The sequence below is a fragment of the Phascolarctos cinereus genome, unplaced genomic scaffold (genome assembly GCF_003287225.1).
Source record: "Phascolarctos cinereus isolate Bilbo 61053 unplaced genomic scaffold, phaCin_HiC Scaffold_5;HRSCAF=322, whole genome shotgun sequence".
Classification (NCBI taxonomy): domain Eukaryota; kingdom Metazoa; phylum Chordata; class Mammalia; order Diprotodontia; family Phascolarctidae; genus Phascolarctos; species Phascolarctos cinereus.
Genome location: NW_027555958.1, coordinates 316,369,593 through 316,513,771, shown reverse-complemented (window position 1 = coordinate 316,513,771; position 144,179 = coordinate 316,369,593). Strand labels below are relative to the sequence as shown.

At 42.2% G+C, this 144,179-nt stretch overlaps 1 protein-coding gene across 2 annotated transcripts; it reads right to left on the bottom strand.

The window, feature by feature from the left end:
- Window positions 1–32,742: 32,742 nt before the first annotated feature.
- On the bottom strand, window positions 32,743–106,571 carry YPEL2 (yippee like 2). Of its 2 annotated transcripts, XM_020991839.2 has the most exons (6): window positions 106,356–106,413; window positions 98,488–98,563; window positions 87,824–88,145; window positions 47,815–47,858; window positions 45,789–45,897; window positions 32,743–37,473 (listed from the first exon to the last, which is right to left on the bottom strand). In XM_020991839.2, exons 2-6 carry the CDS (start codon window positions 98,547–98,549, stop codon window positions 37,384–37,386), a joined length of 627 nt encoding a protein of 208 aa, XP_020847498.1. In that variant the 5' UTR covers window positions 98,550–98,563; window positions 106,356–106,413; the 3' UTR covers window positions 32,743–37,383. The 2 variants fall into 2 exon arrangements, with proteins under 2 accessions (XP_020847498.1, XP_020847502.1); XM_020991843.2 differs by lacking the exon at window positions 98,488–98,563 and having other exon boundaries at window positions 106,356–106,571.
- Between the last annotated feature and the right edge of the window lie 37,608 nt (window positions 106,572–144,179).

Genomic DNA, 144,179 nt, shown 5'->3' with positions numbered 1-144,179 from the left:
ACACCCACTAGCTGTGTGATTCTGGGCAAGTCACTTAACTCCAACTGCCTCGCATAAGAAAAAAAATTACTTAGCAACCAACTGGAAATCTTTAACCTTTTAACTTTTTTTTTTAAACTTGCATCATTTCAAAAAAATGTAAAATTTTTCTTTTAAAAATGACATATCTTAAATTTAATAATTTATTGTAAATTTGTGGGGTTTTCCCCTCCACTGAAATTTTGATGATGCACTATTGTGTCACATAACTGTATGTTATCGTATTATAAACAAGTTATTACATGCACATATTCCTGCCAATGCATGCTGGACTTCCCCACAATGCCCAACATGTTCCTTGCCAACACTTGCTTGTTAAGACCTGTTGGTGGACTTGACTACTAATCAGTGATAGCTTGCATTTTGTGTGTTTATTTGGAAAATAATGTGATCACTATGCCTTTAATTCTGTTACATAACAGATGAAACATGTATGAAAGGTTTTTCAAATTTTTCTTATCTTCTCTTTTTTCCTCATGCTTCTACTGCCCCCTTATTTTTATTCAATGTCCTCCCAATTGTACCCATGGCTACTACCACACTCCCCCTCCCCCTGCATTATCACCCATGTTGGGACCTCTGTTCCCAAATTTGTGTTGTTATTTATTATAAAATTATACATATATACAAATTGTATATTATGTAATATGTATTATGTGTATAAAATTGTTTTAAAATAATAAAATTATATTATTATATAATATAAATATAATTCCATTTCAAATCTAAGGAACCCTCCCTGAGGCTGCCATGCTTAGAAATCCAGAAGAGGGGAGAATCATCCAAAACACAGGCAGCTTGGTCCCTAGTAGAGACATCTTTGTCTTCACCTCCCACTGCCCTTTTGCTGAGAGAGGGGCCCATGGATGTGGAAAATTGAATATAACATCAGTGTTTTTTGATGTGTTGATTGGTTTTGCTGAATGTTTTTCTTTTCTTCCTCTTAAAAAAAAAGATTCTCTGATGACTCTCTAGGACGGGAAGGATAAAGAGGGAAATTGAGGTAATTTAAAAAAAAATCAATGCAAATCTATTTTAAAAAAACAAACAAATAACAAATTGTCTAAAAAATAATCCACATTATTAACAAGGCTGTCCATCAGTGGAAAAGGGAACAGGTGATAGCAAATGAACCACATTGACATAGCCATTTTAAACTTCCCCTTGAAAATAAGCAGGCAGAGCAGATCTCATAGGGAACTATGTCATCAACAGAGCCTAGAGAAAAACAGAGAATGTTATTCATTCTGACTATGGTTCCCAAGACTGTTGGGGAAAAATCTGTCCCAAATGGCAAAATAGTTATTGGACTGCAAATATCATTCCTGTGACAGGGAGCCTGGCTGGCTTCTCAGTGTATGTGTTTATATGTATATGTATATATACGTGCATATATGTGTGTATACATATATGTATACATACACATGTTTATACAGGTATGGCGATATGTATGTATGTATGTCTATATCTACATATCTATCCATATCTTCCTACCTTTATGTTCCAGTCTGGGAAGGGGGCTTATGTTCTTGTCTAGAATTTGCTTTTGCATCTCACTTACCAATGGCCAGAGCTGCAGCCCAGGTAGTCCACAGAAAAGGGCACTGTTTTTTACCCCATTCTGCCCACCCCAGCCCCAGTCCCACTGGCCTAGGCAGTGATGGGAGAAGGAAGTGGGAGGGAGAAATGGCTGCAACAGCTGATGTTCAAAATGGACTATGGCACACACACAGACCCACACAGTCGCCTCCCAAATTCCCACGTGGTCCCCAAGGCCATATCTGGGAATGACCCTTCTCACCCCACCCCCAACCCTGTTCAGGCTTTCCCTCTGTAACTTGGTTGTTGTATCACCAGTATGTAGTATGGGCACCTAGAATTCTTATTCCCTTTTGAGGTTGTTCCACTTGCCCAAATGAATTAAATTCTATTCCCTTTCGAGGTTCAACGTGCTTTCACTTGGATTAACATGTGTCTATTAGGAGATGGGGAGGAAGGAAATTCGAGTCCATAGCGGTATTTTCTACCTGCTATCAAACCTTGCTAGGCATAACCCTGGACACCCTTCCCCTATCTTCAAGGATGGTTCTACTCTTAGAACCAGTGCCTTCCCTGAACCCTACTCCAAAACATGCAGGTATTGTACCCTTGGTAAGCTCTCTATCTTCAGGCATACTCCCCCACCACGGCTCCTCCTGTCTCAAACAACAAAGCCTCCTTCTTCCCTAATCGAAAGCACAACAAGGGACCCTGAACTGAAGGAGATGGCATCATAAAAGGCATTATGGGAAAAGGTAGTGGGGACAACATGGAGAGCTGGACTTGGAAGTAGGAACACCTGGGTTTGAAATCCACCTCAGACACTGACTAGCTGAGCACCCAAAGGGGCAAGTCACTGAGCCTCACTGGGCCTCAGTTTCCTCATCTGTAAAATGAGGTTCGCCTCAATGACCTCTAAGGTCCCTTCCAACTCAAAATCTCTGATGCTAAGAGTCTAATGTTGCTCCCTTCCAAGCATTTCCTTTCTCTCCCCGCCATGGACTCTTCCTACTTTTCTTCTCTTCCCTTCCTTCCCCTTACTCCCTCCCCACTGCATCCAGCATATTCTCTGTCAGAGTGCTATTCTTGGCTCAATTTTCTCTCTCACAAGCATTTGCCAATTCCTGACAACAGTTTTGCTATATACACCATGAGGAGATGACCCTCCCTGGCACAGGACAGAGAAATCCTTCATGGGCATCACTTTGTGAATGCCATTTTCTCCCAGGATTCCCTGAATTCCTCTTGAGCTTCTGAGCGCAGGACCCAGCTCACATCACCCACAGACTATTTACCCACTGGCTACTAGGACTCTTTGTCTCTTTCTATTACTTCCTTCTCCACCTCCACTTCTTAGGAGTCCTAGCTTTCTTCAAAAAGCTCAGCTCAAACCATCTCCTCTCACGTGAAACTTTGCCCGACCACCCCCACCAGCTGCTAGAGTCTTCTCTCTGAAATTTCCTCATATTTATTCTGTACATACTTGTTGTCTCTCTTGATAGGAACAGTCTTAATAAGTGTTTATTAAGTAGTTACTATGTGCTAGGCACTGTGATACTTTTGACAGTGGAAAATTTGTTCCTGAGGGAAATTTTTTTAAGGCCGAAATTGTCCCTGGCCTCAGGGAGTCTGCATTCTAATGGGGAGACAACACATACCTATGGAATAGATGAAAGGTAGTTCTACAGGGTAGGCCCTAGGACCTGGGGGCGGGGAGGTGAACACTTCTTGAGGGCAGGGACTCTTTCAGTTTTTGGTTTGGATTCTCAATGCCTAACATATCATTTCTGTTGTTCAGTCAGATCCAACTATTTGTGATCCCACTGGGGGCAAAGGTACTGGAGTGGTTTGCCATTTCCTTCTCCAGCTCATTTTACAGGTGAGGAAACTAAGGCAAATAGGGTTAAGTGACTTGCCCAAGGTTGCACAGATAGTAAGTTTCGGAGGCCACATTTGAACTCAGGTCATCCTGACTCCAGGCCTGGCACTATATCCATTGTGCCTTATACTTAACATATAGTATTATTTGTCCTTCATTTTCAAAGAGGATCAGTGATATCACAGGTTATGTCTTGGCTTGTGGGTGGACTGGATTTAAGTGAGGCAGAGTTGCACAAAATCATCAGCATCACTCTCTCTTCCAGAGTCATTCAAGTAGAGCAGTGGATAGAGCACCAGCCCTGGAGTCAGGAGGACCCGAGTTCAAATCCAGCCTCAGACACTTGATACTTTCTAGCTGTGTGACCCTGGGCAAGTCACTTAACTCTAATTGCCTCACCAAAAAAAAAAAAGTGGAGTCACTGAAGTCCAGAGGCAGGACAAACGTCAAGACAACTGGTGATGGTCCAGGATGCGACAGATGGCCTTGGCATCTTCAATATCTGACCAAGCTCTAGTACTCCATTTGTTCTCATCTGCCCATTCTGCCCAAGGAAGTCTTTACATGCTTGGGGTAGACATCCCCCAACTCACTAATGGGTTTGGGTCCTGTTGGGTTACTGTTAACCTGGGTTAGCCCCAGATAGTTTACCAGGGTATGACTGCTGGGCATGCTACAGCTTCTTGGAGCTACAGTGAGAGTTGGGTGAAAAGTAGACACCAAAGCTGGATGAGCAGTAGCCCTGAAAAGGGCTAGTCTTCTTGGACATCCATATACCCCATCCAACAAATAAATACTTGTTGCTTGAATAATTTATTACTTCCCTAAAGGAAGTTCAATTCCTTAGTTCTTCCCTTCCCTTATACCTACTGCTTCATAATCTAAGCAAAATCTTGGTTATGTAATCATAAATTTAAAGCTAAAAGGGACCTTGAAGATCATCCAATCCACCTTCCCCCTCCTCATTGTGCAGACGAGGAAACTGAGTCCTAAAAAGGAGCCCAGGGTCACATATATAGTGTCTAAGGCAGGTTAGATCTGAAACAGTGGATAGAGCACTGGACCTGAAGTCAGGAAGACTGATCTCCCTGAGTTCGAATCTGGCCTCAGACACTAGCTATGTGACCCTGAGCAAGTTATTTAACACTGTTTGCCTCAGTTTCCTCACCTGTCAAATAAGCTGGAGAAGGAAATGGCAAATGACTGCAGTATCTTTGCCAAGAAAACCCCAAATGGAGTCATGAACAGTAAGACATGAAAACAACTGAACAGCAAGAGAAAAACACAGCACTCTACTCACTGAACCACCCAGCTATGGGGAGGTGAGGTGGGATACTGTGGAAGGTGATTGGCTTCTCTATTGAAGATCGTTTCCAAGCCTCTGGGATAATCGGCAGTGAACATGAACTTGACAGAGAACATTAGCTGGCCACTGTATTTTTTTAGGTCCTAGAACTGGGTACCTAGCTCTATGTCCATGAAGGCTTACAGGAATTAAGACATGCAAATTTCCATGGTTTTGGACAGATGGGAAGCTTCTTTTTTTCTCCAGTATTTTAAATTATTCATTGAAATGAACATTCATTTGATAAATGCATTTAAGGAGATATGAGTAATTCATTTCTTCTTTTGACAGCCATGATCTGCTTTCACCTCTGAGAGCTCCTCCTGCCTCCCCCCTCTTCCTCTCCCCTTGCACCTTTTATGCTCTTCCCAAAATATCAGATTTAAGGGAAGTATCTTCTATTTTTCAAGATCTCATAAGTCCTTTCATGGCAGTTCAGCAGCTACCCCCCCCCGCCATCGTTATCCCCCAGAAAGAAGTCCCTACAGCCAGTAGGATTTTTTGTTTGATAATTTCAGTCATGTCCAACTCTTTGTGACCCCTTTTGGTGTTTTCTTGGCAGAAATACTGGAATGGTTTGCCATTTCCTTCTCCAGCTCATTTTACAGATGAGGAAACTGAGGCAAACAGGGTTAAATGACTTGCCCAAGATCACACAGCTAGGAAGTATCTGAGGCCAGATTTAGATTCAGGAGAATGACTTGTCCTGACTCCAGGCCTGATGCTCTACCCATTGCACTACCTAGAATACTGCCCACTTAGAACTCTAGAGAAGTAAAGGAGCTAGGGAAAAGAAATGAAGGAAAAAAGTCCTCCAGATTTCAGGGCCTGCGTTCCTCTATGAAGGGAAGCTGGATGATTCTTCCCACAAAACAGGACTTTCATGTGGAAGAGACTCATGTACCCATTAGAGACATTTGTTCATCATTAGGGGTTCTAGGCTCCTCGTGCTCCTTTACACCAACACTCTGGTGGAAGACAATTGAAGCTGGGGGAAAAATTAAGGAACTGGGGACACTGGACAGAAATTCCCATCTTTGTGCACATCTAGGCAGCCTTGGTGATTAGAAGTATTTAGGAACTACCTTCTAAGACAAAAGTTTGGTGGGGGCAGGGAAAGGGAGAACAAGTAAAGCAGAGAGAGCAGGGCTTAGAATCAGGAAGGCTTGGGGTGGTGAGGTGGCACAGTGGATGGAGTACTAGCCCTGGAGTCAGGAGGACCTGAGTTCAAATCTGGCCTCAAAACACTTACTAGCTGTGTGACCCTGGGCAAATCACTTAATCTCAATTTCCTCAAAAAAAAAAAAAAGAATCAGCAAGATTTGTGTTCAGGTCTGCCTCTGACTGGATAGTACTGGGCAAGTCATTTAATCTCTCAGAGCTCTAAAACTACCAGTTTTGTAGAAGGTTATGACTCATATTGGTAGAAGGAGTTTCCTCAACTGGGAGTTCCCTACAACAGTGAAATTATAGGCAAATGTGTGTGCGTGTGTGCACGTGTGTGTGTGTGTGTGTATGCGTGTGTAATGAATTTGGAGCATGTAGTTCATCTGTTCAGGGGCACCTAAATAGTGCAATAGATAGAGTGCTGGGCCTAGAGTCAGGGAGACTCATCTTTTTGAGTTTAAATGTGGCCTCAGACACTTCCTAGCTGTGTGACCCTGGACAAGTCCCTTAACCCAGTTTGCCTCAGTTTCCTCATCTGTAAGATGAGCTGGAGAAGGAAATGGAAGACAATTTCAGTATCTTTACCAAGAAAACCCCAAATGGGGTCATAGAAAGTCAGACATGACTGAAACAACTGAAAAACAACAGAAGTTCATCTGTGCAAAGAAGCATTTCCTCTCACTCTAGCCTCATTCTATTAACTGATCTTAGGTTGGGTTACTTTAAGAGCATTAGTGTCACATGAAATATCTATGACCTTTGAAAATTATCTCCTGGGAACTTTCACCAAGCCAGGGGTAGGAAGCATCAGTCTGAGCCAACAAGGAACCTAGAACCCTGAACAATTAGCAAGTGTCATTCATCCCCTTTCCATAGGTAAACAAGCCCTTTAAATCCTAAGCCCAGCATTGTGTAGAGAATTACCCAGCTGTCTTAGGAGGTCATAATAGACTCTGGAATCTGGGGGACTTACTCCTTCAACCATGTTCCATTTATTCCAAATCATCCAAGTCCCACCCCTAGGGTAGGAAAAATCAAGGGGGAAATCTTCTATTCTAGCCTAACTCTAGGTTGATTGAAAACTCCATCCCAAAAGAGTTGTTATGGGAGAGATACGGTCCTAAGAGTCAGAAGATCTGGGTTCAAGACATAGCTCTGACATTTACTAGCTGTCCTGAGCAAGTCCCTCACATCTCTAAGCTTCAGTTTCCTCATCTGTAAAATGAGAATAAAAACACTTGTATTCCTATTCAACATCTCTTTGTAGAATGGAGGTGACTGCTGGCACTAATTTTTTTTGTTTGGGGGAGGACCAGACCTGTGAATTCACTAATGTGGAGGACAAATGGCCCACAGCACAACTGAGTATGGCTGAACTAGATTACAATGTAATTGGGAAAGGAAGCCATTGATAAGAAGAAGGTCCTATATACTCCAAAATATTTATGGTAATCCTCTTTGTGATAGCAAAGAATTGGAAACAGAGTTGATGCCCATCGATTGAAGAACGGCTAAACCAATTGCGATACATGAAAGTAATAGAATATTGCAGTGCCGTAGGAAATGATGTGTGTGATGAATACAGAGAAGCATAGAAAAAGCTATATGAACTGATGCAAAGTGAATTAAGCAGAGTCAAGAAAACAATATGCACAGTAACTGCAACAGTGTAAACGGAAAGAATGTCACATCAAACCATCAAAAGTGAATGTAACAAAATTACAAAGATCAAGCAGGATTTGAATGAAGAGATATGAGAGGATATCTCCAACCCACCCCTTTATGGAAACTGGCAATCCACAGGCTTTTAAACTTTTTCTGATGTATTGACCAGGTATGCTGATTTCTTTTTCTCTATAAAAAATTACTATTTGTTAAATGGGATGGCTGTCTGGGAGGAATGGGTAAGAGTACTTGGTTAACTATGATGGTGTAAAAAGCAGAAGACATTAATAAAAATGTATTAAAATGTAAGGATATATTTAACAAAATAAATAAAAATACAATAAAACATAGATAATGTTATTGTGTGGTTTTCCAAGTCAACATGTGTGACACAGGGATCCTTAAGGATGGTTTAGTGGGCCCACTGACATTACTAACATGATAGACATGGTAGTAAATGCTTTCTTAGTTTTGGGGAGATGAGAGACCATGAGATCTTTCTGTTTACCCAAACACCAAAGCCATGAAGACCCCCAGAACTGCCATCTTACCTACCTACTTAACTTAAGGACCCCTTGGCCTTGACATCCTCCCTTCCAAGAACCTTTACCACTTCTGGACCTTTCTCTGTGTATGTTGTCTCCTTATGTCTGGTGCAGAAAATTCCTAATGAGGAAATTTCTTCTGCCAAGTCTGATCTACACCAGCTTGGCAGTTTTTTAGTTTTAGGATTATCTAGGGAGAGTATCTGGATGTTAAGTGACTTGCCCAGAGTCACAGAGGTAGTAAGTGTTAGAGATGGCATTTGAACCTAGGGCAACTAGGTGGCACAGTGGATAGAGTGCCAAGACTGAAGTCAAGAAAACCTGAGTTCATGCCCAAAAGGCTATAAAACTGTGCATACCCTTTCATCCAGCTATACCACTACTAGGTCTGTATCCCAAAGAGATCATAAATAAGGGGAAAGACCTACATGTACAAAAATATTTATAGCAGCTCTTTTTGTGGTGGCCAAGAATTGGAAATTGAGGGGATGCCCGTCAACTGGGGAATGGCTGAACAAGTTGTGGTATATGAATGTAATGGAATACTATTGTTCTATAAGGAATGAGGAACAGGTAAGGACAGCTAGGTGGCGCAATGGATACAGGAGGACCTGAGTTCAAATCTGGCCTCAGACCAAACACTTGACGCTTATGAGCTGTGCGACCCTGGGCAAGTCACTTAACCCCAATTGCCTTAAAAAAAAATGAGGAGCAGGCAAACTTCAGAAAAGCCTGGAAAGACTTACATGAACTGATGCTGAGTGAAGTAAGCAGAACCAGGAGAACGTTGTACACAGTAACAGCAACATTGTACGATGACCAGCTTTGATAGACTTAGTTCTTCTCAGCAATACAGTGATCTAAGTGACAATTCCAAAATACTCATGATGGAAAATGCTATCCATATCCAGAGAAAGAACTATGGAGTTTGAATGCAGATGGAAGCATACTATTTTCTCTTTTTTTGTTGTTTTTTTCTTTCTTATGGTTTTTCCCTTTTGTTCTGATTCTTCGTTCACAACATGACTAATGTGGAAACATGTTTAATATGATTGTATATGTATAGCCTATACCAGATTGCAGGCCATCTTGGGGAGAGAGGAGGGAAAATAATTTGGAACTCAAAATCTTATAAAAGTGAATGTCAAGAACTAAAAATAAAGGGGCAGCTAGATGGTGCAGTGGATAGACCACAGGTCCTGGAGTCAGGAGGACTTGAGTTCAAATCCAGTTTCAGATCAGATGCTTGACGGCTTACTAGCTGTGTGACCCTGGGCAAGTCACTTAACCCTAATTACCTTGCCAGGGGAAAAAAAAGTAAATAAGTAATATCTCAAGAAAAAAAAAGACCTGAGTTCAAATCTGGCCTCAGAAACTTACTAGCTGTGTGACTCTGTTAAATCATTTAACCTTGTTAGCCTCAGTTTCCTCATTTGCAAAATGAGCTGGAGAAAGAAATGGCAAACCACTTCAGTATCTTTGCCAATAAAACCCCAAATGGGGGCAGCTAGGTGGTACGGTGGATAGAGCTCAGGAGAATCTGAGTTCAAGTCCGGCCTCAGACACTTGACACTTACTAGCTGTGTGACCCTAGGCAAATTACTTAACCCCGATTGCCTCACCAAAAAGCAAAAAAAAAAAAATTAAAAAAGAAAAAGAAAAAAGAAAACCCCAAATAGGCTCACAAAGAGCTGGACATGACTGTACCAACCGAACAAGAACAACTTCAAAGTTCAACTCAAACCACCTACCCCTACATGAGGCGCCTGAGCCATCTTCCCCTTCCAACTGCTAGTGACTCCCACCTGAAATTACCTTATATTTATTATCTATGTATTTTGTACGGACCTACGTGGTTAAACATTGTCTTTCCTGTTAGGATCAACCATCAAGCATTTATTAAGCACTTATTATTATGTTCCAGGCACTGTGCTAAACTCTTGGAATATCAAGAAAAGGAAAAATAGTTCCTACCCTCAAGAAGCTTATATTCTAATGGAGGAGACATATTAATAACTAGGTCTGTACAACATATAGGCTTTTTGCCTAATTAATTGGTTGCTTCTCTAAATGAAGTATAAGTAATTAACTGGCTGGCCCTTGGTCCTATCTATACCTTTTCATAATCTAAGCAGAATCTTGGTCAAAGGGTCCTAGATTTAGAACTAAAGGGGACCTTGGAAGCCATCAAGTCCAATCCCCAGACCCCAACCCATTTTGCATTCAATATCTGAGGCAAGATTTAAACTCAGATCTTCTTGACTCTAAATCCAGCATTCTGCGGCCTGAGCCACCCAACTGCCTAGGTAGGGGACGGGGAGGTAGGATCCTGAGGAAGGTGACAGGCTATTCCGTTAGGGATTGTGTAGGTACTACAGATATCTTTGTTCCCATTTTGTAGATGAGGAAACTAAGGTTCAGAGAGGTAATGTGACTTGTCTATCATAGGACAACAGGTGCCAGTGGCAGGATTTGAACTCAGGTCTTCCTCACTCCAAGTCCAGCATTTTACCAACTATACCTTGTTGTGTATAGCTAAGCACAATCTAGAAAGGCTCAAAGGATCATAGGAGCATAGATTTAGAGCTGGAAGTGACCTTAGAAGCCATCTATTAAAACGCTTTTATTTTACAAATGAGGAAACTGAGGCCTGAGATAGTCTTGTGACTTGCCCAAGGTCACACATAGGATCATAGACTTAGAGGAACATAGATTCAGAACTAGAAGGGACATGACAGGCCATATAATCAAACCCCTTCATTTTACAGATGAGTAAACTGAGGCCCAAGGAGGCTATGACTTGGTGAAGGCTTTTGAATACATGCTAGGTTACATCCTGAGTGTGTCTGAGGATCAGGCTGACTAAATAGGAAGAGATTCATCACCAGTAGGCTGGCCACTAAGTAGAGTGGTCTCTGTCTATAGCAACCCATACAACGCCCTACCTCCCAGGGTCATGGCAGGGAAAATATGATGTCAAACTCACAAAGTGAATGGGAGTTGTTGTTAAAAGGAGCTATTCTGTCATCATCACCTCCTGAATAAAATATCTCCATTCGAACTCTGAGCCAAACAGAAATGTGGACCCTTGATTTCTGTGGGCTTTGTATCTGCCATCTTTCTGGGTAACCCTGGATACAGAGCCCTAGGGAATATGGAACCAGATGGTGTCTGAAACCAGCAGTGGCCTTTCACTCGTAAGCCATGATTTATTGCCTGGAAACCTAAACCAAATATTACCAGCCAGCCAGCCAGCAGAAACACACAACTCCTTCTCTTCTCCCCTCTTCACTCCCCCAATACCCTCTGTCATCATTTTTACCCAGGGAAAGAGAGATGATGTGGTTTGGCAGTTTGGGACACATGCAAACATTTTTTCTTCTGAGAAATGAAAACTGAACATGAAGAAAGCTGGGACAGCAGAAGGATGGTCAGTTTTCAGCTGCTCCTGATGGTCAGACACCACAGTGCAAGCCTCATATCAGTTAGCTAGGTCAGGGTCAGTGGACAGAGTTCTCAGAATGGGTTACCACACACCCATACACCCACACCCACACCCACCCACCCACCCACACACACACACACACACACCACACACACACACACAAACACACATAGAGCTGGGTGAAATCTTGCTTTCTTTTATATCTCCAGGACTGTTGCCCTGAACAATTTAAAGGAAAGAAAAGACACAGATGGAGGGAGCAAGGAAGGGATGGGGGGGAGGAGAAAGAGGAGGAGGAGGAGGAGGAGGAAAGAGGAGGAGGAAGACAAGAAGAAGATGACAAATGGGCAGAGAGAAACAGAGAGAGATAGAGAAAAAGAAAAAGAGAAAAGAAAGGGGAAAAGAGGGAAGGAAGGAAGAAATGAAGGAAAGAAAAAAGAAGAAGAGAGAAGAAAGATAGAAAAAAGAAAAAGATAAAAAGAGGGAGGGAAGAAAGGAAGAGAAGAGAGAGGAGAAGGGGGAAGAAGATAGAGAGAAACAGAAAGAGAGAAAAAGAAAGAAAAGAAAGGAAGAAAAAGAGGGAGGGGAGGAGGGAGGAAGAAGAAGGGAGGGAAGAGGGAGAGAGAAAGAAAGAGAGAGAGAGAGAAAGAGAGAGAGAGAGAGAGAGAGAGAGAGAGAGAGAGAGAGAGAGAGAGAGAGAGAGAGAGAGAGAGAGAGAAAACCTGACTCAGGCCAGGTTCCCGTAGGCCCTGAATCTGTGTCATGGCCATGTGGTTCTGCCAGAGGTCATCCTAAGTGTCATTAGAGTCCTGGATTAGTCTGCCCAGGCCACTGCTGCCAGAAATTGTGTTACAAGCCTATGGGCCAAGGCAGAGGGAGGGCTTTCAAAGGTCACAGGGGAAGATGATTCTTCAAACTCTGAGGGAAAATCTTCATGTCCCAAGAAGTTCTGTAACAAGGAAGGCACAACATTGAAAATCTGTCCAAGGAGAAGGCCTTTCAGGAATGTACTTTTTTTTTCTATGAAATGCATGAATGTGCCGGTATTACCAGTTCCCCTGCTGCCCGCCTTGATAACTGGTATCACTCTAGGAGCATTCCAAGTTTAATCAGGATTGTTCTGGGGCATGGGGGAAAGGATAGAATAACTGGAGGCTTCTCAAATTTGTGCCCTGAGCACAGAGAGATAGACAGAAGAAGTGGCAAACGAACCAGCCAGTAATATTTGATAGGAGGGAGTGTTCTCTGGCACTATGGGCGACGGCAAAGCATCCTGCAGTGGTAGAAAGACCTTTGTACTGGGCATCAGGAGCCCAGAATTCTGTTACCAATTTGCTGTGTGACTTTGGACACACAGTTAACCTCTCTGTGCTTTGGTTACCTCATGTGCAAAATGAAGGAGTTGGACTCAATGGTTGGGGGCTAAAGGCATCATTGGACTTCTTACTTTGCCTCTTCTTGCAGCTTCTTGATTTCTGCTAAGGGTAGCACTATCCTTTCAGACACCTAGGCTCACAATCTCAGAGGCAGGCAGAGTGGTGTAAGGGTTAGGGCACTGGACTTGGAGTCAGGAAGACCTGGGCTCACATCCTCCCTCAGACTGAACAAGTCACTTAAGCTTCTCTACCCCTCAGTTTCCTCATCTATAAATTAAGGAGGTTGGACTTGGGGGTCTCTACACCTTCAAGCTTAGATCAGCTCTAAATCTAGGACCCTACCTTTCACTCATCCTTCACATCCAATCAGTCACCAGACCTTCTCTCCGCTACCTTTTCAATATCTCCCACATCCATCTGCTTGTCTCCACCCTCTCCCGTGATCTGTACAATGGCCTCTTAATTAGCCTCCCTGCCTCCAGTCTCTCTCCTTTCCAATCTAGTCTCTAAATGGTTGCCAAATTGATATTCCTAAAGCACAGAATGGACTATGTCATGTTTCTGCTCAAGAAGCTTCCCTAGCTCCCTATTGCCACTAGGATCAAACACATACTCCTTTACTTGGCATCAAAAGCCCATTGCAATCTGGCTCTATTGTTTCATGCTTTCTCCCACTCCTTCTTCATGAATTCTACCATCTAACTAAAATCTGCCTGCTTGCTCTTCCCTACACATGACACATTCCATCTTCCTAATTTGTGCCTTTCCATAGGATATTTCCCAATCCTGGAATGTTTTCCCTCCTTATAGCTGCCTTTTGGAATCACCAGTTAATAATAACAATAATGAAGGGAACACAACCAAGACAACTTTGTACACAATAACAGCTACGTTGTGTGATGACTAATACTGATAAACTTAACCCTTCTCAGCAATACAAGGATCTAAGACACCTCCAAAGGCCTCGAAAATGCTGTCCACATCCAAAGAAAGAACCATGGTAGTTGAATCGCTACCATTTTTTTTCCTTTTGTTGAGTTTTGTTTCCTCTTTCTGATGTTCCTCCTATTGGTTTTAATTTTTACTTACAACTTCATTAATGTGAAAATATGTTTAATAGGAATGTAAATGTATAGCCTATATCAGATTGTGCACCATCTTGGGGAAGGTGGTGGGGAGGAAGGGGGAGAAAAATTTTAAACTCAAAAGCATATGGAAGTGATTATTGATAAATCAAAATAAATTAATAAAATCAAAAATAAAAAAACAAAAAAAATAACAATAATGATGATGATGATGATGATGATGATGATATAATTGCTGGCATTTATATAGTGCTTCAAGGTTGGCAAAGCACTTTACAAATATTATCTCAACTGATCTTAGCAATGTTGGGAAGTAAGTGCTATTATTTTCATTTTACAGTTGAGGAAACTGAGGAAGAGAGGTTAAGTGACTTGCCCAGGGTCACACAGTTAGTGAGTGTCTGAGGCTGGATTCAAACTCAGATCTTTCTGACTCAAAGTCCAGAATTCTATCCACTGAGCCACCTAGATGTCTCAGTGTCTCAGGGCCACTCTCTTCAAGTGGACTCTCTGGATGCCTCCAGTTGGTTTGTGAACTCTCCCTCCCTCCCCCCCTCACTTTGTATTTATTCTGAATTGATCTTGTTTTTCCTTTTCAATTAACTGATCACATTCCCCTTAACAGAAAGTAAGTTCTTTGAGGGAAGGGGCAGTCTCACTTTTGTAAGTATGTCCCTGGTGCTTAGCAAAATGTCTGCCATATTTTGTGATCGGTTGTTTCAGTCATGTCCAATTTTTCCTGACTCCATTTGGGGTTTTCTTGGCAAAGATACTGGAGTAGTTTGTTATTTCCTTCTCCAGCTCATTTTACAGATGAGGAAACTGAGGCAAACAGGGTTAACTTGCCCAGGGTCACTCAGCTAGTAAATGTCTGAAGCCAGATTTGAACTCCAAAGATGAGCCCTCCTGCCTTCAGGTCTGGCACTCTATCCACTGCACCACCCAGCTGCCCCATCTGGCATATAGTACGTATTTAATAAATGCTGTTTTTTGATTGACCTCATGTTACTCAATAATCATTCATTAAGCAGCTACTACAAATATAAACAAAAACAGTGCCTGCCCTCAAAGAGATTATACTTTACTGGGGAGCTTAACTCTACCGTGCATACATCTAATTACCTCCTACTATCCTGCTCCCCTCAATTCTCCTGTTCCTCCTTTTGCTTCTCTTCCCTTTTACCTCTCTTGTCTTGGGATTGTATGGTTTAGAGCCAGAAGTGATTATTTAATCCAATTCCTCTATTTTACAGAAGAAGAAACTAAGGCCTGGGGGGGAGGAGGGGAGTGACTTGTTCATGGTCACTCAACAGGAACAGCCCTGGCATTTGAACCCAGGTCCAATGGTATCAAAGTTAGTGATTTTTCAACTTCTTTCCCCAAATCCTTCCATTATCCCAATTCAGAATGCTTGATGTAATGTGTAAAAGACTAACTCTTCTGAGCTAACTTCAACCCCACCCCACCCCTTTCCTCATATCCAACCAACTAATTTACGGCAACTCCTTTCTGAGGCAGGGTTGAGGTGAGTTAGAGGTTACTAACCTCTCTGATCCATAGCTTTCCTTGCCTTTCCCAGACCAGGTGACTGGATGAATGATTGCCTTTGGGCTTATTGCAAGTTTGCCAACTTCTCTGAAAGTAAGTGTTCATTGAGAAGAGATTGAATGAAAAATAATGATCAACTAACTACTAAGTAAAATGTGTGTCTGGAAGGTGCCTTTCTTAGTATCTCCTATTAAATTATACTATACATTATTTAAATTATGCATTTAAAGCCGAGACCTCAGAGGTCATAGGCTTATAGATTTAGACCTGAAAAGGACCTCAGGTCACTTAGTCCAATCTGTCCCACTCATTTTATTTTATTTTTTATTTATTTATTTATTTTTAGTTTTCAACATTCACTTTCATAGGCTTTTGAGTTTTAAATTTTCTCCACCTCCCTCCCTTCCCCCCCCTCCCCAAGACAGCACACAATCTGATATAGGCTCTACATATACATTCATATGAAACATATTTTCATATTTGTCGTGATGTAAAGAAGAATTAGAACCAATGGGAGGAACCACAAGAAAGAGGAAACAAAACAACAACAAAAAAAAGAGAGCAAATAGTATGCGTCGATCTGCATTCAGATTTCGTAGTTCTTTCTCTGGATGTGGACAGCACTTTTCATCACGAGTCTTTGGAGTTGTTTTAGACCCTTGTATTGCTAAAAAGGACTAAGGCTATCAAAGTTAGTCATCGCACAATGTGGCTGTTACTGTGTACAATGTTCTCCTGGTTCTGCTCACTTCATTCAGCATCAGTTCATAGAAGTCTTTCCAGGTTTTTCTGAAGTCTGCTTGCTTACCATTTCTTATGGCATAATACTATTCCATTACATTCATGATGCCACAACTTGTTCAGCCATTCCCCAATTGATATGCCCCACTCATTTTAGAAATGAGGAAACTGAAGTCCAGAGAGATTAAATGATTTGCCCAAGTTTATGCATGGAGTAGATAGCAAATGTTATTCAATTGTTTTTCAATCATGCCCAATTCTTTCTGACCCCCGAAAGTGGGTTTGCCATTTCCTTCTCTAGCTCATTTGATAGATGAGGAAACTAAGGCAAACAGGGTTAAATGGCTTGCCCAAGGTCATACATCTAGTAAGCATCTGAGGCCAGATTTGAACTCATGAACATGAGTCTTCCTGATTCTGGGCCTGGAGCTCTACCCACTGCACAACCCAGCTGCCCAACAACAACAACAATAATCATATCTGGGATTGAATCCAGGTGCTCTGATTTTGGACTCAGCTCTTCTTTCATTATTTTACTTGGCTATCATAAACAGAAAACATACTTGCTGAAGTAGTTTTCTATGCTGAGTTCAATCCAGCCAACATTTCTGTGGCTTCCTTGATATTTCAGGCAGTTGTCCCTCAGGCTGACCCCACGATTATCTCAGACAAGACAAAACATACAGTGAGCTGGTCACAACAGGTTCAAGTTAGCTGATATTGTGTGATGACCTCTGTGGGAATGAGTTACCTGTCCCCTTAATAGAAAAGATCTTGTTGACCCAACAGTGGAACAGAAACGATGGTGGGCACCCCAGAAGGCGGCCAGCCACCCCATCATCTAGGCTTTGCCTCTCAGCTATCCGTCATTCTTCCGGATGAATAGATTCTCTTGTGATACAGCTCCAAAATAAAATCAGATGGAACTTGAACCCTGGGTATCCCTCTTCACCATGGAAACTGCGGTGAGTCGGAGTCCCTGCAGGAGATCTGAGGACTTTTTATTGAATTGTAATGGAAATAGGGCCTTGAGATTGGACCAAGTTAAAAAACACAAAGATTCCCTGGAGATTAAAGATCCCAAGCTAGAAGTAGGAACCATGTATCAGATCAGCAGTGGCTTATACGTAACGATTACTGGAAACTCACCGTGGAAAGTAAATTATGGTTGTCATCATCAGTTCATATTGCTGAATGAGAATCATGGAACCATGGACCACCAGGCCTTAGAGCCCGATTAATCCAACATCTTCTTTTTACAGCAAGGTGTAATGGGAAGAGTGACAGGGTTGAGCTCCAGAAGGCCTGGATTCCAGGCCTCGCTCCAATACTTACCAGTTATGTGACCATGACCAAGTCACTTCACATCTCTGGGACTCAATTTCCTCACTTATAAAATGGGGATAATAATTTTTGTATTCCTTCTCACAGGGATTTTATGGAGAAATCACTTTGCATTCCTAGAAGCACATTAGGAATGTAAGTTATTGCTGCTTCCAATTCTGAAGAAAAGAAAAAATTAGAGGGGAGAAGGGGATTTTTCTCTGCACTCAGATCTGAAGGAACCATTGTAGATCTCTGGCATAGTGGTTAAAGTGCTGTACTTGGAATGGGAAAGGGAGGGACAAGCATTTATTAAGCGCCTGCTATGTGCCAGGCAATGTGCCATGCACTTTACAAATATTATCTCATTTTATCTTGACTTGGAATCAAGAAGAGCGAGATTCAAGTCCTCCACTATTTGTTAGCTCTATGCCAATAGGCAAAGTAATCACTTAATCTCTTTGAGTCTCAGTTTCCCCATCTGTAAAGTAAGGGGACTAGATTAGATATCGTCTAAGGTCTTTTCCAACTCTGATTGAAATCAGAGGTTTTTGAGAGCCATGATCCCAGAGGACAAAATTTGGAGTCATAGAATCAATAACAGTTTGGGGAAATTTATATTATCATATAAATGGCACAGTGGATAGAGCACCTGCCCTGGTGTCAGGAGGACCTGAGTTCAAATCTGGCCTCAGACACTAACTAGCCATGTGACCCTGGGCAAGACATTTAACCTTGTTTGCCTCAGTTTCCTTATCTGTAAAATGAGTTGGAGAAGGAAATGGCAAACCACTCCAGTATCTTTGCTGTGAAAACTCCAAATGGGGTCACAAAGAGTTAGACATGACTAATCACCTAAACAAAAAATATTATCATAGAGTATGGGAAAATAGCAAAAATAACAAAAAAAATTTGGTGCCTACTGGGTGTAAGTTCTTGGCTAGATGCTCAGTTAGGAAGCTGTCTGAGGTTAGGGCAGTTTTTCCCTAGGGCACTGAGAACTTTTCTCTGTTCATGCTCTTTTTCCATCTCCATCCTTTTAGCCTCACTTAAAACCAGACTTTGGGACCTGGAAGCCAAGTCTGATCTCATGTTAAAAAAGAGGAAACAGATGCAAAAGAGATGAAATGATCTGGTCAAGGTCAAAAAAGGAGTTAGGGACCAAACCAGGACCAGAATCTTGGGCTCCTGACTCACAATCCAATGTTCTTTCTACCACTTCAAGATGTCTCTCCATCATCTTCTTGCCCCAGGGGAATGCTCTCTGGTGCCAAATGTTTCTGGTTGATCTGTTTGGCAAAATTGCTGCTTTTCTTGTTTATTCCTCAGTGTGAGGTATAAAACAGGTTCCCCAAATTTCCCCCTTCAGTTCCCAAAGTCATTTGCAATTCACGTTCCTGGAGAAATGACTGCTCTTGCAGAATCGTGGCCTGCAAAGCATGTGCCTTTTCCAGTGGACTTCTCCAGTCCACGTTAGTAGTTGAGGCACTGACAGATTTCTTGCAGAAGCACATGGCAGAATCTGACATGCTAGCCCACTTGGCCCAAGATGGGGGGTCATGGATGATACTCCTGAACTTAATCTCTGTTGAGGAAGTGGGTATTTTGAGTTCCTAGGCAGCATGTTCCTGAAATCTAGCTTTCTAGCCAGAGAAGGGAAATTTCCTAGATACTTCTAGTCTTGTAGGTTGCTTTGTGAATAGCTAAGTGTGAGAGCTCCCTACTTTGAGATACATCATGACAGGATGAGAGATGTGGACCTTGTTACCCTCTCCCCACCAATTATTTACCTATTTAGTTTTTTATTCTGAATCTGACAAACATCAACAAACACGAACATTTCCATATACAAAGGAAAACAAAGAAAATTATATATGAAGCTATGAATCTCTATTAAGTAGTTTGGATTTTTTATAATATATAGAAATTTAACATGGTAGGTAATAGCAGCACTGTTCTACCCATCTGTATCCCCTTCTGCACTTTCTTCCATCATCTGTGTGTCTTGTAATGTGTCATTAATACTTTTTTTTCTTTTGCATCACTATCCCTTCTCCCTGCCCTTCAAATCTCCACCTTCTCCTTCCCTAAGTAATTCTCCTCGTTGCAACAAATATGTTTAGATAATAAAGCAAAATAAATTCAAACATTGCACATGTCTGAAAAAAGTATGTCTCATCCTACACACGTCCCTTTCACACTGCGACTTTCCCCATTGTGGTTTCAATATATCACAGATCGGGGGCAGCTAGGTGGTGCAGTAGATAGAGCACCGGCCCTGGAGACAGGAAGACCTAACTTCAAATCTGGCCTCAGATCAAATACTTGACACTTACTAGCTGTGTGATCCTGGCCAAGTCACTTAACCCAATTGCCTAATATATATAGATATAGATAGATATAAATATAGATATAGATATAGATATAGATATAGATATAGATATAGATATAGATATAGATATAGATATAGATATAGATATAGATATAGATATAGATATCACAGATCAGCATAAGAAATTACTGTTAATGAGAATTTGGGAGGAGTTTTGCAGAAACCACAATATTTTTACTTAACATTGACCTACAGATAGCCTATGACCAAATACTTAACCTAAATTTTACAATAAGATACTATAAATACCCCATAAAAAAAAATCCGACTTCTCTGGTATGAAGGAGGGCCAAAAAATTGTGCACAGATTTTCCAGATCACAGGGATGCCTCACTCCCAACTCCCATGATGTGGAAGAGACATCATGTATAGTGTCTCTGCCAACAGGTAGGAAGTATGCTTCCTGATCAGTCCTTCTCAAAGCATGGTTGACCAAGGCATTGATCAAACTTCTAAAGTCCATCAAAGTTGCTCTCCTTTTCAATACTGTAGTCATTGTACAAATTGTCTTCTTGGCTCTGCTCACTTCAATCTGTGTCAGTCCATAAAAGTCGAAGCCATGTCTGAATGAATCCCTTTCAACATTTCTTATGCAGCAGTAATATTTTATTACATTTGACATACCATAATTTATCAGACATTCCCCAATCAATGGGCACCTACTTTATTTTCAACTCTTTTCAACAACAAAATGTGTTGCTATCAACATTTTTAGTGCCTGACTCATAGGGTTGTTGTGAGGATCAAACGAGATAATATTTGGAAAGTGCTTTGCAAACCTTAAAGTGTTACAAAAATGCAAGCTAATATTATTGTACATCTGGGTCCTTTCCTTCTGTATTCCTTTTGGATGAATATGACTAGTAGTGATATCACTGGATCAAAGTTGTTTGCTCAATTTAGTGTCTTTGGGGAAATATTTCCAAACCACTTCCTAAAATGGTTTGACTTATTCATGGTATGCTAATGTGTCTCTCTTTCCATAGACCCTCCAATGATTATGATTTTTTTTTGGTCTAATTTACCATTCTGATGGGTATGAGGAACCTTGAAGCTACTTTAATTTGCATTTTTCTTATGATTAGTGCTTTGCAGCACTTTTTTTCAAATGCTTGTCCATAATTTGCATTTCTTTTGAGAGCTTGCTCATTCATATGCCTTGACCACTTATCTATTGGGAAATGACTCTTGTTCTTATATACTTGTATCAATTCCCAGCATATCTTAGATAGCAGACATTTATTAGAAAAAAGTTGTTTCACTTATTTTTTTTTCCATTTCACTGTTTCTTTTCTAATTCAAAGTACATTAATTCGGTTTGTGCAAAACCTTTTCAATTTCGTATAACTAACATTGTCCATTTTATCTTTTATAATCATCTCCATCCCTTATTTGGTCAAGAACCTTGTCCCTATTCATAGCTGTGAAAGACATGTCCTTTTGTTCTCCTCTAATATGTTTATAAGACCTTTTATATCTGGGTCACATGTCCATTTAGAGTTTTTTGTGATATGATGGTGGGAGATATTTGTGTAAGCCTAATTCCTCCCAGATTACTTTCCAGTTTTCCCATAAACTTTTGTCACATGATGAGTCCTTACCCCAGAATTTTATTAAATAATACCATACTATTATGTTCAACTGCTCCTGGGTCTTGTATAGGTAATCTGTTCCATGGAATAACTTTTCTTTTTTTCAAATTTGTCCTCAGACACTTACTAGCTGCATGATCCTGGGCAAGTCACTTAACTGCTGTCTGACTCAGTTTCCTCAACTGTAAAATAGGGTAATAATAGCACCTACTTTCCAGGGTTGTTGTAAGAATAAAGTGAGATAAGAATCAGCTAGGTGGCAGATAAAACTCTGGCCTTGGAATCAAGAGGACCTGAGTTCAAATCCAATCTCAGACACTTGACACTTACTAGCTGTGTGACCCTAGGCAAGTCACTTAACCCTGATTGCCTCACCAAAAAGCAAAAAAAAAAGGAATAAAATGAGATATTTGCCAAGTGTTTAGTACAGTGCCTGACACATTAGTAGGTGCTTAATAAATGCTTATTCCCTTTTCTTCCTCTCCTTCCCCCCAAAAAAATCTCTTCTCTCAAACTTTTCTATTTTCATTAAGGTCACCACCATCTCTCTGGTTACCCAGGTTCAGTCATCCTCAGCTGTTCACTCTCCCTCACTCCACACATCCATCCAGTTGCCAAATCTTGTCGTTTTCGCACAGTCACCACCTTAGTTCAGGCCCTCATTACCACTTCCTGGACTATTACAACAGCTTCCTAAATGTCTTCCCCAAGTCAAGTCTCTCTTCCCTCCAATTCATCCTCTACTCAGCTGCTCAAGTGATTTTCCTAAAGCACAGATCTTACCATATCCCCTCTTGCTCCACTCAATAAATGCTAGAGGTTCCCTATTAACTTCAGGATCTGTTTTGCATTTACAGCTCTTCACAAGCAAACTTCATCTTACCATTCCTGTCTCATCTCCGCATATACTGTAGAGCAGGTGAACTCACCTTCTTGCTGTTTCTCACATACTGCGCTCCATCTTCTGTCTCAATGTTTGCCTTTATACTGGCCATCTGCCACGCATGGAATGTTCTCCGTCTTCAACTCTGCCTCTTAAAATCCTGACTTTCCTCTGAGACTCAGCTCAGGTAGCATCTTCTGCAGGAGGCCTTTCCTGGTTTCCCCAGATGCTAATGCCTTCCTACACAAAGTTACCTTGAATATGCTTTGTATGTGTTTTGTGTGTGTATATCTATATCTATATCTATATCTATAGAGAGAGAGAGATTGAGAGATGCACATACATTTATTGGGTTTTAATAATGGAGCCTTGAGGGGCAGCTAGGTGGCGCAGTGAATAGAGCACCAGCCCTGGAGTCAGCAGGACCTGAGTTCAAATCTAACCTCAGATACATAACACTCACTATCTGTGTGACTCTGGGCAAGTCACTTAACCCCAACTGCCCTCACCAAAAAAAAAAAACCAAAAAACCCAAGAATAATAGTAATGGAGTCTTGAGGAATATGGAGGGGGAGGAGAGAAAGGGGAGGAAATACACACATACACATGCATTAGAATGTAAGCTTCTTTACACTAAGAACCAATTCACTTTCATCTTTGAATCCCTAGAATTTAGACATATAGTAGATGTTTAATAAATGCTTGCTGATTGATTGATGGTCCTTTAAACTCATTTCTCTTCCTAATGTCCCCATTTCTGCAAAGGGAACCGTCATCTTTCTAGTCACCCAGGTTCATGGCGTCTGAGTAAGCCTCCCCCTCCCCCAAATCTCACCCCCAAATCCAATCAGTTGCCAGGTGAAAGCTTTTATCTCCACAACATTTTTCTTTCTGCCCACGCAGCCATCCCCCTGGTTCAGGTCCCTATCATCTCTCACCTGTCCTATTGCAATAGGCTCTTAATTGGTCTCCTGGCATCCCATCTCTTCCTTCTCCAGTCCTTCCTTCACACAGCTGCCAAAATGTTATTCCTAAGCACAGGTCTGACCATGTCATTCCCCTGCTTGATAAACTTTTTAGGGTCCCTATTGCTTCTAGGATCAAATAAAACCTCTCTGTTTGCCATTTATCACCCCTCACAATCTGGTCTGAATATGTCTTTCAGATTGATTTCATACTACTCTCCCATCATATACTCGGTATCTTCCAATCAAACTAGCTTACTTGCTTTCCCCCTATACATGACAATCCATTGTCTGCCTCTTTGACTGCACAGTTGGTCTCCCAATACCTAGAATGCCTCCCTCCTCAACTTTGCCTCTTGGGATCCCTAGTTTCCTTCAAGGCTCAGCTCAAGTGTAACCTCCTAAGAAAATAAAAAGCCTTTCCTGAGGCCCCCAGTTAGGACTCCTCCAATAGTTTTATGTTCTTTTTGTACATATTCTTTATTTCCCTATTTATCCTCCCTCCTTCCCCAATAGAATGTAAATTCCCCGGGGGCAGGGACTTTCATCTTTGTCTTCTCATATCCAGCACAGCACCTAACACATCACAGGCACTTTTAAAATGTTCTTTGAATTGTATTTTCAATAACGTGTAGTTGCTCTGGTATGAGTACTCCTTGGAGTGAATTCATTTTTTGTTCAACCAAATGCTAACTGCAACTCTTTCCACATCTTAGGAGAAAGTCTTTATGAGTTGTTATGGTTAAAAAAAAAAAGCCGCCAAACTACGAGTCATCTAGTGATTAGCCTCTTTGCAGTTGGCTAGGCTGGTCTGTGAATGATAGATACACACAGAAGCCATTATCAGGGCCTGAACTTGACCCTTTCCTGAGCTTGGCAGCACTAGCCAAAGCATGGGCCAAACCTCCAAGAATGCAGGGTCTCTAAGCTCTGATGTAGCAGAGTAGAGCTTTAGCAGAGGAACTCTTGTTATTGTTATTATGAAGGAGGAAACTGAAGCTCAGAAAGATGCCTCCTCCTACCCCTCTCATCCTCCTGTATCATCACCCTAACCTTTGGGACCCCAGCTTTGAGGCTTCCCCCTTGCCTAGCCCCAAGTTCCCACAGTGTGCTGGGCTTGATTATGGAACATACCAAACAGAGCTTCCAAACAATAATTCAGATTATTCTGTCTCCTTTGTGAAGGGACATTTAAACTATATTTATTAAGGTAGTTCAAAGAATAAGTTTAGGACAAACCATAAACAGTCATAAATTTAATAAACATTCTGAAGCTACATTTTGGCTTCTGGGAATATGTAATGAAATTCCTTCCCTCCCTCTCCTCCCCCTCCCTACCCCCCAAGACTACATTATTAAAACCATAAATAAAACAACCCTGAGCTTGGCTGAGTTGCTCTTGCTATATCTGCATGACCCACACTGCAAAAACAGTTTAGAAGTACAGGCACACACCCCAGGGGAGTCCTGCCAGTGAATGTACCTGAAAGAATTTCACCTAGTCAATCAACCCTATTCAGGCTGTGCACCATACCCAGGCTTGTGGGACACACATTTTCCTGGGTATAGATTTAAGAGAGGCAGCATGATTTAGTGGAAAGAGCGTTGAATTTGGGGTTAAAAGACCTACATTAGAATCTTACCTTTGCTACCCATCTGGGCTGCAGTTTCCTCTTCTGTTAAATGAATTGACTACATTACCTCAAGGTGCCTTCTTAGCTCTAAATCCTACGAATGAAAGGTAGTTAACACAGAGCTCAAATGGATCTTTGAAATTCAGGTCCACCCTGGCAACTGCTCACCTTGCCTCTTCTCTCATGATAAAGGTTCTTTTCTTCTCTCCTTGGCTAGAAAAGCCACCATGGTGGCTCTTCTTTTCCATGGTGGAAAATAAGCCAGAACGAGAGTTTAGACGACCTGGATTCTAGTCCTAGCTGTCATTAACCAGCTGTCTTACTTTGAATTTACCCTCTCTGGCTTTCAGTTTCCTCACACATGAAATAAAAGGGTTGGATGAGATGACCTCTAAGAACCTATACAACCACAAGGAGATTGGCAACCCTTCGACAAAGCTGAAGAGTTAACAGAGTTAAAAGGCAATTTAAATGCCTTAGCACTTAATTTCTTGGCTCATCAATTTAGGTTAAATCATTAACATTATTTTCATAGTGAGTACTATATCTTAAACTAGATAAGACTCAAATTAATGATCAGTGGTAGATTTTAATTTCTAAAACCTTGCTAGTTTAAGACTCCCACGACCTTTAACACAGTCACAACTGAAAGAAGAGTACAAGATATGGTGAGCGATATCACTCTTGTTGACCTCATAACTTAGTTATTATTGTCTACATCCTTCAATGTTTTTGTGCCTAAGACCTCAAGTTTGTAGTGCAGCCCAATGCATATCTCTTCTCTTGGAATACAAACAGTAACAGAGGGTACAAATACTCATACAGCTAGGAATCGTCTGACGTCGAATTTGAACTGAGATCTTTCTGACTCCAGGCCCAGGGCTCTGTTTTTTTTTTAATTCACCTTTGAAATTTGAAGGTGAATATTTTTTTAGAATATTCTGATATTCACGGGTTATTTTGTTGTTTGTTTTTAGGCAAGAAGTAAAGAGGGTACTGTGCCCTCCCTGCTGTTGTTAAAAAAACATGCATGTGCCAATGAGCCTAGGAGACCAATATCTTTGTTAGAGCTTGGGTTTTCCAGCTCTCTAATTTGACTAGAATGTAGACTGCATTAAAGAATATAGTGAGAAATAAGGCTGGAAAGATCAGTGGGAACCAGATTTGTGGAGAGCCTTGAATGAGGACTGAGGAGTTTGCATTTCACTCTGTAGGTAATGGGGAGGTCACCTTAATGCATGCATGTTTTTTTTTAATAACAGCAGGGAGGGCACAGTACCCTCTTTACTCCTTGCCAAAAAACAAACCACAAAATAACCCATGAATATCAGAATATTCTAAAAAAAAATTCACCTTCAAATTTCAAAGGTGAATTTTTTTAAAAAAGAGCTTTTAGGTCCAGCCTTGCTATTATAACCAAATAGACACCAAAACAAAAGCCCTTCTTTGTGGGCAGTTGTACGAGGGCAAGTGCTTCCTTAGAGGAGGAAAGAAGGCATTTACTCTGCTGATCCAGAGCTATGCCTGGATAGATGCTTTTAGGCCCATAGTTTTTTAATAGAACTGAAAGTCTATCCAATATTTGAAAGTTCAAGATATCTATTTCACTCAGCAGAATTAAATGTGAGAGACCAAAATAGTCATGAGTTGTTTCTGATGTGCATTTATAAAAGTGAGAAAGAGGATGAGCACTCCTTCTCCCCATCTCAAAAAAAAAAAAGCTCTCAGATTTAAGAGGAAGTGGGCTTTGGTGGATAGAGTTAGGGAGACCTGGGTTCAAATCCTACCTCAGACATTTACTTGCTGTGTAATCCTGGGCAAGTCACTTCAACTTTCTCAGCCTTAGTTTCCTCATCTGCGAAATGAAGAGGTTGACCTTTAATGGCCTCTAAGGTCCCTCCTAGCTCTAGATCTATGATCCTAAAGAAGAGTGGAAGATGCAATGCTTTTAGAATCAGAAGACATGGGCTTGAAGCTAGCTCAGATACTTACTGGCTGGGTAACCCTAGGTAAGTACCTTAACCTCCCTGAGCTTTTGCTTTTTCATCTGTAAAATGGGGTTAATAACATTTTTACTTCCTGCCCAACAATGTGGTTGTAAGGGAAATGCTTTGTAAAGCATAAAGCACTCTAAAAATGTGAGCTAATTATCCATTAAATGTCTCCTTCCCTGACTCAAAAATTAAAAAAAAAAGGCTCTGTTGAACTAGGTGAGCTGTCTGTGGGACACCAGCCATTTGAGACCTTGGCTTCCCAATCCAGGCTCTGTGATTTATTGCTCCTGGGAGAAGGCAACTGCCCGATGCTGAAAAGGTTTGCTCTTGAGAATTCCCCCACCGTTTCTCAGCTGCTTGCTGGGGCCACCCACGGGGATGAACTTAGGAGATATGTCTATCGAGCTGAAGGTCAGGGAGAATAATTAACATGGGAACATAGTTTAAGCTACCCTGTATCCTAAGTTCTACTGACTTTTTGCCCCCTGGAATTCATTCCCCTAGGAAATTGACTAGATAGTATATAATAATTCTAGCCAACATTTCTAATGTTTTTAAACTTTTCAATGTGTTTTACATCCATAATCTCACCAGAAACTCACTACAACCGTGTAAGGCAGGTTAACATCTCCATTTTCTCATCTGTAAAAGGGTAGGGGAAAGGCCAGAAGAAAACGAGAAATTCTACGAACCAGATCCTATACTAAGTGTTTTATAAATATTATTTCATTTGATCTTCACAACTCTGGGAGGAAGGTGCTATTATTATCCCCATTTTATAGCTGGAAAAAATGAGGCAGGCAGAGGTTAAGTGACTTGCTTAGGGTCACACAGCTAGTGTCAGAGGCTGGCTTGAACTCAGGTTTTCCTGATGTGAGAACCAGTATTCTAACCATTCTGCCATCTTTCACTATCTACCTCCCAGGGTGGTCATGAGGAAACCTTAAAGTGTGAGCTCATTATAACAAGCCCTCAGTCACATAGCCAGTTAGTGTTGGAAGTTCGATTCAAACCTGTGTCTTTTCTGGATTCAGATCCATCCCTCCTTTCACTAAAATTAAAAAAAACAAACCTTGTCTCAAAGAGCTCAAAAATGTCCAATGGCTGAATCTTTTTAGAAAGTAATTGGTTACTGGCATTGTGACCAATTGCTTATGAGGGATGTTAGGTGCATGGATTTAGTTGGAAGGGACCTTAGGGGCTATCTAATCCAACCTCATCATTTGACAAATGAGTAAACTGAGGCCAGGATAGGTTTATGAGCTTCAAGGCCATCTACTCCACCCTCCTCATTTGATGAATGAGGAAAGTGAGACTCAGACAACTTTAACTGACTTGCCCTAGGCCACAGAGGTAAGTGGGAGAGTCATGGCATATAGCCGATATGACGTCCAAACCTTCCTCACTCAAACTGTTAAACCAGGCAAAGACAAGTTGTTGTTTCTCAGCCGAGCCATCTTTTCAACAATTCTACATATATCTAATGCTCACATTGATGGAAGAGGAGCATAGATAATCCAAAATATGACATTATCCCTCCAACTCAATACAGTCTATGATTTTCAAGTGGTAGTTTCCTTTCCTAATCAATTAATTAAGGCTAATAGGTCAATTTGCCTTCCTTGGCCATGCTAAGCAGTTAAGGTGGACAACCTAGGAAAGAGTTGAGTGACGCTAGCCCAGGATTAACGAGGTCAGCGAAAGGACTGGGTGGATTAGAATCACGCTTGGCAAAGATGGCTTATCTTCCTAAAGTTCACCGTAGAATGAAAGTCCACTGTGGGAGAGAGACGGAAGGGACAAGGGCTTATTTGAAATGGTTGGTATTGCCCAAGCACACATCTGTCATCATGGCTTTTATCTGAAACAGACAAGCCAGAATGGACTAATAGCAGGCACATCTTCAAGGGACAAACGTCAGAACACTGACCAGAAATAATTTACAAGACACGTGATCCTTAAGGCAAATGACCAACTTACCACAGGATATGGTTCACAATAGGAGGGATAGGGTAGGCAGGACAGAAAAAACTCATTTCATGCCCAAAATGAGGGCTTCAAAGACATTATAGGAATTTTCTAAACAAAGACCAGTTCCCTAAAATAACATTGGTTTTTATAGCATCTCAGAGCTGGGTCATCCAGTTCAACCCTTCCAACCTGACCCTGATTACCTCCACCGATGAAGGTCTTTTCACTAACTCCCGAGGAAGCCCCCTTGGAACACTATAATTGTTAGGAATTTTTGTTTTTCCCTACCATCAGGCCTATATCTCCTTTTCCAACTTTCACACATTGCTCCCAGTTTTGTGTTCTGGAACCAAGTAGAACTAATCTAATCCCACTTTTGCTTGATGACCCTCCAAATACTCTGAAGGTAGCTTTCACATTTCCTCTGACATCTATCCAAATAAATCTCCTCAGTTCTCTCAGGCACTCCTCACAGGGTATGACCTTGAGGGCCTTCACTCTCCTGGTAGCCTTCCTTCGGATGATTTTTAGCTTGTCAATGTCTAAAATATGGTGCCAGGGACCAAACACAAAACTGAACAGATGTGACCTGACATGAGCAGAGTACAATGGGACTATCATTGTACTCTTGTCCTGGGTATTATCCCTCTTCGTCCCAAATTCATCTTAAAATCATTTTGGGGGTGTGGGGGGTTAAGGAGGTGATTTGTCATATCACTGTTTCCCACATAACACAATGTACCATAGTAAGATATTAGCATGAGCCTTTTCATACTGTTTAGACTAATGTATCATCGTGTATAGATGAGCTTGAGAACCAGAAATAGAAAGCTTCAATGACCAGACTGGGTCCAGGGGAGGTTATTTAAGACAAAACAGCAAAAGGTGACTGAGAAGACTCTTTCCCTAATCTTATTCTGAACTGAGATTGGGCTAGTGATATGCAGGGACCTTTTCACAACATCAGGTTTTTTGTGTTTGTTTTTTTTCTATAGGCAGTGTCTTATTGAAATTCACCTTTCCACCTGGACCAGTGTTACCTGGTCCAAGTTGGCTGGGCACTGAATCTGTAGTCAGAGAACCTGGGTTTTAAAACCTGCTTCTGCCCCTCAGTACCAGTGTGACCTTGGGCAAATCACCTTAACCCCTCTACGCTTCAACTTCCTCATCAACTGGAAAAAAGGGATTAGATGACCTCACATCCCTTCCAGCTCATAATCTACAATCTTGAAGTCTCTTAAAAATCATTACGCTGTGGACTAGTAAATTATTCAACATCTTCACCTTGGGTAGCGTCCTCTGCAGTCTCAGAGAGGTATTTGTTTTTCAGTCTTGTCTAACTCTTCATGACCCCATTTGGAGTTTTTTTTGGCAAAAATCCTGGAGTGGTTTGCCATTTCTTTTCTAGCTCATATTAGAGAAGAGGAAACTGAGGCAAACAGGGTTAAGTGACTTGCCCAGGATCAGTTAGCTAGTAAGTGTCTTGAGGTCACATTTGAATTCAAGTCTTCCTGACTCCAGGCCCAGAGCACTGCACCACTGCCCTCAGAGAGGTGGGCCTGGGAAAATAGTTTCAGGGGAGCTGGGTCAGTGTCCTTAAATTCATAGGTTTTAAGAAGTAAGGCCCTTTGGGGCTAAAGACTTTGTAAATCAACAAAAATTTGCCATGGCCCAGTGCCAGTCTATGGGCCATTGTTAGAAAATATTCATTTATACCAAGTCACCTGCTTTTGTTCAACAAAAAGCCTTGGTTTAATGTTTTACAGAGTGAAAGACAGTTTCTTCTCAAAGCTTAAATACATTAGACACTGTAGCTGGTAGGGCCTAGTGTCTTCAGTGGGGCATCCAGGCGATACTGACACATCAGAGAAATAAGGATGTAAATGCTTACAACTGATTTTTTTTTAACATCATGGATCCTTCTAACTGGTAAAAGTTGTGGACTTCTCAGAATGTTGTTTTTGGTTTTTTTAATTTGTAATTGAAATAAATGCTAATTTTTTTTTTTTGGTGAGGCAATTGGGGTTAAGTGACTTGACCAGAGTCACATAGCTACTGAGTGTTATGTATCTGAGGCTGGATTTGAACTCAGGTCCTCCTGACTCCAGGGCCAGTTCTTTGTCCACTGTACCACATAGCTGCCCCAGTAAATGCTAAATTTCAGTTAAAGATTTAACTTCCTGAGTTCATGGATTCCCTGAAGTCAACATGCAAAAGGGTCTGTTACCCTCCTTCCACCCATGAGGGACCTTTGCTCTAAAACAATCCCATGCTTACTCCTCTCCTAAACCCTAAATAGTGGATCTTGCCAATACCAAGACACTGGAAGGAATTCAGAGCACTGGGCATAGAAAATGCACTGAGCACCCGTAGTCCTCTAGGGGTTAAGTTATTCCAGTCCCCACATTGCAGGCCTGTCAAGTCACTGTTTCAACAAGACTTAACCTTGATGTGAACTGCTGGTTCTGGAGATAACATCAATCAGAAGGCACTGGCCAGCAAAGGACCAGCAGGAGACAGCCTGTGGGGCTGCTGATGGCTTCAGGCACTGAAGGAAGCAGCCAGCTAATCAAAGTTCCATCCCCTCCTGAGCACATTCATTGGAACCCCTCTGGTTCTAGGCCCTTCCCTTCCCGAGCACAACATACAAATATCACGTTCTCCCTGGAGCAATTCTTTCCATCTTGCTAACTTGGTCCTCAAAGAGATGGAACACAAAGGGGAAGAAGATGATTTGGGGTGGAGTCAGCTAAAAAATAACATCTCGTGCATTTCTGGCCTATTCTCTCCAATGCTCTGGGTTTCCTCCAGTGTCTTGGTTTGAGTAACATCCACTATTTAGAGTTTAGGAAAGAGGAGGAGGTCAGGAATTGTTTTAGGGCAGTTCTTAACCTGGCGGAGAGTGTAAGGGGTGGGGAGAGAGAGGTGAGGTGCTGCAAGACCGCTTTGTATATTGAGTCCATGAACTTGGGAAATGGACAACCATCAGGAGACAGAATCCTATAGGCATACATAGCTCATGTAAATTTGACCCCAGTCTATGTCCTCAATATCATTTATACCCTCTAAGCCAGATGCCCAGGCAGTGCCTTGAAGTGCCTTGTTAATAGGATTAGGCTTATTTGGCCCTGCTCCCCTGGTCCCTACACATAGGCACACCCTACACATAGGAAGCTCCAGCTTCAGTCCTCTGTGCACTGATCCCATGGTATTAACTGCCTCTGTTAATATCGCTTCACTTAAAGATGTATTTTCAGGAAACCCATCGGTAATGTTGGACAGGGGGAATATATGACTGTGTAGAGGAAGGGATGCTTGCAGGAGATCTGAGCTCTATCTTGCCACTCCAGCCCCTCCCAGACAGTCATTTACTAGATATATGACCTTGGATAAGTCAATTCTGTGGCCCTCAGTTCCATCTAAAATGGTAGTGATACCAAGGGTGATCTCTCCCTGCCCCAATCCACCCCTCATCCCTGCAAGGCAGGAAACTTGATCCTTGGAGAGTGGCCTTCTAAATCTAGATTGATTTGCCTCACATGTCAAGATGAATTAAGCCAGGCCTTTTATTAAAAGGATGAGGGGATTAATGTCAGAATAGATGAGGCCAACACTCTCAGAATATTTGAAAACTTTATTTTCTCAAATGAGCACCAACACAGATCGGAAATGAGAGAAAACAATGCACTTTCTTCTAATACTGAATCACTATGTACAGATACAGGAAAAAAAGGTGAAGACAAATTATTGAAAAACAATTGCCTTTGTTGTTGAACCAAAGTGACCTGAAAAAATATGCCCCAAAAAACCACCCCCAAAAACCCAACAAATATGGTTTGTAAACACAAGCATCAATAGACAGACTGGTATTGAAAAGATAGTCTCCGCAAAATGGAAAAAAAAAAAGGGAATTTGCTCCCACTTTCTTACCAAAATTTTATACAAAATCATAAGGGGCATTAAGAATTTGGTAATGTTGAGGATAGCTTACATCTTATTCTTTGTATCTTTATCTTGCCACAGATTATTTTATACAATTTAATTTGCATATTAAATATCTCTTCCTCCCTCCCCACCCCAACCCCCACCCCCAGCCCATAGTGATTTTTCATTTTTGGACTGACTTAAAAAAACATTTAAGTTGATTGTTTTCCAAGATTTGATTTCCCAGGCCTCTTCTTGACCCCTGAGGGATTCTGACCTCACAAATTCATTTGCCTACAGGCATGTGTACATTTCATGTCTGTTCAACCAATACTAGTTCCTGTTTATGATGAGGCTTCTTTTAAAACACTTGGGAGCCACAGAATACACGATTAACACACTCATGTTAGCAAAGAGAAAACATACAAGAGGTTTCACTCTTAGATCTCCACAAGGATGACAGAATTCATTTGTAGTTCATCCAAGTTGTGCCACAGAGGAGAAGGGGAGGGTGCACCAGAGAGCCGGCACTGCAAACAGCCCTGCCTGTACATGGCATGGTAAAGATGCATTCTCTATGGCTTTGTGCTGTTGGTCCACTTAGAGACAGAGTGCAAACAAAATTAGAAAAAAAACCCACAACAACACAAAGGTGGGGGAGGGAGAAAAGAAAAACCTTGTTGCAGGAGGTGTGTAAACTTTTACATAATGTCCCCAGTAAAAAGAAAAGTAGGAGCCATTGGAAAATGTTCTTTAAAAAATGCACAGTTAAAAACAATAGACCTGAAGGCCTTCCAATGAGAGGAAGTCTTTGAAGCCACAACTAACATCACTTCACCTCAATTTTTTTTTCTAGCCAATACTGGTGCAAGAAAAACATTTCAGTTCAACCTAATGATTCACTATTATGTCACTCCTACCAGGAAAAGGCAAAAGCAAAGCTTTCTTGCCTTCCCCAGACTAAATGACAGACTTTAAAAAAAAGTATATATGTTTCCCTTAAAACATACTTCAAAAAATGCAGAGGAAACAGTAAAATTTTAAAACAAAAATAAAAAGTGCTCTCAGGGGCTCTGAGAAAACAGCACCAAATATATTATTTAAAAAAATTAAATATTATTTACAAAAGTATATTTCACAAGAGAATGTTTTTTTTTCTTCTATGTATATATTACCCTTTGAAAATTTGCTGAAAGGGGCATTCTTCCTTTGTGCACGCTGATCCTACCAGCACAGACTGACCTTGCCATGTCTAAGTATGGATGTAGTACCCTGATGGACACCTGTGTTCATCAAGCTGGGCTGCAGCTGCTTTGCTCCAACCAAGTCAAGCTACTGGCATGCAGCTTTGAGGCTGGTGCCAGGGGCAGCCCACAGAGCCTACAGGCCCCAGCACACAGGGTCTCAGCTCAATCCAAAGGTGGAGCCATAGTGAGCTGAAACTGGAGATTCTGCTAACGGTTTTTCAGTCCCAAATGAAGGCAGCTGCTGGCTGAGGTAAAGAACTCCCCCCCTTCCCTTCCTTCCTCTCTCCTCCCACCCTCCGAGCCATGCCCACACCAGCTCCCAGTTGGCTGAACCTACCAGTGGCCTAGGGATGAGGTCTTTGGTTATGCTCTGAGTAGATAATTTTAAGAGGAAAAAAAAAATCAAATAGAGAAAGAACTAATTGAGTCCACAAGTTTGATAAGGTCTGAGCTCTCGTTTGTGGTCTCCAATACTGCTAGACATGAAACAAGCCGTGGATGAAGCTAAAGTTGTAAGAAGCACTTATGGTTTAGTCAACGTGTACGGAAACCTAATGAAGGGGGTTGGTCAGTCTGCTGCTGAGTCTTTTCTTCAGATTGCTGGTGCCACGCACCTTTGGGATACTGCAGAAGGGTTACTCACAGCACCAGGAGGAGGCTCCATTCACAGTGCGAGCACTGGAAACTTTCCCAGGGCAAAAAGTGGGGATGGGGCCAGGGTCTGATCTTGTCTGCAAACTCATCATGCATCCTACCATGTCAAATCTGCCAAATTTCCACTTCATTTTAAGCTCTAAAAACCAGGTGAAACTTTCCTTAAGGAGAAGGCCAAATCTATAAAGGAAAGGGCCCAGGGCCCATACTTCAGTAGGGAGGGAGTAGGAATCCAGCTATTTCAGGGCTGGGAAGCTAGCCTGGGAATGTGAAAACTTAAGCTATTTTCTGATGCAATCTAGGGGATTAGGGGAAGCAGAAAGAATATTCCTCCAGGAGGCTGCAACAGAGTAATCTAACTATGCCTCAGTTTCCCTTCTTACTCATCTTCCAGAGTGTTTTGAGAACTGACTGGCCAAATGACTTTGCAGTGGGTTTTTTTCCTCCCTATTGTTAGGTTTTTTTGGTTGGTTTGGTTTTTTTTAAACAGAACCAAAAACTAGGTTTTGTAAGGGAAAAGTCCTTTACCAGCCAATCAACAGGCAGAAAAGTACTGTTTTGTGGGAGCTTCCAAGCCAGAACCACCTGGACTCAGAATTTTTCTTGCTACCTGACAGTAATTCAGAGATTCCACCCCCTTCATAGCCCTCCCACAGCCACGTTCTCTTTCCATCACAGACTCCATCCCAGAGGGCTCCCTGGACCTGCTGCCTTCAGAGCCCACTCCAATGCCCAGGTTCCCCTATGCTCCTGAATTAATTACTTGTGACAACCGACACAAGTTTTTTCAGGTTCAATCTCCTTGGAAAATGAGATGCTGAGAATGATACACAAGATCATCAGAAAAATAAAGAGTATTTTAGGCCTGAGAAATGAAATGAACTCAGTTTGAGTGGGACTCACATCACACACCAGATACTGGCTGGACTGCTGTAGAACAGCTATCACAGTGTGAATGATTAAATGCGAGATAGAGCTTTTTCACTCCTGAGCCTAGCTGGCTTGGGTTTTCCCCTCCAACTCCGCCTAATACCATGAAGTACGTCCCCTCTTCTTTCTACCCTCCAAAAAAGAAAAGGTTAAGATCAGAATTTGTTACTACTAGTTTGACATCAAATTGAATTAGTCCCCACTGCTGGGCCACTTTGGTTAATGACTGCGCTTCTTCCCCATTCAAATTCAGGGAAATAACACTGGGGCTTGAAATATCCGCCTGCAGAACACATTAACCATAATCTCCGAAAGCTTTTCTCTTCCATAGCTTAAAAGATGGGGCTGGAATCAAAGCCAATCAAACTCTGGATGTGAATCATCCCTGTTCCTGGGAAGCAGGTTCCCAGGGGAAGTAGGGAGGAGGTCTCGATACCTAGAAATGTCTTTCCCCCTCCCATCCCCTAAAATCCCCCCTTTCCAACTCCCATCCATTGTGCTCAGTTAAGAGACATGAGTCAGGTGATGGGTCAGGCAGTTAGAGTTGTTTTAACTATGCTGGCTTTCCTATGGTTTCCTTGCTGATATTAGAGCTGTCAGCTTGCTGTACCTGCAACTACAGGACTTACTAGGTCGCAGGTCAAGGCCGCTGGCCTCTTTACTTGCCAGGGAGCACAGGATCTTGAATACTTGGTGAAGGGCAGATCTCTACTTGCCATGATGGGGAAGCATTAGTAAGAACTTGGAGTAGGAGTGGGTATAGCATAGGTAGATAGTTAGAGAACAAATTATAGAGACCCTCTCACAAGCTCCCCACAGCCACTGACTGTTGCTAACATAAGGTGCCCCCAAACCAGCCCAGGGCAATCAGACTCCTGCCCCTGAAACTGCATGAACCACAGGAGTTAAGCCCTCCTCTCATGCTGACCTGGCACGTCATTGGGTGTCAGGAACAGAAGCTTCAAAGAGAATTCAATCATGAGGTATTTTTTTTTAAATCTTCTTTTTGTCCATTTGGACAAATTGATAGTTTCAAGGTTCCTAGGTTCCCAGGATTTTTAAGGAGCAGCAGTTCCTACCTCCACCCTCCCATGCCCACCCCTGCCCCAGGACACACAGGGCTCCCTTCCCTTCTCACGCCCCCATTGCTATCCTGACACAAGGCAGCTAAGGCTGCCTGCTCTGGGGGAGGGGGGTCCCTGGGACTCTCCTTAAAGTAGAATGCTGCCAAGTTCTCGGTGCATCCGTTGTTTTTAGCCAACACTAGAACAGAGAGAGAAGCCAGGGTCAACTCACAAACAGATACAAAGCAAAGAAACAGAGAGACAGCAATTTAGAGGCCAGTCACCAATAAAGATGGAGATAGGGTGGGAGGATGCTCCTGATGCCAAAGCCTCTAAAGGGATGGAACCAAGCTTTCAGTCACTCTCTCCCCTCCTGGATATAAGGTTCAGTTGGATGGCATTCATTCAGACACTGGGTAGGGGGGACTCCCTCCATTCAATCCCAGCCATTGTCCTTGATCATGTGTGCCAGTTCAATGATGTATTTGCCTTCTTTATACTTCTGGCTGCTCTCAAAGGCATGTTCCTGGTCAACAGAAAAAGAGAAAGGAGATGAGCGGCCATGTCCGTGGAAAAAGCGTATTGGTTTTGGAGCATACGTAGCAGGAGGAAGAGAAAGAGCATAGTGTGGTGACAGAGCGTTCAACCAGTGTCAGAAGACCTGGGTTCAAATCCAGGCTGTTCCACTCTGAACCTCTGTGGACTTCAGCTTCCTCATCTATAAAAAGCAAGAGCATTACCAAGTAGGTATCCATCGCCTGAGGCATGGAAATTGTTATTTATGAATGTAACAGGATATTACTGTCCCCTAAGAAACAACGAATATGGAGACTACTTGCGAAGCATGGGAAGATTTGTATGAACTGATACAACATCAGGAAAACACACACGATGTATACGATGGTATAAACGGAAAATGACAATTTCTTAAAAAATCAAGCACTGTGTAATTGTAATGATCAAGCTTGGCCCTGAAGAAAAGCTCTAAGAATGTACCCCCCCCCTTTGCAGAAGCTGGGGATATCAGGTGTGGAACACTGCAGTTACTTATTGTGGGATTCAACTGGTCTGTTGGTTGGTTTGGATGAACTGCTCCCCCCCCCCCCCGTTTATATTCTCTGTTATAAGGGATGACTTTCTGGGTGGAGGAGGGAGGCAGGAGGAATATATTGGAAAATAAAAATTGATGTAAAAGCAAAAAACAAGATGAGGTAGGAGAGGGACCAGGATCGTGATTCCATTGCTATACAGAACATCCAGGTGAGGAAACTCCCTCCAACAGTATAGAATGGCACATCCTCTGGAAGGTAGTCTTCTGGTTTGCTTAAAGCAGTGAGAGGTTAACTTGTCTAGGGTCCTAAAGCTAGTGTGTTTTAGAAGTAGCACTTGAGCAAACATCTGCCTCATTGTGTACCTATATGCCACGTTGTCTGTTAAAATAAGAAGGTTGGAATAAATGACTACTAAAGGTCCCTTCTAGACCTAACCTATGATCTTAGCAACTATAATACAAGATGGAAACTAGGATTTGGGGGTTGTCTTCCCAGGACAACCAAAGGAATTGAGATAACTTCAATCAATTAGCATTTTATCTTGTAAGGGTGCACAGTACAGTGGCAAGAGCCCTGGGCCTGAACTCAAATTCAGCCTCAGACACTTACTAGCTCTGTGACCCTGGGCAAGTCATTTAACCTTGCTGTCCTCAGTTTCCTCATCTGTAAAATGAGCTAGAGAAGGAAATGACAAAACACTCCAATATCTTTGCCAAGAAAACCCCAAATGGGGTCAACAAAGAGTAAGACCATGACTGAAACAACACAACAAATTCTTCATTAACTCACCACAGAATGAAGACTGTGCCTAAACTTTATTATCATCATACTCATTATTACAGGGAAAGGGAAGGGGATAAGCATTTATATAGCACCTACCCTGTGCCAGGCACTGCTGCTTAGCAGTTTTACAAAATTATCTCATTTGATTCTCACAAAAACCCTAGGAGGCAGGTGCTATTATGACCTCCATCTTACAGATGAGGAAAAGAAGGCAGACAGAGGTTAAGTGACTTGCTCAGAATCATAGAGCTAGTAAGTACCTGAGGCTAGATTTGAACTCAAGTCTTCCTGACCTCACTGTACCACCACAAGGACATTAATATATCAAGGACCTATGATTGTGTTGTGTGAGAACTTCAGATTGCAATCAATCACTTACACATGAATTTAGAGATGGAAGAACTTAAGAAACTAATACAGTACATGACTTTTATTTTTGAGATGAGGAAACTGAGACCAGAAGAGTGACTTGCTGACGTCATAAAACTAGTAAGCAACAGAGCCAGGATTTGAGCCCAAGTCCTCTGACTCTTTTTTATTGCACATGATTTTTAAGAATTCCCTGAAGTTCAGAAAAGTTAAGGAATTTGTCCATGAATGTCAAAGAGAGGATCTGAACCCAGGCCTTCCTGATTCCAGCACTCTATCCACCATTCAACAATTCCTATCAAAAGAAGGTCTTCAATGTGCGATGACTAACTTTGACAGACTTATCTCCTCTCGGCAATTCAAGAATCCAAGACAACTCCAAAGGACTCATGATGGAAAATGCTGTCCACATCCAGAAAAAAACTATGGAGTCTGAATGAACATTACCTGATCTTTTTTTGTTCGTTTCTTCTTTCTTATGGTTTCTCCCATTGGTTCTAATTCTTCCTTACAATGTGACTAATGTGCAAATAGGTTCAATATCAATGTATATGTAGAGCCTAATTAAATTGCATGCCATCTTGGGGTGGGGGGGAGGGGACAGATGGGGGGAGAATCTGGAAATCAAAATCTTATGGAAGTGAATGTTGAAAACTAAAAATTAATTAATTAATTTTTTTTTTAAAGAAGAAAGATTATGAAACAAACAAACAAAAAAAGAACATCTTTAAAATGCTATGTTATCTTAGGGGAACCTCTAGCTTGTTAAATTACACAGGATTCTTCCCTAACAAGGCCGTCCATGTCATCCTCACCATCTTCCCAGCATAGTAAGGTTGGAATCTTTCTGAAATGTGCTGTGACACTCTGAACAGAGAAGCAAAGCATTGTGGAGACCAAAAAGGCTTCCTTTTTTACTTCACTTATATATTTATATCCTGTTATTCTGCTTCTTCTCCACAGAAATCTCGGGCTGCAGCAATATATGCAGTGGGAGAAAACTTTTGCCAAGTAATATTAGTTATCAGGTGTCTTAGAGGAAAATTCCATACTTCTGGTGGGTTACCCTCTGAAATTAAAGCATTCTAGCTGATAAATCTCATTTAAAAAGCCCTACAATGGGGTAGGGAGTGGGGAGAGAAGAGAAGTGACAGGAGAGGAGAGGGCAATTTTACTATCATGGATATAAGAACAACTGGAGCAGCAGCCTGACATAATGGATAGGAAACCATCCTCAGATTCCAGAAGAACTGGATTTAAGACCTCTCTCTCTGAGATATACTGGCTAAGCAAGGCTGGGGCAAGTCACTTAACTAACTTCTCAATGTCCCTAAATGCCTCTCTAGGACTGTAAGAGCAGGTACCAATCTATAAGAGGAAGAAGTGGCCTTTACCAATGAAATCACAAGTTTCTTTCTCTCTCTCTCTCTCTCTCTCTCTCTCTCTCTCTCTCTCTCTCTCTCTCTCTCTCTCTCTCTCTCTCTCTCTCTCTCTCCCCCCCCCCCCCCTCTCTTTCTTTCTCTTGGCTAGCTGAATGAAGAAAAAAACTAGTCCCAATAGTTACTGAGTATGACTAAAAACATGTGCTGAAGGCAGATTTCAGAAAAACCTGGAAAGACTTACATGAACTGATGCTGAGTGAAGTGAGCAGAACCAGAAGAACATTGTACACAGTTACAGCAACACTGTGAGATGATCAACTTTAATAGACTTAGCTCTTCTCAGCAATGCAATGATCTAAGACTATTCTAAATGACTCATGATAGAAAATGTTATCCACATCCAGAGAAAGAATTATGGAGTCTGAATACAGATTGAAGCATACTATTTTCTCTTTTTTCTCGTGGTTTTTCCCTTTTGTTCTGATTCTTCTTTCACAACATGACTAATGTGGAAATATGTCTAATATGATTGTACATGTATAGCCTATATCAGATTATTTGCCATCTTGGGGTGGGGCAGGGAGGGAAGGGAGGAAGAAAAAAAATTCAGAACTCAAAATCTTATAAAAGTGAATGTTGAAAACTAAAAAAATAAAATAAAATAAAGTAAAAACCTGTGCTCAGATGCTACATCCATGGACATACCCTCCTAATTATATCCAAAATCAAGAAGGGAAGGTCCTGTTCTTGCTGGCATCAAGTGCTGCTGGTTGGCACTCAGCTCCAGTGCCACCTTCGACATGAGTACTTTCCATATGCTCTAAGTACCTCTCTCCTCCAAATACTTTGTATATGCTTACTGACGTGTGTGTTGTCTCCCCCATTAGAATGTAAGTTCCTTGAAGGCAAAGCAGTGTTTCGTTCTTTTTTGTGTGTGTTTCCAGGTCCTAGCACTGGTGACTGGCACTTAATAAACGACTTGTGTGAAATTTCCTTTGCCTTGCAGTTAGGTGAGACTATAGCTCAGGTGTCTTTTGATTTCAGAACAATTAAAGTCTCACCATACTGTGTGACCTCTGGGCAAGTCACCTTTCTGCTGAGGGGTTATTAGGACTAACTGACCTCTTAAGTCCCTTCCAGTTTCCAATCTATGATCCTGTTGGGTCTTTGACCTACTGCTTTGAGGGTTAAATCATCCCACAGACACAGACAGAGACAGAGGCAGAAAGTTTAAGTACTAACAACTCCACACTTATTTCCCTTTCTCCTATACCTCTGGGTTTAGGTACTGGTATATTTGTGCGTGGATGTGGGTGTGGGACAGATTTTAGAATGGGGGAAGATGAAAGCACATAGAATACCAGGAGATTCAAGAAATAAGCAAGACAGCTTTGAAACTAACACTTAGGTTTGGGGAATTCAGGAATGATAACTAACTTGCTGGATTTGCTATATTCTTTCAAAAATAACGCAAGTACCACTTAAGAGGTTCATTGTTTTATGTACAGTGCTCATATTTGATAATGTTCATCAGGAAAAGAATATTTTTTAAAAAACAGAACGGGATATTTATAGCCATTTTTTTTGTGTCTGGTGGCCAGGCATTGGAAATTGAGGGGATGCCACATCAATTGGGAAATGGCTGAATAAGTTGTGGTACATGAATGTAATGGAATATTATTGTTCTATAAGAAATGATGAGCAGGCTGATTTCAGAAAAATCTGGAAAGACTTACATGAACTGATGCTGAGTGAAGTGAGCAGAACCAGGAGAACATTTTGTACACAGTAACAGCAACACTGTGCGATGACCAACTTTGACAGACTTAGCTCTTCTCAGCAATACAGGGATCTAAGTGAAAATTCCAAAAGACTCATGGAGGAAAATGCTATCCACATCCAGAGAAGGAACTATGGAGTCTGAATGCAGATCGAAGCATACTATTTTCTATTTTTTTTTTGTTTTTTTCTTTCTCCTGGTTTTCCCCTTTTGTTCTGATTCTTCTTTTATAACATGACTAGTGTGGAAACATGTTTAATATGATTATACACATATAGCCTGTATCAGATTGCATGCCGTCTTGGGAAGAGAAGGGAAAAACATTTGGAACTCAAAATCTTATAAAAGTGAATGTTAAAAATTATCTTTACATGTAACTGGAAAAAAAATAAAATACTATTAAGAAAAATAAAATTTAAAAAAGTAGAATAGTAAAGGGTGGAGAACAAGATACCACTTCAAGTATTTGCAGGGTAGGGAATGTGAGAGCAGGGATGGTGGGTAAAAACACTTATGAAGATTTATCACCTGCTCCTTCCAAAACTGAGACATACAAAGTAACCAACACCACACAGCCACCTGGACACCTCTAGAAAGTGTCCAAACTCAGCCACCATGGTGAGAAAATGAGAGTCAACTCAGGGAGCCACAGAAATGAGAGGGATAGAGAAATCATGGACAAAGGAAATGGATAAATAACCCAAAATGCCTACTCTGGCTTTTAATTCCAAACTTCTCTTCAGAAAACTCTTTCTGAGAATCACAAGCCAAAATGGACTGATTTAGAATCCTGCCTCTTCTCTTTCATCCAGTGCTCCTTTTCAAACCGATGGGCAGCCAGCTGATCAACAGAAGGGGGTGGAGGAAAGAAGAAGGAGAAAAACCTACAGGGTGATCAGCTTAGGCCAGATGACCTCTGAGTTCCCCCTTCTAGCTCTGGAAGGATGTGGCTCTGTAAAAAGGGACCTGAACTTGGGACGTTCAGTCCTTGAGGAGGTTTGACTGAAATACTAGGGAAGAAGCAGAGCCATTCAGTCTGACCAGGTTGATGATGTCTGCTCTCAGACTAACCTCAAAATATAAGGGGGCCCAAGTAAATGGAAACAAAATTCTGATACTCGGGGCAGCTAGCTAGTGCAGTGGGTAGAGCACCGGCCCTGAAGTCAGGAGGACCCAAGTTCAAATCCGGCCTCAGACCAAACACTTGACACTTACTAGCTGTGGACCCTAGGCAAGTCACTTAACCCCACTGCCCAGCAAAAAAAAAAATACTCCAAATATTTTCAAGGCTAATGTGGGGGAGGGAAGGAATGAAATCTGGTTTCCAAGACCTCCTCTCCTCCTGCAAAGATCCTTGTTGCTAGGCCCACCCGTGGAAGAATATTGCTCCTGTTCCTGCTTAGAGAGGTTCCTCCTTGGAGAGATAATGTGGTACAATGGAAAATGCATTGGCTCAGGAGTCGGAGGAGCTGGGTTCAAATCTCAGCTCTGGCTTGAACTACCTACATGACTTCAGGAAAATTCTTAGGGCCTGCTCCACCTTCCTGGGGCACAGTGGATAGAGTGCTGAGTCTGGAGTCAGGAAAACCTGAGTTCAAATTTGGCCTCAGACACGTATTAGCTGTGTGACCCTAGGCAAGTTACTTAACCCGGCTTGCCTCAGTTTCCCCATTTGTAAAATGAGTTGGAGAAGGAAATGGCAAATCACTTCAGCATCCTTGCCAAGAAAACCCCAAATGGGGTCACAGAGAGTCAGACACAGAACAACAATACTGAATACTGAACAATAGCAACAACAGGCTTTCCTGGGTCTTAGTTTCTTCATCTGGGCAATGGGGTGGGGAGTTGGCCTAGCTAGCCTTCAGGTCCCTTCCAATTCTAGTTCTATGATCCTTTTAGAATCCAAAGTAGATTATGTGGGCTGGTAAGGACAAAAGAAGAGTGCAACTGATACACTAGCTGTCCTTTCCTAAAAGATACACTGTCCTTTGGAAGACAGGGAGGTTGTTCTTTTTTGTATACTACAGTTCAAGTACTCCAGCATGTCAGAGGGCTGACTGAGAGGATATATGCTGTGTGTATGTATAGCAAGTTCATATGTGCGTACGTGTGTGCATGCATGAAACACAGTATGAAAAGGAAAAAAATTCAACCAATGGATAGTGTTACCATGGCAACTGCATCTGGGGTTAGATTACTACCACAAAGCAAGCCAGAAAAATCCTCATGACACCAGGCAACCAGAGTTCCAGGGATACTAGGTCACTGTTGCTCGCTCATCCTACCCCCAGGAAAGGACAAGGAATCCCCCAGGAAAATAACAATTTACCCCACAGGGCCTCCATACGAAGGTGGGGAGAAGGCAGGGTCTGATCTCAAGACTCAGTCTTCTGATCGATCTCAGTGTTGGCTCAGACTACCACAAAGGGCAAATACAGAAGAGGGACTACTGGTCCTACTATCTCTTATTTGACAAAGAACAAGCTGGAAAATAGAGAAGAGGAATAAGGATAGGGAAGGACCTTAGGTCCACGTCCTGTGAGGGTCTATTAAGAGAAGTGAGCACATTTAGCCTAGAAAAGACTTGGGGGAAGGGGGAAGAGAACATGGAACATGAGAGTATTTGGAGTATTTGAAGGACCATCATATGGATCAGATTGGATTTGATCTGTTTGACCCTAGAGGGTAGAATTGGAAGTGACAAAAAGCCAAGTTTAGACTTCCTGTCAGGAAAAACCTCCTAATGATTAGGGCAATCTCAAAGTGCAATGAATTATCTTAAGACCAGCTCTTCCTCCTTGGGGGCTTGATGGGCTAGGCTTTTTTTTAAGTGGCACTAGAGTGAGAATCCCATTTGCTGATGTGAGTCAGACTAGATAACCACAGAGGTCCCCTCCCTGCTGTGATTCAAATATTGTGATTCTGCTGCCCCTTCAGAGAAGCCATGGAGTATAGTAGAAAACCACCAGCCTTGCAATTCAAAAACCTAGATTTTTGAGTGCTGAGTCTTTTTGAGTCTTATACTTATACTTATATAATATATATACATATATATATAATATACTTATAAATCAATTATATTTTGAGTCTTCTGCTTACTGTATGACCTTGAGTAAGTCATCTCTCTCTCATCTTGTGCAACACTTGCACCATTTACCTATTGGGCTCAAGAGTCAGGAGACTGACTCTTCTGACTGACATTAACTAGCTGAATGACCATGGGAAAGTCATATAACCTCACTGAACTTCAATTACCTTATCTATGGAATGGGGACAGCACCCAGCCCACAGAGTTCTTTGTGAGCAGAAAATGGGGCTCAAATGCACGTTCTGAAAATCTTACAAGTACCACATGACTATCAGTCTTTCTTCTAAAGCATTCTGTAGTCCTAGTGAGGTCTGCACGCAGTTATCATTAGTGTTTATTTCAGAAGCCATGGCCCCACCCCCACTGGGCAAACACCATCATACTTACATATTTCCAGCCCAGAGTGGTTTTGCAGTTTTCACAGTAGATGTCTGCAACTGCGTGTAGCCCCGTTAGCAACACTCGCTCTTCTGCAGGTCCACAGCCCACATTAACTCTGTGCCAAAGAGGTGGGGGTTGGGGGAGAGAGAAAAGAGGGAGATGAGTGCCAGGGACATCTGTATCCTCAGTCCCTTGAGCTGAGCTACCTGCAAAAATGAATAGAACAAGAACTCCCTAAAAGCAGCTGCTCCCGGGGAAGCGGTGGAGGATGGGGGTGGGGAAGAATGACTCAGGATCAAGAGCAAAGCCCCAAAGACAGGCAAAAGGAAAGTCCTGGGCCAAAGTGATTTCAGATTGTTCCATTCTGGTCCAGTGTACCTGCTGGAGACAATGGGCTTTCTGGCTAAAACCTGGCTTGCTGTTTATGTCCTTTTTCTTTTACATAGGAAAGCCTTCCTTTGCTAGTCACTTCTCTTTCAAGCCCAAATTCAAACCCAACTCAATTTATGAATGTAATGGGTATTGGGAAAGAACACTTTGTAGACCAGAGAGTCTTAGCATCATGGGAGCATAGATTTAGAGCTGGGAGGGCCCTTAGAGGTCCATCTAGTCTAGAACCCTCGATTTTCAAGATGAAGAAATTGAAGCCCAAAAGAATAAGGTGACTGGCCCAAGGTTACATTGGCAGCAGATGACAGGCAGGATTTGAACCCAGGTCTTATGACACCAGACCCAACACTCTTTCCATTGTAAGTCCCATAATTAATTTTACAATCTTTGAAAACCATTCTTAAGCATCAAATCCACTTATTTTTACAAACTATAAGTAAATATAAATAATAAACTTACTATGTAATTAAATATTACTTAACGATAAAACCATTCAATTTACAGTTGTCATTATTTAATTCTTTTTTTTTTAAATGACCCCCTCCACGGAGAGGACCCTTCCAGCAGTACTGAACCAAGTTTATATCCAATGGAAGGTGATCATATACATATGTAGGGTCAGTGAACACCTCCCACATGGGTCCATATGTACTAGGTCTTATCCCAACACTTTTCAGTCACTCGGGACTTTCTTCTCCAGGGAAACTGTGGTACGTGCCTTTGCACTTGGGGTGGGGTGAGGGAGTAGGGGTGGGGTTAGAGCTGTTCTATTAACCTGGTCTACTCTGAGTCTAATTGTCCTGCTGAGTGGGTTGGACTTGGCTCAGCCCTGATTGGGTTCCTTCTTTTCTGCCTGTTCCACTGGGCCTCAGCTTCCTTACTTTTAAAATGAGTGATTTGGAATAGAATAGGGTTTCTTAACCTAGGATCCACTGGGGGTCTGTGGATAGAATTTAAAGGATCCACAAACTTGGAAGAGAACTACTTTTTTCCAATATAACTGATTTCCTTATGTAATATAAAACAAAGGAAATCAATTATATATGCACACATATATATTCATATGTATGAACTTTATTTAAAAACATTATTCTGAGAAGGGGGTCCATAGGCTCCATTCCTGGAGAGAACTCTACGGTCCCTTCACACGTTGACATTCTAGACTTCTATAAATCCTGAGATTCATTGGGTTTGGTTATAAAACTTCTAGCCTGAGGAGATTGGGGAAGTACCTCTGGGGGAGAGATGTGTGGGTAGGGGAGAGGCAAGGATCTCAAAAAATATTTCACCAGCCTGCAGCTCTAAGGGATATATGTGTGTTGTGACAGAAAAAGAGAGGGAGAGAGAGAAGGGGAAGACATGGACAGATGACATTTTAATTTGGAAGCTATTTCTCTAAGTCTCTCTAGTCCCTCCCACCACCCTCTCCAAAAATAGAAAAACAAATATCCCTGAGGTGACCATCAGAAGCAAACCAGGGAACATAATCCTCCATGGACTGTATTTTTTAATTTATGTCCTAGGCAGTGTCTCATCAGAACAGGAGGCAGCTCCTACTGTTTAATTATCCTCCAGGGTTGCTTTTTCCATCTTCCAAAGATGCAAAGAACAATTTAATACCACTTCCAAAAGAGACACTCACACTGAATTAAAGAGGTAAGCTCGTCCTTGACTTCCTTGGAACGACTGAAATGCAAGAAAACAAATCAATAGTTAGATACAAATGGCATGTGTCCACCTGCTTGGGAGACCTGGGCCTAGCTAGATAACAACCACCCAAATGACTCCAGCAGGCTGAGGTTCTGTCTGCAGGATAATACAAAGCACAGAGCCAGAGGCAGTCTGGAGAGAGGAGCTAGGCCAGCCGGCATTGTAGGCTGCTTCCGAGTTCCTGTTTGATGAGATGGTAGGTAAAAGAAAAATAGTCATTACTAGAGAGTCTTTGCCCATGTGTATGTGGCTAAGGCTACCTGGGACAGTCTATACCAGCTCTTCTCTAAGCCTTGGTTTTTGGTTTGGTTTTGTTTTGGGGTATTTTTGGGGGGAGGGAAGCCAGTTGGACAGTCTGTGCTGGCAGCTCCACCACTTCCTATGGCCATAGAGGGTGTGACAACCAGCTAAGGCAGTTTCACTTCCTGGTTCTCAAACATCACCAGGAGGGAACCCGCTTGAGGCCCAGGGCTGCAGAAGAAGGGTCAAGGTTTCAGAACAGAGTACAAACCACCCAAACCACCTTGTCTTACTTGCTTCCTCCCCCCTCAGCCCACACTGTATGTGAACACATGTGGAGCTGCAAGCCCTCTCCTGACCTCTCCATCGGTGAACAGCTCATTAAACTGGTCCTGTTTCCAAGCTTACACAGGAGTGCCTTTTTTCTTAGAGCCTGAGGCTGTGGGGAATGGGAGAAGCAGGAACTAGAGCGCAGGGTATCTCCCTCTGTGAACACAGGCCCCATTCGTGTCTCCCTGGCTCCGGTTACACTGGGATGTCTTGCTGACATGAGACTGCTAACGTTCCGCATTGCTGCCTGCATTTTTAATGGTTTCTGACAACCATCCCTTGAATTAAACATCCTGTGCTGCTAGGGGGTGTTGGTGGGGTGAGGCTGGTGAGAGGAGAATGAAAACGCCCCTGGGCTTCAAGTCCTAGCTACCGATCAATCAACCATCATTCAACTGTCTTCCAGGTGCCAGGCATGGTGCAAGGTGCTGGGGATACAAAAGAAAAAAAGAAACAGTGGCTGCCCTCAAAGAGCTTATAATCAGTCAATCAAGGGAGAATTCACCGAATGCACTTGGGTATATAGGCACAAACCATATACAAGATAAAACCATAAAGACGAGATTGCCTTAGGGAAGAAAGCAGTAGAAACTGGGGAAAGAATCAGGAAAGATCTTGTCTAAGAGGGGAAGCTTGAACTGAGCTCTGAAGGAAACCAGGTGAACAAATTAATGAGCCATGAGCAAAAGACCAATAGGGAAATTCACTGGCCATAACCGATTCCCACCCTCAGATGCCAAGCCTAGAAGATCCAGGACCTGTCAACATCCCTTCTAGTCAAAATCTTGACTAGAGAAGAAAGGGGCAGCCAGGTGGCAAGAAGTGGGGTTGGAGTCAAGAAGACTCATCTTTGCCAAGAAAAACCCCAGACGGGGTCATGAAGAGTCGGGTATGACTTAAACAATTGATCAACAGCAAAGAGACAAGGAAATGAGTCCCCAGGCTCTGCCACTTATTATTGGCCAGGTAGCCTTGGGCAAGAATCATTATACCTAAGCTTGTAGCTTCAACTGTCACAAGGGGGTTATTTAAAAAAAGAAAAACAAAACAAAACAAAACCCAGCATGGAAGGGCCTTTGTAAGCTGTTACTTTGTAAGTTAAGTCCCCCGTAGATAAAGGATATTGTTATCATGAATCTTCAGCAGCCCAAACCACAGCCCTTATGCAAGGAATCATCCCGGTGCTTCTAAGGTAGGTGACCCATGATAGTATTCAATGGAATGTTCCACGAAGGCAGGAACAAACATTGTTGTCCTTGCATCATCTACCCCCCAACCCCTGCACAGCGCCAGACACATAGTAGATCTGTAATATTTCTTTTTTAATTGACTGAGATATAAATGTGAAACTGTAACTCTGTGTGTGTGTGTGTGTGTGCGCGTGCGTGTGCGTGTGCGTGTGCATTCTCACAGGCAAGTGCCCGCATGTGCTCCTTAAAATGAAGAAAACTTCCTCTTAGTGTCTTCATCTTGCCCTTTCCCTTAACTGGTCAGTGTGTGATAGCATCTGTAATTCAGCCAAACTGGCCTTCTCTCTGCTCCTCACACACAACCTCTATGTCCACCTCCCATCTCTCTGCCTTTGCAATGGCCATTTCCACATGCCTGGAATGTATTCTCTCTCTTTCTTCTACCTGATACCCCTCTCAAACATCACCTTCTCCATGAAGCTTTTCCTGATCCCCTTTCCTAATCCCCCCAAACTACCTTGTATTTAACTACTTGGAAATATTTGCATTTATTTACTTTCTATTTATACTAAATATATTTATGTGTCCTCGTTGTCTGATATCTTCCCGAGGAGGGATTTATTCATTCTTTGTATCCCCAGGGGCTAGCCAGAGGATAGGGATATAGTACGAGTTTAATAAATATTTGTTGAATGCTCATAGTGGGAGGTGGGACCACAATTAAGTGGGGCTTCCAAGGAAGAATAACTTTAGGAACCTAAACAGCTACTTGACATTGGTTAAGTCTCTGGGTTTTGAGCTCATCCCCCTTAAAATGGACAAGTTAGTCTATAAGGTCTCTTCTAACACTTTTAGTTCCATGGTCCCAGAGTCCTCTTGTCCAAGAAAGACCCATGGCCAAAGACACTTGACACTTACTAGCTGTGTGACCGTGGGCAAGTCACTTAACCACGATTTCCTCACCAAAAAAAAAAAAGAAAGAAAAAAAACCACCCACTATTAGACTTTTAGATCCATGGCTCACAGCATGTGAAAACTCATCCTAGAGGACAGAGAGGAAAAGGCAGCCACAAAGCAATTGGGGAGCCTAATATAGCTTTACCCAACCCTCATGGGGTAGGAAGACGTGGAGGGAGAGGTGTATATGGAAAAATGCTACAGGGCTGAGAAGTAGAAAGTTTTTTTGTTGTTTTTTTAAACTATTGCAGCCGGTAGAGACTAGGAAAGGCAGCGAAGTTGAAAAACTCCTTGTTTTACACCAACTTGTGCCACTTCTGAGCTCCATTTTGTAACACGAGATACATATCAATGTCTTGTTTTTGCCGACTAATATGAACTACCAGTGTTCCTGCCTTTAAAGAGGCCTACATTCATTCTAGTCTGGATCATCTTTGTATCTACCAGTGTACATACACCACTGGGGGCCCACTACCACCCAATGTTTGGCACACAGTAGGAACTCAGTACATATTTGTTGAAATTAACTGAATCAGAGCGTGGACAGATTAATTGGTGGCAGAATAAAGAAGGAAAACCCAAAATGGTCAGGGTCCAGGTCAGTTTGGAAGAGTTACATTTGAACACCTGGTTCCCCATTCTCCCAAGGTCTGGCTGATAGAGCCAGATGTCGAGCACAGGTTGGTTCAGAGCCTGACAGTCTTGGCCAGCATCCAGGTCAAACTCCTTGAGGTGGCTTTGAGATCCCAAGGAACAGGCATGCCGGTCAGAACTGGTTCGCCTCAGGCATACTGGGGAATGAGAAGAAACATTCTAGAGACTTTCTTGTGCTGAGGGCCTCTGAAGTATAGGGGTGATTAGGAGCCAGCTAGGGCCTAGAGTTGAAATCAGTTCAGGTTTATTATGAAATAAAATTCCCAAGTCTTTTCTGATTCTTAGAAGGCTTCTGAGTCACCCCAGGTTAGGAAGAGGAGGCAACTGGAATGAAGAATTCCAAGAAAGGCCCCTTATATTCTACAAGTCTAAGCTAAAGCATTCTGTTCTGATATAATATGGAAGCACTCCCTCAGATATCCACAGGAGATGAATTAGGGAGACTAGGGCAGTGCTTGTATTAATCTCTCATTCTCCTGCCTGACGTCAGAAGACAGATCACATTTTTGCAAGGCACGGCCTCTCTCACTCTTTGGCTTTCACCCCGGGGGGGGGGGTGTTTACCACTAAGTCAACATTTATGGAGGAAAAAGCAGCCCCAGAGAAGAATGGGGACCTTGCAAACAACATTGTCAGGAAGAAGCCAGGCTGGGTTCCCTTTCAGACAGGTCACTATGGGGGCTCCCCACAAAGCCTTCTCTTTGGGCCAGCCTCAAGCTGATGGTTAGGAGCCAGCAGAGGAAGTTAAGGAAGCAATTAGAGAGTTAAGCAAACAGAATTCCAGACCAGGAGACAGCTCCGACAGACTAGACTGTAGGCCCACTTGTTTGCTATCAATACTGCCAGGCTCCAAAGTGGCTCTTTTCCAGGTCCTAAAATGCCAACTGAGGCTGGCTTTCAGGCCTTCAGGAAAAGGGATTTTAATAACTCAAAATGTTATGCCCTTTAAAGTAATAGCTCCTGGCCCAGCCCTCCCAGTCCTCTAAAAAGAATGGAAAGGAAAAATGGTTTTCCTATTTGGTAGTCAAGCCACTTATTACTTATTTTTGGCCACTTGGAAAGCCTGAATCAGTAGCACCTCTCATTACCAGGGGCAGAGCCATTTTTAAAAAGAGGCCATGCTCAGGTTGAAAAGGGGCCTAGGAGCAAGCACATGCATATATTCCCTTCCAGATCTTGGACGCTCTGCCCAAGTTCCCACCCTTTACCCCAGTTCTGTTCTTGGAGGACGTGCTTATTCCAAAGGAGTCTCCATTTTCTACTCCCCATGCCACAAAATCCTGGATAGTTTTTATCCTAGTTGTGGGGACCATATTTCCTAAACCCCAAATTAGGGTACCTGGCCTACTGTGTGCCAGGGATTGCACTAAGGACAAAAGTGAATATATAGCCTCTGCCCTTAAGGAACCTACATTCTCTCAGGGGAGATATGTAAACATATAGCTGCATATAAAATAAATACACAGTAACTTTAATTACTAGTAGTAGTTTAGTTAACTACTACCAACTAAGTGACATAGTGGATAGAATACTGGGCCTGGAGTCAGGAAGACCTGAGTTCAAATCTGGCCTCAGACACTTACTAGCTGTGTGACCCTGTTTGCCTCAGTTTCCTCATCTGTAAAATAAGCGGGAGAAGGAAATGGCAAACCACTCCAGTATCTTTGCCACGAAAACCCCAAATGGGGCCATAAAGAGTCAGACACGACTGAAACAACTGAACAACAAAAATTTTAATGACTTCTGATAAATATCCCCTGATATTAAATATTCTATACTTCTGAGAGGTACACAGTGGGATTATTATGGAGTGTGTGTGTGTGTGTGTGAGATTTTGAGGGGGGAGGCCAGGGAAGGGTAACAAATCCAAGAGCAAGTACCTCTTAATTCTACACAGAAATGAGACCCAGACAAGGTAAGAAGTTGCCCATGGTCACATAGACAATTAAGTAAAAGAACCCAGGTCAGATTCCAAATGCAAGAAAGAATATCTCTACCCTTAAAAAACAACCACCACCACAAGTCTTTCCTTAAAATCGGGGCTGTCTTGGAAAATCTGAGACATCAAATAATCAAATATTTGTCAAGTGTCTACTTTGTGCCAGGAACCATGGTAGGCACTGCAGATGCAAAGATAAAAAATGGAATGTGGTCATGGTCATCCTGGGGCACGTCCAAACAGGCCCCAGGGCTCCTGGTCCACACCCAAAATTTCTCTTCCCCAGACTTCCAGACACAAAAAAAGCTGCCCGGAGTGTCCTTGCTGTCCCTGAAACTAGGAATAGCAACATTGGAAAGCAGGCAAAGTTTGTTTTCCTTAAATAAATTTCACTCTACAGACTTTTTTCTTTATTCTCTTCCACTTCCACCAACCTTTTCCCTTTTGATGGGCTCCTCTCTAGGTACCGCCTCCCTCCCTCAATCAATCAACAAGTATTTATTTAGGCAGACCATTTATGATTTACTTATTTATTTATTAGGCTAAGCTCAATGGATAGTACAAAAAATGAACCAACCCCTACTTTCAAAAGAGGAGTTCATATTCTAATAAAGCAATAATAATCTTTCTTTATACTCTAGGCAGCCAGGCCCACATGCTCTCTCCAACTTAAAACATGCTTTTGGGAAAAACTTGGTATAGTGGAAATTTGGAGATGAAAGATCTGAGGTTGAATCCCAGCTCTTTGTTACTTATCACCTTTATGGTCTTGGGGCAAGTCACTTGACTCTCTCTTGGCCTCGATTCTATCACCTGTAAAATGGGAGCCTTAAAGCTGGTTTCCTTCCAGTTCAGCTGTGATATGGTAGAAAGAACACAGATATGGAACTGAGTACCTGAATTCAAATCCTGCCTCTGAGGATACTTGCTTCTTTGACCTTGGACAAGTCACAAGTCTGTAAGCCTGTTTGTTCATCTGTAAAAAGAGTGCTGTTCTTGAAGGTCCTTTCCAACTCTAAATTCTATGATCTTATGAAAAAATCTAAGGTCAGTTGTATGCATCCTAATGTGAAGTCATTATATTCTTTTTTTCTGAGGATTATCTACATTTTTGAAGAATAGGTCTCTAATTCATAGCACTCATCCAACCTCTTCCAGAGACCACAGGAGAGGTTTGACAGGAAGAAAATCCAAAGAGCCACAGTAGAAATGCAAAATAGGCTTTGTAATGGCAAAAAGAGGTAAACCCAATACTGAAAACCAAGTCCTCTTAGGTGTAGGAAGGGGTAAGTGGGCCCGGCCTAGCCAGGATAAGATTTGGACCATGGAGATGAATTCTTTCATAGGAAAAAAGGGTTTATGGAAAACTAAAGAGGGAAGGAGCTTAGGTGGGATTGGTTTTGGTTTGTTTTAGAAAAGCAATTGCTTTAGCCCAGTAGAGGTAGAGGAAGCCGTAACAGAACCTATAGGAAGGGAAACCAACAGTTCAGTACTTGGCTTTCTTGGGGTTTGCTTCAGGTTTGCTAGGCCCAGAGGCAAAATAATGAAAGAACACACATTTAGATCCAGGCTCCTGTATGACTTAGGGCACCAGTTTCCTCATCTGTTAAGTCATTAAGGCCCTTTCCAGCTCTGTTCCTAGGACTGATTCAAGCAGATATGCTGTCCCATAAAAAAACCTCCCCTTTTGCTCTCAGGGGTGAATTCTTAGATCGGTCTCATTGTGGGATGGAAGTAAGGTTTTGCTCCTAGTAAAAGAAGTCCAGATACATGGGACAGAAGTTGTTTGGGAGGCTCAGCTACCAATGCAAGCCTGAGTGGTGGGGAAAGCTGCCTACCTGCCTGCCTGGCAGTCAAGTAAATCTAAACATTCTGCACCAGGGATAGGTCAGAACCCACAAACGTCAAAGGTGGGGATGACAATGGCAAGGATGGACTCGGGTGCACCAATTGTCATATTCTACAAGTATTCATCCTTTTCTACTTAATCCTTTTTGGGGGGGGGCATGCAGAGATCTCCCATTTGGGGTCAAAATAAGCTACACTTCCGGCTACAGGAATCTAAACCAACGCTTCTGCCGGGCAAAATCAATTGAGCTGGATCCAGCTTGGAAATCACCTTTAAGGAAGCATATGGAGAAAAACTAGGGAGGGTGACTGGAGCAGAACAATGAAAATGATGAAAAATTCCACAATTAGAATCTGAATTCTGTTTAAAGAAACTGGAATTACTTAGCAAGAGGAAAGAAGGCTGGGGGAGGGGGAAGGGTAGGTCTAAAAAGAGTTTTCTTTCTTCTTCACATAAATAGGATCAAGAGGAAATTAACACATTAAAGTAAAAGAAATAATGGGCTAGCCATGAGCACATTTCCTAACTGTGCAAATGCTAGTGCACAGGAGACAACACAAGCCTTCTGGGAAAGCTGGGAATTCCCCCAGGCCCAGTTTCTTTGAGAAGTGGACAAAAATGCATGTATTGCTACCTTGAAGCAAGGGGGTAGATGATCTTGGCGGTGGTGGTGGTAGTAATAGAAGTAGTAGTTAGTAGTAGTAGTAGTAGTAGTAGTAGTAGTAGTAGTAATATTTAATAACACTTAATTATGTCACTTTTAGATATACAAAGCAATTACACAAATATTTCATCCCAACAAGCCCAAGAGGTAAGCTGCTATTATCATTCTCATTGTACAAATGAGGAAACTGAGGCAGACAGCAGTAAAGCAATTTGTTCAAGGTCACACAGGTAAGGAAGTATCTGAATTCAGCTCTTCCTGAGTCCAGGCCCAGCATTCTATATCCTTCACCCAATGTTGTTGTTGGGTTCTACAGTCTACCCTTGCAAGGTATTTCACCTTTTTGACCTTAGTTTCCTCCTAAGATTATAGATCTGGTGCAATAAGGCACCAGGACAACCATGACCACATTCCATTTGTCTTTGCATCTGCAGTAGCTACCATGGGTTCCTGGCACAAAGTAGACACATGACAAATATTTGATTGTTTGGTATCTCAGATTTTCTAAGATAGTCCCAATTTTAAGGAAAAGACTTGTGGTGATGGTTGTTTTTTAAGGGTAGAGATATCCTATCTTGCATTTGGAATCTGACTTGGGTTCTTTCAGTTAACGAGGCATGCGACCTTGGGCAACTTCTCTTAGCTTTTCTGGGCCTCATTTCTGCGAAAAGATTGGATTAGCTGAGCCTTCCCTTGTCCAGGCCCAGCACTCTACGCACTGAACCACCTAACATGCTCCTATGTTTCTATGACTGATAGGTCTCTCTATACGTTCACTGAGCAGACAAGACAAATGGAGAAGGAACTGGCTGAAGGGGAGGAAATGTCTAAGTGAAGCATTTGTGTGTCATGAAATTCTAAGAGCCCAAAAAGACAAAAATTGAGGAAGGAGCTGCCATAGCCTATTTGTTTAAAAAAAAAAAAGGGAGAGTGGTCCTGCTGGGAATTCAGTCACTTATCCTCAGATCAGAAATCTCATCATTCTTGGAGGTTGGAGTGGCAAAGACTAGGTTTGGAGAATTTAGGAATGACTTAAAAAAAAATACTAAGCAACTCACATTTATATGTAGAGGTTGTGGCTAACTAAGCCTGCCCAACCAAATAAGACGAAAAGATTCCTCAGTGTAACCTAGTTCCCAAATGGGTGCTTTATGTACTTTGTCTTTGAGCATCTATAATGGAACATAATTAAAGTCCCCAAAAGGGGACTCCTTTACTTTACTATTTTAACATTTCAAATTGCCTGGGTCCAGGATCTTTAATAAGAATTCTTTTTTTTTTAAGGCAATTGGGGTTAAGTGACTTGCCCAGGGTTACCCAGCTAGTAAGTGTCAAGTGTTTGGTCTGAGGCTGTACAAGAATTCTTTAAAGCAGCCCATATAAAATGGGTATTATCATCCCTTTTTATTGAGGCAGAAACTAAGTTTCTTAGAGGTTGAGTGACACCCAGTTAATATCTAAGGTAGGATTTAGATTTAGTCCCAGATCTGACACCCTACTATGCCAAGAAAAAAAGTGAAAACTTTTCTCTCCAAGCCACAGTCTTATCCCTCCACATTCCCCCTCTATCCCCAGAGGTCATCCGTAGAACTTCAAGAGGTGGGAAAGGGGGAGGAATGAATTATGGGCTCTGGAAGAACTGTCCAGGCCAAGGGTGGGGACCCGCGGCCTCAAGGCTATATGTGGCCCTCTAGCTCCTCAAGTGCAGCCCTCTGCCTTGAGGTCACAGGTTCCCCACCATTGGCCTGGACAATCTCCCCAGAGAGTTAAGCCTCTGAACATTTCAAAAGGCTGCTCCTCTCTACAGCTAGGTAGCATAGTGGATAGATAGAGCAAGGATCTGGAGTCAGGAAGACCCGAGTTCAAATCTAGCCTCAGACACTTACTAGCTATGTGACCCTGAGCAAGTCACTTTACCCTGCTTGCCCCAGTTTCCTCATCTGTAAAATGAGCTGGAGAAGGAAATGGCAAACTGCTCCAGTATCGTTGCCAAGAAAACCCCAAATGGGGTTATGAAGAGCCAGACACAACTGAAATGACTAACCAAAAAATTAAAATTAAAAAAACTACCTCTCCAGGGAGTTCTAGGAACCTCACTCATCTAAGGTCCAGGCCACTGCTGTCACTGACTGACCTACAGCAAAGAGAACCTCTCCAAATCTGTGGTAAAGGGTTAGGAAGAGAGAAAGCCAATGTAAACAGTCAACCAGTGGGAAAACTCAGGTTGCCAACTTTCAACATCCTTCCCAGGCTCTCTAATCACCCAGGGAAAATGAGACACTAAAAGCTGACATCTCCCTAAATGATAAAAAGGGAGAAACCCACAAACCACATATAACTGTCGGTCATTCCTGAGAAGGGTTAGACTCTTTTGGTTAAACTCTTATCTGGCTATAGTTGTCAATACCAAAGACGGCCAGCACTTTAGAGAATGCAGTGAGTAGGTCAAAAAGGCAATCCCATATAGCTGTTAAATCAGTTGTTGTCACATCATGGCAATGGAAAAATAAAGGAGAGAGTGACCTGTAAATTCCCCCAAATCTATATTAACTTTTAAGCCAAAACTGTAATTATAAAGACCAATCTTAGCTGAGAAAACACGAAAAATTTCATCACTCTCATTGCATTGGGGAAGTGGAATGCTGATTATATTGTCAGATGCCGCTGGCTTTGCTTAACGTTTTTTTTCTTCTTTATTACAAGGGAAGGTTCCCTGAGTAAGGTCATATTTATAAATGGCTGACATAAAAACAGGAAGTATCAATAAAACTTAAACAATTCATTGAAGCAACCTCATGATGGACTTGGGGAAGAGGGAGGGGAAATGATCATCTAAGATCAGCTGATTCCACCAGGAAGAATGCTTATTAAATTTTAACGAATTATACTTCATTTGACACTGAGGGTCCCCAAGCTAATCAGTTTTTGTGTAAAAGCTAGTGTCTGAAAAGTTATCTTCTAAAAGTAATTGATGGGACACCTAGGTGGCACAATAGATAGAGCACTGGCCCTGGAGTCAGGAGGACCTGAGTTCAAATCCAGCCTCAGACCAAACACTTGACACTTACTAGCTGTATGACCCTGGGCAAGTCAGTTAACTCCAATTGCCTAAAATATAAAATAAAACAAAAGTAATTGATTACCAGGAAGGGTACTGGCAAACAAATGGTTCCTGCCTTTCCCAGGTGGTTAGTGGTCTCAAAAGGTGAGATAAATTCTAAATCTAGAGAAAAGGTCAGTTACTGGATACCAGTCTGAACTTGGACAAGCCATTTTTCCCCTAAAAACTCCAGTTTCCCCATCTATAAAATGAAGGGGTCAGATCTGATAATCTCTAGGGTCCTTTTTCAACTCGAATAATCAATCTCTGAATCTAAGGTCAAGGTGGTACCCAAGGTCTCTTCCAGTTTTGTTTCCTATGATTCTAAATGACACTCTTAAAGCTCTAAAGTCATTACCTCTTAAGGGGCAGGGCAGACAAATGGAGCTAACTTTTAAACAAGGAAAGTCCCCAGCAGAAATGCATCCTTGTTTACCGATCAGATCAAGGCCCTGATTGGTCTACTGGAGGCCTAAAATGTACATTAATCAAATTTGGCAAAAATAATCATCCCTCTGGACCAAACAATTCACTGCTAGGAATGTACTTTTGAAAGCTTTGTTAAAAAGAAGTGCTATCTATGCAACAATTTTTATAATATCATGATATACGATCACAAAAAAGAAAAAAAAACAAACCTGGAAACAATCTAAATGTCCAACAATAGGTAAATAGTTAAATAAAGCATGGCACATTCATGTAATGGAATGCTATAAGGCAATTAAAAACATGTATGAAGTATACAAAGAAATTTGGAGAAAGCCTGTGCTGGATTTGGGGCCAAAGACTCTCAGTTCAAATATTCCTTCTGCTACACCCATTTACTAGCTGTGTGATAATCAGGCAAATCACTTAGCCTTTCTAGGCCTCAATTTTCTAATCTGTGAAACAAGTGAGTTGGACTAGATCTGTATCCCAAAGAGATGAAAAAACCAAAAAGGAAAAGAACCCACACGTACAAAAATATTTATAGCAGCTCTTTTAGTGGTGGCAAAGAATTAGAAATGGAGGGGATATCCATCAATTGGGGAATGGCTGAACAAGTTGTTGTATATGATTGTGATGGAATATTATTGTGCTATAAGAAATGACAAGCAGGATGCTGTCAGAAAAACCTGGAAAGACTTACATGAACTGATACAAAGTGAAATGAATAGAAGCAGGACACCACTGTATACAGTAACAACAATATTGTATGATGATCAACTGTGAATGACTTAGCTATTCTCAGCAATACAATGATCCAAGACAGTTCTGACAGATTTATGATGAAAAATGCTATCCATCTCCAGAGAAAGAACTGGTAGAGTCTGACCGCAGCATACTTTTTCTCTATTTCCTTTACTTTTCTTGGAGGTTTTTTTGGTCTGTATTTTCTTTCACAACATGACTAACATGGAAATATGTTTTGAACAGCTGTACATGTATAACCTATATCAAGTTACTTGCCTTCTCAATGAGGGGGGGGAGAAGGGAAGAACAGAATTTGGAACTCAAAGATTTAAAAAAAAGAATGTAGGGGTAGCTAGGTGGCACAGTGGATAGAGTACCACCTCCTGGAGTCAGGAGGACCTGAATTCAAATCCAGCCTCAGATACTAGACATTTATTAACTGTATGACTCTGGGCAAGTCACTTAACCCTGACTGTCTTGCAAAACAAACAAACAAACAAACAAACACTCGAATGTTAAAAATTGTTTTTACATGTAATTGGGGGGAAATAAAATATTAATTTTTTTAAATGAGTGAGTTGTTTTTTTTGTTTTGTTTTGTTTTTGCTTTCTCAGTAGGGGAAGGGGTGAAGAGTAGGGGGTGAAAGAGTAGGTGGATCTTCAGTTAAAAAAAGAATTTCTTTTAATGAGGGGATTTTTTTTTAAGACTCACTGGTCTCTAAGGTCTCTTTCAGTTCTAAATATCTAAGATCATGCCAAATGAGTTGAATAGAATTCACACTATGACCACAGGTATGGTCTGGAGACCTGTGATTTCATTGGTATAGGAAACTCCTGGGTAAGGAAACTCCCTCCACAAATGCAGGTCGGTGCCTTTTCTGCAACTTGGATGTGAGAGAATTGCTTAGACTTCCCCGGGAGTCACACAGCACAAATGTCAGAAGGAAAACTTGAACCCAATCTTTCTGGCTTAGAGGATAGCTATCTCCTCTGCCTCCTGTACAAGGCAAGCTCCAGTGGAAGGGAGAAAGAATCCTTAGATTTTTATGTGTCAGTCTAGTGAGGCCTATGGAACCTTCTTCAGAATGTTTTTAAATCCAGAAAATAATTATATTGAAATAGTTAATCAAACTACAAGTTTGTGTTCCCCTCCCCCCAAAAAATGCATATGCACTTTGATTATGAGTAACTGCTGTGTTTATTTTCTAAAAAACAAAACAAAACCCAAAAAACTCAGCACTATGGGATGATAAACTGTTTCAGACCCTAGAGTGACTAAAAATTGTTGATACTTTCTGCTAAGTAAATTTGGTTGGTTGTACTGATTTTTCTTTTATTAATAGGGATATTTCCTGAAGAATCTTATGGAAACATGAGAATTGTAAAGTCTATCGAAATGAAAACTGCAGAACAGGACAAGGAAAGGACCCCTAAACAGAGTTAAGAAGGTGAATCTTTCTAGAGCACTCTTAGGTATATAGGACCCTTAGGTGAGCTTCCAAAAACACATCTTAAGATCATTCAGAGGGGCAGCTAGGTGGCGCAGTGGATTGAGCACCAGCCCTGAACTCAGGAGGACCTGAGTTCAAATCTGGCCTCAGAACAAACACTTGACATTTACTAGCTGTGTGACCCTGGGCAAGTCACTTAACCCCAACTGCCTTAAAAAAAATCATTCAGCTCTTTAAGATTCCAGGTTTACCAAGCAATCTTCTGATCTTAATTCAGTTTGTCAAATCTGCTTCCCTGCAGGGAAGAGAAAGAACTGATTGGCTGACATAAATATCCATTTTGCTTGGCCCAGATATTGCATGCTATAAAGGAATAAAAACAACAACAATAATAACAACAACAAAAACCTAGTTTCATAACCTTTGTGGGCTTTGTCAGTGTGAGTCAACTTCCCTGGTGGCCACTAGTTAAATCCAACCATTGACCTTGAGCTCTTCCTCCCTTACCACCTTGGCAGACTCTAAGAAATTATAACTGGAGGCAATGTGGTACAAGGGTTAGGTTGCTGAATATGGTATTATGAAGTCCTGGGTTCCAATCTCACCTCTGACATTGACTATCTATCTCTGAGCCTATCTGTAAAAAGGGGAAAACAATAATTGTATCATATCCTACTTTTGCAGGGTTTTGGTAAGCCTCAAAGGAGGAGCAGAAAGTCAGCGTGAGACTTGAAGATAATGTAAAGAGGAACAAAAACCAAGTTGGAAAATTGGTAAGAGAAGAAAATAAGAGAAGACTTCCAATATCGAACACTACCCAAAGCAGAGAAAGTCAGGGACCAGAAAACTTCAGCTCTGATGACAGAGATGCAGTACAACCAATCAGCTGCAGACCCAAGCCCTTAAGCAGACCAAACCATGCATCTCTTCTGGCAAGGAGATACTTCAACTCCTTAATTGGAGCCTTTAGGAACTTGAGATCTCTTCCCTAATGTTTGAAAATTTCCTGTTTGTCTGCATGAATATCTGCATGGAAAGTCTTTTCTTATCAATATGAATCTGCCTCATCTGCTTATTCCCATTGTAAGATTGTTATCCCTCAAGAAATGCAAACTAAATTACCTCAATGTATTCTAATGCTTCTCTCTTTCCCCAGGAAAGGTGAAAACCTCTGGGTTCCCAGGAAAGGAGGAAACAAGCATTTATTAATTACCTACAATGTGCCAGGGTCTTTACAGCTATTTTCTCATTGGATCCTCACAATAACACTGGGTGGTATGTGCTACTGATATCCCCATTTTATAGTTGAGGAAACTGAGGTAGACAGATCTCACAGCCCAGGATTCATAGCTAGCTTATGAAGCTGGATTTGAACTCCAGGTCTAGCACCACCTAGCTGTCCCCAGGACACGGGAGCATGGGAGACCCAGTTACCAATCAAAGATTCTAGTTTTCAATCAACCAAAAAGCATTTATCAAATGTTATTATGTGCCACAAAGCAAGGCACTGGAGAAACAGAAACCAAAAAGAAAAAAAAACAAACAAAATACACACACACACACACACACACACACACACACACACACACACACCAATCACCACCCTCAAGGAACTTGTGTTCTTATGGAGAGAAAAATGTGTGCCCATAAATACACAAAGTAGATCAGGTAATTTCAAGGAGCAAAGAACTAGCAGTTGGGGGAACAGGAAAGGTCTCCTGTAAAAAGTGTCAATTTGACCTAAACTTCAAAAGAAAACTAGAGAGTGGGGGAATGAGGAGTGTCAAGTGTGTGGAATAGCAAGACATAGATGGCTGAACAGAGGACATGATGAGGGTTAATGTTTAAATAAGGCTGGAAAGTGGGTTGGAGCCTGGGTGTCAAAGGACTTTAAATAAGGAGGAGGAGAAATTATTTGATCCTAGCGAGAATAGGGAGTAGGGAAGTTAAATGGTCACATCTGTGCTTTGGGAATAATGCTTTGGCAGATGAGTGGAGATGGGAGAAATTTGAGGAAATTAGGAAGTTATTGTCCAGACAATAGTAAACTAGAATGGTAGCTGGATGAGAGGAGAGAAAGGGACAGATTGCAGAAGAAAAATGAATAAGACTTGGTAACTCACTGGATAAATGGTGTGAGAAGTTGGATGAATCTTAAGTTTGTAAACTCTAATAACTGTGGCAAGTGAATAACTCTGGTACATACACGTGCATGCCTTGTGTGTGCATGAATCCCAAGCCAATAAATAAGGCTCCAGCTTAGGAAATATTTGTCAGGTGATGTTATGTACCCAGGATGATACGATGCCAGGTGCTGCTGTTAGGCATAAAATAAAGTCTAAAACATGACCACTACCCCTAAAGGGGTTTATAATCTAGTTGGGAAACAAGACTAATACAAATGAAACAAAAGTTAAGACAGGACAGTCTATCGTTACATCCTCAACTGGGCATCAGAGATTATAAACGTCAAATATGAGATGAATTTGGAGAAGAGAACCTTTTGTGGAACTGTCAGAAACTTATTAATGGTGGAGGTGAAGGACAGTTTAGGGCCAGGAAAGAGAGAAATAACTCCTTTCACCAAAGCAGATTGCAACCCTTAGGTGATTTAGTGGATAAATCCTGAGCAATTGCCTGGAGCTAAGCAAGTGATTTACTAAGGTCCGTAGTAAGTATCAAGGGTAAGATGTGAACCTCTGTGTCCTGGTTCAAAGTCCAGCAGTCTCTTGACTATGTCAGGTAGTGAGACACAGCTTAAAGGACAAGTTTGGGTATTAAGAACCCCCACATCACAGCATAACTCTTCAGTGACTTCTCATGGCTTCTCACCTCCTAGCCTCCTTCCTAAAAAAATGAGAGCATCACAATAGGAAGTCAGTAATAGCTCCTGAAACTCCTTGACAACATGATTAATCACAGTAACATATTATTCTGTATGCTGCTTTCTGCTGTTCTCAAAGACAAAAGGCTCTAAACTCTATCTTATTTAATTCTCGTATATCAATGTGCTTGGGTGCTAGAGCTACAAAGACAAAAAAGGAAACAGTCTCTACCCTCAAGGAGCTTACACTCTCATCAGGAAAGGTAACATGTATACATACATATGCATACATGCTAATTTGAGAAGATACCAGTAGCTGGATGGAGGGAAAGTGAAAAGAGGGGAGAGGCACAGATCACTCAAAACCTCATTTATAAGTCAGCACTTGAGCTGAGCTTTGAAGCCTATATATGGATGATTCTAAGAGGCAGAGGGGAGGAGGGAGTCCATTCCGGGTATGGAAGACTTTGCTGTGCAAAGACATGGAGATGGGAGATGAGAGATGGAATGAAAGACATGTAAAACCCCTAGTTTAGCTGAACCAGTGTGTGGAAGGGGGTGGGAAGTGGGGTAATGTTTAATAAGGCTGGAAAAAGATGTGAATAACAAAGGATTTTAAATGCCAACCAGGAATCTTGTGCAAATTTGATCCTAGAGGTAATAGGGTGTTTGTCAAGCACAGGAATAACATGGTCAGACTCACAAATTAGGAAAATCATTTAGGTAGCTGTGTGTAGAATGTAAGATAGTAATGCTACCTGGTAGGCAGGTACCTATTTTTCAGGAAGAACTAGAAGTGGAAAGCTGAAGTGACTTGCCCAAAGTTACAGAGAAAGTATTATATACCTTCTGATCTGGAGCCGAGTTTTTCTTCACTATAATCTCCTGCCTCTATGTATATATCTTCTGCCTTCCTTGAAGTGATAAGTATCTGTCCTACTCACACCTGATAATATGCAATATCATCGTCCCACTCGCCTCCGCCTCCGTGTCCACTACTTTTCTTCCCATTTCATTGATGGTTTATGGAGGCAAAGCCTCCTTGAGGCAATGGGGGTGGAAGGTGTTAGAAAGCCGAGCTCCTTGCTAGAGTCCTGACATGACAGGGCCCAGCCAGCTGGCCTCCTCCGGAGAACTTTCCACACAAATCCTGGCACTTTCCGGCCTGCTCCATGAAGGGTGAAGGCGGCCAGCCGTAGGGATTGTCTGCAGCCGGCATAAAGATTCTTTGAGTAGGCCTAGAGAAGAACTCAATTAGCATTATGGAAACATGGAGCAGATTTCAGAGAGGAGAGGTCAGAGCCAAGGCAGAGCTTTTGCTATCAGTAGAGCAGGAAGTGCTACTCAGATCTATTTTTAATCAGAATCCTCAGCTGGGGCTCCTGAGAGGAGGTCATTCCAAGACAAACACTTAATAGTTACATTTCTTTACGCTTTTGTGCTTTGTTTTAATAAAGTCAGCTCTTTGGGCTCTCGACAAATAACGTTTGCTCATTCTGCCTAGAACACTGTGTGTGTGTGTGTGTGTGTGTGTGTGTGTGTGTGTGTGTGTGTGTGTGTGTGTGTGTGTGTTGGGGAGGGAGTTGGAGAGGGACGGGAATGCTAGGGGACCACCTTATAGGTGAAACTGTCAGAAAGCAAGGTCCTTAGGGAACATCAATAATAAAGCAGCTCAAGTGGGGTCCAGGTTGTACCTGCTTAACTGTGTTATGGAGAGAGACCAGGGTATGGCCTAGGAATGAGTGGGCCACACATAGAAAAAAGAACAGGGCCTACTGGTCTCACACTGTATATTGCCCACTCTTACTTCCTGGTTTACATGTATATATACACATTTCACTCGGGTAAATAAAAACCAGTCCACCCAGTCAGTTACCTAATTACCTAAGGGTGAGGTCTGGTAACTGGGGGGATTTTCATGGTGTGGGGTGTGTGTGTGTGTGTGTGTGTGTGTGTGTGTGTGTGTGTGTGTGTGTGTGTGTGTGTGTGTGTGTGTGTGTGAAAACTGCCACTCTTAGTTTATAGGTCCAGATTTGGGAACATTTTGTTTCTTCTACTTACTCCAAAGCATGGCTAATGTCCTAGCTGGGTCTAGCCCAGGGAATGAACATCACTAAAAAACATTCCTCGAGCTGGAGCCTGGCTTGGGCAGATCCCACAGAGACAGGGCCTGGCTCCGGAGGCCACACCACATTCCCCCAGCCCACACACTGAACACAGGCCTTCCTTGTATCTCCTGACACTTATGAACCTCCAGCCTCCAGTTTCCACCCGAAATGTAAAGCCTGAGCATATGCACAATTGTTTCCTTGCCAAGTCAAATTCCAACCTTGGATAAAGGGCCAGAATCAGCCAGCCTTTCCCTTCAGCTACAACCCAGGGTCCTGGCATGCCATACCTAGAGCAGAAGTGAGCCATAGGGTCCCTACCACTGACAGGATTTGGTCAATGCCTCCAGCATCCTCCCTGGCTTTCCCCTTCTCTGCTCTAATCTCCCAGGGAAAGCTAAGCCCAAAGGGCACCTTGGTTGAGGGATGGCAGCCTAAAGGAGTGAAATAGGAGACAAAGCATTTGGGACAACTTAACACTGGCATGAAACTGGCACAAGATCTAGTAAGAAAGCAATGGTTGATGGCACTTTTTGCAGTGCTGGGTTACTGGACTGGCTATGGATCTGAATCCTTCTCTTCCTAGGGAGGGAAGGAAGGAAGGAAGGAAGGAAGGGAGAGAGGAAGGAAACAACCATTTATTAAGCTCCTACTATGCTCCTGGCACACAGTGCTAAGTGCTTTACAAAATCTCATTTGAACCACAAAAAAAACCCTTGTGTAAAGTATTACTATCATCATCTCCATTTTACAATTGAGAAAATCAAGGCAGACAGAGGTTATGTGACTTGTCCAGGAACACACAGCTAGTGTCTGAGGCTAGATTGGAGTTCAGGTCTATTTGATTCTCCCAACACTTCTATGAATTAGATTCTATTATTGATGAGAAAACTGAGACTCTGAAGTAAAGTGACTTTCCCAGGATCATACATCTAAGGAAACGTCTGAGGTGGATCTTGAACACAGATGCTATAGATTTACCAGCAGTTTTTAACCTTTGTTTTTGTGTGTCTTACATCCCTAGGGCAGCCTGGAAGTAAAGTCTATGGACCCCTTCTCAGAATGTTTTCAAATGCATAAAAGAAAACACATAACTAAAATTTGGTTTGAGAGTTGGGTTTTGTTTTTTTTCTTAAACAAGTTTACAGATGCCAGGTTAAGTACTCCTGGCACACCACCATGGCCGCCTCTCAAGTTAAAGTTTGGAATAGGACTGGAATCCCTCTCTCTTCTTCTGATTGAGGAACTTGTATGTTCAACCCCAAAGACACAAAGGCCCTCTCCCCACCCCACCCCATCCCCCAAGGGGGCCCTGGCCTGGCAAGAGATACTAGAAACAGACGATTGCCTGGCCTCAGCTACCTCTAAATTCTGCTTCTCTAGGTTTCAGGGCAGAAGGGAGTTAATAAGTAAACAACCAGATGAGGGATAAACTCTTCCCCCACCCCATCCCTAGGCTCAGGACAGAATTTGAATTGGAAATCTGAACTAGAAGTAAAAGGAGTCTGGACAACCAAGGTCTTTATTATCCAACTGGGTTCAGATGAAGTTCACTGGAAGACCGGGAGGTTAAATGAAGGGGTTTACCTGCTGATTTCAATAGCAGGTCAAACAGGCCCGCCCTGTTGCCTGAGTCCGTTCTCAGAGATAAGCCTGGGCTTGGCTCCACAGCAGGCCAATAATAGTGCTCGCAATAAAAGTCAAGGCCTTCAAACTGCTTTCCTCATTATCAAATCCAGGTTATGTCAACATGAGTCTTTGGGAGTTACTGACACAGTTATAGACACACAGTTGACCAGTTTACACAGGTCAGCTGGTGGATTACAGATTAGCTTCCAAGGTAAGAAGGTTCATGCAGGATGGGAAGAGCATCTGCAGAGATATTCCCCCAGTAACACATACATTTCCTCTAGAGCAGGGTTCTTAACATGGGGACTATGGACTCCTAAGGGGGTCCTTGGATAAATTTCAAAGGGTCTGTGAACTTTTGGAGAAAAAAGTTTTCACTGACCTCTAAATGAAATTTAGCATTTCCTCCTATTATAAAGGTAAACAACCACAGTAATATGAGGCTTCACCAGAGTGCCAAAGGTGTCCGTGACACAAAAAAGGTGAAGAATTCATGCTCTAGAACGCTAAGGCCTAACGCCTAGTGTCTTGCACTGCCTAATGACCCTATGCAAACCATAAGATGCAGAAGTCACTCACCTCCCTGCTAAGTCTGCCGCCCTCTTGGCATCCTCCCAGGTGTAGTAAAGTCAATTTTTAATTATTTAGAACCCACTTGGAATGAGGGTAACAAAATCAGTGGAAATCCAGAGGAGTTGTATCATATGGACATTAACTTATATGAATCCAACACTACTTATTCAACAAGAAAAAGAGAGCTAACAATTTAAATAATGCTGGGATTCCACCCACCATTGCACTCAATGAGCGTAGGTCCATTGGGAGAATCTACACTGCCCCATTCCCCATCTCTAACAAAGAAGAGAAGGAAGGGCCCCATGCCCAACAAAGCCACCAAACTAAAGGATGAGGTTTTTTGCATTTTCTTTTCATCACTGACGCTCCTTTAAGTGGAGACATCACTTCTGATTCTGCACATCCCTAAGCTCATCACCAGTGCTATTAAATTGTTTTACATAACTACAAACCAGTCTGGTATCCTCTCTCCTATGTAGGCAGAGCTCACAAGCACAGGGTTTTGAGATCATCATCCATAACCTCGGTTCTGACATTTATTGACTGTGTGGCCATGGGCGAGTCATTTTTCTCTGAGTCTCAGCTCATTCGGAAGTGTAGCAAGTGTTAAATGAGAATGCATAAAAAGGCTTTATAAATCTAAAAATCTGATATAAATGTCAGATTTGATCTCAGGGGGTGTTATAAGGAAAATGCTATAAAAATGGGAGCATGGGGGGGCAGGGATGGGGTGGGGAGGGTGTGTTCCTGAACCTGTGATTTCACTGGCCTAGGGAACCCCGTGAGGAAACTCCCTCTACCAATGTCGACTCGCAACAGCTCTGTATACCTACCTCTAGCTGCAGAGTTGCCTGGGATGCTAAGATTTGGAAACTAATGGTTTCCTCATCAGCTTCAGCCACTAAGCTAGCCAGCCCCCCAACCTGCACCCTCCAGAGTTCCTTCTGAAATCACACAGAATGATCTCACCATCTTTCATTTCACAGGAATCAGCACTGTCTTCTGCTGCTAGAGATATAATGAAGAGAAACAGAGCTAACCATTCACAGGACAAGGAGACTAAGGAGAGGAAAAATTCCATATAACCCCTCTGCCAGCTATGAAAGGGGTTGTTTGTCTCCAATGCCAACACCTTCTAAAGTCCTTTGTAACCTGGCCCCTTCCTACTTACCTTTCCATTCTTCTTCCCCTCATCTCTCCCCTTTTCAAGTACTCTATAATCCAATGACTGACAACTGGCTTCCTAGTGGTTCCTCAAGACACTCCATTCTTCTGATTCTGCCAGTGCATTTTCACCGGTTGTCCCCCATACCAGTTCCTCCTTATCTCTGCCTCCTAGCTTTCTTTAAATCCCCGCTGAAATCCCACCTTCTACAGGAAGCCTTTCCCAGTCCCCTTTCCTGCTATGCTAGTGCCTTCCCTGAGATTACCTCCAATTTATTGTGTATTTTATCTTGTTTGTACTTAGCGGTTTCACTGAGCATCCTCACCTCACCCCAATTAGATTGTGAGCTCTCTGAAGGCAGAGACTGTTCTTACCTTCCTTTTTATCCCAAGCACTAAATACAGTGCCTGGCCCCCAGGAGGTGTTTTGAGAAATGCTTGCTATTGACTTGACTTTGGCAGGAGCTCTGAAGGCCCCCAAGTGGGTCACGGGTGTGCTGGTCACAGACCAGAAGGTTATGATGTACGATGAAAGGACGGGGTTAGGGGTCTTGTACTCGGTTTGGCCTTCAAGAGGCTGATCCTGTAGGCTATACACAGCCAGGACACAGAATCAGTTGTTTAGGGATCTAGGAAAGGGTTAGTACTTCTGCCTCATGACCCTGTCGAGCAAAGTGCCCTGAGTCCATTTCAAGGTGACCACAGTTACACTGGGGCTTGGCTCCAGTCCTGTGACCTAGATTTCTCAGACCTTATCTTATCTCTCTTTCCTCATGCATTTACTCAGCACCTATAGCCACAGGACCCAGCTCTGACTAGTCCGTTGTTTATTTTACAGGACAACAAAACAGAGAGAAAAACTCTCCTCCCCCCAATCATATCTTGCCTTAATCTCTCTCCTGAGGAAGGAAGGGGCAAGGGATGTGGTTACTTTAGAGATTTAACACCAAGCAGTCAGACTGATCTTGCCTCCACCATCTTCTTGTTTCTTCAGTGTGGGAAAGGACACATACAGAAGTGTCTTGACTTTTATGTCCAAGCTGGAAAGAAATCTTCTAGGCCCCTTTCTCAACCCTTCCGGGAACAAAATCTACTCATGGGCTTTCCCCAGATAACACAGGGAAGCCAAGCCAAATTCATCCCCCCCCAAAAAAAATGACTTCAAATCCCTATAAGCCTTCTCTCTGTGGAAGGCAGCTTTCTCGTCCTATCTCAACGAACTTTTCTTCTGAGCCACAGCAAAGGAAAAGACTGTGATCAACCACAGGATGCAACAATTAAGGCCTAGCTCTGAAGAAACCCAAGAGTCATTTTTCTAGGCTAGGCTAGCCTATGCTGACACAGCATGGGGAGGGGGAGAAGGTAAGGGAGACTTGGTTGCGAAAAACAAAGGCTGGAAGGATTTGTATCCCTTTGGCCTTTAATGATTAACATAAAAATTAAATGTAAATAACATGGGAAAGGGAAACAGAGTGGTACCAAGGAAAGAGCCTCCTAAATTTAGATTCAGAGGACCCAAGTGGAATCCCTGTCGATTATTACCTGTGTGATTTGAAACAATTTCTAGGCTTCAGCTCCTTCAACTACAAAATGATGGAGTTCGACTAGTTGATCTTCCACCTCAAACACTTATGATTCTTTGAGTGTGTGACATCCATTGTTATAAAGTCAACATTATAGCAAAGCAGCTCTCTTCATCCCCTTGACTCTCCCACCACCACTCCTTACATCTTAGCCCTGATCAAGCCGGGGGCAGGAACTTCTGCTGCACTGCCAATGGAGAAGTACAGATGGCTTAACCCTGCTAAGTGAGCTGGTGGCCCGTGGCATGCCCCAGGTATGGATGCTGTCATTTCAGTCATGCCCAAGTCATTTGGGATTTTCTTAGCAAAGATATTGGAGCGGTTTGCCATTTCCTTCTCCAGATGATTTTACAGATGAGGAAACTGAGGCAAGCAGAGTTAAGTGACTTGTCCAGGGTCACACATTCAGGAAGATGAGTCTTCCTGACTCCGGGCCCATTGCTCTATCCACTGTGCCACCTAGCTGCCCTAAGTATGGGTGATCCTTCCTCAGATACTGGCCCAATACGTTTAGCTCTGGGTAATGGAACGCCCCCTCCTAAATATATAGAGCACAACTCTCCCCCATCTAATTAGAGTTTTGGTGTTACAATGAATGCTTTAATAGGACCCTCCCTAAGGGGTCTGAACAAAACATATTGTCCCTACTCCTATATGTAAAAACAAGTTTTAATGAACATCAAGGGCAAATCACAAGAGGGAAGCTTGAAAGTCAGTAGGTGACTGGGAAGGATATTGGAAACATGAAATTGAAAAGGGTAGTCCTGGCTACTAGAACCAGGAAATGATGGTTTATGGGAAGAAGGCTAATGACCACATATACCACTAAATGAGAACTTGCAAATATGTGAATACAATAGAGGCAATGTAGCATAATGGATAGTGTGCTAATTTTGGATTCAGACAGACTCGGGTGTGATTCCCACCTTGGTACTATCTGTGTAGCCATTGGCAAATCAATCCATCTCTTTGGAGCCTCAGCTTCTTTCAGTCAAGTGAAGATAATAATGCCTTCAGTATCCATTCAAGGTGGCTGGAAGGCTCAAATAAAACAATGTACACAAAAAAGGTAAAAGTTCCTTTAAGAATTATACAAATGACAGCGATAATGATGAAGATGAAGATGATGATAATATTAAGACTAGGGTTCAAGACCCACCTCTGACAGACACTGGCTGTCTTGCCCTGGGAAAATCTCTTCTTCTCAGTGTCCCCAGGTAAGTTGCTAAGATTATATAGATCAACAAATCTGGGGCTTTTAACCTGGGGTCTCCAGGCCCCCAAGGAGATCATGGGTAGATTTTAGGGGTTATATGAATTTTTTTTCAATATTTTGAGAAGTGTATTTCAATATAAGTGGTTTCCTTTGTAATCCTACACATTTCATTGTATGCATTTTTAAACAATTATTATTATTATTATTATTATTTTTTGGCTAGGCAATAGGGTAAAGTGACTTGCCCAGGGTCACACAGCTAGTAAGTGTCAAGTGTCTGAGGCTGGATCTGAACTCAGGTCCTCCTGACTCCAGGGCCAATGCTCTATCCACTGCGTCACCCACCTGCCCCTAAAAAAAAATTATTGAAACTTTCTTGGGTCTGTAGCCTTCATAGAATTGTGCTCTATATATTTAGGAAGGGGCATTCCAGTACCCATCGGCTTCATATGTATGGGCCATACATAAGGGATTCATGACATACACGAAAAATTAAGGATCCCTGTGACAGAGCTTCTCTCTGTATCAGAGGTCTCTATACCAGTAAAATCGCAGGTGTGGTGAAAAATAAAACTATGGTACAGATCTGTTGAAAGCACCAGCTGATCAGACTACCTCCTTGTCCCTCCCTACTGGTTACTGTTCAGTCCAGCCTCCCTAGCTGCCATCAGGACCAACAATTTGGGGGTTGGGTTAGAAACAGCAACTAGATAGAGAGGTGCAAAGTTCAGGATTGCAGCAATGAAAAGAAAAGACTTATCCCTAGAAAGAAGTGGCTTATAACTCCTCTCCCCAGACCTGTCACTGCTCCTCAGTGGCTGAAGGAATCGGGACTGGGGAAAGACCTTAGGTATAAAAAGCATCAGAGAGAATTAAGCCTTTTGGATGACCAAAATGCCACCTTTCCAAGAAAGAGGAACTTCCTCATCCCTGAGATGGACAGTGACACTCTCGCCACTGCTACTACAGTTTACATAAAGGCTGAGGAACTCATCTTGGGCTGTGTTGGCCACCTTTATTAGCCTTGCTCCACATTTTTGTAGCTTGCTGTTAAGGAGCACAAGTAACCAAAGACCATAGTAACCAAAATTACTAGGAGGGAAGCCAACAAGGTGGGGCAAGGATGGGATAGCCGCCGCAGCTTTTTTCATTTTAATGTTAGTGTTCCTTTAGACCTACTAAAGCCCTAGACAGGGGAGATGGCTGAATGAAGAGGTTCCCACAGCTATTATTTAATTACTTCCAGAACACAGAGGATCCCTTAGGCATTGAAGGGCCTCACACAGAGGACAGGAGATTCAGGCATTACCAGGAATGGCAGCCCTGGTCTTAGCCCTGGATTAGAATATCACATCTCATGCCCTTACTAGCCATGTGATGAGAGGCAAGTTATATAACTCTTCGGATCCTCAGTTACCTCATCCACGAAATGGAAATATTACCCTACAACATCTCCTTTATCAGGTTACTGTGAAGAAAGCACATTACAAACCTTAAAAGTGCTACGGAAATACAAGGATTTTTATTAAAATCATCCCAGGAAATTCTATAACAAAAGGATAACAAGTTAAGAAACTTAAAAGGGAGAGCAGGGAAATGTCCTCATAAAAATCATTCTGTTACTGCTGCCCACGAACAGAATGTATACCTGTTGTCAAAGTTTGGTTTTATTTAGCCAATCCTCAAATTAAATCCTTCCTTTCTCCTGGGCAGCAAGCAGGCTTTTTGGTGGAAGCTTAATCCTGCTAAATCTCCTCATCCCCCTGATGCGACACAGGCCAGGATGAAAGCCAGGATGTCACAGCACAGAATCACAAAATTTCTGAGTCTAAGAGTCTGAAGAGATCTCAGTGGTCGTCAAGTACGAGGCACTCGTGCTAGGTTTGCTAAGAGAGACATAAAACAGTCCCTACCCTCAAGAAGCTTATATTCTGCCATTCTTTAAACCAATCCATGCCCACAGGAATTCCCTCTACAACTGCCAAAAAGTAATCATCCAGCCTTTGCTTGAAGACCTCCAGGGAAGAGGAACCCACCACCTCTTGAGGCAGCCCATCTTGCTTCTGAATACCTTTGATGCATCAAACCGAAACGTGTCTCACTACTGGTTCTACCCTCTGAGGCCAGGTGGAGCAAATCTAATCCCTACCCTACATTCCTGTGTTACTGTGACCACCATCACACCCATACACCCACACATACCCATTGAGTACACTCACATATTTTCTCTTCTCCTGACTAAACATCTCCAGTTTTTTCAACTGGTTCTGATATGACAGGATCTACAACAGTATTCTTCAAAGAAGAGGCTAAAGCCTGACCCCTCAGGTGTGTGAGTGATCAACCAATCATAGGGGAGGAAAACAGTTTGCATCCCACCCTCCACACCACAGCTATGGGCAGGGCTTGTCTCCAAGACAACCACACTCTTCCCCCTTCCCCCCAATTCTGATCCCTTTCTCCCCTGTGTTATATTACCAAACTTCCCTTCTTCCAAGTCTAGTATGGGCCAATTCAAAGAAGTTATGACATTACTTCTGGCTCCCTGGCACCCATAGCAGCAACTGCTCAGGTACCACTAGGAAAATTCCTACCTTTTGCTCCCGAGATCACCTGGAATCCCCCACCCTTCCCACCAAGCAAAACAATCTTTGGGGGAAGGAAGGGTGGGACAGAGTGAGTTTCATGGGGTGACTAAGAGCTGTGTTCATCATTGAAGATTTCATTGTCTTTGCCCCAAAACCCATTTCTCTTCTCAATTTCCCTATTACTGTGCAAGGGACCACCTCACTCCCCCCACCCCCAGTCTCCCAGGTTTCTCCCTTTTTCTCACCACACAAATCAAGTTGCCAAATTTTGTCAATTCTTTAGTTGTGCCATCCCTTCCACTCCACTTACACAGCCACCACCCTAGTTGTCTCACCTAGACTAATGCAACAGCTTCCTAATCTCATCTTTCCCCTTCTCCAAACCATTCTCTACACAGCTGCCAAAGTGTCCATCTGATCATGTCAACTTCCCCACTCAATAAACTCCAGTGGCTCCCTATTAAATCTAGTATCAAATACTTTAACTTTTTAAAATTTCTATTTTGGTAAATTCCATAATATATATAATTATATAATATCAATAATATCAGGGGTACAAGCTCAAAAATTTCTGCTAATGGAGTGTGTGTAATCAAAAAAATGTAGAGGACCTCCATCATTCTGCTCTCAGGCTTGTCAACATCCCTCCTAAAAATGCAGTGCCCAGGGGCAGCGAGGTGGTGCAGTGGACAGAGCTCCAGCCTGGCAGTCAGGAGGACCTGAGTTCAAATCCAGCCTCAGACATGACACTTACTAACTGTGTGACCTTGGGCAAGTCACTTAACCCCGACTGCCTCACCAAAAAGCAAAAAAAAAAAATGCAGTGCCCAAAAGTGAGTACAATATGCCAGATGTCTGTCCAGGACAGAGCAAAAATGGCACAGCCCAAAATCAAATGAACTTTTTTGGCTGCTCCAGCACTCTATAGTCTCACAATGAATGGACGTTTTTAAAATCCCTTAAACATTTTTCATTCCTGAAAACACAACCTGAATCAATCCATCATTTATTAATGAAAGGACACTATTGCTGATTACTGTAGGAGTTTAAAAAATCAGATGAGATAGAAGATAGCATGGTGTTTTGCAAGACTTACAAGTACTATATAAATACTACCCACTTTTGTTATTATATATAAGGACAAGGTCCTCGACCTTCAAGAGTTTATGACTTAATTGGAGGGGGGAAAGGACACAAATGCATGAAAAATTAAGCAAAACAAGACATGAATAGAACAAAAGGCATCATAAGGTAGCACATGACTAATTGCCAAATGAACAATATAGACAAATGCTGTAAGATTTCAGATGAGAAAGGTCATAGACTTAGAGCTGAAAAGGACCTTAGAGGCCATCATCCCGTACATCCCTTTATTTTACATCTGAAAAAACTGAAGCATAGAGAGGGTAAGGGACTTGTTCTGGGCCACACAGACAGTAAACATCTGAGGTGGCATTAAAAGCACATCTTCCTGATTTCAAGCCCAGTGCCCTACCCACCATATGAGGCTGTTTCTAGAATGGAGGGACAGAGGGGCACCTAGGTGGTGCAGTGGATAGAGCACTGGCCCTGGAGTCAGGAGGATATGAGTTCAAATTTGGCCTCAGACACATAACATTCACTAGCTGTGTGACTCTGGGCAAGTCACTTAACCTCAAATGCCTCACCAAAAAAAAAAAAAGATAATGGAGGGACAGCACAGTGGATAGAGTGCTGGGCCTTCAGTCAGAAAGACTCATCTTTCTGAGTTCAAATCTGGCTTCAGATACTTCCTAGCTATGTAACTCTGGGCAAGTCACTTAATCCTGTTCGCCTCAATTTCCTCATCTATAAAATGAGCTGGAAAAGGAAATGGCAAACCATTCCAGTGTCTTTGCCAAGAAAATCCCAAATGGAGTCGTACACCACTGAAAAATGATTGAATGAAGGAAGGCTACAGGTAGGATTTGAGCTGAGTTTTTAAGGAGTTCTCATCCAATGTTAGATCTGTGAGTGGGATTTTGAAAGGCAGAGAAGGACAGAAAGAGAGGATATTACCATTACAGGAGCACCACGAGTAAAAATCGAAGGAAGGAAAAGATATGTGACCCCATTTGCCTATAGGGAGACGCTTAGCTAAAGGCTGTCCCTGTTGGTGGAAGGGCTCTGTAACACCAACTATACAAGCAGAGACCTCAAATTCCTTTTCCTCCTGGCTTCAGCCCTAGTTCAAGATGGATTATTCTTATTCTAGGGATGCTCCCTTCCTGACAAGTTTAGTCATTTGGAAACCAGAGTGAGTGCAGCTCCTCTGAGCAGATGTCCTTCCTGGAACTTCTTCCTTTTCTTGTTCAGGAAGAATCCTCTGGGCCAGCTATGCTGGAAAATATCTCATGGGGTATTTATTTGCCCATGGCTGCAAACAGATGTGATCCCAATTAATGGTACCAGGAAGGGCCTCTTTCTCAATTTTCATAATTATCATTGTGGGCAATGGGCAACTATGTGAGAGACAAATACGTGTCTCCAAAGCTGCTCTCATCCTCAAACCCTAATGCCCTCCCCAACCCCACAAAGAAGTCTCCCGACTACAGACAATTTACAAATCCCAGAGTTCATTCATAGGGCACATCTCAGAGCCCAAGTCAACATTTCTTTTTGGTATTCAAAGCGACTAGAGAGAGGATCATATTTGAGCAGCCTCATGCTCCAGTGGTCTGCAGTCTGTAGCAAAAACACAAAGATGATTCACCAGTCTTTGTCCCTGGCAGCATCCTGGATAATAAATTGGGGAGTGATTTTCCTTCTGCCCAGATCATTAATCTTCACATGAAGCAAGAGCCACCATGGGACAGATCTTGCCTCCCATTCAAAAGGAAAAAACAGAGAAAGTGACTTTCAAACCCCCTTTAAATAATGAGTTGCCTTGAATTCATGTCAATCAAATCAATCCATGAGGACTTCTTAGGTGCCATCTATGCCAAACACTGGGGAGACAAAGACAAATGAAATAGTTCCTGCCCTCAAGGCACTTACGTTCTACCAGGGGAAACGAGATAGGAAGAAATTATTTCAGACTGAATAGTTCCTATAACTGTTTCCACAATTAGATGACAACTAATATTTACAGACAGGCTATGTGCCCCAAAGATGAGACCAGCAATAAATGAGATTCAATGGCAGCCAGCACCCCCACTCCCCCATCATTCATATGCACTGAGGAGCCTGGGAATCCGTGGACTAACCATATAGGATAGTTATAGACTAACCATTAACTATTCTCCACCAACTGTCAGGGCCATATTCCTGGCAGGCTCCTTTTATGGCCCTTCTCACCATGGACTGGCTGAATTTCTGTCCTATCGGGAAATACAAGGGGAGAAAGGAAGCCTAGAATATGCACACAGTATTGTGCATAATCCATGTGGTTCCCCTTCCACCCAAAGGAAGAAACAACTGTCTGGAGAATGTCAGCTAAGTGGCAGTGGAGAGCCTACAGGGTTTGAAGTCAGGGAAGACCTATGTTCAAACCAGGCCATATACTATCTACTAGCTGGATGACCCTGGACAAGTCACTTAATATCTCTCAGCCTCGGTTTCCTCATCTATAAAATGGAAATCACAATACCAGCTCCTTCTCGGGTTGCTGCGAGAAGCAAATGGAGATAATATGTAAAAGTGCTTTGAAGAAATCAATGCTGTTCTTGAGAGGCAGCCCCGGCAAATGGAAGGGGAACTGTATTTGAAATCAGAGGACCTGGGTTTGAATCATGATTCTGCTGCTTAGTATCTGTATGACTGTGACCAAGTCACTTCACCCCCTGGCCTTCAGTTTCCTCTGTAAAATGAGGTGGTTGGCCTAGATTGGCTCTCCACTGCAGCTGACAATGTCTGTGGTTCTATGGTCCTTGGCTTTTCTGTCCAGTCAAGTTCCCCTGCAGGGCAATTCTAGAAGATAAAGAATTTAGGGCTTTGGAAGATCTAGTACAGAAGATAAGAGGATCAAAGATTGAGAGTTAGAAGGGAAGCTTCTCATCTCATCAAGCCATCTGATATCCAAATGAGAAGCAGGAGAAGTCCAAGGAAGTTGAATGAGCTGCCCAAGGTCACACAGGTCTAAGTAGCAAAACTAAATGAAGTCTGGACCAGCACTTCTTAAACTATGGGCGGCCATCCCATACGGGGATGTGACCCACACTTTAAGAAGTGCTGAAGGGGTCATAAGTGGAAAAAATTTAAGAAGCCCTGGTCTAGACCTTGAATATGGTGGTTATCTCCTTTTAGGAACATGGACAGGTGTGATTTAGGTATGCTAAATATGAGTATACAATTTAGATAGTGACCCAACCTTCCCCCCAGTTCTATGATGAAACACATTCTCCACCTTCAAGAAACCTGTTTTCATCAACACATTAATGGACGGTCAATCTATTAGTCACACACTAATGGATGCTCAATCCATTAGAAGAGAAAAACTCAACCTCCAAATCCAACCAGAGAGCAGGGTTAGCTCTTCCTCAAAACACAAATGGCCCTTTATTAAGATGACTCCCAAATTTTATGTCACCAATTCTGGCCTTTCAGTATTCCAGACTTCCAAATTCAGCTGCTGGTTGGACATTTCTATCTGGATGACCCATCAGCATCTCGTTCTAACATGTCCCAAATTCAGACCATCATCTTTTTCCATCTGATCTGTTCTTCCTTACTCACTACTTGTCTAAGACCCCACCATTCACCTTTTCAACAATATTTATAATAATCCCAGGATCAACTTTCTTTCTCCCTCTATCCCTCACCTCTCAAGGAGATAGGTTACTATTGATCTTACCTCTCTATAACCTCCCTCTCCCGTCTTTTCAGTAATTCCCTCCGACACACCATCTGACACACTGGCCCCATATTGCTACTTGCATAGAATATTGCAATAGCCTTCTAACAGTTTCCACATCTATTTTTTTTCCTTTTTTGGTGAGGCAGTTGGGGGTAAGTGACTTGCCCAGGGTCACACAGCTAGTAAGTATCAAGTATCTAAGGCCAGATTTCAACTCAGGTCCTCCTGACTCTAAGGCCAGAGATCTATCCACAGCACCACCTCATTGCCCTCCCACATCTACTCTTGCTCCCCCCACTGCAGTCTTTCATATCACTGCCAGTACAATCTTGCTTGATCTAGTCACGTCACTCCTCTGCTCAATGGTCTTCAGTGGCTCCCTATTGCCTACCCTGCAAAGTTCAAACTCTTTTGCCCCAAATTCAAGGCCCTTCATAATCTCGTGCCAACCTATACTTTCCAACCTTATCTTATATCACTACTCCCTCTTCTGCTTTCCAGATGGATTGGACTGCTCTGATTCCTCCACAGTGCCCTCTGTTCTCCTGCCTCAGCACTGCTTCTTATCACTGATAATTGATGGTTTTTCTTCTTGTAGCTAGAACACTCTTTACCATTTAAATTCCTAGGCTCCTTTGAGACCTTTTACTTATCCCTACAATGGGTACTTAACTATAATGTCAGACCTCAAATGACATGCTATTTCTTTAATACTCCCAAATAATCCTGAGCATTAAAGTCACCTGTGTTTGTAGTTTACAAACATGGAGACTGGAAGCTCCATGAGGGCAAAGCCTATGTCTTTATATCAGCTTTCTATCTCTCCCAGTGCCTTCAGTGACCTGCATGTTATATTTATTGAATGAATGAATTTACCAATGTTGAATTTTTAAATGGGTCACTAATACATTCCTGAGGGGCCAGCAATACCTTGCAGGTGCTACACAAAGTTTTTCATGGAAACAGTGGAAGGAAAAGTGCAATCCCCTTGGTTTCAAGCCCTTCAAAAATCTCAAGTTTTTTAAACTGAATATCCCAGGTCTGTTGAGCAATGAGCCTATGGAGGCTTTTCTACTCATCCCAGTTGTCTGTCTTTTTTAAGGTAGCTTTTTTGTTGTTGTTCAGTCATTTCTACCCTATCCAACTCTTCACAATCCCATTTGGGGTTTTAACAAAGATACTAGATGGTTTGCCATTTCCTTCTCCAGCTCATTTTACAGATAAGGAAACTGAGGCAAACAGTGTTAAGTGACTTGCCCAGGGTCACACAGCTAGTAAGTGTCTGAGGCTAAATCTGAACTCAAGTTTTCCTCACTCCAGGCCCGGCACTCTATCCACTGGACCACCTAGCCACCAAAGGCAGCTTTTACTGTTCTATAATCCTGAAAGTGCATTTTTACAGTAGCATTCCAGTAAAGAAGCACAACAGTGTGAGCAATTCCTTTCACCAACTCAAAATGCCACCTCCCTGTGCACACTCCACCATCTGAGCTGTGATACCCCCTGGATTGGATAAGAGGCTAGAGGATGCCTCAGCACATTCCTTAGATATTTCAGTCATCAATTCAGTGGGCTTCCTTCAGCCTTCCTTCCCTGTCTTCCAGAACAAAAGCAGGCTTACAGTCTCTCTTATCCCTTCCTTTCCAGGCTCATCTCTTCTGGAGCTCTGGTTCTAGGGGGAAATTACACAGCTAATGTTAGATCTAGCTATATGCTGGGCTTGTGGGGAAAAGAGAACAACCTGACTTGGATGGCAAGAAATTCAACTGAAAGAGAAGTAGAGGAACACTACTGGAAGTGCATTGAAGTCTAGGATCAAAGTTACAGTGCAAGAAAAGGAGCCAGAAATCTTACTCTCCCTTTCCTGGGAATCTGACTCCCTGGAGGACCTTGAACTCAACATTTCAGTTCTCCTCATCTCATAATGGAGAGGGGCCAAAATAATAATAAAAAGTTAGTGTAACAATTTCCAATCTGCAGATAAAGACTCTATTAAGAATACAAAGTATCCCTTAACTACCCCAGCTTCAATCTATCAGTTTCAGCTCCCATGTCCCCCAGGACATACTTCAAAATCAAGGAGAAGTCAAGACTGGGAAAGTAGAGACATATTCTCCAGTGGGGCTTTCTTAAATGGAAGAGAGAAAAGGGGGGAGGGGGGAACAATGAAAATAAAGACCGTCTGTTTCCCAAGAAGGCGGCTGGGGAGAAACTATTCTTTCCATTAAGTAAACCTCCAAAAGAACCTATGGATTATTCTTTGCTGGGCCTGACCAAGGAGCAAAATAAAGGAATCTTTGTACAATGCCAGCCAGTTTCCTCACTCTTTCAACAACAGCCAGTTCTACTCAATTTTCTAAAATGCAGAGCTGTAAAATGCCCCCCCTCCCCAATCTGTCCACCCATCCATCCTAGCACTGGAAGAGCAAGGAAACTGAAGCTTGTGCTAAATTTGGCCTCTGCTTGTGAATAGACCTCTCTCTGCAGGGAAAAAGGAGAGGAAGGAAGACCTGAAGCCAGCAAAGTCTGGGTTTCAAGAGCACAAGGGCTGGAACAGCACTAGGGTAAGGTGATCTATACATTCCACCCAGGCTCATTCACTCAGCATTCAGGCTTCTCATCCCCAAGGTCACTGCCAGATACTATATCCAAGATTTTTTTAAAATTAAGATGTAGTTTTCTCTCACAAACCTAAAATAACTTCCTTGAGCCTTCTCCACCTAAGGAAGAGAAAAAATACTGGAAAGAAGACAGAAATAATTCTGGACCAACCTGGAAAGGTCATTTGAAGGTTTCTCTCTTCCTAAATGTCCTCCTCCCTCAGGGAGGGGAGGAGGGGGAGAAGCAAGCCATAATCCTTCTCCATTCATGTCATCCCCAACACATACCCCCCCAAAATTTTGGGACTCTGGTAGAAATTTTTACAACCAACAAAGGGTGGGGGATGGGTGGGGGAGAAAAAGCCTTCCAAGACATCTGGCCTGGGCTAGAGCTCCAGACTAAGTGCCTGGGCCAGTGCTGTGCTTTCCTGTTCATCACCTAGGAAAGCAGATTCCCATTCAGTGTTAAAGGGTTTATGGTACTGGATGTACATTCAAATCCTGGTTCTGACACTCAATACATGACCCATAGACAAGCCCAGGAGCCTGAGCCTCAGTTTCCCCATCTGTACTTCAGAACAACAGACTTTAGATCAAGAAGACCTGAATTCAAACCCTATCTTAAAAACTTGTTAGCTATGGAAGTAACATTTCATATAATTTCACATGTATAATTGATATCATATTGCTTGCCTTCTCAGTGGGCATGGAAGGCAGTGGGAAAGAAAGAAACATTTTAGAACTCCGTTAAAATAGAATGTTAAATATATAACACATTTAAAAAAATACTTATTAGCTAGGTGACTCTGACCAAATCAGTGAATCTTTCTGAGCCTCAGATTTTTTCATTTGTAAAATGGGGGTTATGATAACACCTACCTCAGAAGAATGGACTTTGTAAACCTTGTTTAAGGTTATTGTTACTTCAAAGATTTATAATTTTGTTAGAGAGGGAGCACCACCAACAAAGATTGCAACCTCTCTTGGTCTTCAAGAGCCGCTGTGGTTAAAAAAAACTTCAGCCTATAGCCAACCTGAGCTTCTTTTCAAGGGTGGTCCTTGCACAGAAGTCATACTCTTTTACCCAAGCCATACTCTCTTATACCCAAAAGGTCTTCCAACTCAATAGGAGCTTGTTAAGTGAGTTTGTATTCTGCTGGCATAGCTTTAGAAAACATATTCACTTACATGTCATGAGGAGTAGGTATTGGAGTAGGATGTTAGGAGAATGCATGGGAATAGGACTTTACTGGGATACCATCAATAAAGTATGACCTATGTTACCTTTCAAGGGATACTTCAAGGAAAGTCTCTTACACTGCATCTTGGAGAGGCACTACAATATAACAGAAAAAGAAATGGGCCCATACTCAGGAGATCTGCCTTTGAATGTCCCCCATCCCCAAAACACACACACACACACACACACACACACACACACACTCTTACTATAGGCAAGTTACTCTTCATGTCTGAGCTTTAGCCTCTCCATTAATAAAATGGGGATAATAATGCCTACTCTCAAAGAGTAGTTATGAATATCAAATGAGATAATGTACATAAAGTATTAGTTTATTTTACCTAAATCTTCAGTTATTGTTATTGTATGCCTTAAAATGCTAGGCTGAAAAATAACTGGGAGTTGGGGAAAAATCATAGAGATAACCTTCAATGAATTCCTTGAACCAAGCAGATACTTTGCCCTTTTACTATGGTTCATTTAACAACAGATGCTCTTTCAACTCAAGCTTGACCAGAGAACTACAGCGTAAGCTCCCCATCACCCCTGCTCAGATTGACATAAGTGAGATAACACAGCAAACCTTCCCACACACAAACACACACACATCCCTTTCACTTTGTTTAGGGCAAAAGACTACTCTTGAGGTGGGGGAGGTGTCTCCAAAAAAGTCAACTTTGACCAACCAGATCTTAAGTGGCTGATGATCACATGGCCAGTAACCTGACTGATATCCCCCTTCTCTGTAGTAATGAGATTCCCAGTGAGAAAGAGTCATTCCCACACTTGTCTCCCATTCTGGTGCTTTATCAGAAAAACCAACTGTCTTTCCCTTCTACCACCCCTGCCTTATCTTAACATATAGGGAAAAAGGAAAAAGAGCAAGATCCTGAGAAATCTGAATCCTGGGCTAAAATTAAGAGATTGGAATTGAGACAACTAAAGGACAAGGGCATCTGTGAAAAAATGAAAATCTCGGAGCAGCTAGGTGGTGCAGTGGATAGAGCACCAGCCCTGAAGTCACAAGGACCTGAGTTCAAATCGGCCTCAGACCAAACACTTGACACTTAACTAGCTGTGTGACCCTGGGTAAGTCACTTAACCCCAATTGCCTAAAAAACAAACAAATAAAAAAGGAAACCAGACAACTTTTTGACATGTCTCTTTCCCTACTTACCCTACTGACCTAAAGGTTTCAGTCCAAAGTCATGATCACTATGACCTTCTCAGTCATTCTCGTCCTCTCTGGCTAAAACAGCTGTTCTCAGCTGGGGAGGAGAAAGAGAACAGAGCTCCCCCCACTTTTTCATGAAAAGGTTTTAAGAGCCAAGGGATTGCTAGAAAACCCAAAGAGGAGCCAAGACAAGTCAAGCTGTCAGAGGAGGAGCCTCCAGCAGACTAGGGCAGGGACTCTACAATCTGCCCACTAATGTACTTTGCACACCATAGCGCCTTAATAAATGCAGGTTGAATAGACTTGGGTCTAAAGGTCAACTAAACAAATGAAGGAGCTATCAGGGAGAACAAGTAGAGGAAACGGAAAGGAAGCAGACCAAAAGAACACAAGTTACCAGCAAACTCTTGCCTCCCTCTCAGATGAGAATCCTATGTAGGTACTACTAGTACCTGTAGCCAGATACTCTTCTCACTGAAATCGGAGGTGGACTAATGGCTGCAGGAATCCAGCAGGGTTTTCCTTCCATGGCAGCACCAAAAGCTGAACCTCCAGAGCTAGATGGGAGCCTCTCCAGGTAGGGGAGCTAGCTACTGCCTTGAAGCTTAGATCTCAAGTTCACTGGTAACTAGAAACCCTTGGCTGAGGCCCAGAAGCGAGAGGAGGCTCTGTCTACTTCTGATTCTGCTCTTCTGAGATTCTAATTTCCCAGGTGTTCTTAACCTTTTGGGGAACACGGATCCCCCTCCTTTGGCAATCTGGTGACTGGACCCCTTGTCAAAAGAGTGTTTCTTTAAAAATCCATAATTTTGGGACAGCTAGGTGGCGCAGTGGATAGAGCACCGGCCCTGAAGTCAGGAGGACCTGAGTTCAAATCTGACCTCAGACCAAACACTTGACACTTACTAGCTGTATGACCCTGGGCAAGTCACTTAACCCCAATTGCCTGAAAGCTCCCTCCAAAAAAAAAATAAAAAAAAATTAAAATTAAAATCCATAATTTTTTGGGAAATGCTAAATTTCAGTTAGAGGTCAGTTAAAATGAAGATATCATTTTTTCCCACTCAAGTTCATAAACTTGCTGAACTCTCTCTATAGACAGTTTAAGAGCTCCTGTTCCATACCCCATCATTTCCCCTGCTCTGGTAGCAGCTTTCATTGACTGTGCTAGGCAGTCAGTTGGGAAGCTCTGCCCTGCTCTACCAGGATTAACTGGCTCCCCCAGACCAGCTCAGCTTAGTAAGCTGATAATTGTGTCTTTATCCTGCAGTGTTCTGCAATGGGTCAAGTGCAGACTTGGGGCTGCACTTGAAGCTTAAGGTCTCCTTGCCCCAGCAGCTTAGCCCAGATGGCTCCTGGTCAAGGCAAACCCCATCTGTGCTGTGACTCTTCAGGCCTATGGCTCAACACAGAGCATACAACAGTTTCTCTATAGTTCCCCTCCCAGTAATGGGAGGTTCCAGATGAATCCAGGGGATTTCCCATTGACACACCAGGAAAACCATGTGACTGGGTAGATTTTCCCAGCAATACTGATCACCTCCCAACGTAACAGGGGCTTACATGAGATTTTTCTCCTCTAATAGCATGAGATGCTTTTAGAAGGAAACTATTCTACTTTCCATGATGACCCTTGTACTCCTCATTCCAACTTCGAGGAAACTAGCTTCTACCCTGGATAGCCCCTAAGGGACTGGGGGCTGCCTAAGGCAGTGCCTCTGGTACCACCTTCATCATTAGGCCTAAGCAAGAATAGGTAGGAGTTGGGGGGGGAGGGGAGGCAAAAAACAGGAGAAAGCAGTTCTCTGCCCCTCTGGGGGGAATCTGGTTTTGGGCAGGGGGAGTCCTGGCTGGGAAGGAAGGTGGGATGCTATTGCTTTTGTATATGACCAAAAATAGCAACATTTTTGTCCTGGATGGCCAGCTGCAAGTGGCCTGGATACCTAGGCCAAATGCCCTAGTCCAGAGGAAAAGAACCTGGGCTCAAATCCTGCCTCAGATTTTTAATACTTGTGGGACATCTTGGGCGAATCATTTAACTTCCCTGAGACTCAGATTTCTCATCTATAAAATGAGGAGTTTGGACTAGAGTGAATCCCTTCTGGCTCTGGATCCATGTTGCTATGATCTTAAGGTCCCATGTGCCCTCACATCAGCTCTTCAACTAATTTCCTTTTGGCTTTCCGTATAGAATGGCCACTTCAGCAGATCACCTGACTAAGAGGAGCTTCTTAATTTGGTGAAGGGCCCTGTGAACTTGTTTTATACACACACACACACACACACACATACACACATACACACACACAATTTACTTATGTTTTAATAGAATTGGTTTCCTTTGTAACCCTGTGTATTTTATGTATTTTAAAATTTCCTTCTCTGAAGGGGTCCAAGGCTTTACCACAGTGCCAAATAAGTGTGTGACAAAAAATAGGTTAAGGACAGCTGGGCTAACCTTAAATGTAAGTGATTATCCTTGACTTTATCTGACACTCCAGACCAGCCCTAGAAAGACTGCAATAATATGTCCAGACCTATGGGCACAGGACAAGCACATTCCATCATCCCCAGTAGCCCCATTTTTTTTTTTACTGGAACATAACCCCAGTTGATTTGCAGGCTGACTGATGTTCAATTTCCTCAGACTTGAGTAAATTACACCAGTCCCCTCCATCCCCTGAGCATCTTCTTAGTTGACTATAAGCATCCAAATGGGGGTGGCTGGGGTGACAAGGGAAATCAGCCTCACCAGTGAGAGATCTGTCCCCTCATGAAATAGTGCATTAGTCATCCTAGAAGAGCTTATGAATGAGGGAAGGAGTGCTCCCACCAAGGGCACATACAAAGTAGGGGGCAGCCCAAGGCAGGATACCTACCTTGGAAATGAGTTCATCGTGGTTGGCCAGGTGAGCCCTGCAATGGATGCAGCTGTAGGTCCGGTGGCAGGAAGGCAGATATGCCTGAAAAGTCTTGGACCTTGTCATCTTCACCATTGGAGCTGCCGCTGAATGCTGCCCAAACTCAGGGGTGGCCCAGGAGGTGCTCCCACAGGATGGGTCGCAGGGGAAACACCGAAAGACGCAGGTAAATGCCGTGGTTTTGGCAGGTGGCGGGTGTGGGGCAGGCTCCACACGCTGGCAGTGGCTTCGGAGGAAGGACTCACTTGCAGGCAGAGGTCTGCGGCACGTTGTCAGCAGCCTGCAGTGCCAAGAGAGGGAAAAATAATTAGCCATGGGACCAAAGCTTCTGACTCATAGCCCAAAAGCTGTCAGAGATACTGTCTGTGAAGTAAGCCAGGAGACAAGGAGAGCCCGAAGTCCCCTCTAGGACCAAAAGGTCTTGTCTCTTAAATGTTCTTCTTTGTCATATCCTCAAAAGAAAATTAAATAGACGAGTGAAGCATTGTAGAGGACCCAATACCACCACTTTTGCTGAATGGTGACAGACACTCCTCCTACATACAACCCCCAAGCTGGAAGCATATTCAACAGCTACCCAGAGTGTCCATTAAAATCCAGCAAGCTGGATGCTACCCACATCTTGACAGAGAGGTGATGGATTGGCTCAGGGCGCAGCATGAGACATTTTTGGACCTGGCCAGTGCAGGACTTTGTTCTCCTTGACTATGCATATTTATTATGAAAGGAAGGTAGAAGAGGGAGAACAGATTTTTGTTAATTGGAAAAAAATTTTAATCCAGAAAGCTGGATCCCAGTCATATTTGCCCCTTAGGGCTAGGAAAGGTCAGACTCCAAAATATGCTGGGCCAGAGCCCATGGGAGAAAAGTCTTCAAGGGAATCCCCTTCCTTGCCTTTGCCCTAGCCCAAGGCTTAGAACCACTGATTCCCAGCACTTGCAAGAAGAATTTCTCATCCCCAAGTGGCACCTCCAGAATCCTCTAAGAGTCACAAAGTCAAAAAGGCAGTGAACCCTAAATCAGCCATTGCTCCTAAAATTGGGCCTGGGAATTGTTGAACTATAAGTTTCTTGTGGACAAGGGCTATGCCATTTTTTCATTCTCACAGTCCCAGCTCACAGCACAGTACACACTGACCATGGCAAGTATTTATTAGGCTTTATTATTTTAATAGGTTTTTATTAAATTGAATTGGGCATAGTGGATGGCCTTAAACATCAGCAGGAGACTGGCTGGCCAACTTCTTTCGAGTATGTCAGTCAGTCAACAAGCATTTATTATTAAGCATCTATTTATTTAGCATATGCCAGGCACTATGCTAAGCCCTAGAGATACAAAGAAAAGCAAAAACACAGTCCCTGCCCTGAAGGCACTCACATTCAACGACATTTGACTAAGTACACACAAGCTATATACAGTGTTATTGCTCAGTCTTTGGGATTTTCTTGGCAAAGATACTGGAATGGTTTGCCATTTCCTTCTCCAGCTCATTTTACAGATGAGAAAACTGAGACAAACAGAGTTAAGTGACTTGCCTAGGGTCATGCAACTAGTCAGTGTCTGAGGCCAGATTTGAACTCCAGAAGGTAAGTCTTCCTGACTCCAGGCCTGGCACTCTCCACCGCACAACCTCTAAGTGGATGTTAATCCAGAGGGAAAGCATTTCCCAAGAGGCAGTACCAGGCCCTACACAGAGGAAAAGCTTAATAAACATTTATGCCATACCCAGACCCTTCCTGTTTGGGGCAGTTTCTGAAGCAGACCTTCTTCTCTGCCCTCCCTGGTCATCTTGGACTTAATAGAGAGGGTAAACGTCTAACCCCATGAAGCTACATCTCTTCTGTTGGGAGCTGACTACACCAAGAATGTGTGATGCTCTTCACAGGGCAGCCTTGTGACATTGGGTGCTCATGGCCAGGGGCTAAGCGGAGGCCTCACATGGGGGAGGGGGAGGTCCACAGGTTTCAAGGCCATCCTCAGGCCCACTCAGCTATTGTGAAGCCTGTTTATTTCCTGGGCTTCTTTCGCTGGGGGTGCTCCCATTCGCCTACCTCCCAGGAGAGTTGTGAGTGTTAATTAACACTTGCATCATGCTTTGAAGATAAAATTATTTAGAGAGATGGGGGAAGAAGACAAACAAAATCAAGTCTTCTCTTACTGGATTATATCTGGGATCCATCTGGCTTTTCAGAAAGCATACAAAACACTGTCCCCTTCTTACCAGGCCTACCACTTTTGTGGTGAATCTTCTAAGAGAGTCCTTTCAGTTCTGCCCACTTCTCCTATCCTAGAACCCTAGAGCTAGTCACCAAAAGCCCACATATATACCCAGATTATAATAATAATTATAGCAGCATATAAAGACTTTCATAGTAATTTACATACATTATCTCAGTTGTACCTTCAAACAACTTTATAACAAGTACTACAATTTTTTTGAGAGGGTTGCTAGGCAATGGGGTTAAGTGACTTGTCCAGGGTCACACAGCTAATGTCAAGTGTCTGAGGCTGGATCTGAACTCAGGTCCTCCTGACTCCAGGGCCGGTGCTCTATCCACTGTGCCACCTAGCTGCCCCCACCACAAATATTTTTAATTCCACTTTACATGAGGAAACAGGATCAGAGATATTGAATGACTTTAGTGGGATTCAAACCCAAGTCTCCTCTGATTCCCACATGCTTCTTTTAACATTTAACTAGTTGAATTTGAATGAACACTCAGGCTTGAGGTACCGATAGCCTGAGCTCAAGAGTGTGAGATTTCTCTTCCATGGGCACTGAGCCAGGAAAACCTTCAGTTTGACTAGGTTAAAGCTGAGATATCCAGCTTTTGACGAAGGGACCTAGAGTAAGCATGGCTACATGACAGGGCCCAAGGCACAAGATGTGCTCTCCTTCCCCCCTCTCCATATTTTTAATCAAGGGTGAAATGAAGTTGAAATGAAGATGGAAGAGGAAAAGTTGTCACAAATGGACAGTGTGCAGCTTGAGGGAGCATGGGGGGAGGGGGACAGAGAAGGAGCAGTCCTATGGGCCTGGCTTTGGTGGCAGGACCTCAGGCATGGGTCCATGTGAGGATGCCTGGGGGAAAGGCAGCAGGGGCTGGGAGCAACCAGTATCCAGGGCTGCTACAATGTTTCCTTTCCTCAGGAGGCTGCCTCAGAACCATTTTCTGGCATGACTTTATGTGAAAGAAGGCCCTCCAAGCACTCCCTGTCACTGTCTGAGTTGTCAATCAGCATCAAGGCAAACCAGCATGGTACTGTATTAAAATTGTGGTTGGGTTAATGCCAACTGACCAGTCAATGACAATGGTGGAAACTTCTTACCCTTTGTTTTCATGTGCCCCCATTATGATGAGGCCCCATTTAGTATGGAATCATTGGATTTTTGAGATTTTAGTGACCTATGTAGTCTAACCCTCTCATTTTATAGAAGGTGACTTGTCTATGGTAACACAGGTCAAGATTCTCAAACTCAGGTCTTCTGAGTAATGTTCCTACCATTACATCACGTGGGAACAAAATTCCTGCCTAAGGTCACATTTGCTAATGGTAAGGTCCTACATAAGTCACTACCCAGCCATTGGACAGCACAAGACCTTCCCTTCCCTTTCTTTGTGACCCCACCCCCCAACCCACAGAGCCCAGGAGAGTCACCCCAGTGAGTCATACCCTACGGCTGTAAGTTTACCATTGACAAAAGTGTCATCTTTGGGGGCTAAAACTGAACCACTGTGGGTCAGTTATTATGAAAATGTGAAATATCCCTGATAGAAAGACCCTGATAACCCACTTGGGGTTTCCTGAGCTCCTCCCTTGTTCCTTTACCATGAAATGCTGAAAATGCAGCAGCTCAGAAGGACAGAACTCCTAGAAGTCTGTAGAAGACTGGAAAGAACAGCAGCAAAGAAGACAAACAGCTTCTCCTTGAACCAAATGCTTCTGAAGTCCAGTCTTGACTGCTAGATGGGGGAAGGCAGGGCGGAAGGGAGGACAAGCTCTGACCCCATCCACCCCCCATCCTGTGCAAACACTGTGGGAGGAAAAGAAAACAAGCCCCTGGCTGCCAGTCTGGGTTTATACAGCAGCTGCAGAGTCTGTTTTCTTATCCGTACAGGGCAGATTCTAAATTATGCATTTACCAGGAGCAGGATTATTTCTTCTTTCACTTCTGTTCTTCAGGAGGAGGAGGAAAATCAAACAGGAAGAGAGGTTCTGGTTTTGCTCAACCCTGGGTCCTAAAACTTATTCATATCTTCTATCTCAGAGATGGGCATGTGCGTATGCTGGCAGATGTGTGCCGTGTACACACACACACAATCTCCATACTGCAGTACTGAACAAAAAACAAGCAAGGGCCAAAGGCACTAATTCATTAGCATCAGGGAGCCCTCCTCAGACAGTGAAGCTGTAGAATCTCCTTTAAGAGACTGAGGGAGAATCTCAGCTTGGCCGGCTGCCATCTTATTCATACTCCTTTTTCTTTTTTTTTTGGGGGGGGAAGGTAGCTTGTTGAAAGAGAAGAAAGCCACTGTCTCAGGTGTGTGAGAAAGAAGAGAGAAAAGGGAAAGGAGAGACTAGCACAAGAGGATTCGGGGAAGGCCTGCAAGGTTAAGATGAAAGGAGGAATTAGACGAAAAAGACAACCTTTAAGTAATAAACTACTACCTACCAGATGCAGGGGGGAGGGAGGAAGGGGGAAACCAGACTACTTCTATGTCTTTGTCCTGGATTCTCAGGTGAAAACAAGAGTAAATATAAAGTCTGATGGAGAGAAGTGGGGAAAAAAGGAAGAGCCACGTTAGGGGCTCTAAACAATCCTTGGACAGAGTCTGCTTCTAAGTCACTATAAGCTTTAAACCATCTGGGCCTTTAGTTTTGTCCTCTGTAAATGAGGGGCATGGTTTTTGGTGAAGCCCAGATTGATTTCCAACTAATCAAATAAGCTCAATATTTAAAAGCCTCAGGGTACATGTACAAATTAAACACCATTTAAAATGATGTAATAATCTATCACTGGGAAAATTAAAGAAAGATTTGCTACCACCAGCAGCCGGTTCCCTCCTATCAAGCAAAGGAGAGAGAAGTAAAGACGTGAAATATTATTATTAAAAACAAGGAACTTGGCAACACCCTATCAAGGGTAAAGTCCACCAGCAGCACACTCCAGACCTTGCCAACATATGTGGCCAAAACTCCTTCACCCAGACAGATGCCTTTTCCGGAATGAGCCATAACCAAAACAGTAAAATCCCAATAATCTCAACCCAAAAGTACCATTTCACCGTGGCAGGCCCAGGGCTTTGTGGGTTAAGCCTTTCCTGCCTCATGCTACCAGGCCCAAAACTAAACCCATCATTCTTCACATGAGCCACCAGGTTGGAATTGTGTGAATGTTCCCAAGCAAACCTTCACCATGACAGAGGTAGCAAGATTGGGAAGACTTGGTGTGGTGGTGAAAAATCTAATGACACTAAGCCACAAGAAAACCAGACTCATTCCTTAAATATTCAATTGTTTGGATTTTTTTTTGGGGGGGGAAGGAGAGGGAAAAATAAATTAAACAAAACGCTTCTCCCTGATAATTCCCATCCCTGCCTCCAGCCGAGAACAGGCTGATTTTAACTACAGGGAGACAGTAAGAAAGAAAGAGGTTATACCACTAGCAGTGATCCTGATAGATATGTAATCAGCACTTAAGGGGTGCAGAAGACACCAGGGTGGACCCATCCATTTCATAGGACAGCAGGACTCCCCAGGTAGCATGTTGACCTTTGTGACAATTTCCCTTTGAGACTTCCTTAAATGCTTCATTGGTAGGGAAGGGGTTAGGGTTAGGGGGAAGGAGTTCAGGAGTAGAAGTCTGACACTGAGCTTTGCTATACAGAATCCCTCCCCCCAACCCATCACTTTAGAGATGTTGTCTCTAAAACATGAGTTACAACCTTCCTCTTTAAGTAGTTAGACAACTGTGCCTATCCCTTCTTCCCTATCTTGGAAACAAAATCTAGCATCATTTCTAGCACCTTCCTTTTTTGCTGCGACCAAATAAAAAGACAACTTCTGCAAAGCATTTTGCAAACCTTAAAGTGATACATGAAGGCAAGCTATTGTGATTTCTCCAGACAAGAATCAGCAAATTTAAGTGGCGTTCTTCCAAAGAAAGCAGCCAATGGGGGTTTGGATTAAATGGTCTCTAAGGTTCTTTCCATCTCTAAATCTCTGGTCCCATGGTTCTAATAATCTCATCCTAAAGAACCTATGGTTCCAAACCACACATATCATACTGTCACCCTGAAAAAGCCAATCTCCAAGTCTCCTTTAATTATGCACAAGGGAAACAATCACTTTTTAAAGTTATTTTTAGAGTTATATTCAAGATAGACAGACCCAAACTTAAAAGATCTGAATAAAGGCTACTTTTCCCCAGTAGTCACCTAGGAAGGCTAAATACTTATTCCATCAATTCCAAGATTGTTCGAACATGCTTGGGATGCCTTTAGGGGAACTAGCAGAGCCCAGACTACATGAGAAAGTCAGACTCCTGGCATTGTAGGTATATACAAAATGATATTATTGCAAGCTTGATCACCCACGTAATGTGCCAAGCTTGGCTCTGACTGAACATGACGCTTTCCAAAAATCAAATATACCCTTGAAGAACAAAGATATGCCACCACTGGGGATTGTCTAAAGAATATGTTGCAGGCCCCAAAGACAATTTTGGAAGTTCAGGAGAACCAAAAAAAGTCCTTGGCAATGCTAGCTCTAGCCTAAGGTTTACAAAATCCCAAGTATTCTTTGAAACCAAATGCTTTGTTCAAACTGAATGCTTTGAAGAGGACAATACTTATTATGGATTGTTGTATAAGTTATCATCTTTTGATTTAAAAATTATACATCATTTAGTATCAGGCCCAGATGGGGCTGAAAACGAACCCAGTTTTTTAAAATCTGAACCATGAAGAAATCACAACTGAGGAAACATTCTCCTTCATAAATCAAATGGATCTCTCTTCTACCTCTGATAAAAAGGACTGCATTGATTTCACAAATATGTTGAGAAGCTGATGAGGACTCTAAGGACTGTGAAATCCAAGTTCTCACCTAAAGCAGCACTCCAGCTAACAGGTTCCAGTTTGGAGAGACCTTGAATTCAGAGGCCATGAAATGTACCAGCCTGGTATATGGCATGGGCCAGGGGCAGGTTCTAGGACTAGTCCTCTAGCAAAGGGAGTTTTGCTTGTGGATGTTGGTTAAGGTCTTTGAAACATCTGTTAGCAAAGTGAATATATTCACCACATGGCTATTCCTTCATTCATAGCTTTGCGGGGGGGGGGGGGGGGGGGCACATGCATGTGGGACTTGCAGCTGTCACAACATCTGCATAGTGAAGAGGCAATTCTCCTGGAGCATCCTAACTGCTTGCATCTAATTAATTCTGTGGTAGTTAGAGGTCACTGGTTGGTTGTCTTATCATCAGCTGAAAAGACTACCTTAGATCGTTCCATTGATGGTTTTAACTCCTATGCTAAAACAGGTACAGAGCAAAAACTGGTTTTCTAAAGATGGGTTGTTAGGACCCTGAAAATGAATAGCACTCCTAGGCTAGTCTTTTTAATCTCTTGACATAAATAAATAAGTTCTACCCAGCCATTTCATTCTTTGAATTTTTATTCCCATTGCCTTGTAGTAGTAGGTGCTTAATAAATCCTTAATTGACTGGTTGATATTTTACAACAGCCCATTTTTGGCTTGGTTTTGCATTTAGGTTAAATGGCAAACTCTGTTTCCTGCCAGCAGACTCTGCCTCATAGGGCCAACTGAGCCTGAATCCCCTGTATTGGTAGATTTAATATTAAGACTCAAGAGTTATAGGGGGACAATCATGTCTCTGATCTGCCATTACTTAAGGAAATTTCTCATTAGAGCCATACTGCCCATGAAGCAACTTGGCCACATCTTGTCATCTAGACTACACACATTCTATTGCTTCATAAGATGCTCAGCACATCTTCCTGAGCTTCTTATAAGATGTGATTCTCTGGTAAGGCTGAGTGGGGACTGGTTGGGCCCCTGAAGAAAAATTCAGATCCCTCAGATTTCTCTTGTACATGTGAACTCAATCAACAAGCATTTATAAAATACCTATTATGTGCTAGGCATTGGAAATAGTGAAACAGTCTCTAATCTCGAGGAATTTACATTGGGAGGTGGGGTAGGAGAAGAGAAGATAACATTTACAGACTACATAAAATAAAGATAAGGTAAAAGGCACTAGTACCTGGGGAAATCACATAAAGCCTCACATGAGAATTTAATAGGATTTAGAGGTAGAAGGGACCCTTAGAGACCATCTCATCCAAACCTCTCCACATAGCTCATAAGTCGGAGGTCCCAGGTCTGCCTGTCTCTAAGTCCCACGGTTTATCTACTATATCCACACTACCTCTACCTCTCAGGTGGCATTTGAGATAAGCTTTGAAGAAAACTAGACTGAAGGAGAGGAAAAGACTGAGGTGACAAGCGAGGGCATTTCAGGCATGAGGGCAGGTTGTGCAGAGACACAGAGATGGAGATGTAATGTGTTTAACAGCAAGCAAGCTAGTCTGGTTGAGCCTAGGCACTCATCTGTCTCAATCTGCTACCATAAGAGATGCTCTGCATGCAGTGGTGTAAGCTACTACTTAGAGTTTAAATAATTATTAGGTATTAGTTCTAATAATTAGATTATAAGCTCCTTGAGGGCAAGGACTTCCTTTTGCCTTTTTGTATCTCCAGCAGTTAGCATAGTGCTGACACACTGATTGATAACGGATGCTTCATTCCTCAACTCAACCTTATTTGAGGGGCCCCAGTATCAGAAGGTAAATTATTGTGCTTTAATGCTTCCCCTCAGTTCCCTGTGTTTTTCAAGCCCAGTCCTTTTTTGAACTTGGCCATGCTAGGTACTACCTAGCTCACAGCACTTAACAAACTTTTAAAAGACAATAGGAATACAACTTATTATTTTTAAGTGGCAATTATCTCTACCACCAACTTGTTATGTGACCCCAAGCACTTCTGAGTCCATCCTTAAAATGTAGAGACCTTCTAGCCAGTTCTGAAATGCTATTCTAACAACTTTCTCCCCAAAAGATGTCCATGATTTGGGGGTAACAATAGATTTTTGAGGTTGCCTGAGACTGTCTAATCCATTCCATTGTGATCAGACCCACCCTTGACCTAAAAAGAAAAACAGACCATCCTGAAGAGACACCAAGATTAGAATAAGAAATATAGCCCATTTTCCTGGGTGTTTCTTTGGGCTGTTGGGTTCATGAGTTTCATTTCTTTTTCTTCCTTAGGAGCAGGTGGAACACCAATTAAGATACATGGTATAGCAGACACCTGCTAGGTCAGCCTTAGAAATAGCTTCTGGATGTTTAATAGGAATGTATATGTATAGCATATATCAGATTGTGCGGCCATCTTGGGGAGGGAGGTGGGAAGGGAGGGGGAGAAAAATTTAAAATTCAAAAGCTTATGGAAGTGATTGTTGATAAATCAAAATAAATTTAAAAAATATAAAGACAAAAAAATTGCTTCTTGCCTAAAAACCTAGAACAGAATAGCAGCTGATTTCAGAGAAGGTACAGGAGAACACAGCTTTCATTTCACTTTAACTGCCATGTTACTTCTGTGGAGAATAACAGGATGGTAAATTCATTGTGCAGACTTGTCTTCCTTCAGTGCTTATTGACAAAGCAGGCCCTATCACCAGTCCCAAGAAGCTCCAACTGAAGCTCCCACAAGCCCAGAAAAGAAGGAGAAGAAAAATCTCAAGGCCAAAGGCAGCCATATGACCAATCTCACAACCTGCCAATACAATTCAGTCCTCAACTGCCTCACTCTGTCCCACTTTAACCTTCCAATTTCAAATTAAGTTTTCAAAACTCCAGACCTTTCCATCTGTGGCTGGGATCCCTGCCTTTTCATACACAGAATCTGGAGATTGAATTTAATGGGTAAATGTAAGAACTAGATAAAGAGATGCAATATTCTTTCAAAAAAGGATGCGTCTGTAGCCAATCTGGCATAAGGGAGAAAGAGAATGGGATTTGAGAGGAAGAGAACCTGCATTCAAACCATGGACCTGCTACTTCTTATCTGTGTGACTCTGGCTCCCGGTTTCCTCATATGTAAAATGAGGGAACTGCATTATATGACATTTAAGTCCCTTTCAGCCCAGAACTCCCCTGATGCTATGATTTTCCAGTTGTCCCTGATTCCTGAGATGGATAGATTTCACCTCAAAAAACTATTAAGAAACTTTACAGAAGAGAGAAAAAAAGCCCAAAGATGCAACAAATTTCTGGCTTTCTCCTCTGCATGTGAACAATGGGCAGGTAAAAAGCTCTTCTCTTCCAGAGCTAGTACACTGTAGACAGAATGGGGTTGGAGGGTAAGGATCAAAGGGTGAAACGTGTTATTTTTATTATTCATGGTGTACAAAGTGCTCTGCCTATATAGTATTATCTCATTGGAGCCTTATATCAACCTTGTGACGAAGGTACTACAGTTATTATTATACCCATTTTAGGAGGAAATAGGCTCAGAGGTGAACTGACTTGACTTACCCATAGTCAAGTGTCAGGATTGGAACCAGGTCTTCCCAGCCTCTTGTGGGCCAGCTTTTCATACAATTTGGGCAAACTAATATAAGGAATTCGAGAAACACAGTAAATCATACATGAATTGAAACATAGTGAAATAAGCAAAAATATATACAATGACCATAATAATACAAATGAAAAGGACATCTTAAACTGGATGTTATATGATTAGATGACCAAGTCTGACTCCAGAGAAATGCACCTTTCTCCATTCATTAAGGGGTGGGGGGCTACAGTGGGGACTGTTCCATAGGATGTCAGACTCAGTGGGTGATTTGGCTGACTTTTATTTTCATGTCTGTCTTCCAAGAAAAGGTTTGGTGTAGAGGTATAGGAAGGTAGGAGTGGTATATTCAGAAATCAAAAACAAAAGGAATCTATAAAACCTAAACGAAAGCAAATGGGCAGGGCTTCTTGCTGTGGCATCTGAAGATCACAAGGGCCCTGACTAACACATTTGCATGAAGTCACCTCAGCTTGGGGATCACATCTTGGCTTGAGATTTAACAACTAGACCAAAAGATCCCAGACCACACCATCAGCAGGAGCTGAGGTTTTGAAGTTAAGCATGTATTGATATCCATCCTTGCTCCCAGAGGCTCCTCCTCCCCAACTTCAAGCACTATGAATAGTAGTAAACTATGTTCTAACTGCAAAACAAAGGGTGTATGTTCTCTTAAAACACCATCACAGCAAGAAAGGGGAAAGTTTTCATTTTAAATTGGGAAAGAGGAAAGCCATTCAAAGTTAGGATGCAATGAAATGGCATTTTCCCTCACAACACCTGCCTGTTTCTAGAAAACCTCACTGAAGTTTCTGTTTAGGAGGAGGGATCTTTTTTTTTTCCCATTAATACACACTGGGGGTGGGGCAGGGGAGGGAAATTAATCAAGAACCATATGATAAAAAAAAATTATACTGAGTTTTTGTGAAACTTTGCAAAAAGTATGATTCACCTACTTTGGTACTGATATAAAAAACTGAATTAATATGACAAGTTACTAATAGAGAGGATTTTAGTTCTAGATTATGGACAGTTTGTATGGGTGGAGAGGATGAAACAGAGGAAAAGGAAAGACAGAGAAAGACAAGGACAAAGGGAGGGATGAGGAGACACAATTATATTCAAAGAGGAAGAGACACAGGCAGAGGGAAATCAAGGCCCCTGCCAACCCCTGCCAACACATGTGCTCATAACACCAAAGCTCACAGTATGCATATACATACGCATAGAGGCAAAGAAAGAGCCAAAAGTAGAGAAAGAAAGGAAAAAAGAAAGGTAGAAAGCTTAGAAAGTTTCAGGATAAGCATTAATAAGGTAAACAATTAGCTTGCCTTGTCAGTGGGCATTACTAAGTTATCGATGCTAATTAGCTATTCTTTACAGCTCTTCACTGGCTCAGAAGTAGCAGCACAGTGGCCAGAATACCTAGGGTTATACAACGGCCAAGTGCCAGATCGGCCAACAAGTGAGTGGTTCCCTACCCGATTTAAAATATGCATATTATTAGCCCAAGATTCCAGAAGAATCATCCCCACCCCTATTGATACATTAACAGAAAACCTTTATCTCAACCCTCCTACCTGGACTTCTTGAAGAATATGAATCGAGTCAGGATATATAACAAATACAGTCTATCAGTACATACATGATGTCATTCTATCAGGAAACACAAAGTGACTCAGTCAATGATGATGTTCATTTCAGAACTCCAATCTATTCACCCTCAGTGCCATACATCTATCATATGGGCTTCTAACCTCCCTTTACCACCCAAAAAGAAGGGAGACTTAAGGAAATATTAGGGACACTTTAGCATCTAGGAAGGAACTACATCCTGGCCCTCTAGCCATATAGCCATCCCAGACAAGGGATGCCTCTGGTGTCTTTCTCAATCTTCCCAATGCTTAGGACACACAGGGTGGACCCAAGGTGTTTCTGACCCAACTGGATGATCTGGCTGCAGAACTTGGGTGTGCCCCTTTATGGAACCCTCCTCTCTCTGCATCACTGAAGAGTGAGACCCATCCCTCTGCTTTGGCTTTTCATTGGTTACAGGAAACCATATTGGATGACCAAGACTTAATTAGGTCAGGAGTTGGCATCTTTTCAGGCTGTGATGTAGTTAAGAGCCCTGGGCTGGAAAGCCAGATGACCTGGGTTTTAGTCCCAGATTGCCACTAACAAGCTGTGTTGACCTTGGGCAAATCACTAAATTAAAGAGTCAGAAAATACTAGAACTGGAAGCTAATCTGAAAATGAAGGGGTTGAAAGTTGACCTCCAAGGTCCCTGCCAGCTCTAAGCGGCATGACTGAGTCTTCACTTATCTCCTCTAATTTAAGGGGGGTATTTTTCTACTGATAAGGCCGCCTCCTCACCCTAAAATTAGGAATCTCTTTGCACCTCACCCTATACCCCTGAAGTGCAATTACTTGTGGTTACCCTACTGTTTGTCAGAAGAAGACTCAGAAAATACAGCCTCTTTTGAGAGGGCACAGCAGTGTGGTGGAGTAATCCTACCTCAAAAATTAGGAGGGTGGGAGGCTAGGCCAAGTCCCTTAAGTTCTCAGCTTCAGTGCTTATAACAACACTCCATCTCCCAGGATGGTTGTAAGGCTCAAATGAGATAATATATGTAAAATATATGTATTTGCAAACCTTTTTTAAGCTTGGAAAGTTTCAGGGGAAAAAAAAGCTTTGGGTTCAGAAATAGAAGGGAAGAAAAGCAGGAAAAGCTTCTCGGTCAGCTACTGTCTCACCCCATTGCCATGGTGCAGCTATGGTAAGCACTGCAGTTATGAGGAAAAGCAATAGACGGTCCTCACCCTCAAGTAGTTTATAATCTAATGGTGATTCATAATAATTCCTGCCCTTTAAAAAGGAGGCAAGGGGAAATCTCTTCCATCCAGAATCCAGGTTTTTGCTCTTTTCTGGCTTTTGGTTGACTACTCCTGCTGAGAATAACTGGCTACAGCAGGTCCTGCCTGACCCAACTTCTCATCATTGACTTTTCTTAGGTAGCACAGTGGATAGAGCACTGTGCTTAGAATCAGAAAGATTCATCTTCCCAAATTCCAATCAGGCTGCAGAAACTTAACTAAGCTGTGTGACCTTGGGCAAGTCAATTAAAACCCTGTTTGCCTCAGTTTCCTTATCTGTAAAATGAGCTGGAGAAGGAAATGGCAAACCACTCCAATATCTTTGCCAAGAAAGCACTAAATAGGGTTACCAAGAGTCAAACATGGCCAAAAACAACTGAACGAAAACTACTCACTGAACTAGGATTCAACAGCACATCTTCGAGGACCATCACCACGAGCACATGGATCATCCACTACCAGCTATTAGTCTAAATGCAAGGGGCCTGAAGTCCAAGAAGAATCATTTTTGCCTTTTGTACCATTTCATCTTAAGGAAACAGATCTCTGCCACTGCACCTAGTGATTTCAGTGACAGGTCTTACAAAGACATGGCCAGGCTGAGTCTGACACCATCAGACTAACAAATCCCAACTAGGAAGGGGTTGGAATGATGAAGAAGGATATGAAAGGCACTGAAAATGTGAAGCTCACACACTAGAAGGAGCTCTACTGTTAGCTGGCTACCCAGCCAGATGTTGTACTAGCCCAGGCCATTTGAACATTGTCACTCTTGCCCTTACCCTTAAGTCTTTTCTCTAAGATACAAACAACAACAAACTCAACCCTAAACACTTGAGATTCTTGGCCAAATAGATGAAGGACATTTCTACAACTGGTAGTTTCCAAAGCTAATCCAAAATTTTCCAAAGCTAATTTCTCAGAAAGAGAAAAGGGGGAAAATGCTACTGTATTTAATGTTCTCATATAAAGCACATTTCATTTGAATTCTAGTTTTGTCATTTAGGCCCTTTCTAAAAGGGAATTGCAGCATTGATTAATTTAAGTCAAATTAAGGCTCTGTGGTAATCACCAAGTGACACAAAGAAAAACAGGAGACAATCCTTGCCTTCAAAGAGCTCACAGTCTAATGATAATTCAGAGACTACCCCACACACGAAAGTGTCTGGACCACAGTAACCAATGGGAAAATCAGATACATGGATAAAGTGTGGGGGTTTGCACTGAGCCCCAGGGGTTAGAGAATTTAGAGACAAGGGATTACAGGAGGTTAAGAAGTCTAACACACTCAGGTACACCAAGCTGTCCAAGAACTGAGGCTGGGGTACAGAGAGAAAAGAAAGACTTCTGCTCTGCTTTTTAATATAGGCTTGTACAGATACAAAGGTCACCCTCCCACCCACCCCTAGCGCAACCCTCCCTCCCTCCCCAACAAAAAGTTATTATGAGTCTGCCCTTCCCCCAGGCTATACAGCCTTGGAGATTTTGAAATAAGCATCATCAACATTTTCTACTTCTGGCTGCCAGGAATTGTTAATGGCCCCAAGCACCCGCCTGTACAACCCCCTAAAAGCCACTAGGACACATGAAACATAACAATAGCCTCATACAACAATAACCACAGCCAGCAGGACTCCATTCTCTCTCTACTCCTCATCCCCATCCCAGCCCTAGCCACCATACAAATGCGATGTTATAATTCAGAACTCGCTTGCAGCTCAGAAGCAGGGGAATGGGGAGAGGGGGTCATACATCCTTCACAACCACCTGAGCCCAGGAGGCAAAAGGAAAAGTCAATGCTTTGCACCCAGATTGACCTTGACCTGTGCCACCACCAGTCTGACGCTTGCCTTGCTATCCAAGTTGACAGTGGAGTTTCCCCTCTCTGTGTGTGAGCCTCACATTTCTAAGACCCTTCATTTTTTTTCATCATTTTAACCCTCTAGTACAGGGGGTTTTTAGCCTTTTTTGTATGTAAAGAACTCCTTTTGTCATGGTTACATGGATCGCTTCTCAAGAATGTTTTGTTGCTTACATTTATAACTGAAGAAAATCCTAATTTTAATTAGAGGTTAGTAAAAATAAAAATGGAAAAATTTTCTCCATCCAAGTTCTCTGACTCCCTTGAAATCTACTCATGGACCCAATTAAGAACGCCTGTCCTAGTATAAGAGTATGGTGAGCTAATCCTTCTTAATGACAATCTGTCATTCAAGGAGAAAGCTCCCCACAGGTTGCCTCTCCCTGATATTGGGGGTATTTGTACCCTGACTACAAGTTCTAGGTTTGCATACAAGTCAGGCCTTCTGGAGTCTGGCTTCTAAATAAAAGCATAGTATAGTGGACAGCACTGGACAACCATCCAGAAGAACTGAGTTCAAATCTTGTCTCAGATACTGTGGAAGTGCCCCATTAATCTCAGGAGTACTTCCACAGTACTTGCCTATTAGCTCTGTGACCCTGGGCAAGTCACTCAACCTTTCTGAACTTGAGCTTCCCTATCTGTAAAATGGAGATAATTATCGCACCTGTCTTTTAGGTAGTGACGATTAAATGAAATAATGTCTGTAAAATGATTTGCAAACCTCAAAGCACATCTCCCATACCCTAAAGCAAGGGTTCTTAATTTTTGTGTCATTGACCCCTTTTAGCAACCTGGTGAAGCCTACTTAGTTATTCTCAGAATAAATGTTTTTAAATGCATAAAATAAATACATAGGATTACATAGGAATTCAATGATATGGAAATACACTCATCAACATACTAAAAAACAACTACTCAGACTTGAGGGTAAGAACCCCTGCTAAACTGACAAGCAAAAGCCAAGATGAGGCAGGGAATAAGCTGCTTTATAATCTTATACCTCATACTCTTTCTAACCAGGAGACACTCAGTCCCTTTGGGCCAGGCGATAGTACCCTGGGAAAGCTTACACAATTGTTCCTCAGGCTGGACCAGTCCTTCAGGGACAGAAATTTAGCCTCCAGGGCTGTCAGGCTCTAAGGCTGCTCACCCACATCATGGTCACAAAGAGAAGAAAATGGAAAGAAAAACTTCAGAGAATAAAGATTCAGCCCACTTGTAGGAAGATAGAGAAGCTAAGCGAAAGGAGTTCTGAGACCAGTTCTACAAGAGGGTCTCAGAAAGACAAGATAAATACAAAGAGTCCCCACTCCCATAAACAAGAAACACAAAGAACTTGGCCTGGGGGTTCTTTCTGCCTAGATATCTTATCTTAGGCAATTCACTGCCCTTTTCAGAGACTGGGTTTCCTCCACAATCAACAAGAGGAGATGGAATTGATTTGAAGGGAAGCAAAAAGCTGATTCTTCATCAGATCTTCTCTGGACCAGATATCCAGCCAGCCAACCAGCACTCACCTTCACCCTCACCCTCAGCCTGACTGTAATCCAATTTAGCTGAAAAAATAGCTGCTCCCCTGCTTTCCCTAACTTTTCAGAAAGTAATTCAGAGAGGACCCTGTGGGGAAGCAAGGAACATAGCTCATCTAAGATAGGTAAAGAAAGAAGTAAGGTATAAAATCTAAAAGAAATTGGTGCATAGAAGAATCCTTCCTCTGACAACCAAAAGATCCCGGCAGCCATGCTCTTTCTTAGAGTGTAAAGCCGGCTGTGGAAAGCAGTTTAACTAACCAAGAGAGAAACACCTCTATTTTAAAAAGTCATAGCTCTGCCCCTTTATCATTTGCAAAAAGGGGCATTTGTTAACATTTGTAAACGGTGTTAACAGGCTAGTTGGGAGAAAAGCAAACAGAAAGGGAAATGAGATAAACAAGATGTTAAAGTCCAGAGGGGAGATCTGGGATCCAAAGAAAGTGGCCCCTCCCACACACTCGCACTTTACCCTTGAAGGTTCCCTGGGTAGCTTGGGGTGCTATCCTTGCCGGGAGGGGAGATGGTGGTGGTTGACCACTGGTGAGGAGCAGGGGGTCTCCAGCTGTATTAGGGCAGGGTGGGGAAAGGGGACCTTTGTGGCTGGGAGATAACAGGGGCTTACCTTTCCCACTAGCAGCCTGGGAAGGAGGAGGCTGGTGAGCCCTGTCCCAAGGGAGGCGGACGGGTCCCTGCATCCTGGGAGCTAGACCACGGGAAGAGGCAGCACCACATGCCAGCGCCCCCTAGGAGCGTGCGGCCACTACGATGACCCAGAAGCTGCCCAGGGCAGGAGTTACCCGAAGTAGGAAAAGCACTCAGCAGGCGCCCCAGACCTTCCCCACCTATCCCCTTTTCCCTGACTACTCCCGAGCCTAGTCACTGGGGCCGAGGGATGATCTCATCTCAGCAAATCAGACCTGGGAAGGAACTCCGAAAAGGAGTGAGGCTAGGGTCCTGATCGCTCTTGCCACGGTAGTCCAAGGGCTCGCTCTTTTGGTCACCAAGTTCCCTGGGCCACTTCTGGGCTACTGCTCCCGGAGCCTCGCTTTGGGGACCTTGCCCAGCTTCTAGGTGCCGAAGGAAGAGGGCCGGCAGGCGCAAAAGATTAACCGCCGGGCACATCCCTGGACCCCAGACCTCGGACCCCAGTCCCCCCCCAGAGCCGGCGCCCGCAGCAGCAGCTCCCGGGGCCCGCCGGCTGTGTTTGTAAACAAACCGGTCACGTGGCGCTCTGGGCGACCAGTTCCCCCCAAGCCCCGGAGCTCAGCTCCCCGCGCCCAGCTCCAGAACCTGGAGGCGCGAGAGCCAGCACGGCAAACTGAGGCACTGACGGCCTCGACCACGGTGCCTGGCGCCCCAAGCCGGGCAAGTCCGGAGATGGGGAGCACTGAAGGCGGCGGCGGCTAGAGCGCTTCCCACGCCCACACCCACGCCTGCGCCCGCGCCCCTGCCCTGGTCCGGAGCCATGCCCACCTCTGCTCCTCGCCTGCTCCAGCTCCCGCCGCCGCCCCCGATGCCCGGGCCTCCCTCAGGGAGCCCCAGTCCCAGCGCTCACCCTGCTTTGACCAGGCAATCCGGCTCCGGCCAGGGCTCAGCTTGGCTCAGCTCAGCTCTGCTCTGCGCTACTCTGCTGCGAGGCTGGAGGAGGAGGCGGCCCGGCTCGGATCCCGGGCTCCGCTCGCGCTCCCCTCTTAAAGCCACAGTCGCCTCCACCGCCGCCGCCGCTCCGCATCCCTCCCGGACCGGGCCGGGGGCTGCCAGGTGACGGACGCGCCCCCGCGCCTATCCCCTCTGCTCGGCACATAGCAACACGCACCCGGTTGGCTGCGGGTGGCCGCAGCCCTTCCACGGGGAGCCAATCAGCTGTAGATGAAGCTCCGCCCCCCCTTCTTCCCTGCCCCCACAGCTCGTGCCAGTTGGGTTGCGGGGAGTGGACTGAGTTAAGGACCACACAGCCTGGGCCCTGGGTCGCGGCTGAGCTTTGCGTGGCCCGGGAGGCTCAGCCTCTTGGAGTCAGTCAGGGGAAGGGTGGTGGTAGGTGTCAGAGGAAAGAGGTGATCAGGGTGGGGTGTGCCTTCAGCGTCATATAGGAGATTGTTTATTTAGATTTGGGGTATATACCCTGGCCTTCTTGGCCGGCGTATGAGTTTTGCTTAGAGAGCAAGACTTTAGAGAAGAGGAGAAATAGTCATCCACAGCCTCTACACCCCGAGTCTGTGCTAGTTCATTCAGCCACTGGAGAGCTGCACTTTCGAGGGCGTGTGGTGGGAAGTGGGGGAAGGAAGGGGTATGCGATATATATCTATTAGGAAATGCTGGACTTTTTATATGGTTTTATGGATTCAACCTTGTGTACTCATGTCCTCCTGGGCTGGAAGGCAAAGCTAGAATGGCCTTCATCCTTGAGTTTTAATTCCTACCCAGACCCTCCTATACCTCTAAAATAACCCAGTTGGTGTCCAGGTCCGAAGTAAAATTTTCTCAGCACCATGGTCCCAAGGAAAGCACTATGAAGAAATATCTCCCAGACCTAGGGCCCAGAATTCTGCTCTTCAGAAGCAATAGATGTAGCCATAGTCTCCCAGCTTTGCTGAGAGGCATCCCTGTTGCCTCTTCTGAAATTTATAGGTGGGTGGGGTGAAGAGACGAGAGACTTTAGAAAGACGAGGCTGTGAGAAGATGCAACACATATCAGGGACTCCAAACACTCTCCTTGCAAGACACTGGGGGGATGGATTGGCTGTCCTTGCTGAGGTCCTAATTCCTCCTGCCTTGGTCCATAGCTCTTTCTCTGACCTGTAAGTTTACTTTCTCTGGGAAAAAGTTTTCCCCAATCTCAGAGTCTACTTTCTCCACACTGATCGGATGGTTGAAGGACGGATGAGGGTCAAGAAGGAGATGAAAGCAGGATAACAGAGAAGTCTTAAGCATTGCAGCTCCTCATGATGCAAAAACAGTCCTGCTAATAAAGTCTGTGCTTTGGGAGGTGGATGTTCACTGTCTCTCATCTACCCTCCTAGGAAGGAGGAGAAATTAAAGAAATAGATGGAACTATTTTGGAGAGCAATTTGGAACTATACCCAAAGGGCTATAAAAATGTGCATACCCTTTGACCCAGCAATAGCACTTCTAGGGCTGTATCCCAAAGAGAACATAGAAATTGGGAAAGGACCCACGTGTAAAAAATATTTATAGAAGTTTTTTTTGTGGTGGCTTAGAAATTGAGGGAATGCCCATCAATTGGGGAACAATTTGAACAAGTTATGGTATATGAGTGTAATGGAATACCATTGTGCTATAAGAAATGATGAACAGGCAGACTTCAGAAAAACCTGGAAAGACTTCTATGAACTGATGCTGAATGAAGTGAGCAGAACCAGGAGAACATTGTACACAGTAACAGCCACATTGTGCGATGACTAACTTTGATAGCCTTAGTCCTTTTTAGCAATACAAGGGTCTAAAACAACTCCAAAGACTCATGATGAAAAGTGCTGTCCACATCCAGAGAAAGAACTACGAAATCTGAATGCAGATCACGCATACTATTTGCTCTCTTTTTTTTGTTGTTGTTTTGTTTCCTCTTTCTGATGGTTCCTCCTATTGGTCCTAATTCTTCCTTACAACATCACTAATGTGAAAATATGTTTAATAGGAATGTATATGTAGAGCCTATATCAGATTTCGAGCCGTCTTGGGGCAGGGGAGAAAAATTTAAAACTCAAAAGTTTATGGAAGTGATTGTTGATAAATCAAAATACACTAATAAAAAAATTTGAAATTTTTTAAAAAAGAAAGTAAAGAAATAATAAGCCAGTTTAAACCCCCTGTAGCCAAGAAATGTCACAAGACCTGTGCCTGAGCAAACCATCTGTGGTGGGCTGTATTGTGGTGGGGCAATCCATAAATTCCATGGAATAGGTAGGCTAGCTGAGGGCTGAGTATGAAAGAGAGCTTTGGGATCTGTTTCAGATTCCACAAATTCACAGAGGACCTGGAGGTTTTGGATAGCAAACCTACTGGCAAAGGTCTTGCAATTTTTGTTTTTAAAAAGACACAGAGATTAAGTGGTTAAAAAAACAAACAAACATGGGATTGAGATTCAGAGTTAAGTCTGCTTCTGCCACTAATTTGTGGCATTAATTTGTGTGACCTCATGCACATCAATTAATTTCTTTAGGCCTCAGTTTTCTCATCTCTAAAATGGAAGAGTTGAACTAAATGATAACTAAGGTCCTATTGCATTCAAACAGTCTATGAATCTAACACTGTATTAGGTACTTCAGAGCACATAGCTGAATTCAGCTGCAGCACCAGACACGCATATGGGTTATACATGTGGTTGCTTAGCTCTGTTGTCTATGATATCCTTTGGGTTTTAGATCCCTCTATGGCTTATTTTGCAAACTGTGCCCCCTAACTCAAAGAGTATCATAGGATTTAGAGCTGGCAGAGACCATCTAATCCAACCTCCTCATTTCACAGAGGAGAAAACTGGGTCCAGAGAGAGGTAAGATAAAATTACTTACTTAAGGTTACAGAAGTAGCAAAGCCAGGATTCAAACTTAGGTGCTTTCAGCTCACCAGCTTCACTAACTGATATGCTCTTTCCACTGTACTATATGCCTCTACTTCCTTAATCCCAATGTGCACAAATGATGTCATAAAAACTCAGTTCTACTTTCTCACAAATCTATAGTTGGTCAGGAGTCCAGGGAAGAGTATGGATGGATCCATACAGAATCCAGACCTAGTACTGGGAAAAATCCAAAGGGCATATTCTCTTACTAACAATGCAATAGATACCATCATTTTTGTTAGAGGAAAATTCATCAGTATACATAGGAGGTGTGATCATTCTAACTTATATAACACATTCCTTCCTTCTTTGCCCTTCCAGGAGACTGCAAATTCTTTGAGGAAAGGAAGTAATTTTTTTTTATCTTTGTACCCTCAGCACCTATCCCAGTGTCTTGCACATAGTAGGTGTTTATTAAGTGTATTAAATTAAATATTTGCCATTCATCCATCTGCACCTTCAACCAGCATCTACACAAGTAGAAATCATCACCTATCTGGTAACATTTTTCAGATGGAGAAAGTCTAAAAATGAACAAAATACCCAGATGCATCCTAAGAGGCAAATAGCCAAATCTGATTTAGCAATGATGGCTGCAGGCAGGAGAGACTCCTAATCTAGAAAAGGGCGATAATGAGCACTGGTCCAGGCAAATATAAGGGGCCATCATCCCCACTTGTTACAAGGTTTCAGGAATACTTTTAAAGTGAAGTGGCATGTAGCCAATTAGCATCTGACACATATTAGTTTAACACTTTATGATACTGGCCAGTTATATAACAACATTGGTTACTACTGTTTCTGTTTAAGTAAAAAGTTAAAAGCTAAGAGAATGAGCCCCAGTTCTCAAAGTGAAATCTGAGGGCCCCTGCTGGTCTGTCTTGGTGTATCCTTGGAAGGTAACCTAAGGGGCCAGGAGAAAACAGCAGCAGAAAAAAGAGGATCAGGGGATTTAGAGCTAGAAGCACCTTAGAGAACATGTAGTTCAAATCTGTTTTACAAAGGATGAAACTGGAGTCCAGGGGAAGGGAAGTGACTTGCCCAAGGTCACATAGGAAGTAAGCAACAAAATTCAAATAGTTCATAGGCTTTTTACAAACAATGATGCATTACAAATTTATACAGAGGCAGCATGGCATAATGGATAGAGTACTGCACTTGGAATCAAGAATACCTGGATTCCAAAGTCATCATAAAAAAAAAGGGAAAAGAACCTACATGTACAAAAATATTTATAGCAGTATTTTTTGTGGTGGCAAAGAACTGGAAATTGAGGGAATGTCCATCAATTGGGGAATGGCTAAACAAGTTGTGGTTTATGAACGTAATGAATACTATTGTTCCATAAGAAATGGTGAGCAGATAGATTTCAGAGAAACCTAGAAAGACTTACATGAACTGACAATAACTGAAGTGAACAAAACCAGGAGAACATTGTACACAGTAACAACCCTGTGCCATGACCAATTTTGATAGACTTAGCTCTTCTCTGTGATGCAATGATCTAAGACAACTCCAAAAGACTCATGATGGAAAATTCTATCTACGTCCAGAGAAAGAACTACAGAGTCTGAATGCGGATTGAAGTATACTATTTCTCTTTTTTGTTGGTTTTTCTTTGTTTGTTTTGTCTTTCTCATGGTTTTTCCTTTCTGTTCTGATTCTTCTTTCATGATGAATTCTTCCACATGATGAATGTGGAAATATGTTTAACGTGATTGTACATGTATAACCTATACAGATTGCTTGCTGTCTTGGGGAGGGGAAAGGGAAGGGAGGGAGAAAAATTTGTAACTCAAAATCTTATAAAAGTAAATGTTGAAAATTATCTTTACATGTAATTGGAAAAAAATAAAATGCTATTAAGTAGGGGGAAAATGAATACCTGGGTTCAAATCCCAATTCAGATTTTTCCTAGCTGTGTTATTCCAGGCTTATTTCCACTGTAAAATGAGGGTAATAGCACTTATCTCAGAGCTGTTGTGAGGGTCAACTGAGCTAATTTAATTAAAGCTCTTTATAAACATTCATCTTGTTTATTCCAGTTTGAAGAAGATCTTTTCCCAACTTAGTCAAGGCATAAAAATGAACTGATTTACTGGGTATATTATCATTTACTTGGGACACACCCTGACAGGCTTCAGCTATTAGGTACCTACTGGGTGTCAAGCATAATGGAGATTGCAATAAGGAAGAAGCAAAGACTGAAAGACTATATTAAAAGGAGAAAAGCCTACTATGTTGAGGTAGAGAAGTTTCTAGAATAATGGAACAAGTTGTAAAGCAAGGAAATTTAGGATTAGACATAAAACACCTACTATAACCAAATGTCAAAATTCCATTTATGGAGAGAGCTCACCTCAGAACATCTCATTTTTTTCACCTGGATGCACTACTCTGGGACATCTCTGACTTCCCCAAACCTAGTCAGTCACTGCACCCCCAAACTCCCACCCCACCCCAACATTTTCAGCTTTCTTTTGTGTGCTGTCTTCCCCCATTAGAGTTTAAAGCCCACTAAGGGCAGGGACTCTTTTTCTTTCATATTTGTATCCCTAGTGCTTAGCCAGTGGCTGGATTGAGAAATATTTAATGTTTGATGATTATGTTAAGGTATGTAGAAGAAAAATTGGAAAGCCTTAATCCCTATTGTTTAATTCACAAAATAACCTAAGACAAGCTATTGTTAGCGCATCTGGAATCAAAAGACTTGTGTTTGAATTCTTTCTCTGTGTGATATTGGGGAAATCAGTTCCCCTCTCTGGGCCTATGTTTCCTCACCCATAAAACTGGTCCTTAAGCTCTTGATTCTACCTCTTTCCTCATCTCTTCCTCTTGGAAATAAATCCCTAGCTTCCTTCAAAACTCAGCTCAAGTACCACCTTCTATTAGGGGTTCTCAGTTTGGGCCCAATGAACTTGTTTTGAAAAACATTTTTATAACCATATTTCAATATAATTGGTTTTCCTTGTAATCCTTATATATTTTATGCATTTAAAAACATTCTCCTGAGAAGGTTCCCATAGGCTTCACCAGGGATTCATGGCCCACAAAAAAAGTTTACAACTCCAATCCTATCAGAAGCCTATCCAGCTCCCTCCAGTTGCTAGTGCCCTCCCTCTCCCAAAATACTATGTATTTTTTAAAAATATTTATTCCGTATATTGGATTGGTGGGGTGTTCAGGGAGGACTAACACCTCTGGCTTAGGTTTCAGGGCTGTTCATCCACTTTTGGTGTCCACCTGGCACCCAACTCTCATCCATGGCACCAGAAAACTGTAGCACTCGAGGTGGGCCACATCCCCGTAATATTGTCTCAGCAGATGAGCTAAACCAGGTTGAGGGTAAGCAACAGGCCTCAAAACTACTGGTCAGTTAGGGGGATATCTACCCTGAACATGTGAAGACTTCCCCCAAATGTACACAAAAGAGGAAGATGAAAACAATTTGTTTGAATGGTCAATGGTTAGAGCTTAGTTGGACATCAAGACACCACAGTCATCCATTGCATCCTAAGCTACGGCCAGTCTTCCTGACTTTTGTCCTACCGCTGGACTTTGATGACTTTGGAAGAGAGAGTAAGGCTGAGGACCTTGTGTAGGTCTGCCTCACTTAAATCCAGTTTCGGTTACAAGTCAAGGCACCATCCATGATGTAATTGGTCCTCTGAAAACAAGGATGAGTGACATTCTGTATATACTTAACATAAGTCTCCTCTATTAGAATGTAACACTCTACGGGGCAGGTAATCTTTCAGTTCTTTCTTAGTGTCCCCCGAACAAATGCTTGTTGATTGAGTTTTCTTCCCAATGGGGAAACTCTCAGTGCTCTATCCCTTCCCTCCTTGATTGTAATTGAATGAGATCACCACTTTACTGCTTGATGATCAATCAAGTATTTTCATGTGCTTGGCTAAGTCATTTAACTTCTCTGTCTCTCAGACAACTCCTTAGGGCTTATTTATTAAATCAGATACCTATGGCTGGGAGGGAGTTTCTCTAGGGTATAAATTTTGGGGTATAAATTCATCAGACTTTAATCTTGAAGATATCTCATGGCTTCACTCTACTTTCTATCTGCTTGGCAAAGAATTACATCAGCTCACACTTATATAGTGCTTTAATAACATTGTTATTATAGACAAATATTATTATCTTCACCTGCCTCCCCCTAGGTTGATGTGAGGACCAAATGAAATAATAAATATAAAGCACTTAGCACAGTGCCTGACATGTAGTAAGTACTATGTAAATGTTAGCTATTATTATTAGCTATTATTTTACAGATAGGGAAACCGAGGCTTGAAGAGGTTGTGAATTGGACTGGTAATAAGTACCAGAGCCAGACTTCCAACCCATGTGTCCTAGCTATAAAACCAAAGTTCTTTCTGCTATACCTGCAACCACCAAGGATCTTCTAGCCCTTGTGGGGAGCCTTAAAGTTCAGAAAGAGAAGCTGTATTGTAATGGAACCTCCCTGTCAGAATTAAAAACTGGAAGGAAACTGGGGGAGGGAAGATAGAGAGAACAGAAGGTAAATTCCTATCTATATACAATGCTTTTCCTAACCCAAAGAAAGTCTGTAGGTATAGAATGTGGCCAAGAAGAGCCTCGTAAAAAGACCTTATTGCATCTCTCAAAAGATGGGTGAGTCCCCTGATAAGAGGAACTTTTAAATAAGTTAACTTTTGATGATACCTTTAAAATAACATAAGATGGTATTATTACTGAGTAAATGAATGATTAGACATTCATAAATATGTGCTAAACTTCTCTTGGTGGGTCAGCTAGTTGGTATGGTACAGTGCTGGGCATGGGGTCAGGGTTCATCTTCCTGGGTTCAAATCTGGCCTCAGATACTAGCTGTGTGACCCTGGGCAGGTCACTTAACCCTGTTTGCCTCAGTTTCCTCATCTGTCAAATGAGCCAGAGAAGGAAATAGCAAACCACTCCAGTGTCTTTGCCAAGAAAACCCTAAGTGGGGTCACAGAACAACAAACTCATCTCCCTTAACTGGAGGTTTGGGATACAAATGCAAGCAACCCAGATAGTGCCTGTCCTCAGAGAGCTTACATTTGAATTGGCAATGACCACACAAAGACTGGAATGGTGGCCAAGATAGACCACATCCCATATTTACAATGACTGGTCTAAAATCCATAGTTGATTTTAGATCAGTTCACACATCTGCATTATACCTAGAGAGAATTAGAGGTTAGAGCATGGTGGGAAGAGAGAAGCAATTCACAGAAACTTGTATTTAGTTCCCTGGAGGGGCCTGCCCCTCCAGGAAATGATATGGCCCCAGAGAGAGCAGAAGTTGGAAGCAGTAAAAAAGCAGTGAGGAACTCCCAGCCATGGCAGAAGCTCTAGCTTGACCTTGAGGAAGCAGCAGCAGCAGAATGACATAGAAATTCCTGAATAAGTAGAAGAATTCTTGAACCAAGCTTCTTGCACCCACAGACCGGTCTTAGGACAATAGGGAGTTGAAATATGGGGAAGAAGCAAGGGCCAAAGCCAGAGGAGAGCAATATATTCTATGACTTCAACAATGAAGTGGGGGTTTTTAAGTCACTAAAAGGAAGTTGAACTCTGTGAACAACAGAAATACCATTGAACTTCCTAGAGAAAAGAATTTGAAAGAAATTGAAAATACCTTCTCCCACAGGTCAAAGGGGTAGAGAACTACTAAGACAGAGCATTACATACACTGCTGGAAAAGGTTTCTGTATATTTGTATGTTTCTTTTCACTCTTTTTCTTTGTTACTAGGTAAGGTTCATTTGTGAGAGGTGGATGGGAATAAAACACATAATTATGTCTATACATATAGGGAGTAAAACTCCTTTGCTGGTGCTACAAATTACTGGGATTATAAAGATGAGAAGGTGGTAGCTAGATGGCGTAGTAGATAGAATTCTAGGTGTTGAGTCAGGAAGATGAATCTTCCTGAGTTCAAATCTTGACTTCAGACACTTACTAGCTGTGTGACCCCGGGCAAGTCACTTAACTCAGTGTGCCTGGCTTTCCTTATCTGTAACATGAGCTGGAGAAGGAAATAGCAAACCGCTTAAGTATCTCTGCCAAGAAAATCTTGAATGGACATGGCAAGTGGGACAGGACTAAAAAACAACTTAACAATAACAAAGCAGGTGAGAAGAGGAGGAATCCTCTGGAATTAGTGAGACTTGAGTTCAAATCTAGCCTCAGATACTTACTGAGCTGTGCGAGCATGGTTAAATCATTTAGCTTCTTTAATTCTCAGTTTCCTCATCTGTAAAATGAGAATAATTATAACATATATTTCCCAGGGTTGTTATGATGATAAAATAAGATAATATATGTAAAGCACTTTGCAAACCTTAAAATGCTATATAAATGCTAGATATTATTATTGAAACTCCAAGTGCTTTTTACTTGGGGGGTGGGAGGTACTCAGGATAATATTATAAGATAATATCTTTTTCTTGAATTTATCATTTCTTTTTTGGTGAGGCAATTGGGATTAAGTGACTTGCCCAGGATCACACAGCTAAGTGAGTATCATGTGTCTGAGGTCGAATGTGAACTCAGATCCTCCTGACTCCAGGACCAGTGTTCTATCCATTGTGCCACTTAGTTGCCCCAGGATCATATTATAAGACTAGAAAGTCATACAGATTCCTGGAGAGGTGAGACAAATACAGAAATCCAATTCTACACCTAAAATTTATGGGTCCCAGGGCTTCATTTATCTGCTGACAATGAATCATTCTTTATGAAAATACTTTCTCTATTTACCCCAGTAATAAAAAGCACTTGACTTTGGGTTTTTTTCACTAGGAGTAAAAAATCAGGAGTAAATTGGACTGTGTTTTGTTCTTAACACCATCAACATTCTATCATCAAACCATAATTTCCCCCTTAACTTCTTAAACAGCTCCATCACATCCTCCAGGGAAAAAACTACCTAAATTCCTATATTACCTTGCCAGTCAACAGCATGTCACAGGAAAGAAGCCAGGAAACAAGGAGGAAAGGGGTGGGAAGGGATGTGGATGACACTTCTTTCCTCTTGTTCCGCTGGGTTCAGATCCTTTATTTCACTTCAGAAAGCACATGTACAATATACTCATTATAACAAAATTTCACTACAGCCAAGTAGCCTATAGTCTTTTCTGAAATGAAGGGCACGCTTTGACTATGAAATGTAGACAACTGATGACCAGGAATTGGCAATATGAAATCATCTGGTTAATTGCCTCTCTTTCTTGACAGCAACATTCTGACACAGGTACCACAAATATTAGCATCCTCATTCTAACTTTTTGTGCACTCAAGTTGATCAGCAAATTGTTCAGAGATGGTTATGGAAGGCTGACCAACTAGTCTAGGCAATAAACAGACCATAAAGCTCCATGAAAAGGCCACAGGATAGAAAAAAAAACCCATGAAAAAAGAAATTATCCTCTAAGACTTAGACTAATCTCTAGGCTGCCCTAGTCTATTCCTGTAGCACTGTTAAATAACCCCATAGCCTGCCACTGCCTCTTCTGTGGTATTTTCTTCTTACCTCCCTCCCTCTGCTGGATTCTTCCCTCTTAAAAAAAAAACTGAACTAGATTCATCTCCTTTGGTCACAGGACAGCATCATTAACTGTCAGCACAGCTGAGCTGACCAGCCCTTTTGCTTTGAGCTCACCAGCTTCACTGACTGACAGGTCAGAGCACAACTGCTCTGGTAATTTCTAGAACAGGAGTCTCTTGCCTGACAGCAAAGGGACTATGTATTGTGGGTTGCACAGAGGGCTGGGCTCCTTTCCAGTGCCATGAGAATGCTATTCAAACTAGGCATTTAAAAACTGGCTCCATTCTCTTCAAATTCTTCCTGATCACTAACCCTCTGAAAAGTACCCACTGATCTTCTTGTAGGCATTCTACCAGAAACAGTTGCAAGGTGTGTTAAATTCAAAATTCAGGTAGGGGGAAAGGAAGGGGGCGGATATGTTTGCCCAATGTTTTCAAGTACTGGAACTGGGGTAATGATTTTGCATTTGGGGAAAATCAATTCAACAGTTTTCAAAGGCTTAAGAATTCTGATCAATTCAATGATCAGCCACAGTTCCAGAGGATGGGTGATGATACATGTGACCCACTTCCCAACAGAAAAGTAATAGACTCAGGATACAGATTCAGATGTAACTTTTTGGCCTGGGCCAAAGTGGAAATTTATTTTGGTTGACTATGCATATTGCTTACAAAGTTTCTCTCTCTCTCTCTCTCTCTCTCTCTCTCTCTCTCTCTCACACACACACACACACACGGAGAAGGGGAAAGGAAAAAAATAGCTTTGTGTTCATTAAAAATATTTAACTTAAAAAAATGAATTTATACCCAAACAATCTGCCTTATAGCTAGGCCACACTTACTCAGTCTGCTAAGATAGAAGAAATAGGAGAAATAATGTGCCTCCAAGTTTTAAGGCCTTGATCTATACACAATAGTTATTTGAATGAACGGTTGATTAACCCAAGATTTTCTCACCTTACAATGATAGTATAGAGCCAGGAACTGGGCTATTCTCTAGGTTTAGAAAGGTGCATTTTCTCTTCTATTAATCAAATGATTCCCCTTGCATAAGAAATCAGCAAGTTAGTTAATTCATCCTTTCAAAGTCTCCCTCTAATACTTTTGTTAAAGGAGTTACTTGAGCAAAAGAACCTCCCTAGACTGACAGTTTCAACAGGCATCTACCATTTCAAATCTTTCTCTGCAATCAAGCTTTACCACCATCATCAGCACCTTGGGGGTGGGACAAAAAGGGAAAGTAAAGGTTTAACGTCTGAGCTAGACAAAAGCCAAAAGAGAGGGTAGGGAGCCCTCTTGTGGCCTTGTAAAGTAGTAAGCAGCCCACTCAACTGTTCAGAAACGTGTTTAAATTTTAAGATCCTGGATTTTGAGCTAGACTATCCCTTAAAGGGTATCTAGCCCACCCCTTTATTTCAAGAGGAAATGGAGGCCTTAAGCAACTTAACGAAGATCACGTAGGTCTCATTGGTAACAAGCGTTGGAAAGAGAATCTGTCTTCAGAACCCATGTCCTCCCTACACCACAGTTCAGTTCACCTTGTTTAAAATCATAGGGTTCTACTAGAACTGGAGGGAACTTCAGGGACCACCTAGTATAACCCCTTCTTTTACTCATATATCAGTCGCTCCCTCTTGCCATTGGGATAAAATAAATCATTTAAAGCTAGTATGACTCTCACATAACTTTCCATTCTTATTTGTATCTTGTATACATATAGGATATATGTATATACACGCATATATGTATGTACTTTATATACTGTATGTACCTATTGTATATACTTATTATTTATATTATGTAAATATGCACCAATTTTATGTACTTTATATGTACCTATTGTACATACCTATTTATGTAACAATGTATGTACCTATGTTGCTGTCCTTCAGTCGTTTTCAGTCATGGCAGACTCTTCATGACCCTATTTGGGATTTTCTTGGCAAAGATACTGGAATAGTTTGCCATTCCCTTCTCCAGCTCATTTTACAGATGAGGAAACTGAGGCAAACAGAGTTAAGTGACTTGCCCCAGGTCACACAGCTAATAAGTTTCTGAGTCTAGATTTGAACTCAGGAAGATGAGTCTTCCTGATTCCAAGCCTCTATATACTGTATCACCTAGCTGATTTATGCAGCTATTGCATGTAGCTATTTGTTACATGTTATCCCCTCTATTAGAATGTAAGCTCCTCAAGAACAAGGACTATTTTTGCTTTTCTTTATATTGCCAGCACTTAGCACAGTGCCTGGCATATAGTAAGCACTTAAGAAATGTTTATTGCTTAATTGATTATTTTATATTCCTCGCCTTTGTGCATTCTCTTCTTTAGTTAAACTGGCTCGCTGGTTATTATCCATAAAGGACATTCTATCCTGCTTCTCCCTTCTAAGGTTCCTTCATTTCTGCAAGGTATCCTTCTTCATCTCACCTTGGCCTCTTAGAATCCCAAGCTTCCTCTAGAAAACAGCTTAAGTGCTACCTTTTGCATAAAGCCTTTCCTGATACTTCCCTACCCATCTGTTTGTGCTTTCTCTCTCTTGAAATTACTTTACATTACTTCTCTCTTTCTCTTCTCTCTCTGTCTCTATTTCTCTCTACATATATATATATATATATATATAATATGTATAACATATGTATATATGTTGTTGTTCAGTTGTTTCAGTCATGTCTGACTCTTTGTAACCCCATTTGGGATTTTCTTGGCAAAGATACTAGAGTGGTTTGCCATTTCCTTCTCCAGCTCACTTTACAGATGAGAAAACTGAGGTAAACAGGGCTAAGTGACTTGCCTAGGGTCACACAGCTAGTGAGTGTCTTGAGGCTGAATTTTAATTTAACTCAAGTCTTCCTAACTGCAGGGCACTCTATTCACCATGCCACCTAACTGTCCCATGTATGTATGTACACACATATATACATGCTTTATATTTAATCATCTGTATACATGCCTTACCCACCCATTAGAATGTAATCTCTTCAAAGTCAGGGACTATTTCATTTCTCTGTTAGAATCCACAGCACCACAGTAGATGCCTAGCAAATGTTTACTGAACATGATACAGAGGAGGAAGCGAGGTAGCACAGTAGCTAGAGCTCTGGGCTTGGAATCAGGGAGACCCGAGTTCAAATCTTGTCCATACACTTACTATTTGTGTGACTCTAGGCAAGTCACTTAAACTATCTTAGCCTCAGTTTTCTATAAAAAAGGAGGTTAGACTTGATGAACTTTGTGGTGCCTTATTGCTCTAGATCTATAATTTCAGGAGGAAACTGAGGCCAGAAGGATGAAATGTCTTGCAAAGCTATGCTGTGGAAGCCATGTCTTCAAGCTCCTGGTCCAATATGCTCCTGCTTCTAGATTTATTGAATTCCATAAAGCTGTCATCCATCAGCTAAGTGGTACAATGGATAGAGTGCTGGGCCTGGAATCAGGAAGACTCATCTTTCTGTGTGACCCTGGGCAAGTCACTTAACCCTGTTTGCCTCAGTTTCCTTATCTGTAGAATGAGTTGGAAAAGGAAATGGCAAATCACTCCAGTATCTTTGCCAAGAAAATCCCAAATGAGTTCATGGAGAGAGTTGGATACAACTGAAACAATTGAACAACAAACATATCATTGCCGATAACTATAGATGAATTATGAATAAACACAAATTTTGTAATGGTGAAAAAACCGCCCCAACTTCTTTACCCTGATGGGGTAGTCTCCAGAGATTTGAAAGGTTGCCATGGAGAAGAGCATTCCCTCTTGCCTCTAGAGGGCAGAACTTGGAGCAATGGGGCTGGCAGTTGCATAGAGCCATATTTCTAATTATTAGAACTGTCCAAAAGTGGAAAGAACTGACTTGAGAGGTGGCAGGTTCCCCATAACTGGAGCTCTTCAAGCAGAGGGCTGGATGACTATTTGTCAGGGATGTTACTGAAGGGAGTCTTGTCCATCACAGGTCAGATTAGACAGTCTCTGAGGTTCAGTAATTCTGTGAACTCAAAAATTATTTACTTGCTCTGGGTCACATAGGTACAGAGAATATTCATTTTTTGAGTTGTGTCCAACTCTTCATGACCCCATTTGTGGTTTTCTTGGAAAAGATATTGGAATGCTTTGCCATTTTCTTCTCCAACTCATTTTACAGATGAGGAAATAGAGGCAAACAGGGTTAAATAACTTGCCCAGGGTTACACAGCTAGTATCTGATGCTGTATTTGAATTAGGAAAATGAATTTTCTTGACTCCAGGCCTAGCATTCTAACCACTGCACCACCTAGGTGCCAGATATAGAGAATAACTAAGTTGAAATCACTTAACCCTATTCAGTACCACAAACAGCTCCTATGCATGGTGCATAATGCTAAGCATTGGGGGTTCAAAAATGAAAAATTATAAAATCCTTGCTCTCAAAGAACTCAGACCAGCAGGGTTCTTTCTGTTCCCCCTCACCCCCACCCTCCAACCTCCATTGTTCACCAGCTGGCTATTCAATCACAATTTGATTATAGAGAGTAATGGAGAAAGATTTCCCACGTCTCAACCTAAGTAAGTAATAGAAATGAATGCAATCCACTTTTAACTGTCACTTTGGGGAAATGGGAAGAAAGAAGTAGATAGTAAGTGGAAAGTTATTCTAAGCTTTCTAAGAAGGGACATAGTGGGAAAGAGCAGACACAGCTAAGTTTTGAGAAGGGGGTACACGTGCAGGATAACCACTGACAGCTATTATTTCATAATCCTATTAATGTACCGAGAGAACTGCTGCCAAAGTTCCTTTTAGTTCACTTTTAATTAGATAAAAGAAGAGGCCTTGTATTTTATAACCATTCTGATAGGAAACTACAGCAATGTTGGGGAATATGTGTGGAAGGTAGGTATAGATGGCTGTTAAGCAGTGACTATAGGCCTTCCTCAGCCTCCTTATTGCTTTTTGTTGTTGTTGTTGTTGTTTTTTAAAAAGTATCAATAGCTTTTGTTTTTATGTCAACTAACTCTAAATATATTCTTCCTCCCTTCTTCTCCCCAGAAAGCCATTCCCTATAACAAAGAACCAAAGGGAAGGAACAAAAAAGGAAGGAAGGAAAGAAGAGAGGGAGGGAGGGAAGGAGAGAAACAGAGAGGAAGGAAGAAGGAAGGAAGAAAAAAAGAAAAAGGAAAGGAGGGAGAGAGGAAGGGATAAGGGAGGAATGGAGGGAGGAAGAAATAAGAAAGGAAGAAAGGGAGGGAAGGAGGAAGAAAAGAAGGAAGGAAGGAGAGAAGAAGGAAGAGAGGTAGGGAGGCAGGAAGGAAGGGAAGAAGGGAGAGAGGGAAGAAAGAAGGAAGAAAAACTAAGAGAAATAGGGAGGGAAGGAGTAAGAAAAAGCAGTGCAGTGAAACTAATCAACAGGTGAACCAAGTACAATGGTACATGTAATTTTCTATGCTTAGACTTCCCAACTTCCCCAAAGAAAAAAAAACACCATAACAAAACAGTGCATTTTCTCTCATCTGTTCTTTGGGCCAAACATGATCATTGTAATTACAAAGTCTTCAGTTTTGTAGGGGGTTTTCTTTCCACTTAAATTGTTGCAACCATTGTTTATATTGTTTTGCTGGTTCTGTTTCCTTCACTTTGTGTCAGTTCATATGAGTCTTTGCATGTTTCTCTGTCTTCTTCATATTCATCATTTCTTAAAGCTCAGTCAAATTTCACTACATTCATGAGCCACAATTTGTTTTTACTGAAGCTGGTCTTCGCTTCCTTTGAGCACCATTTGGGTTAGATCAACGACTGTGTTTGTGGTCCCTGGCATAATAATTAATGGTACTTCCACACTCTCCACTAAAAAACACCCCCTTTTCTCTCTTCTTTCTCTTTTTCACTCTTTCTATCCTCTCTTCCCTTCATTTTTCTTCTTTTTTCCTCCTCTCCCGCTCAGGCCTCAAACTTGACAGTGACAACATTTGGGCACAGACTGAAAGGCAGCATGAGATAGTGGAGAAAATGCTGGACAAGGAGTCAGCTAGTCCTAGGTTCAAACCTAGCAAGTCACAACCTCTCCAAGCCTCAGCTTTTTCACCTGTGTTGCGTTCAGTCATTTTCCAGTTATGTCTGAGTCTTTGTGATTCCATTTGGGGTTTTCTTGACAAAGATACTGGAATGGTTTGTCATTTCCTTCTCCAGGTCATTTTTTTTAACAGATAAGAAAACGGAGGCAAATGGAGTTAAGTGACTTGCCCAGGGTCACACAACTAGTAAGTATCTGAGGTCAGATTTGAAATCAGGTCTTCCTGACTCCAGGTCTGGTGCTCTATCCATTGTGCCATCTAGCTGTAAAATGGTAATAATGTTATACAACCTACCTCCCAGGTTGGTGTAAGGAAGTGTTTTTCAGACCTTGAAGCACTATATAAGCAGATACAGATCAGTCCTTTACTTGGCACTCATGGACAAAGAAGCCATTGACCCCTTGACTAAACTGGCATTACAGTAAGTAAATATATCCATATACCTGTTGATTTTTTCACACTTAAATGTTTCCCTTGGTTTCTGTTTTTTTAAGTAAAAATGCCTACCAGCCCACACGTCTTATAAACTTCCTCTTATGTTCTCCTGCCTTCCATCTCTTCTCTTCAATAAATTTAGATTATAATTGTTTAAATTGCCTTTTAAACTGTCATACAGATCAGTATGTCAAGGATATCTGATTTCAGGAGGAAATTTCCCCTCTGTAGTATACTGAAACCTATGTATAACTTAGTAAAGGACTATAAATTTTTTTCTATGCCTCAAAGAGGTTAAGTGATCACACAGAAAGTGTCAATCAACAGGCGTTTATTAATTGTCTATTCTGTGCTACAGATGCAGAAACAAAAGAAGCTTTGATTCCATAGGGGGAGACAACATGTACTCACAGAGGTATTATAAGACACAGAGCCTGGGAAGGGAAAGTACTCTCTTCCCACCAAGTGGCACCAACTCTGACCTAATGTAGACCAGGTTCCATCCTGGGAGAGTCTGACCTATAAAAAAGTGGAAATCATATTATTTCCTCCAGTTTTTCTAGCTCATTACCCTCACAGTACAACTCTGCACTCTAATGGTTCTGGAAGAGAGAGTGAGGATGATGACTGTGCAATTCTGCCCCACTTACATCCAACTTACTCTGAGTCAAGATATCACCTCGTGATGTCATTGATCCTCTTTGAAAATGAAGGACGAACAACAACTCTGTAGAAAATATCTTTAAAAAGTTTAGGAATAGTCCATGTTGAAGGACTCCCCAAAAGTGGTTAACAGAGTCCCTTCTAGAAAGTTACTCTATGTACAAAATAGATCAGGTATAAGATAGCTATTTATTTCTTTCACCACAAAAGAAATGCTTTAAACCAACACAAAAGACACTTAAAACATGATACAGTAAACCATCACATATTATAGTCTTCCAGGAGGAAGATTATAATTCAGTCTTACAACCAGGAGGTTGATACTAATGCTTAAAACTCTACATGGTACTGCTGGACAGTCCTTTCACTTGCACCTGGGATCTGCATTCTCCAAGCAAGTCACTCAAGCGCCATATTTACTGGTAAGCCAAAGCATGACTTGGGCTTTCTCAGTCCTTTTATCTGTAGCAACCTCCTAGAAGCGGTCATTACTTCTTCTCTGAGAACTTGTTTCAGAGATCACTTCCACTGGGCAACAATTACCTAAACCCAGAAGTACCTAATCCCTTGAATTTGTAAAGTAGCCATCAAGGCTAGGAATCTCTATCTCAGGATGGCTGTTTAGTCACCTGTGCTCAGAGAAGAGACAAAAAAAAACCCAGAGTCAGGCCAGGATTTGAACTCCAGTCTCCGGCTCACCTAGATAAGCATATATTCTCTCTGCCTTATGCAAGCAGCAGCCATAGTTGCCAAAGTAGGGGTAAGAAAAGATAGCTTCTGTGCCTAACCCCCAGAAGTTTAAGAGAGATTTCAAAGAGTCCTGATAGGCTTAATAGATGGGAAGAGAGACAGCCTAAGAGGGAAGAGTAACTTCTTTTAAAGACTCTGTAGTGAGTGAGTGAGTGAATGCTTCTTTCTGGCTCAGGGGCCAATTTTCTTTAGCACAGTACCCCCTTCCCATTCTGGGGACCTAGAGGGCCAACAAGGAGTCTCTGTATCACCCCAAAGCACAATTCCTCCAGTGTTGAGCCAAAGCACATTTTCTACAGAAGTGGCCAGGTCACAAGCCTGGCTTCAAGAAAAGTGCCCCATGGATAGAGCACCAGCCCTAGATTCAAGAGGACCTGAGTTGAAATCTGGCCTCAGACACATAACACTTACTAGCTGTGTGACCCTGGGCAAGTCACTTAACCCCATTGCCTAGCCAAAAGAAGAAAAAAGAAAAAAGAAAAGTGTCCCAACCACAGAACATGGAACACAGGAAGTGACAAGAATACATAGAGGCTCAAGTCCATGGCAAGTGCCCCAATCCAGATGCTCAGAGGATTGACACTTATTATCCCCATTACTATGTAGCAAAGGCCCATTCCCAACAAGCAACATGAGGGTATCATTGGCTGGAAGAGAAGCAAAACAGACATTTAGCTCCTTCTTCCACCACCACCCCCACCCCCCACTCTTCTCCAAGGGAGACTTAAATTCTTGTCAGGAGAAGCAAGAGGTTGGGACCAAAGGCCACCAATCTGCAATGCTCAGAGAGAGGGGCTACCAGGCGTGAATTATATCTGCTCTCTTAAATATTGTTAGGCCAACAAATATGATCAAGGACAATCTAACTTCTGATCACTGTTTCAATATTCAGGGACAAGGAGGACCACCAACTCTATTTCTAAGGTTTGACTCCCTTCTACCACATGCCAGTTCCACAAAGACCACACATAGCACTAATCAAAGAAAACCCAGAGATAATATGGAGCCAGTAAAATTTATTGAGCAGGGGAGTGATATGTTATAGGTTAGACCTGTATCCAAGGAGTATGACACTAGTAGTTGAGTGGTGGATGGATTGGACCAAAGAGAGACTCGAAACATGGAGACCAAGTAGGAAGCTATTAAAATAGTCCAAGTAAGGGATGTTGAGGGTCTGAACAAAAGGGCTTCACCACATGAACTGAGATAAAGTAACAGACAAGCAAGATGCCATCAAGGTAAAATTGACAAGATTTGGCAATTAATTTGAATATGGGGGGAGGAAAGGGGAGAGTTTAAGTCATCTCCAAAGTTGCAAACCTACATTATTGTTATTGTAAGAAAGATAGTGTCTTTGACAGAAAAGAAATTAGGAAGAGGATTAGGTCTGAGAGGAAAGATGATTTCTATTCTAGAGTTTGAGATGTCTATTGGAAACCCAGTTCAACATGTCCAATAGGTATTTAGCAATGCGAGACTGAAACTAAGGAGAGAGATCAGGGTTAAATATATAGATCAGTGCCTTGAAAAGTATCAACACCTGGCACCTGTACTTTATCTCCTCTTCCTCTCTTCTTAATCCCTGCTATCTGGCTTCATCATTCAGATAAAATTGTTCCCTCTGAAGCTACCAATGCTCTTCCAATAGCCAAATCTAATGACAATATTCCATCTCCCAACTCCATGCCTTTGCATTAACTGTACCCCATGCCTGGAATGCACTCCCTCCTCATCTCTACCTCTTAGAATCTTCAGTTTCTTTCATGATTCAGAATGATGAGACTGACTTCTGCCCAGCAGCAATGAAAGCCTTGCCTAACTCTAAATCTGCCCAGTAACAGGGGGCACTACCTGTTAAAGAGACACACCTGCTTCTCTTTTCCTGCCTCCCATTCCCTGTGCTTAAAGGTAACCAACACACCTGTTTCCCCTTCACTGTGGTTAACTGCTCACACAGGAGCATACCCAACTCCTGGCTGAGTGCCCAAGTATAAAACCAAGCCCCTCTCCTTCTCCAAGCTGCTGGTGCCCCTAAGGACTAGCCTACCACTTGTGCATCAATAAAGCCCTCTTGATTAGGAGAATATCTGTCTTGAATCCTTTCTCATCATATCATTCTCATGAAGTATTTATTGCCCACCTCCCTCCAGCTTCTTCTGCATTTCCTCAAGCTGCCTTATATTCATTTTGTATAAAATTTGCACATATCTGTATATATAAACATTGTCTTTACCATTAGAATGTAAGTTTCTTCAGTGCGCTTTAGTCTCTACATCCCCATTGCTTAGCCCAGTCAGTACCTGGTAGATGGCAAATGCTTAATAAATACTTGATGATTGATTGATCTGGAAGTCATCTTCATATTGATGATAACTGAACAAATGAGAACTGATAAGGTTACTAAGAAAAAAAAATATGGAGAAAAAAAGAGAAGAGAGCCTAGGAAAGGGCCTGTATCAGAGGGAAAATTTGAACCCAAGTCTTCCTGGCTCCAAAACTATGACTTTCTCCACTATATAATGCTACTTTTATCATACATAAAGAGAGTAAATTAAATAATGAAAGCAACCTTCTTTATTTTTGGCCCATTATGAAACCACATTACTGAAAAGGTATGAGTCTAATGTTGAGGGTGGGGTATCTCTCAGATTTGAACAATTTTGCTAAATGAATGGAGCAAAAACAAAGACAAACATGAGATCTGAATATCAAAAAGCCTAATAAAGCAGCCTGAAGAGAAAGGGATTCACCCAGTGTGATAATATGAATATAGTGTTCTGTTTCCTAGCGTCTAAATCTCATATGACCAACAGGAGAACTTTGGAGTTAAAAGCTGGGGAACCCTGAACTGTTTTGAGATTATTGGACAAATGTATATTGTCTAGTTATTGCTTAGGCAGCAGAAATGAGTATTTGGTGAAACAGCATTAGCTAGCTAGAAGCAAGGTCTCTCACTAAAGGAAATCTGCTTTGGACTAGGAAGGTTGATCTGAAAACCTCAGCAGTGATGGAAGGAAGGCACTACCATCTACTGCCTAGAAGAGCTGACTGGCAAAAGAAAGTCTTTACTTTGTATCTTCTTTGACCTAATGATACCACTACAAGAATTATACCCTCAAAGACATCAAAGAAAGTAACTCATATGTGTAAAAATAACTACATGTATAAAAATGTTTGTGGCAGCCCTTTTTGTAGCAGCAAAGAGCTGGAAACTAAGGAGGTACACGTGAAATGGGGAATCACTGAATACATTATTACATACAAATGTAATTAAACACAATTGTGCTATAAAAATTATAAAAGGCATCGTATCAGAGAAATCTGGGATAACTTTATGAACTGATGCACAGTGAAGTGAACAGAACCAGGAAAGACAACAACATCAACATTGTAAACAAAAACAATTTTGAAAGATTTAAGAACTTTGACCAACCCAGTGACACCCATGATTCCAGAAGAGCAGTAACAAAGCCTGCTACCCACAGAGAGGTCATAGACTCAAAATACAGAATTAGGTGTAGGTTTTTACCTGGATAATGTGATAAATTGTTTTGCTTGACTGTGCATATTAGTTATATAGATTTTGGTTTTCTTTTTAAAAATGAATGCTTATTAATTGAAAAGCAAAATAAATAAAAAGAGAATAGACTTAGCATTTGTGCTGCCTTGAAGAGCTAACTAGCAGAAGCTGCCACCTGTTGCTTAATGAAATGTTGACTTGTGAGAGGGAAGTTCTCTCCCTCTCCCCCTCTCTCTCCCTCTCCCTCGCTCTCTCCCTCCCCCTCTCCCTCCCTCTCTCCCTCTCTCTCTCCCTCTCCCTCTCCCTCTCCCTCTCCCTCTCCCTCTCCCTCTCCCTCTCCCTCTCCCTCTCCCTCTCCCTCTCTCTCTCCCTCTTCCTCTCCCTCTCCCTCTCCCTCTTCTTCTCCCTCTCTCCATTACTACCTGCTGCCTGGGAGATAGGAATTCCTCAGAGCCCAGTCAAGGGAGCAGAACTGGAAAAGTTCAGTAAATCCCATGCTCAGGATCTCTATCCCTTCTGAAAAAGTCCAGCACTACTATTTCAGCCCAACATGGGAAAAGAGCAACCAGTGAAGAACTGGCCCCGCTCGGCAGCAGAAGGGCCTGTATTAGTGGTAGAGCAGTCCCGCACAGCGGTAGAACCCCCATCCAACAGTGATGCTGCACACACTGATGAACTTTTGTGCAGATCATTCCTGAGGAAAAGAAAGGGAATCAATGCCTAAAATTTCAAAATTGTCACCTGTCTTATGCATATGTCTTTCTTACACGTGTGCCTCACTACAATGGTACTTTAAGTTTGTGATCAATATCCCCCACGGACAATAATATGTCATTAGTGGGAAGTGCACCCCAGATTTATGGGTGGAATGTTATGTTATAATTATTCTTGCCTTGTCTTCTGTTTAGTACATATTTTAATTAAGAATTAATGGAGTCTGGCTGATTGAGTAAATAGGAAGTACATTGGTGAGGGCTCTGGAGCTACAAGGTTAGTAGTATAAGACTAGCTTCTTCTTAGAACCCTGACAGAGTTAGCTGTAGCAGCTGCCATCTCTTTGGGAAACTTGGGCCTACCAGTATAGATGCAGGCTGGGACAAGCAATCCATCCCAAAAAGAAAAGAGAGAGGGAAGAGGCACGGTACCTGCAACATTAATGATTCTGTTTTCTTCGTTCTCTTCCATCTTGATTCTCCTTTGGTGTCTCATCTTTGACCCTGCCTTTCTCCCCACTTTTATCTTTTTCAACCCAATATTAGTTCTTTTAGACTTATGATGAAAAATGCTATCCATCCCCAGAGAAAGAACTGATAGAGCCTGAATACAGATGGAAACATGCTTTTTTTTTTACTTTCTTTATTTTTCTTGGGTTATTATTTTGGTCTATGTTTTCTTTTACAACATGACTAATGTGGAAATATGTTTTGTATGACTACACATGTATAATCTATATCAAGTTGCTTGCCTTCTCAAATAGGGGGGTGAGGAGGGAGGAAGAAAATTCAGAACTCAATTTTATTTTATTTTTTGTTAAGGCAGTTGGGGTTAAGTGACTTGCTCAGTCACACAGCTAGTGAGTGTAATGTGTCTGAGGCCAGATTTGAACTCAGGTCCTCCTGACTCCAGGGCCAGTACTCTATCCACTGTGCCACCTCACTGCCCTGTAACTCAGTTTAAAAAATGTTGAAAATTGTTTTTACATGTAATTGGGGGGAAATAAGATACTAAATAAAAAGATTAAAATTTTGAAAATTATTTCTTCTATTTGTCTCTGGTTGGAAAATCTCTCACCTAGACCCTGGGCAGGTCATCTTTTTATTATTTATTATTATCATAATCAGGTGGTGAGTTCTCCATCCCTGAAGTCTTTAAGTAGGGGTTGGATCATCACTTAATGGGACTAAAATCTAAAGGATTCATGCTTCAGGTAGAAGCTGGATTAGGTGGCCTCTAAGATCCCTTCCAACTGCAGGATTTTATTTTATTTTTTATTTTTTTAGGCAATTAGGGTTAAGTGACTTGCCCATGGTCACACAGCTAGTAAGTGTCAAGTGTTTAGTCTGAGGCTGGATTTGAACTCAGGTCCTCCTGACTTCAGGGCCAGTGCTCTATCCACTGCACCACCTAGCTGCCCCCCAGATGCAGAATTTTATAATAACCACCAAACACTTATAACATTTTGGTTTTTACTTTTGAATACCTTTCCTTTGTATTATTTTGTGTCATATTTATGTCTATGTGTAATATCTTGCTAGACCAGGACCATGGTTTATCTAAACTTTTTATCTTCCCATCACCTAGCATAGAGTTCTGTACATAATAGATATTTAATAAATATTTGAACCGAATCAAATTGAATTTAAGTATCCACTATAAGCTGGACATTTAGTCTATAAAAAAGTATAAGACCAGTTCCTATACTAAGAAGGTCATAACCTAGTCAGAGAGACTGGGGATAAAAAGAAAAATATAAATAACAATTCAATGTAGCACATGCTAAGTACCAAATAAAAGGGGCAAGAGTGGCATAGTGGAAGGAAGAGGAGATATGGAGTCAGAGGACCTGGATTTCAATCCTGACTCTGTTACTGCCGTGTAAAATTAGACAAATCACTTAATGTCTCCTGGCCTCATGTTTTTCATCTATAAGCTGAGAGAGCTCAATTCAACAAATGTTTATTAAACAATTAATAAGGACAAGGCACTATGCTGGGGGTGGGGTGGGGAGAGACAAAAGCAAGAAGGAAATGGTCCCTGCTCTCAAGGAGCTTACTTCCTATTGGGGGATATAACACGTAGATAGAGAAATACAATATACAGTATTGTGAAGAGGGAACAAATGGGCAGGAGGTGGGGGTGGGAGTGGGGATAAGGCTTTATAGGAGAGATGGTACCTAAGCTAGGGTTCAAAGGAATGAGACAGTATGGTTCAGTGAATGTTTGAATCCAGATTCAAAACCCAAATCTGCCTCTAACAAAAGACATTTCCCCTCTCTTGGCCTCAGTTTCCCATTGTGTAAAATGAAGGGGCTGAACTAGATGACCTCTAAGGTCCCTTTCCGCTCATGAGACCATGAAACTTTAATGAGTGTTACAGTCAATAACTATTACAGGACTTCAGTCTGGAGCGGTCAGCATGGGCTGTAATTTATAATCTTGTTCTCCAAGTTCTTTCTCCTTCCATGATTCTTTTCAAGACTCTAAATAAAATTATATTATAACTGCCAAAGTCATCTTTCCTTCCCTCTGAAAACCCTCCATTACTTTCCTTTTGAGGCAATGGGGTTAAGTGAGTTGTCCAGGGTCACAGGGCCGGTGTCTGAGGCCAGATTTGAACTCAGGTGCTCCTGACGCCAGAGCCAGTGCTCTATCCATTGGGCCACCTAGCTGCCCCTGTTTTGATTCTATATTCTTCAAAGGCCCTCTTGAGACTCACTTCCTAAAAACATGCATTCCCCATTTGATCTCCATTTTATTGCATTCATCTTAATAGAGACTTCCTCCTACAACTCAACCAGATAATGTTTCACACTAACAAGAGAAGTCATGGTCGAAGCAAGTGGGGGAAAGGGGGGAGCACAGGGAATATTTAATGCTGTGCTAGGGCTCCCAGACGAATGAACATGTTATTTAAATGAAATGGGAAGACTGCTAATGGGGAGCAGTAATGGACAAGAAGGTTTTTATGATTAAATCATTTCAAGCCACTTTCCTTGAACACAAGTTCCTCAGGTTTCCTTTGCTGATTCCTGTTGTTTCATACCCTCACCAAGGTTCTTGACTATAGAGCTAGTAATTCAACTTTAAGAGACATTTTCCATGGATAGAGCACCAGCCCTGAGGTCAGAAGGACTTTAAATCTGGCCTCAGACCAAACACTTGACACTTACTAGCTGTGTGACTCTGAGCAAGTCACTTAACCCCAATTGCCTTTAAAAAAAAAAGAGAGAGAGAGAGAGAGAGAGAGAGACATTTTCCTTGGCCTCTTTTGACTTCTAAAATCCAGGGTCTAATGATGCCAAAGTCCAGGAAGGGTGAGAAACTTGAAGTGATCACTCACTCCCTTCTATTCTAAAAAATAACCCATTACTGTACTTTTTTTGGGGGGAGGGGCAGCGAGGTGGCACAATGGACAGCGTGCCAGGCCTAGAATCAGAAAGATTCATCATCCTGAGTTCAAATCCAGCCCCAGACACTTAATAGCTGTGTGAATGTGGGCAAGTCACTTAACACTGTTTGCCTCAGTTTCCTCATCTGTCAAATGAGCTGGAGAAGGAAATGGCAAACCACTCCAGTATCTTTGACAAGAAAACCCCGAATGGGGTCATGAAGAGTCGGACGTCTCTGAAATGACTCAACAACAACAATAAATTTTCCACATCCATGCATTTTAGTGGAGGAAGAAACCTCTGTCTCAAGCCAACTGACAAATATTGTTTTCTGGGTTTGGTTTTTTTGTGTGTGCAGCCACTGCTGAAGCTATGAGGAAAAGCCTAACTCATTGTAATGTACCAATTAAGTCTTTGCTATAAATAATATGTATATACTGCTTGGGAAATACCAACATTACAGAACAAAAATATATGAATTTGCTAAATCAAATCCATACGCTGTAGGAGATACCATCTTTAATACAATTCAACAACCATTATGAAGAACTACTTTGCATAGGACACAAAACTAGTTGTTAGAGAATATAAAGACAAAAATAATATAGTCTCTGCTTTAATTAGTCCAAATTTACCTATCTTCCTTGAATCTCTCCTTCTTCAATTGATCTTCCACTTAGTTGCTAAAGTGATTTTCCTAAAATGCAGGTCTGACCATGGCACTCCCTCCTCCATAAACTACAATGGCTCCCTATTCCCTCTGGGATCAAGGACAAACTCCTCTATTTAGCATTTAGAGACCTTCACAACATACCTTTCCACCTTTATTATACATTATTCCCTTTGGGGCACCCTGTGTTTCAGCCAAAACAATCTTGCTTGCTGTTTGTCGTGCATGAGTCTCTGTCTCCCTTATCTACCTCAGCACTGATCATTCTCCATGCCCAGAATGCTCTCCTTCCTCCTCTCTGACTCCTACTTCTTTGGGGGGGGAAAAACTGACACCATTGAAAGAAAACACCCCTTTCTCCCTTTGCTACTCAGCTTACATCATTTAAATAACTCTCTTTACTATCTCCTCCTTCATTCTGGTCTCATATGAAGAAGCGGCCTTTCTTGCCAAGATAAACATCATCTCTGTATGCTGCTTATCTCCTACCTTTCTGATTTTTCTAGCAAATTGTTCGATCATCCTCACTCTCCCTTTTCTTCAATTTCTCCTTGTCTATTGTCCTTAGCCTGCAAACATGCTCATGCTCATAAATCCTCCACCCTTTAAAAAATTTTTTTTTAGTGAGGCAATCGGGGTTAAGTGACTGGCCCAAGGTCACACAGCTAGTACATGTCAAGTGTTTAGTCTGAGGCCAGATTTGAACTCAGGTCCTCCTGACTTCAGGGCCAGTGCTCTATCCACTGCACCACCTAGCTGCCCCAATACATCCTCCATCCTTAAAACACTCATGCTTGATCTAACCATCTCCTCTAGTTAGCACCTTATATCTCTTTTTCCTTTCTCGGCCAAATTTCTTTTTTTGTTGATTGTTTGTTCGCTTGCTTGCTTTTGTAGGCAATAGGGGTTAAGTGACTTGCCCAGGGTCACTCAGCTAGTAAGTGTTTGAGATTAAACTCAGATCCTCCTGACTTCAGAGCCCGTGGTTTATCCACTGTGCCACCTAGCCACCCTGACTCAGCCAAACTTCATGAAAAACTTCTTTCTTGCTGCCTCCCCTTCCTTTCTTCTCACTTAAAAAAAAAAACCTCTTCAATTTGGCTCCCAACCTCATCATTCAACACACCTCATTCTCCAAAGCAATTGCTTAATTGCCCAATCTGATAGCCTTTTCTCAACATTGATCCTACCTTGACTTCTCTGTGGCATTTAATATTGTCAACCACTCCCTCTTCCTGAATACCCTTTCCTTTGTGGATTTTTAGGACACTGTTCTTTCTTGATTTTCTTCTTATCTATCCAATTGCTCTTTCTCAGCCTCCATTGCTGGTTCTTCATTCATATCAATGCCCACTAACTGTGGGTGTGCCCAGTGGGTTGTGATGCTAAATGTTTAATAGTCAGCTCTTAAAAAACGTACCCATGAGATATTTTTAAGTTTAATCTGCAGTATTAGCATTTTCTTTATTATTTCCTTAAGTCTAGACAATCAGCAGAGCAATAAATCCAGACCTGGTTTGTAGCATTTACCTAAATGCTCACATTGAAAATTTCATTATGTATAGAGCAGATTGCAACTGTCTCCAGCACACTATACCACCTCACTTGGTGATTTCATCAGCTTCATGGGTTTCATTATCATCTCTAAGTAAATGGCTCCCAAATCTATATATCCAGCCATACTCACTCTGTCAAGCTAATCAAACATCTCAAAATCAACATATTTAAAACACAACTTATTAGCTTTCCCTTCAAACTATCTCACCTTCTAAACTTTCCTGTTCTACTACAATCTTCCCAGGCACCCAACCTCACAACCCTAATGTCATCTTAGGCTCCTAGCCCATTCACCACCTCTCAACTCCAAATCTGTTGCCAAATCTTGTTTCTACCTTCATAACAATTCCGGTATATATCCTCTTCTCTCTACTCATACGGCCACAAGTATAGTTCAAGGCCCTTATCACCTCTCATTTGTATTTTTTTTTTTGGTTAGGCAATTGGGGTTAAGTGACTTACCCAGAGTCACACAGCTAGTAAGTGTTATGTTTCTGAGGCCAGATTTGAACTCAGGTCCTCCTGACTCCAGAGCTGGTACTCTATCCACTTCACCACCTAACTGCCCCCTCTCATTTATATTGCTAAAATGGCCATCCAACTGGTCTCCTTGTCTCAGGTCTCTCCTTACTGTAATCCATCCTTCACTCAACCACCAAGATGTTTATTTTTCCTAAACTGTAGATCTGACCATGTCATTCTCTGACTTGTTGAGCTTCAGTGACTCCCTATTACCTCTAAGGTCAAATAGAAAGTCTTGAATTTGGCATTTAAAGCTCTCTATAATGACCTCTCCCAACCCCCCCCACCATCTTTCCAACTTTCTCACACTTTACTTTCCTCCACACATGCTAGGACCAAGCCATGTTGGCCAACTTGAAGTTCTTCCAAAACAACACTCCATATCCTGCCTTTTCACTGGTTATCCACTGGGCCTGGAATGCTGGTTCACCTCTACCCTTTAGCTTCCTGAGATTCCTTCAGTTCTCAGCTCCAATCTCTCCTTCTGCCAGAAGGCTTTCCTAGTCCTCCCAGCTTCTAGTGCCTTCCCCTCTCAGATTACCTTCCATCTACTCTGTGTATAGCATGTATGTACCTATTTATCAACACATTGTCTCAGCCATTATAATGTACTCTCCTTGAGGGCCGGGACTATTTTTTTTATCCTTCTCTGTAGACCCAGCACTTGGTACAGTGCCTGGCATATAATAAATGTTTACTAAATGCTTCTTGACTGACTCCATGAGGACTGAGAAAAAGCTGTTAAATTGATCAAATCGATTGTTGATAATCTTGGAGAAAACAGTTTTAATTGGATGGTAGTGATAGAAGGTAGATTGTACAGAGCTTCAGAGTGTAAGAAGTTCAGAGAATGGTCAATCAATAGGGAAGAAATAGAGACAGAAAATGAAAATAATTCTAGGGGTTTGTCATCAAAATTGAAAATAGACACAAGATGATAACTTGAGAGGATGGCAGAGTCAAAGTGAAAGGTTTTTTAAGGCTTATGTAAACCTGAACATTTTGGGGGCGGGGATTGGGGAGTGGGGGAGAGGAGAGAGAAGGGGAAGAGACAGAAAGAGAGAGAGAGAGAGAGAGAGAGAGAGAGAGAGAGAGAGAGAGAGAGAGAGAGAGAGAGAGAGAGAGAGAGAGAGAGAGAGAGCCTTCCCCCTGGAGGAGTTAGGAGCTCAGGTGGAAGGGTTGGCCTTAGCAAGAAGAGCCACCTCTCCCTCAGACCAGAAGGAGGATGGGTAGTGGATTTTGAGATAAGAAGAAGCTCATGACTGATAGCCTCTATTTTCTCAATTTGACAAACATTTCAACTGTGTAATATGTGTAGAACATTTTGCAAAGCAATGGGGAAGAAACAAAGTTTAGAAAAGACATGATCATAACCCTCATAATCCCTTTGAGTTTACTGTTTAGTAGGAGAAGTTTAGAAAACACTCACAGATTTGAAAATGTAAAGAACCTTAGAGGTCTTTGAATCTAATCTCTTCCTTTTACAGATGAGGAAACTGAGACCTAGAGAGGTTAAGTGGCTTGCTCAGGGTCACACAGCTACTAAGATTCAAACCCAAGTCTTCCAGACAACAAGTCTATCTTCCTATCTACATGACTAAGACAATAGCAGTTTAATTTGTGGCATTCTCTGTCTCTGTCTCTTTGTCTCTCTCTGTCTCTCTCCTCCCCTCCACCCCACCCACCTCTTATTATGAATCTAGAAAAATTTTCAGGAGTGAAATCATCAGGCTTTTTACATTAATGCTATTTCTTTTTTTAAAAACTTTAATATTTTGTTTTTCCTCAATTACATGTAAAACAATTTTAATCTTTTTTTCAAGTTTTGAGTTCCAAATTTTCCCTCCCCCTCCCCTCCCTTCCCCCCTTATTGAGAAGGCAAGCTATTTGACATAGGTTATACATGTGTAGTCATACAAAGCACATTTCCATCTAAGTCATTTTGTGAAAGAAAGCACAAACAAAAAAAAATCCAAGAAAAATAAAGAAAAAGCATCTTTGATCTGCATTCAGGCTCCATCAGTTCTTTCTCTGGAGATTGAAAAATGATATTCTTCCAAAATACCTCCCAGGGATTGGCACTGACAGTCAGTTTCTTGAAATACAGTACATGCAACTCTGATAACCAGCTCCCCAGATCTAGTAACCTTTCACAAATTCTACTTGTTCACCTCAAAACAAAGCCATCTCAGAAGTAGAAGGCCACATATCACAATGCTGTGTATCACGTTGTGTTACACAACGCATGAGAGTGGTGAGAACTGGGTCAAAAGCAGGTGAAGGATTTGGGTCAAGAAAACTGAAGCCTTCTATTATAGGAAAAGCACAAAGGCTCTATAATACATAGATAGGTATATAGAGATGGGGCAGCTAGGTGGCACCATAGTGCATGGAGCACCAGACTCATCTTCCTGAGTTCAAATCTGACCTGAGTCACTTATTAGCTGTGTGACCCTGGGCAAGTCACTTAACCTTGTTTGCCTCAGTTTCCTCATCTGTAAAATGAACTGGAGAAGGAAATGACAAGCCACCCCAGTGTCTTTGCCAAGAAAACCCCAAATGGGGTCATGAAGAGTTGGACATGACCGTGTTATTTTTTTTTTGTTGTTGTTGTTGTTTTAGGCAATTGGGGTTAAGTGACTTGCCCAGGGTCACACAGCTAGTGAGTGTCAAGTGTTTGGTCTGAGGCCGGATTTGAACTCAGGTCCTCCTGACTTCAAGGACGGTGCTCTATGCACTGCGCCACCTAGCTGCCCCCTGGACATGACTGAAAAAACAACTGAACAACAGGGTAAATAGAATTCTAGGTCTCTCAGAAATACCTCAAACCACCTGAACAGGAAATACAAGAAATTCTTCCCATTTCTCAGTGTAACATCAAACCTGGGCATGATGCAATGGAAAGAGCACTGCCCCTAGAAGCAGGAATTCTTAACCTGGGATGGGGGTGGAGGGTGGTCTGTGAATTTTTAAAAAATATTTTTGTAACCATATTTCACTATAATTTATTTCCTTTGTAAACCTATGCATTTTTAATTTGTGCATTTAAAAACATTGTTCTGAGAAGGGGCTTTACCAGATAGCCAAACAGATCCAGGACACAAAAAACTGGTTAAGAATCTCTGCTCTTAGGTAGACTTCAGAAAAACTTGGAAAGACTTATATGAATTGATGTTGAGTGAATCGCACAGAACCAGGAGAACATTGTATATAGTAACAACCACAATGCGTGATGACTAACTTTGACAGACTCAGTCTTCTTAGCAATGCAAGGATCCAAGAGAACTCCAAAGGACTCATGAGGGAAAATGCTGTCCACATCCAGGAAAAGAACTATGGAGTCTGAATACAGATCAAGGCATATTTATTATTTGCTCTCTCTTTCTCTCTTTTGTTTCCTTTTGTTTGTTTCTTCTTTCTCATGGTGTCTCCCATTGGTTCTAATTCTTCTTTACAATGTGACTCGTGAAAATAGGTTCAATATGAATGTATATATAACATCTATATCAAATTGCATGACTTCTTGGGGTGGGGGAGGGGAGAGATGGGGAGAAATTTGGAACTCAAAATCTTATGGAAGAGAATGTTGAAAATGAAAAATAAACAAATAAATACATTTTTTAAAAAGAATCTCTGCTCTTGAGTTAGAACACTGGGTTCAAATTTTATCAGACTGTCCTACTTATGTGACTCACAGTCACTTAATCTCTCTAGGTCTTGGTTTTGTTACTTGTAAAATGAGACGATTGGATTAGAGAGCCACTGAAGGACTTCCAGCTCTAGTTCTAGGATCCTCCAACCTAGAAGTGGAAAATGCCCAGGGCAGAAATTCCATGGAATGATGTGGTCCTGGTCAATAATAAATTTTCTACTGAATAACAAGATTTGTGTTAAACTGGCCCCAGATGCAGTCTGCCTCCTTGCCCAGGGTTTTTGACTTAGTGAATTTCTGGGAGTAGCTAGACAGGTGCATCGAACATAGTACAGTGCAAAAAGGACTAGCTCTGGAGGCAGACAAGGAATAAGGAGGGGACCTTAGATTTCATTCATAAAGGGAATACCCAGATGAGGGGACTCTCTTTATCAGTGCAGGTCAGCACCTTCTCTTCAATTTATAGTCTTAGAGAGTTGTCAAGAGCATAAGAGGTTAAACAATTTTGCCCAAGGGTCACATGGACTATTTGTGTCAGAGGCAGGATTTGAACCCATGTCTTCCTGGTACCAAGGTCAGCTTTCTATTCACTATAGGCCACACAGCCTTACTATGTCAGATGACCCAGTTTCAAATTCCAAATGTGCTATTTACTGCTTACTTGGGCAGTTCACTTTGGACCATTAAGCTTCCATTTCCTCCTCTGTAAAGCAAAGGGGTTGGACTAGATGATACTACTACTACTACTACTACTACTACTACTACTACTACTACTACTACTACTACTACTACTAACTAGCATTTATATAGTGCTTTAAAGTGTGCAAATGCTTAACATATATTAAATCATTTGATCTTCACATCAAGCCTTTAAGGTAGGTAGTACTGTTATACTTATTTACAGATGAGGAGACTGAGGCTGAGAGTAAGTCAATAAACATTTGTTAAGCACCTGCTGTGTTCTGGGCACTGTGCTAAGCCCTGAGGATACAAAGAAAGGCAAAACAGTCCCTGCTCTCAAGGAGCTCTTAGGAGGCAACATGTAAATCACTTTGTACAAACAAGTTATATATAGGATACACTGAAGATAACAGAGGGATGGCATGAAAATTAAGAGGGATTAGGGTCACACCACTAGTAATTGTCTGTGGCAGGATTGGAACTCAGGTCTTCCTGACTATAAGCCCTGCATACTATACATTATGCCACCATAGTAAAGAAAGATTTTCTACATATGTCCTGAGGATCATTCGTAGGCTAAAAAAAAAAGAGCACGTGAAAACTTTTGATCACCTATTCATTGAAGAAAAAATAGTAAATACTAAGTTATGGGTGAAAAAAAAAATCATTCATCTTTGTCGACTGGCTAAGTCAAACATAACAAGCAGGTGATTACTTTTTCTGGCTCCCCTGGTGACTGACTGTATTATTGATAAGGTGGCTAGGCAGAACTTAAGGTTCAGTCTGTCCTAAGAAGCTAACAAATTTCCATGGGAACCAAACGAATAGCCTTCGATTCACTGGCAGAGCTTTCTTACTCACTGAACTTACCTGGGCTAGAAAAACCAAATGTTCAACAAATGAAAGTCAGAAATTTGATCTGAAAGAAAATGAGGAAAGAATTTATTCCGCCCATATCCCCTGAATGGTATTAAATCAGCTCACTGGTCATAGGGGATACTAATTGGAAAAATCACTAATGTCAAATTCATTATCTCTAGTTTTTATATAATAGCTTTTGTTCAAGGATCTCCAAGCACTTAGCTATTAATTTATTCATCTTCTCAACAGCACCAGAAGATAAATTTGACTTAACAAAATTCACCCAACATTCTCTGAGCACTTAGTATGTGTGGGGCCCCTTGATTTCAATAGAACACAGTCCTTGCCCTCAAAGAGCTTATATTCTAATGGGAGAGACAACAGGTAAATAAATAAGTTAGCAGGTACATTCAGAATAGAAAGAAGGTAACCTTAGGGAAGGCACTAGCAGGTGAAGAAACCAGGGAAACTACCTATAAATGGTGGTGTTTGAGTTAGCTTGAGGGAAGCCACAGCTTCTAAAAGGCAGAAGTGAGAGGCAGAGCATTGTGCTCATGGGAACAGCCAGTACAAAGGTCCAAAGACAGAAGATGGAGCAGTATGTGTAAGGAACAGCAAATAGACCAGTACGGCTGAACCATAGAATGAATGGAGGGGACTAATATATAAGAAAACTGGAAAGATAACAAAGGGCCAAATTGTGAAGAGTTTAAAATGCCAAATAGGAGGCTTTATATTGAGCCAAGAGCTGGGATCCTTAACCTCTTGTATATCATGGACCACTGGTAGTCTGTTGAAGCCTATGGACTGTTTAATATAATATTTTTAAATGCATAAATTAAAAAAGGAAACTAATTATGTTGAAATAAAAATATCATTTTGCTCATCCAAGTTCATGTACCACTGAAATCTATCCACAAACTATTTGGGGGTCAATGAACCCCAGGTTAAGAATCCCTTTTCTGGAGGTAATGGAAAACTACTTGAATTTATAGAGTAGGGGATGTATGTGATACAGCCTTAAGAAAGTCACTTTGACAGCTGTGTGGAGGATAAAGTGTAATGGGAAGAGACTTGAGGCAGGGAGACCAATCACAGTATAGCTATTACAATAATTTAGGCAAGAGGTAATGTGAGCTCCAACTAAGATGGTGGCTATATGAATGGAGAAAAGTGGGTACACCCCAAAACACAAGGGACAACAAGGAGTTAAAGAAGAAACTAATATTTTTGAGTCTGGGTAACTAGAAAGATAGTGGTGCCTTTTCCTGGAAAGGGGATGTCAGGATGATGAATAAGTTTTGAGGAAAGGATGATGAGTTTTATTTTGGACAGGTTGTGATAGAAGTATTAAAGGGATATTCAGATTGGTAGATATAAACGCAGAAGAGATGTCAGCTTGGAAATAGAGATTTGGGAGTTGACTGCATAAATATGACAGCTCAAGTAAGCCAACTCAACGAGATTGCCAAGGGAAAGCATAGAAAGAAAAGGGTTGAACAAAGAGGGAGGGAACACCTACATTTAGGAGAGAGAAACAGGAGCTAATGAACAGAAGACAGACAAGGAAAACTGTCATGGAAGATGCCAAGAGAAGTGTGCAGCCAGAGGTGTTATGTGATATTATCCAACGCTGTGGCGAGATCAGGGAGAATGAAAGGGGGCAGGGGGAGGGGAAGGGGAGAAGGCCAATGTATTTGGGCACAAATACCATAGATTAGATGATGCGAGACCGTGAAAGGGAAGGGTGGCAACACAGTAAAAGAATAGCAGACTATTAGAGATAGAAGGGACCTTAGAAATCATGTGGTCCAGCCCTCTTTTGACAGATAGGGAAACTGAGATCCAGAGAGGAAAAATGGCTTGAGTAAGTACCATTGAAATAGTTGATCAGAAAGATATGAAATTTCAAAATTACTATAAAAACCAAAAGATATCAGTTTTAAAATTTAAGCATTTAATCTTTTTTTTAAGGCATTCAAATGATACACAAGTGATACCACCTTATAATTTTCAGTCTCAGCCATCATGCTCTTCAGCTCTGGACCTCTGGCCTCAGACTCCAGAATAAAGGAGGAATCAACAGCTCCCTTTGCTCAAGCTGTTAATTTGGTTACCAGCCAGCCAAGGCCCCAAATTAACATTTATTTTAGGCTCTAGGCAGGCTCTACAAGACAGGCCTTAGCCATTGTGGGCAGACTTATTCTAAGCCCACGAGCCTCTCACTATACTGCATTCCCATTTCCCTCTTCCTGAGTCATGAGGCCCCTCTGTCCTCAACATAACTTTTCCTCCACTCTGGTTCCAAAGCCTACTTACTGCAGAAGGAAAAAGGGTCAGATAAATACATCAAGATAATGGGCCATGATTATTTCACACAAAGGAAAACATTTTACCCTTGCTGAGCACCATAAGAGGCTTACAGCTATCTTAACGCTTTGTGAAACAGGTTTTATTTAGCTAATCCCAAATCTGGGATTAATGACACCATCTGAAATGTTTAAACCCAGAGAACTGTACTTTTTTTTTTCCCCAAGAAAAGAGGCCAAGTATTAGGACTGCATCTCTCACAATGGTCACTCCTCCTTTGCAGTTCTTTCTCTCTGTGTATATGTTTAAATATTGTAGCATCATAAGGGAAACTAGAATTGGTTAAGTCAATTTTGTACTTCACAGAAAAGAATGGGTCCCAGTAGGTTATTCATAGATCAGATGAAAGGAAAGGATGAAAGCAAAGGCAGAGGCCTTCCAACCCCTTGTTTTACAGAGGCCCAAGGAGATGAGGTGATTTGCCCAAGGTCATGCTGGTAGTAATCATTAGAGTGGGGATTTGAATCCAGGGCCTTGGATTCAAGAGCCAATATATGGTCCACTCTTCTGTACTGGTTTATAATCAAAAGCTCCACTACTTCAAAGCCTTGTTACAAATGGAATAATCTTAAACAATCTCAAACAAGCATTTACTTGGTGGCATGAAGCAGTAGAAAAAAACAGTACTCAACAAATAAAAAACAGAACGTGAGCCCCTTGAGGGCAGGGATGGTCTTTTTCTTTTCTTTGTATCCCCTGCTCTTAGCACAGTTCCTGATATATAGTAGGTGCTTAATAAATGCTTATTGAATGACTGATTATACAAAGAAAAGAAGCATTTTTAAGTGAGCCAAGAAACTCTCCAAGAACATCCCCAAGTAATATCAATTCTTTATAATTATGGGACATCACAAGAGGTTGGCCAGAGAAGGCCCAGTGTCCCATTACACGAACTATGCCTTTCCATCATTATTTGGGGCAGCAAGGTGGCATGGTGTATAGAGTACAGGGTCTGAACTGAGTTCAAATTTGGCCTCAGATACTTCCTAGCAGTGTAACCCTGGGCAAGTCACTTAACCCTGTTTGCCTTAGTTTCTTCATCTGTAAAATGAGCTGGAGAAGGAAATGACAAACCACTCTAGTATCTTTGACAAGAAAATGCCAAATGGAGTTACAAAGAGTTGGACACAACTGAAATGACTGAACAACATCATTATTTGAGCATCAAAAGTGTGGTGAAAAGAGCCCTGAATTTGGAATCAGAAGAAGCGGATTTGAATCCCCATTCTAGTATTTACTGCCTATGTCACCTTGGGCAAATCATTTCCTTACTTTGAGACTCAGTTTCCTTATCTGTAAAATGAAAGGATTAGACCAGACAACATCTAAAGTCCATGTTAGTTTTAAATACTATGGGCTTCATGGTATGTTAACAGTGGGATCACTTCCATAGAGAACCAA

Excerpts from the sequence above, each read along its gene's own strand:
- YPEL2 (XM_020991839.2), bottom strand. The coding sequence starts at position 98,549 with ATGAAAAGCTGGCCCACAAGAGGCTGGGAAGACCTGGTTCCAATCCTG. Across the intron at positions 45,898-47,814 it reads GCTTACCTCTTTAATTCAGT|AGTTAATGTGGGCTGTGGAC; the intron begins GTGAGTGTCTCT and ends TCTTTGGCACAG. Across the intron at positions 37,474-45,788 it reads CCACTCTGGGCTGGAAATAT|GAACATGCCTTTGAGAGCAG; the intron begins GTAAGTATGATG and ends TCTGTTGACCAG.